We start from the raw sequence: 144,179 nt of genomic DNA on the forward strand, positions 1-144,179 counted from the left end.
GGCACTTTGTCATAGGGAGACTCAGAATCAGGATTCCACTAGTGTGGAAGGTAAAGAAGGTGATAGTGCTTCTTTACAGATGCAAGTCAGAAACCAAATAAATTAACATTTACACTTTTCTAAAAACATAGCTGGAAAGTTCTCTCCATTTCTCTGACTTGCTCAGCAACACCAGAAAACCCCCAGGCCTGCAGTCTGAGCTGAGGCCGGCCACCGTGAAGGACACAGTGCAGCCGTCGCTGGTGTCCGTGAGGGAAAGGCTGAGGACCAGCTGGCTACAGGTCGGCCGGAGCCTGCGGTCCCCGCTAGCCTGCACCACGGACCTTCCTCTGTCCCATCCATTCTCTCACACTATGTCCTTCTCTGCTCTCAGCAGCTGGCCCCTCGGGTGGCTGCTCCTTGAAAGCTCCCTCTCCCAGCACCGATCCTGGTTTAGCAGTTGCAGAGACTCAGTTTTGTCTGGGTGATGCATGCGTGATGAAAAAGAGTGCAGTCCCCATCACAGCGGGGGCGAGACCAACTCATGAGCTAACCGGCATGGTTCCAATCATTCAGGAGAATAAACCACAGGTTGAATCAGTTTTTTGGGGAGCAAAGGAATTTCTGAAAAAACGATAACAAAAGGTAGTGGGTTTTTTCAAAAGGATATTTCTATCAAGCTAATAGAGGCGTAAGCTTTTGCAGTTTAGCAACATATTTTTGGAAATAAGTATTTTCAGCTCTTTAAGAACAGTTAAGTACAACTGAACAATTTGGAAGACAAGCAGACAAGTTCTTATCAGCCAGCACTCCGTGTTCAATATTCTTTATCAGTCCCCAGGACCTCTGTCATTAAACGCTTATCTCTAATTGACTCATGTAAAAAAAATTCTGTGTGATTTTTCATTGCCTTTATGTATATTCTGTGGCAGTGACTTCGGGACACTTCAAGCTCATGGACATGCTACCACCAAAAACAGGTGGGTCGGTCATAACTGCTGCCATTTGTACTTGTGCATTCTTTACTGGACTCCATTTAGAAATTGGCATGAGCTGTCCTTCGCCCCAGTTAGGAAATATCCTACTTTTTTAGTTTTTCAGGCATTTATCCACCAACTATACTGTGGAATTCGGACTTTTCGTCACTGAATTTTGCCTCTAGAACAGATATTTTGTATTATCTACTCTGTACGAGGATGGTATTCGGGAAGCAGGGGAGGTACAGGGGGAAGGATGCACAAACCGATGGCTGAGGTGATGTCAGTGGGTCACCGCTCAGAGCAGGAGAGGCCAGGTGTGTCCTAGAGTGACAGGGTGAGAGGGGGAGGGGAGAGAGACTGCTGTGAAAACAGGACATCATACGAAGCCTGCAATAATCCGCGAAGCCTAGAATCAGAACAGGAGGGGTCCGAAAGTCCTGGTCACCATTTTGTCTGACTCCTTCACTCATCAAATGAGGGGGAAAAAAGAATTCAGAAGGCATTAATGACTTGTTTGAAGTCACGCTGTCATTAAGCTTAACTTGTTGGCATGCTGAACAGGAAAAAGGACAGAGAAAGAGAGAGACAGAGACAGGGAGAGAGACAAACAAAGGAAGAGAAACACAAAGACAGAGAGAGAATCAGATACAGACAGAGACTCAGATATAGACAGAGAGAATTATCACATCAGCCACATGGTCTGCACTCACGGAACTCATGAACTCTCCATTACCTGGGCCACCAACCCTGTTTCTGGCTACACAGAAAGGGCTCTATAAATATGATACTATTGCGTCCCCTTTTTAAATAACCTCTGTATTGGGGCTGACACACACAGAAAAGCACACGAGCCACAAAGGTACATCTAGATGAAGTTTTACCAAGTGGACACACCTGTGTAACCACTGCCTCCGACAAGTGATAAATATCACCAGCTCAACATAAACCCTCAGAACGCCGTGTCCCAGACACCATGCCACCTGCCTCCCCACATGTACTAACGACTGCCCTGACTTGTCATAACATAAATTCATCTGACTTCAAAAACTTTACATAGTTTTTGAACTGTACGTAAATGAAATCATGCACTTTGTGTTCTTCTAGACCTGGCTTTACTCACTCGGCGTTATGATGGTCAGGTTTGTTCATGGCTGTGTCAGTATTTCGCTCACTGTCATTGCCACTTTGTGTCCGCTGATGACGGACCGCAGTTTAGGGATCTTACAGTGGAAGGCCACGTGGGCTGTCTCCTGCGAGCAGCGCTGCGATGGTATGCTGTATGTGACTTTTAGTGCGTGGATGTACACATTTCTGTGGGTTATGTATTCGTGGGATATCTGGCACACAGGGCACACACATGCTCAGCGTCAGCGAATACTGTCAATCAGTTTCCCAAAGTTGTACTAATTTGCATGAGAATTCTCCTTCCTCCCATAATGCACATAATGGATTCACTATGTCCAGGGAGTTACAGAGAAGGTAATGGTATTTGAGGAGTTTTCTTTCTTAGCTAAGAAATAAAAGGAAGACTCCTAGTTTAGAAGAGATCTCCTTTCTATCCAAATAAAACTGCAAGGAAAAGAGGAAATGTGAATCTGCAAATTGCACTGTACAATAGTTTTTTAAATATTTCTTTGTAGCGGTATGACGCTCTATGGAACGTGCAAAAGGCCATCATAACCTCAAGACCCCGTGTTGAAAGACTTCCAGTTGATTTCTTGTTTGGTTGCTTTAGCTCTGGTGCTCCCTACGTTCCTAGGAAAAACGGGTGACAAAGCTGGAGCCCCTAAAGTGCACTGCACCTTGCCGTGTTCCAACCAGAAGCCTTTCTGTGTTCTTAAGTATTTAAGTCCTTTTAAGTCCCCCGGGCAGGGCAGGTCACATGACATAAAGCTCTTCAAGCAACAGCTTTCTCGCCTTTTGCTTGGAGAGAAAATTTCTTAGTGTGATTAACAGTGAATCCAAATTTCTGCAGCCCTCTCAAATTTATGTAACATCCAAACTTAGTCTTACAATTCAGTATCAATTGCTTTAGCTGGACCAAAAGCTTTTTCCTCCAGTTAAGTGCAGGATCCAATTAGTAAATAGCGACTTGGTGGTTTTCTTTCACAACACACTGGAAATGGATTCACACAAGTTACATTTGAAGAAAAAAAATTAAGCCATTATGTGGAGTTATAAGGGCAAACTTAAACAATATCATTATTCACGTTTTTAATGTATTTTGTGTGCGTGTAAATAAATTTTTGTTCTTTAGCAAAAAAGCAAAGGAGCTAGTCTCAATCAGAGCACCCAGAACATTCCTAAAATCATGTTTGTAATTTCTTAAAAAATAAAACATCAACAAATCAAGTAAAAATCAAACAAACAATTAAAAAAATGATGTTGTGAACTATAAACTACAAATTGTATGAGTAGATAGTTTCAGCTTTAGTATCAAGATACATGCTCTGAGCCATGACTAGGCTAAGACAGCAGAGTTTTAATAGTTACGTTTATATTTTTAGATTATGAGGGATTTAAAATTTCTTTTACATGCATTGTTGTATTTTTCAAATTTTCTATGATGACTACTCATTGCTTTACAATCAGGCAACAAGTAAAAGTCATTTTTTAAATGAAATAATTGCAAACATTATGTATAGATAAAAGAATGCAAGGAAATATACCAAATGTCAAGTGTCTGGATGATGGAATTATAGGTAATCTTTCTTCTCTTTTTACTTTTCTCTGATTCCCAGGTGTGTGTGTGTGTGTGTGTGTGTGTGTGTGTGTGTGCTCTAGTGTGTGACATGTAGATAAAACAACTGCTCTCTGAAAATATGCTGAACCCCAAATATAGAGCTTTCCTTCTTTTGTTTGCTGACTCTGCCTAGTGACAAGCAGAAAAAAAGAGAAGAAGGAAAAAAAAGAAAACGTCAGGTTAGATCTACTTACACATACAAGCCAATATAAGTTTAAAGAAATAACCAGTCTCAAGGGTTGCCATTTGAGGCTAACAACAAACATTTCAGGGGTAAGATGCTTAGGTTGGGGGATAAAAGGTGACCATGCAACATAGCTCACCTAACCAACTCCCACAAGAGCCAAAAATGGTACCTAGTCTCATTAGGCCTCTGTTCTAATGAGAGAAAAAGAAACTGAGAGAAAAAGAAAACTCTAACTTCCTTAGAGTTTTGTTGCACAAATGTTTTACTTTAAGGTGAATGGTTGAAACGATGGTGCAGTCAAGAAAGCTACAGACAAAACAGAGAGTAATGATATGCTATGTTTTCCTGGCTATCAGTATATGATTTCCTTGAGAATATTTGACATTGTTTTCATACCAGTGAATATATTAAATTAGCAATGCTACAACTAGAGGCAAATTATATTATATTCCTCATCACTGACAGAGCTTTCTTTTAACTGATATTTATTCTCAGAATTTTATAGCTGGAAGAAACCTGACAGAATACCGTGTAGTCCAAAACACTTTTGTAAAATGAAAAATTCCCTCCCTATGCGTGTGTGTGTGGGGTGTGTGTGTGTGTGTGTGTGTGTGTGTTAATGGCAGAAAAAAACATAAATAATATATGTTTGAGGGGTATGGACTGAAAGAGAAGGAAGTAATGAGGAGCAGGCATGACATTTGCATTTTCGAAAAAGAGACTGAGATATATACAGATAGATAGATAGATAGATAGATAGATAGATAGATAGATAGATAGATAGATATAGATATATAGTAGTTTAAAGTAAAGTAAAGCCTTCATTGATAGATTTTTCAAATCCGAGGGCAACAGCACTGTCATATTATAGAATTGCAATAAGCAAATTTATAAATATGACAAAAGGTTTTATCTTGATTTCTTCCTTCTGGATTCACAGATCAATTCTCAGATTTATTAATCCTTCCTGGGAAGGATTTCTCACCAAAACATATAGGCTTTCAGACTTTGGGGTTGCTGTTACTTTTCTGCTGTTAGAACAGAATCACTAAAAAGTGGTCTGTATAGATTACTCTATCTAATCAACACCTCTTTAATTTCAGACACAGTTTCATCATTCTGGTATCACCGGACTCACCAAATCCAGCACCGCATCTGCGATCCTTAGAAATACCAGACCTTCCCCTTCTGCTCCGATTCTACCCTTAGAACTTACAAACATACTGCAAGTTTGTGTGAACTTCTATCTATGTTAAAACAACACTGAAAATGTTATTCACGATCTGATTCATATACTTATATGATCATTAGTGTCTCTTTATTGGCAGTGATGTCTTAAAAAAATAATCAATATCTTTAGGATTGCAGAAGCCACAGTTAAAATGAGACTACAATATTGGCTTTTTATAACTCCCCTACCTTTTAAAAAAAAATAGTAAGAGAAAGACTTGCATGCTCAATTTCATTCTTTCATAATGCAATAATAATTCACACGCAGGGAAAAATCTACTCTAACTGGTCTGTATCATTCAAGATTAAAATTGCTTTATTTTCTATGGTTGTATTAGTAAGTGAGCATGTTGATACATTATAATTTACAAATTGACCATCTATACATGTGTTGACTCTTCTTAGAATACCTTAATAATTGGGACATCCACAAACATACACAATTTTTTAACTGTTTCAAGAGTCAGGCTATAATTTCAGGTCTTCTCTTGCTTCTGTCTATATGATGGCAAAACTCATGGATTTAGGGGTCAGCAGAGTGGGAGTCAGAGCATGCCCACCACTTACTGGCTCAATGATCCTGGCAAAGTGACTTGATTGACCTCTAAGAACGAACTGTCACATCTGTAAAATGAAGAGAATATTACCCATCTCAAGGGATTTTTTTAATGAAGTATTTAACTCCCTGCCCTCACATAAGTCCTAAATGCACAATAAATATTAGCTAATGTCAGGGTCACTTATTATCTCTTTCTTAAACGAAGACAGAATATTTACCTTCCTCACCTTGCCTAAGGTTTTTAAATTAGCTTAATGCTACGAAGCATGTATGATAACAATGGAACTTTTCAAAAATCTCTCTTCTGAACCTTGTTCCTCTTTTACCCCCAGGGGAGGTGTGCATTTACCTTTCACCATTCCCCCTCATGGCTTGGAAGAGTGGCTATCCTATTATCAACAGTAGCCAAGATTTATTTACTTCACAAGGGGAAGACCAATTTTTGCTTTGGGTTTAGAGCTCTCTTCTGACAATAACAAATTCTAACTTCTAATTATCCTTTTTGCCCACTTGGAAGTCTAAGTTGGATTGAAGAGGGGGAAAAAAAGCAAAAAAACAAACCTCCCTTTCCCTTGTCCAAGCTGTCGATTTAAAAATACCTGTTTTATGTCTGCACCTCTGTCACTTTGACCCATAGATCCTAGAATAATTTTGACAATTTCTGAGTAATTTTACACTAGACTCCACATCTTCTGCAAGTCTTTGGTCAGGGTGGATCACTGTCTTCTAATTCCATGCTGGTTGTTCTGAGGATTCAGGTGGACCACTTTAAAAACATCATTGCCAGGCCTTTGGAGAAGTAGACGGCCAGGTAGTCAAACACCTCATGAAACAGTCCAACTTGATTTTCTCTGAGTGGTGACTTCCTGCAGAGATGGAAGTATCCTTGTCATATAATCCAGTGCTTAAGTGATCTGCTTGTCATATCCTTATCTCCCCAAATGCCATCTTTCTCGAAATTGAGGCTCATAATAAGAACATTTTCTTTTTACTCTCTATCCTAAATCCTTCATTGAAGGTCAATCCGCAGAAGGATGAACGAGGTGGTCTCTTTGGGAGACAGGGCATAATTTTCAACTAGGTCCAAAATAAAGGCCAAGTGATGTCCTAGGCTCCCTTTAGCAAATTCCAAGTTGAAGGAAGATGGGCCGTGGTACCTCTGGGGGTCAGATTCCTGGGAACCACTCCTTAGCTCTGGATCCAAAGCAGGAATCGTGTCTTCCCGGCTACAGTGAACTGATGCAGCTGCCCCATGGTCTGTGCTCAGCACGATTCCAGGAAACTTTGGGCCAGAAACTGAAGGAGGAAAAGAAATGAGTGACTGAAAGTGCGGGTGTGTTTAACGTAATGAGTGGAACCTCACCACCCACACACAGTCCTCTCCAGGAAATGCCATTTCCTCTTCCAGGAAACAAAGGTGTGGAGAACTTCTGAGCATCAGCCGTGTTTATAAAACAATGAGACAATACCTGACAGCAAACAGAATGCCTTGTAGCCAGGCGAAGGAGAAGGCTGGCCAGACAGGATGCCGGGTAAAAGGGTCCAGAGGTATCCCTAACACCTAGCACGTATCAAGAACAGATGTGGACTTTTTCTTTTAGATGAGATTCAAGACCAAAAAGAAAAAATCCTTTTTAGACAAAGGATGAATATTGCTTTAGAAGATCCAGTCTTCAGATGAATAAGTTTTTCAATTACAGGACTATGTGGTTATAAACTAGAGTAGCGTGGGTCTCCGAGACCAGTTGTCCAATGAGAGGGAAGCATGAAATAGAAGGTACAGCTATAGGCGGGGGGCAATATTCAACAATGCTTGATGGGGCTGCTTCACACTTGCCTGAGTTTGAATCCTGGTTGCAGTACTTTAACTGTGTGATCTTGGGCAAGCTGTATAATCCTTCTAGGCCTCCCTCTTCTCACCTCTAAAACAGAGATGGAGATGATGATGATGATATAACATCTACCTCATAAGACTGCGAGGATTAAATGAACAGTGCATCAAAAGTGGTCATCATGGTGACAAGCATATAAGTACTCAGTACATAATCACCATTACTTGAAACTTTTTAAAAAGCCACTGATTAGTATTGACTAAATGAAAAGGACATGTGAATTTCCCTTGAGCCCTACATGTACTTAGCCCCCCTCTCAGATAGTCAATGAACCACCCAGCAATGAGGGATGAGTGGGTCTCCTATCTCCTAGGCAGTGCAGCCATTGACTGCCTACCCCCTCTTCTTCATGTGACAGGGTTCCTGTAAGGATGGCTGGAGAAGAGCTAGGAGGGTGGCATCTTGAAGGAGGAGGTTACTCTTTTGCAGTCTGTAGAGACGCTGGGCCTCTCAGGGGACCAGGGGTTGGTTGTCGTTCTAGCTCTGCCAGTGTGTTAGCCATAGATATGTTTTTCTGCCAAATCTCAATAGCAAATATAAAGTGAGTGCCTACTATGTGCTGGGCTCTGGCAATGCCTGGTGAGCTGGCACCTCTAAGGTTCTGTGCCCCCTCACACCTTCTGGCTGGAATCTTCCAAGAGGTGGCAGCATCTCTGTTGGACCATCCTAGCCTGAGGGTCAGTTCAGCACTGTTAGATATTAACGATAGGGCAGACAAGCTCATTTTAATGGAATATCTTTTTATCCTTAAAAGGTGCATGTGTTCCCTTTGCAGAGTTCATATAAGATGAAGGGAAAGAGTCACCCTCACATCTGGTTTCCATCAAGTCACCAAACCCTGCTGGACCTCCGTTTTTCATCTTTAAATTAAACTATCTGTACTCTGAGGTCCTTTTCAGCTGACACTCTATCCTTCAATGATCAGAAGCCTACTGGTCCAAAGCTTGGCTCTTTTCTACCTTTTTCATCTCTCTCTCTGTCTCCCTTTCTCTCTCTCTCAAAAAATAATTTTTTAAAAAAGGATTACTGTTTTGTTTCAGGCTAATCTGGTCTTAATTTGTATAGCAACAAAAGCCTTAACCAAATACATTTTAATAATTTAATGTCATAATTGAGAGGGAATGGCTCTGTAACAGTATTGGTAGCCAGACATATGATTTCTAACCTGAATGGAAAAAAATGAATTCTATGGAGTACAGGAAAAACGCCCCAACTACCCTCATCATGGTCATCATTAGTGTCACCAACAGGACATAAAAGTCTTCACATGACAAATGCACTGTAAAGACATTATATTGCAACTTCAAGGACTGTCAGGTTTAGAGCAGGGCACCTTAGGACATAGAAATAAAATGCCAGTGTGTAGGTAGAGAAAATAAAAATCCTAGGTCAGACACAATCTAGGAAAGATTATCCATCGCACAGAATTGCACCCAAACCTCCTCAAGCAGGTAATTGTAAATGAACGATGTTTACAAGTCCTTTCTAGTGTAAAACCCGACAAAACATAAAGTGCTTTTCACCGAGACAGCTTCCCCACTGAACGATCGTTTTCGCTTTTCAGTTTGGCTAGCTGCAGAGTCATGTGGTCTCATGCCCCTTTTTTCTCGCACTCAGCCTGTGGCCCCTGCTGAGCGCCCCTTCTGGGCCCTCCCTCAGCATCCCACCCCTGGGGTGTCCCATCCGAGGCTTCTGGTCTCTGCAGCGGGGTGAGAAGGGCCAGTAAGGAGTGAGGCTGGAGGGAGGGGCAGGCGCCGCGGGAGGAGAGGAGGCGCCGAGCGGCAGTGTTCGCTGCTGGCTGGTTCCTGGGCGAACGTCCGGGCGTCCGGGGACCTGCTCCAGCTGTCTGGGCGCGGGGTGACGAGCGCCCCCTGGCCGGCGCCGCCCGCGGGCGCCCCACCGCGCGGCCCCGCCAGTGCCTGTGCCACCACCGAACAGCCGCGCGCTCGGACCCAGGCAGCCCACCCAGCAGGTAGGTCCTCGCGTGCTGGCTCGTCGCAGTCCGGGGGAGGGAAGGCGGTCTGTCTGCGCGGGTCCACGGCCGCGGGTCCAGCGGGTAAGGCCCCCGGTTCCGGCGGCAGTGAGATGTTCCAGGAAGAGGGTAGCAGGATGACAGCGAAATCTAAAAGATACCCCAGAGAAGCAAACTTTTGGTCACTTCTTTCCCGGGGCTTCTTGCGTGCGGATTGCACAGGGCGCTGTGGACCCTGGCCTGTGAGGAGGCCACCGGGCCTGGGGCTGGGGTCCTCCTTTTTTTTTTTTCCCCCACCTCTCACGTGAACTAATTAGAGGTGGGAGGGAAGAAGGGAAGAAGGTGGAAAGTTTCATATTCTTGGCAAACATTAGTAAAGAGAGATGTTTGACACAGATGTCAACCTGTCCACAGAGAATAACTTGTGTTCTTGGAATCTACTGCTAGCAGCTGAAGGGGCTGGCAACACTCACACTTCCAAACAAACCGAGTTTCTTTTCAAGGGCCTGGGGTAGGGTGAAGTGGCTCTGAGATAGATAGCAAAAAAAAGAAAAAAAAGAAAAAAGAAAAAGAAAAGAAGAAAAAGTCTGGTGCTCAATCCTGTAACCTTAAGGGACAACTGTTTGTTTTTCAGCTTTGGGATCACGTATGTAGTAAGTGGAGTTAAATGTCTTTATTTCATTGAATTTTTAAGTTGATCAGTGTGAAATGGACTGTGGGTGCTAAAGGCCTGGGCATCCCCATGGGCATGAATAAAGAGAGACGCAGAGGCTGGCTCAACTAGGAGGTTCTGGTTGTTTGTGCAAGGAGCTGCCTGCCCTTGGGGTTGTCCTGCTCAAAGTTGCTAATAAAAGACAGTTCGGAAATGGCACAAGCTGACAAGGAGGGGTGGTGACATGGAGAGAAGAAGGAACGCTCGCTGCAGCTCGCTGTCAGTGGTGAGAACCACCACCCCGGGCAGTGGGCAGGGCCTGCGTGTGCCAGTGCCCTTTCTGAACCCATGTCCGGCAGCTCCACTCGGCTGCTGGTCCCCCTTGCGTTGTTCTCCAAAAGCTGTGACCACCGCCGGCCCTTTCCTGGAGGGGATGTCTCATAGGCCAGCCTTATGTGCAAGGTCCTGGGTGCCTCCTCTCCCACCCCACACCGCAACCTTGTGATTCACCATTTTTCCCCTAACTAACTTATCTTTGGTAACTCTTATAAAATGGCAGGCTTACCATGGACGCTTGATCTCTTTTAAAAATGCTGTGTCTAGTGGGAAGGAGGGTGACGTTTACTAATTTGGTTGCAAATTACTTTTGAAGTGTATGCACAGCTGTTTAAAATCCCTCCACCATCAGTGCCATTGTTTGATGCAGGTGTCTGTCACAGAATGATCTTGTCATCTCTTTCTTCTGCTGATTGAATGTACATATATTTAAAGACACAGCATAGGAAGAGCTTCTAAAACCTTCAAAGCCTCAGCTGTGAAACTCCTCCAACTCCGCGATTAAGTCTAAATTAAGTTTTGTTTGGGTTTTTTTGCTCGTAAACTTTTATCTCTGATTTCAAGAGTAACCTGTTCCACATCACCAGTCTTTGTTTCACCCTCCCGTCATTTTCTTGTAAACTTTAAAACGTAAATGTCCAGGGAGGACTCTCTCGTCTTTGTCGTGTGCATTTCCACCACTGTCTTGTGCTGTGGTAGATGGCTTAGGATGGCAAGGAGCTCTTGGGCCAATTTCTTGTCTTCTCTCCTACCAGCGCCTCGTCCCTACAACCCCTTATTGAGTCCGCTTTGAAAATGCAGTGGTCAACTACTGGAACTTTGATTTCTTTAGCTGATGTCCCACTCCTCCTTCAGGTACGCCTGCGTACTGCTCAATTCTTCACACCTCAGTCCTTATAACCTCAGCAATCCCCTTCAACCCTAATATTTGATGTCTCTTCTTGGTAGCAGGTGCCTGGAGGCTCCCTTGAATAGCCCATGGGCCTTTGGTCATTTCTATAAAGATCCTGCATTCCACTGTAATATATTCTCTCTCTTCTGGAGAAAAGATGGAATTCTGCTGTATCATGAATTTAGTGGTTAATCTAAAACTGCCTGTGCGCTGCGTCCAGGATTTTCTTTTGAGTGTGTGGGTTTATGGTACAAATCTGTGACTGGCATTCAGGACTAAAGCTCCACAAATCTCCGCATAATGCACTATGTAATGATAGGCCATTTGCCTGCTTTAAAATAGGAATTAGAATGAGTGCTTCCCTTTTTAACACATTTCATGTTTGAGTTGTTGATTATGTTGTTTGCCCCTGAAACGATCGCTGATAGGTGAATCTGATGTGACTGTTAATAAGGATGTATCTGATGTCAGGTGATTTCCTCTTTATAGGGTTCGATCTTTTTTTTTTCAAGTCATCTCCCCAAATAGTCTAAAATAAAAAGTTGTTATATGATGAAAAATCCCAGAGAACACAGATGTATCATGTGATTCCATATTTATAACTTTTTTTTTTTGCCCCATGTCACATTTGTCATTAAAAGGAGAGAAATTAGTCTTGTGGTGACATGCATAGCATTAAACTCACTCTTTCTGTTTACATCCAATACTTTGAAATTTTAAGCATCTCATTTTCAAGCAGCAATGCATCTGACTTTGCTTTTTTGTAACTATTCTAGCTACTAAGGCAGAAATCATGAAAAATTCATAGAAAAACATGGTGTTGAGCCAGAAAGGTGAATGAAAAGGGTATTTCTCTGCAATCATGGAAACCTCTTTCATTATTTTAACATGTCAAGCATTTATACACAGATTCATATTGTCCTGTCATCTAAAAATATCCTTGGGGCAAAAATCAATCAATCCTTGGGGCAAACGGAGAATCAGAGGTTTAACAAATTAGGGAGCGATCACCCAAGGCCGGGATTGGAGGCTTCCGCTCTGGGAACAAACTAGCAGATATTTAAAGGTTCTCACTTGGGCAGCACATACTTCTGCAGGTGGCCACGGGTCTGTTAACTTTTGAACTAAGCTAATAATATTGATAATGATAATAATCAGGGCCATCAAAAATAATAAAACACAGCTTTATTGAGTCATTATTTAGGATTTATGTGCCAGACATTGTACTCAGAATTTTATTTCTAGTTGACAAACATTACTATCTCATTTAACCTTGGCAAAGCTTTGATAAATGAGATATCATCGTCATCCTCATCCTCATTTTACAGATGAGGAAACTGAGGTTCAGGGAGGTTAAGTCACTTCCCCAGCTCTTACAGCTGGTAAGTGTTAGGGCCAATTTATCTGACCACCCAGTACTTGTCATTAAACCACAGAGCTGGACGACCTACCAATGAACGTTTTTTTTTCCACATTTTTTTTTAAATCAGTTTCAGGTGTACAAAACATTGTAATAGTTTGACAATTATACCCCTCACAAAGTGATAATCCCACTCCCCAATCTACTACCCCTAAGTTTTTTTGATTGTGGTAAAATATACATAAGGTAAAATTTATCATCTAATCTCTTTTAAGTATACAGTTCAGTGGCATTAGTACATTCACATCATGCCACCATCACCACCATCCATCTCTAGAACTCTTTTCATCTTGCAAAACTGAAACTGCCCATTAAACACTAACTCCCCATGCCCCACGACCCCCCTCCCCCAACTCTTGGCAACCTCCATTCTACTTTGTCACTATGAGTTTGATTTTCTTTCTTTTTTTTTTAATTGGGGAATATTGGAAAACAGTGTGTTTCTCCAGGGTCCATCAGCTCCAAGTCATTGTCCTTCAATCTAGTTGAGGAGGGCGCGCTCAGCTCCAAGTCCAGTCGCCGTTTTCCATCTTTAGTTGCAGGGGGCGCAGCCCACCATCCCATGTGGGAATTGAACTGGCAACCTTGTTGTTGAGAGCTTGCGCTCTAACCAACTGAGCCATCCAGCTGCCCCTGAGTCTGACTACTTTTAATACCTTATATGAGTGAAATCACACAGGTATTGTCTTTTTGTGACTGGGTTATTTCGCTTTGCATAATGTCTTCAAGGTGCATCCATATTGCAGTCTGTGTCAGGATTTCCTTCCTTTTTCAGACTAAAATAATAATCCCCTATGTGTATAGACCACATTTTGCTGATCCATTCATCTGTTGATGGATATTTGGGTTATTTCTAAATTGTGGCTATTATGAATAGTGCTGCTATAAACATGGGTGTACAAATACCTCTTCATGTCCCTTGTTTAAATTCCTTTGGCTATATACCCAGAGATGGAATTGCTGGATTAACTGGTAATTCTGTTTAATTTTTTGAGGAACCACCGTACTGTTTTCCACAGCAGCTACACCACTGACATCACATCATTTGCTGCCCGATGTCAGGGGTCTAGGGGCTGATGCTACTCCTGAATCCACTGTGCTTTCCTGTCTCACCCTGTGTTTATATATCTTTCTCTAGTGTGGAATCACTGGGGTAACTACGACTCAAGCATCCCCTGATGGACTAGCGAAACCATGGATGGGGGCTCCTAAAAAAATAAACAAAGGTCCCTCTAGGTAGGGTGGCCCCTGCCCACGTGATTTAGAATGATCGCTTAGGAAGAAATCGTACTGGTTACACAGACCAGGGACCATTCAACCAGGAGTTGACAAAGAAGAAAATGGCCACCCTTTCCTCCCCCAGGCTTTCCCCTCAATGCTGGGAGAAAACAAGCATTGATAGTGCCACGTAAAATGATGGGCTTCCCTTTCTAAAGCTGGGGTCCCTGGGACCATAGCTGAATCCAACTGCCTACTTTCCCAGGGTCTAAACAGAGATTGGTGAGCTCCGCAGGAAAAAAATATGCAACTATACAAATTCATGATGCTACAATTCCATGATTTCCACCTCCAGCCAGGCTCTCAGACTTTTCAGCTCTCTTTCATTTTCTACAACAGCTATTTCAGACCTTCTCCCGCCACCAATATCCCCTCACTCTTAGCACACTGCCTTTGCTTCCTGCTTCCCTGAGAAAATGGAAGCTTTCCTCGTAAGAACAACGTAATCATTGACGACAGGGCTATACATCAAGTTTTATCTGGGTCCACCTTCCCTTCTTTTACAACGGAAAGAAAAAGAGCCTCACTTCCTGTCTGATGTTCATCTTCCATCAGTGCCTTGGAAGTCATTTCTTCTTCATTGTTGGAAATCTCATTCTCTTGATTACCTCCTCTCTCACCTGTATTTTCCTTTCCTCCCTCATTACTAGTCCTAATCTCCCTGCATTAAACATGCTTAACCCCCATCCTCCTTTGAAGAAAAAGACCATCTTTCTATTCCTCCTGCCAGCTATTTCCTTCTCTCTTTCCTCCTCTTCCCAGCCAAAGTCCTCACGTTGTCCTCTGCACCAGCCGCCCTGTCGTGGCCACAGCCATCTGGCCTTGCCTGTATTATCTCTGGGAAACTATGGCACTCACACTCCGTGTTGCTGATTCTTGCTAACTACTCCTCTCTTCCTTGAGTTCTCTGTAGCAGACCATGCACTGAGCATTCCCGTTTACTTGGAGAAATGTTTTCCTCCCTTCCCGTTCTCCTTCCTTCCTCTCTTCTCCTCTGCAAGCTCCTCGTCTCCTTTCTGTCCCCTGGGAGGTTGATGTTCTTCAATTTTCTAACACCATGGACAACTGCATCCCTCAGTGAGCTCACCAGCCATCTCCTCGCTGAGCACCACCCAACCGTGACCTATCCAAGGCCCTACTGACCCTCTTCCACAGAGAGCTAATGTGGGCAGACCCAGCACTACAATGACCCGAGCTACATGTAGCATCTTCCTCCTTCCTCTTTCCATAAACTTTCCCCTCTCACTTCCTTCTATATCTGGCTCTGGCATCATCTGGTCTCACATAACCAGAAATCTGAATATTTTGCCTCGACTCCTCACATCCATAGCTCACCCCAAACCAAGTGCTATTAGTTCCACCCTGACTATCTCCTCGTTCCATCCACCGTTTTCTACCTCCATTGCCTCTGCTCTGTTTACCAGCCACCACTGTTTCTCTTCTAGATTATTGCCAGAACCTCCTAACTGGTCTCAGTTACTGTGGACTGTTGTCCACACTGCAGCTGGAAGGGTCTTTCTAGATTCCAGCTCTGAGCATTCACTCCCTTGCTTTAAATTGTCCAATGGCTACCCAATGCACTTGGAATAAAACTCAGACTCTGTAACATGAATTGGAAGGTTCTAGTTGGTCTGCACCCCCCTGTCATCTCCGGCCTCATCTCTCCTACACCACACACATCACACTGCTCCAAGTCTGGCCTCTCTGGGTTCTTAGCAGTTCCATGTGTCCTCTGCCTCATCAACTTTCTATCCAATCCTTAAACTTCTCCTTCCTTTGGCTAATTCCTACAGATCTTCTGTCCCCACCTTAGACATCTTCCTCTGGAAAGCTTTTCCTGATCCTCAAATTAGGGTTTAGTTTCCTCCCACATGTTCTTGAAGTACAAATGAAATCATCTATATAAAGTGCTTACAGTAACCAATCAATAACTGTTAACCACCAGGGCACTTAGAATATGTCACCATTGTTTGCTTTCTTTAGACTCCCCAGTAGGTTAGAACCTCCATGAGGGCAAAAGCCTCATTCTCTCTTACTCTTTGTTGAATCCCTAGCATCTAGCACTGCATCTGACGTACAGCAGGTGTTCAATAAATATTAGTGGAATAAATAAGTAAGTCATAAATGTTAGAACCTGTACTAAATAAGGAACTGGGTGCTAAGTGCTAGGAGAAAAGAATGCCAATCCAGACATTTAAATGTCTGTACAAGTAGAATCATTATCATCCCGGGCACTTTTTGCCTGTGGTTCTCTAGCATCACAAAGAGAAATTCTCCTAGAAGGTCACACTTGAAGGTTATGGACAGCATTGTAAAATTCCAAGAGGCAACTTGCTACCAGGGAAAAGTTCCATCTCCCTGTCTACAGTGTGGGTTTTCTCCCTCTGTCATCCTCAGTTTCTCACTTTGCTGACCATTATTATGCCAATGATAAAAAGGAAAAAAGACTCAGATCAGAATGGTCAGGAAATAAAAGGTAATATTAAAATATTCTGAAATATCCTGCAAGCAAAAGGACAAGGCAATAGGTAGACATTAAATGTGGGTATACTGAGAACTCAAAAATTATTTTAATAAGAAGAAAATATTAAAGGATAAAAGAGGTTAGCAGATTTTAATGAAACAACAAAAGACTGCAAGGATTCTTCAGAACAAAATCATAATTACCTTAAAACTCATTAAAGCAGGTAAGAGTAAAAAAGATACAAAGTAAAAGACTAGATTCAAGAATTTGGATGAAAAAAGCATGCCAAAGATAAAATAATTGAAAGCATTCAGAGAAAAATGTTTTTAAAATAAAGGGAAGTTATTTAGAGGACTCATTTAAAGGTAGAATAACCACAGCTATGAAACCAACTGGGTAAAAACATAATCTTTTAAAAGAGATTAAAAACAAATCCCAGCAATAATAAAATAAAATGGGCACCAGTGTGAGTTCCAAACAATTAAGCCACAGCTAAAACACTGTGGAAACAGGAGCTTAGGTTTCCGGCTTGTACTGCACAAGCCCCCGTTACTTCCATAGGATTTCAGAGTTTACAGAGTGCATTTGGCTTCATGAATGTCACCGTGTTTCAGGGGAAATGCACGGTGAGTTCCACCGTGACATGTCCCTCCATGGCGAGTACCAGCACAAATTCAGGTAAGGGCAACCAAACAGTATGGTCTCCTTTGCCTGCAAATAAGGGAGATGCTTCTTGCTGTAAGACTCAACATCCTCTGCATTCCAGCCCTAGTGGCTTCTCCATCCAAAGCATCCTGCTTTCCTTTGGCAAACAAGGTGGCCACCTAAATTCTAAGTGCATTCCTTCCTTTGTTCAATGCAACCAGAATCCCTTTTAGCAATTAGCAAAAAGAGGAAAAAAAAAAAAGTGTCTTTTTGTGTTCTATCTTTTCTCATGTGTTACCCTCCCTCATGCTTTCTTACATCTCAGGGAACTTGAGGTTTCTATCCAGCTCCTAACCGGGGCTCAGTAATGATATTTTAATGCCATTATTATCTCCTGAGTAAGCTGGCCTAAGGGCATGTGTCAGGTCTTCTATTTCCTTCTCCTTTAACTCTTGGAACAGAGCTCAGACTGCACGTTCGGGGAAGCTTGTGAAGCCACTCAGAGTCAGGGAGTATATTTTATTTTCCTCCAGTCATCAACGTGACGGATTCTAAGTATGACCCACACTTTTCAGGCCTAATCATCAATATTAAGAGCCCTAAGCACTCCAATTTTTATCCATATTCTCAAGGTGAATTTTAGGGATCTGACAGAGAGTGGTTTACAGGGCCAAGTACATAGCTCCTCTTTGGTCTGTTGACTTTATCATCTGCTGCTTGCTCCCCTCCCAGGTTCTAAGGTGCCAGTGTCTGTACCTCACTGCTCTCCAGTTTCCCGACAATAAACAGGGAAACATGGGAGCTGGCACACAAGGATATGAAGAATCCCTTTCAGTAGACACTGCAGAGAGGCCATAGGATCTGGTGGCATCACGCCCCCTTCTTTGTCCTGCTCTTCCATGGCCCTGCCCGTCTTTCAGAGCCGTCTACCAGTGAAGGCAGAATGAAAGGTCACAGGACTGGGAGCCAGGAGATCAAGGTTCTCATTCTAGTGCTGCCATACTGACCATGGATGAGTGAGTTGGATCCCTCATGATCCTACTGCATTGTAGCTGTTTGCAGTTGTTCTTTTGGTTTCCACGTGTTGCTGGGTACCTGGGGCCGGTACAGTACTGGATACAGTTTAAGGATTCCAGGTGGTAGGCAGCCCTTCATGAGTGTTGGTGAATAGCCTGTGTAGATTAGAGAATATACCCAACAGTGGAATGCGTAACCCTTCACCCGTAAACTAAAGGGCAGTCATCCACACCCTGAGTCATTCAGCTACAATCACTTCTGGTTTTCCAAAATCACATTTTCGTACGGTAACAACAAAACATCTCTCCTTCTACTGTGTAGTTGGTGATGGTAACACAAGGAATGTTATAACAACCAAGTCTTCTCAAAATGCTGCTTCTCCAAAAAAGAAGAACTTGATTTCCTCAGTGGACTTTATTTCTTGAAGACGAGATGATGATGAATAGCAGCCAGAGGGCATCTTCTCACTTCTAGGAAAGTTTCACTTCTTCTGCATTAGTCATTCAAAACGAAAAATAAATTGGCCTGGATTTTTTTCGGGACATAGTCAGCTACAGAAGGGGTGATATTAACAGTAGCCATAAAGTCTTTAAGAGGAATTTGAATTACTCCACCCCTCACATACAACGGAGCCAATCCAAGAGAGTTTTATAAAATCCTTTTTTTTTTTATTATTAGTTTCAGGTGCACAAGACAAAGCAATACTTAGATGTTTATCATTTATATCCCTCACACTGTGTGAACCCCCCTCCCCCCATCCACTACCCCTCTGACATCACACACAGCCATTACATTTCCACTGTCTCTATTCCTAATGCTGTACTCCGCTTCTTGTAAGTATATACATATACACATATATACATATACATATATATACATATACATACAAACTTGTAGTTGACATTCATTATTGTTCAGCTTCAGCTTCAGGTGTACAGTGCAGTGATCAGGCATCTACATTAAAATCCTTGAACGTTGATGAAATAATCCAGTCAGAAATAACTGGCAGAATTCCAGGTTCCACAGCAGAGGCAGCTTAAGTATTTGCTGAGGGTACAGCATGAGGTACTTTAACCATCCTCCCCCTATTCCAGTAAAAAGGAAGATTTTACTCCTGGGAATCTCTCCTACTTCTAGGGCACTGAGATTAGTTAACATATGTAGTATACTTGAGATCTATGACTAAAAACACTTCAGGAAGGCATCTGAGCAACAGGAAAATGCTTCCTGTTACTTATTAAAATAAAATAAATGCAACTTACTTGACAAAAAAAATTTGCCAATATTTCTAAACATAAACTACCTCATAACTTTAGAAATGAATGAAATAAAACTCATCCGTTAACAAATTCACATAGGTAGAGCTGTTAGAGAGGAATGTCAACACATCACACACTTGAATCTCATCATTTCAATAGAAATGAAAGGGAGACAAGCCCCTGGCCTTTGGCCAACAGACTAGAAGTATTCAGGACAGAGAGAATGTATGTTTATTTAAACATGTAAAAATCTATTTTCTCCTGAAAAATATTGTAGGTCTAAATAGCTAGACCTAGAGAGATTATGATCTCTATTTATTTGCGAACTGTTGTTATCTCAAGACACTTAGCCATGCCACAAAGAAAGCAAATTATAAAGAATCAGCAGACATTCTGCAGCTCCAAAAATGAAACCTGTTTGTTCAGACATGTGTCTTAAAACTACCAAATGGGAAAGGTCAGACTCAACTCCAGGGTTTTAATACACACACCACAGTTTCTTAGCCTTTTTCAAGACAGACTCAGAGGATTACATTTTCTAAGAACCCCTTTTTAAAAAATTTGAGCGCTAATCAGTGAAGTGTGACACAGTCTCAAAATGAGATTTGGTATTAAGTAATTAGGGCTGAACTACAACTTGATACATATCGACAGTAAACGAATGCCATCACTCTGAAAGTGGCAAGGTGGCAGTCTCCTATTTATTTGACGTGTATTTATTTGACCCAGAGTATTGCTTGGCATATGAATTGCTGTGTAACAAACTGCCCCGAAACCTTGTGGCTTAAAATGACACCAATTTTATTTGGTCATGATTCTGTGGATCAGGAATTTGGGCTGACTCTGCTTCTCATGGCGTCCCTGGGGTCTCTCATGAGGTTGAGGTCAGATCTGAGACGGGATCCCCCACATATATGGTGCTTAGTGGGTATGGCTAGAAGACAGGAACTGCCCCACATCCCCTCTTTCTCTCTGAGGCCACCTCGGGTTTCTTTTCAGAACACTCCTAAGAGTGAGTGTTCCAAACACACAAAGGCAAAAGCTCAGGTGTCTTTAGGCCCAGACTAGGAAGTCACAGAGCATCAGTTCCGTCATGTACTGGTCAGAACACGTCACAGGCCAGCTGAGCTCACGGGGAGGACAGTAGACAGCACCCCTCGGCAGGACATGGCCGAGAGGCCTTGCAAAACAGCTGGGGAGTGGCAGGTGTTGTTGCAGCCATCTTTGGAAACATGGTCTAGCCCAGATATGTAGGCCGTCAATCTAACAGGTCACAGAGGTGACCTCAAGTTGATTTCCTGAGTGGGAGCCTCTAGTCACTCTTTTCACCCACTTTCACCCTGCTTACAGAAGGTTCTGACCAAAACGAAAATCTGACCGCGACTCTCTGCTTTAAAAACTTCCTGGTAGCTCTATATCACCTACAAAATAAAATCCAGATGCTTCACTGGCTGCTGGGTCCTTCCCCGTCGGTCCCTCACTGCCTCTCCAGCCTCCGTCTCACGACGCCCTGAGCACTTGGTCAGGCTTTAATGGGACCACAAGCTAGAGACGCACTTTCCCTGTCCGAGTCCTCAGTCTGCTAACCCCTCAGACATCACCTGCTCTGTGAAGGGCCCCCCAGCGCTGTATTTAAACATCCTGCCACTGGTGCCGTGGCGTCCTGCACAGGAAGCCTCTCGGCAGTGACAACACCCCCCTTCTCACCCTGACCACACCGCGAGCTCCTGAGGGCAGGGCCTGTGTGTCTTTCTCTCCAGTCTGGCCCTGCCTTTCTCTCCAGAGTCCCCCACACAAGTGCTCAAGAAGTACTTCTTGAATGTCAGTGTAGCACAGGCAGATGACAGAGCAGCGGAGTGCCTGGGGGAAAGACCAGAGAACCCCAAACAGGAAGAAGGCGGGTGTGATGAAGAGGAGGGTCCAAGTGAGCTGTGTGAGGAAACCAAAGTGGTCAGTGCCACACTTCTAAAGTGCAGGGAGAGCGCATACTAGATTAATGAACGACAAGAAATGAGCACAGCAAGTAAAACAGACAATTCAATTGGATGAGAGAGAGCAAGTGTGTGTCATGGTTCAGAAGGAAGAAAACAGGGAGTTGATAGACTGCCTAACGTCAGACATGGCCATGCGGCATCCACAGAGATATGAGGAAAGCACACCCTAAGGGCACCCCAAGAAATTACCAGGCAGGACACCCAGAATCCAAACAAGACAGCACCTCCCTCCTCCAGATACCATGTGGCTCTTAGCAGGTGACTGACTGACTGCCCAACCTAAGAGGGCAGGAGAGAAGTTGGGCCAAATGATGCGAAAGGAACTCGAGGCTTCGGGGAAAACCCACGGGGCTGTCACTCCTCAATTCGAAATGTTGCTTATTTCTCTTGGTTGGGTATCTTTATTCCTGTGCCAAATTGACTGAATAACATGAAAGTGAAGCTGACTGTGATGAACTTGACTCTGGTGTCAAGGTGCAGGGGACATGGTGTGACTGGGGACAGGTCGGGTGGTAGCTGAGCCCCAGCCAGGAACACCTAGCTTGAAAGAACCCATAGCCTTCTTTTAACAACACAACTCTAAAGGAAGTGATTGTCGGGAGAAAATCTTTTTTGTGCTAAGCAGTGGAAGAAGAAAACAGGACAATCATCCTTTTGACTGTACTGAGTACATAAACGTAGTACTAATAATTATAGCTATCTGATATTGAGCTTTCTCCGTATACCAGGTACTGCTCTGTACACTTCACACCCATTCAGGCATTTCACATCAGTCCTCTGTCCTCACTGAACAAATGAGGAAACTGTAGTAGCGTGTTCCAAGTCACAGAGCTACTAAACAAAACGGCGGGGCTGGGATTTGAACACTGGCAGTTTGAGGCCGTAGTCAGTGTTCTCGACACTCTCCAGGACCAAGCCTGAATTGGGCAAGATACTGTATCTACTGACTCATTTTTTAAAAATACTACCTGACCTTGGTATTAATTCTAAGAAGTGAGTTTTGACACTTCCTTCCCTCTTTACATCTCCAGTACTGTTTGGGGCATATTTCCTTGTTTTGCTGTGCAATTTATTACTCATTTTAGTAACAGAGAACACTCATTCGGGTTCAGCTTCATACATCAAGCCAGGAGCCCTGCTGAGACCTACACTGCTTTTCTGGAGCCTTCGAAGGCATTTGTCATTGGCCCTGGAGGGTGGATCTCTGCACCCTAGGCAGCTTGCAAATTTTTCCAGGCATTTAGAGCGACTTTTAAAAAGCCTAGAAAAGTGCATGGAACTCTCGAAGTTTCTGCCTCTCAGGGTAATTGCTGAGGCAGAACTGGGGACCGCCGCAGGGCTTCACTTGGGCTCCAAGTGCCCTTGGAGGCAGAAATGCCTGAATGAAGCCCACAGACACGGCCCAATTTCTCTACCTGGTCCTCTCGTCCTCAACCTTGAATGTCTACGTGGATTCCTACTTCTTTCCTGCCTGCGCGTTTCCTTTTCAGTAAAGCCAGACACCAGATTCACTGCTCTGTGTGTTTCCTTTCTGCCAGCTATTTTTCAAACCGACAATACTGTAAAGGAAAAATATATTTTAAGTCAACTTGAACAATGTATTTCAGAATCCCAATTCATTCTCCCGCCTTTTTATTAATCTCAAATTCTCATTACACCTTCCTTGAACTTTCCTCTTATATCTTTACTCTTTCGTTAGTTCTTTCATGTATTTAATGCTGTATTTAACAATAGAATAAACAGATTAAAAATGGCAAATTCTATCACATATGGACACACACACACACACACACGGATTGCTGTAACTTGCAAAGAGCTGTTAAGAAGAAGGATTTGTTTAATTAAAAATGAGTGAGAAATGCAGCCAGATTAACATTCTCGAGCAATAACTTTGAACTTCAACTTCATGGGGTTGTTCTGGAAATTAGAAGAATAAGATATTGTTATACCGTGAGATAAATTGTTTTTCAGCATATGCCTGATGTAACTTTGTAGTTTGCTTTTTAGTCAGTCTGTCTTCATATCTATGAATCACTAAGAAGTTTCATAGTAAGTTTCTGAAACTTTGTATGTCTAATATTTAGAAATTATTATTATTATTGACAAGTTTCTAAAGCACAAGATTCCAAAAAGTTCAAACAGCTATCCTTATTCAAGAAAACATTTTTGCCACTATTGACCAAAGAATAATTTTTAAAATTTCAAGAAATCTGTACTTTATTACTTTTTGGTTGGTTTGCAAAATAAAATCGGCAATACAATAGATGCTTCATATTTGACCAAATGGACAATTTCCAAAGGTTGAGCAATTTCTTAAATATATAAATATTAGCCCTGAAAATGAATAAATAGGAAAATAATAAGAACCACACAGAGCATCCATGACTTATTGTATGGGGGGGGGGGGCAGAAACAGAGTATCCACACTTGCATGGCTTCCATTTTAGCCTTATCCTTCTGTTCCTCGTGGACCCCGCATGGGCAGCAGCACTTTTAGAAGAAGGGGAAGAAGCTGTGAAAAACCAGAACAGTACGAAGAATTTTCTCTTCTTGGAGTAGACTTCCTAGTAAATCAAAAGTTGACCGCCACTGGAATGCTAACTTCTCACCTGGTCTCGAAATACCCTCCATTACGCTGCCAGAAAGTTGTCAGTACCTGAAATTCTGCCAACCACCAGTTCAGGAGCAAGATCCTCTTAAAAATGCAAGTACTGCTGAGATTTCCTTTACACATTAGCATGGATTAATCAGTAACTTAGAGAAAGTGGGAATTTTTATGGGGAAGGGGAAGGTTGTGATTGAGTCAGTCAATAAACATTTCCTGATCAAGCCCGGAACGAATCATTGATCTGGGTGTTGCGAGTACAGGAGAGAAAAGAGGGCCCAGGAAGCCTACTTTTCTTTCGGAGGATGCAGATAAGAAAAAGGAAACAGCACGTAAATGAGATTCTTTAGATGACGCCAAGAGCTGTGAAATAACTGCAAAGGGAGAGAGGAACTACAGGGACAGATTTCTGGAAGCTGCCTTGCACTTCCATTACTAAATGCTTTCTCTTTATAGAGACTGAGGGAGAGGAGAAATATCTGATATGTACTCACTGCCACAAAAATTGTGCTTAAAAAAAATGGAGGGTGCAGACAAGTCATCGGCGATTTTTTAAAAAGGGCATAGTCTGTCCTTCCCTGGTCCCAGATAACGCATAATTTTTGTCTTATTCCTTCATGAGGATGAGGCCTTGTAGTACCTGCCTGGCACTTAGTAGGTGGTCAGTAAACATTTGTTACTAAAAATATGGACTCTGACTATTGATGATTATAATTCCTACTAGTAGTAGGGATCTGTCCCTTTAAAAAACAATCCTTTGTTGCTGAAATGAGTAGAAGGAAACTGGGGCACAGAGGAGGTGAGCAGGCTCTCGGGGTGTCACAGCTGCTTAGGGGTAGAGTCAAGATTACACCGAAAGCCTCCTGGCACCCACTGTTTAACGATGGCTCTAAAACAGCCTTAGCGAACAACGGTGGTCTTCCATTTCAACCTCAAAAATTCAACTTCAACCTAAATATCTTATTTCTCCTCCTAGTATATCAAGGTAACGGTATCCTCACAACTGAAAGGGACACATTCCCTTAGGTGACGACCTTCCAGCAGGCAGGGGTTCCCCTAAGAACGTGCTGCTCCCAGGAGCTCCCGGAGCCCATCCATCAGCATCCTTCCCCAAAGGTGCTTCCTGGGCCTTCAGATTCTACCCATGATGTTTGCTTGCTAAACCATCAGCTTAAGTTATTTACGCCATATCTTTTATCTCAGTTTTCTGGTTGTATTTTATCTAAGTCATCTTTACTTTAGTTGAGCTAAAGCTGTGGTTTTGCAAATTAAATCAGTTGTGGGTTTCTGCACACATCTCCGTGTGTTTACTAAGCTCTTTTTTTTTTCATTAGCATCACCTGCCTGTTTTCATCTTTATCACTGTGTGAGGGAAGATTTGTTTTGCTGAAGGTTCTTTTAACCAAATTCAAGACTATTGAGACGAGCACACTGTAAGAAACCAGAACATTTTGTAAATGTCCTGTTTAACCTATATCTTTAGCCACAACTGAGTTTCTTTAAAGTTTTGAATTTTGTCCATAATGAAGAGATCACATGGATTTTGAGTCCAAACTTCAGGCAAAGAGAAGCTGTTTCATGTTTTTCAACATGGAAGAGATTTAAAAAGACAGCTCTGAGGGCTAATGTGCAAGAAGAAGAGGCAGCATGCAGAGACCCAGGGGTTGGTACTAATTAGAAATTCAGTGCAATAATCTAGAGAAAATAGCTGAAGTTCTCAAGCTAAAAGACTGAAGAGGAGGGATCCAGTGCAAAAGAAATAACCAGATAAAACCTGTAAGACTTGTTGCATAGTTGGATGTAAGGAATGAAAATGAAGGCGTACTCCCAGTTAGTTCCAATATTTCTAGCTCGGAAGACTCAGCAGATAGGAATCCCGTTGTTCAAGACAGGAAGAGAAGAGAGGTAGAGGCATTGAGGAAAAGGCGAAATTCATATTTGTTTGGATTGTGCTTGAAGAGCTGGTGGAACACCACTTGGAGAGGTCTGCTATGTAGCTGAAAAGAGAGGACTGATGGAAGCAGGAGGATAGTTCAAGAAAAATGTGCTTTTTGAAGTTACCACTAAGTAGAGGATCCTTGCAGCCATCAGTGTGGATGAGACTGGCCAGAAAGGAATCAAGTCACACTGGACATATTCCATATATATTTAGGTAAAGAAAGCTGAACCAAAACACTAGGCTGAGGATGACCAAAGTGATGGAAGGACAGCAGGAGGGAAGATGGGGAGCCGGCAGTGTTATATATAATATCAAGGAAGAAGACCGAGAATGAGCCAGTAGATCTGCAAAGCGGCATCCCCGGTGCCCTCTGAGAAAGCAAGAGGTGGGCGGGGTCACCAAAAGGCACAGGAAGTAGGAGAATGGTAGAGCCACATCTGCAGAAGAAGCAACGAGCTATCGGTAGACTTGTCTGTTCTACATATCTCGTATTATCTGCTGTCTTTAAAACATGATCTATACAATACGAAAAAAGGGAATAACAACAAGCTAATAATTCTTACTATAATGGCCTATAGGTGAAGAGGTCGTTTTTAACCATTCCTTATTTTTTTAACCACCATATGGTAACTGCTTATAAAACATTACTCTAACATTATAAAATTGGTATATTGTATTACCCTACAGTAATTCAAATGTGCTGCAGCCTTTGAAACCCCTTAAATTCTACTTAGATGCTTATTTATAATATATACACATGACAATGGGTGTCTTTTCCCTCCATCCAAATGATAGCATAGAATTACAGTTTGGTAAATATTTTTCTGTTTAGCAGTCTGTTTCAGAGGATTGCTTTATTCATCTGAATTTGTATTGTCTGAAATAGAAGTTCCTAAAAATAGCTTGTATGTGCACCATTTAGAAAGACAAGAGGTTTCACAACTAAGCTACACAAACAAATAACAACTCTAATGTCAGTGAAAGGTGACATGAACAGATCCTTACTTCTCATGAGGAGATTAAATTGAGTCACCCTAGCATTGCACAGGGTTATTTTTAATGGAAATCATTTTTCTTCCCAGTGACAGTAAATTATAATAAGAGACATATTGGAAGAAATGTCTGATATTACAATCATCTTCTAAATACAACTTCCATTTTCATTTTCTGTGACGAAATACAACTTTCATTTTCATTTTCTGGGGAAAGAGCTGACAAAATTTCTGCAGAGGAGATGAGTGAGCTGTGCCTCTTTCTATAGCAGTATATATACAGTAGACCTGGTCTTACCAGATGCCTTCTAAATTTAGGGCTCTGGATACAAATGTCAGCAGCCACCGCATTTCCTGGCCCCTGAAGCTAGCTACTCCCCTCTACATAATGCTGACCAAGCTATAAAAACAAGGGAACTGCCTTTCCTATCGTTCCCCTTCCCCAACCTGCCTCCCCCCTCTTCCTGTTCCAGGGCCCTTTCATTCCGCGCTCTGAGCCCCAGTTTTCCCCTAAAGCTACTGCTAGGAGTTTTCTCTCTTTAGAATTATGATTCCTTCAGAAATCTGTGTGGATTGTGGCACCAATTGGACTTTGTTGCTTTGTGTATAAGTCCTGTATCCTGAGGAGACTACAGTCTTCTTGAAGATGGTGTGTTTTAATCCACAAAATCGTTAAGTATTAACATTTTATAGAGGGGGACACTGGGCCCAGAGAGGTGAAGTAGCTGCCTAAGGTCACAGAGCCGAATTCAGCAGACAGGTGGTTGAACTGGCATTGAAGAGGCTGGGGAGGGAGATGGGGGTGTTTCTTCCCTAGAAACACTTGAACGAGCTCTGCCAGAGTCTGTCTCTGGGGCTCTGGTTTTTGCTGTTTCCATGGCTAACCAGTACCTTTTTGTTCAGGAGACCTTTCTCCACATAAGACAAGATTCTATACTATTAGTTATAGTTCAGTTTTTTAAATTATAATCACATTTCCTGCCTCCCAGAGATAACTTTGACTGAAGTCTTAGGTACTGGGAAACTATTTAGTGACACATGTACAGATTGGAAATTCTAGAGTGCAATTTGGAAATAACTACAAAAGTTGAAGGTGTGTATTCACAAAAACCATGTTTTTCTACTACTTTGAACATATTCTAGAAAAACTCTCAAATATGTGCCTAAGGAGGTATTTATATAAATGTTCATAATAGCATGGTTTATAAAACAAACAAAATTGACCATCAGCAGAAAGCAGAAAAAAAGGTTATATTTATTTCAATGGAATACTAAGGAGCAGTTTTCTCAAAGTGGGGTCCAGGGAACCCTGAAGGTCCTTAAGACTCCAGGAGTTTTCATGTCAAAACTAAATTCATTGTACTACTAAGGTCTTCTTTACCTTTTCATTCTCATTCTGTACAGTGGAATTTTCCAGAGACTACATGTTAGGCTAGCAACAGACTGAGTACAGAAATAGGGAACAAGAAGCCAGCTGTCTTCTTACTAAGCCAGGCATTAAGAAGATTTACAAAAATTTTTTAAAGTACCACTTTTCTCATTATTTTTTTGTTTTGAAAAATATCATTATTTACCATAAAATATGGTATTTATGTTAACATATAACGGGTTTATTGTTATTTATAATAAATAAAGAATTGTTTCCAAATTTTCTCAGTGTTACTCTCTGACTTGGCAAATATTAATAGATTTAACCCCCATAAGCCAAAGCTCTTTGGCATCTACAATAATTTTTAAGAAGGTAAAGGAACCCTAGGACCAAAAGGTTTGAGAACCATTGCTATAGATCAATGAAAATGGATAAATTCAGACCACATGTATCAACAAGAATGTATCTTACAAACATGATAAATACAGTTGCAGAAGAATATAAACAATGATTTATACTGAGTTTTAAAGCCAGTAAAGTATGCTATATATATAAGATAGATAGGTAGGTAGGTAGGTAGGTAGGTAGGTAGGTAGGTAGGTAGATAGATTGATAGATAATTTCGTGTATAAAAATGGTGGGAGTGATAAACTCCAGTCTGGATAGTAATTCAGTTAGTGGGCACGAGGAGTATGAAAGAGAATGCTCCTCGAATGCCAGTGGGAGGACTGGCAACTTCAAATATATTCATTAGGTGTTCTTTTTTAGGTTGGATTGTGAGCATAAGTACATCCATTAGGTTATTTTTATATGTTTATATGCCTGAAATATTTTGTAAAACAATTTAAAAACTAATAGCTATATACAACTCAACAACAACAACCAAAATTTAAAAAGTAGACAAAAGATCTACATAGACATTTCTCCAAAGATAATACACAAATGGCCAAGAAACATATAAAAAAGTGTTCAACATCACCAACCTAAGAAAACTGCAAATGAATACCAACTGAGATGCCACCTCATGCCCATCAGCATGACTACTATCTATAACAAAAACAAAAAACAAAGTTTTGGTGAGGTGAGAAATCGGAACCCTTGTGTACTGTTGTTGGGAACGTAAAATGGTACAGTCACTATGGAAAACAATATAGCAGTTCATCAAAAAGTTTTTAAAAAGAATTACTGCATGATCCAGTAGTCCCACTAGTGGGTATATATCCAAAAGAATTGAAAACAGTGTCTCAAAGAGATATTTGCACACCTATGTTCATAGCAGCATTATTCATAGTGGCCAATAGGTAGAAACAACGCAAGTATCCACTAATGGATGAATGGATAAACAAAATGTGGTTTAAATATACAACAGAATATTATTCAGCCTTAAGAAGGAAAGAAATTCTGACATGATATAACATGGGTGAACCTTGAGGGTATTATGCTAAGTGAAATAAGCCAGTCATGAAAAAAGACAAATTAATACTGGCTGGTTCCACTTACATGAAGTATCAAAAGTAGTCAAATTCATAAAAACAGAAAATAGAATGGTGGTGTGGAGAGGCAAAAATGGGGACTTATTGTTTAATGGTATCAAGTTTCAGTTTTGCATAATGAAAAGTTCTGGAGATTAGTTGCACAACAACGTGAATATACTTAATACGACAGAACTCTACAAGACTTTTTCTGACCAAGAGATTTTCAGATTCCTTGCTGTCATGCCAGTGACCATAAAAAATAATAAATTAGCCATATCTGAATTATCTAATTGCATCTCTTGCTCAGACTTCCTGCTTCGGTCCAGTGTTGGACATTTTCTCATCCTGGGCATCCTGCCCTTCCAGAATCCCCTCTATTTCCTCTCTCCTACCTAAATCCTACCTGAAGGAATTCTGATGAACCCCACTGGAAGATGCCCAACCAAGGTCTGCTTTCTCCCTGACCAGGAACCGTCCTAAGCATTTGGATTCCTCCTGCCTTGAGGACCTAGTACACTTATTTTGTATACAACTTATTATCCATTACTCATCTGGTCCCACGTCTTGCTGGTTTTTTCCTCACCCCAACTAGAATTTAGGCCATTGGAAGACAGGAACCAATAACAGATAATTCTGCATGCCTGTAACTGAGCTTTGCATAGAGCTGCCCCACAATACGACTGGGGAATGAATGAATAACGGATGGATGGATGGATGGATGGATGGATGGATGGATGGATAAGATTTTAAAGATGCAACCTAATGGAATGTGATAAGAATTAAGTAAAATGTCTTCCCAGAGCTGCTACAGCTCTGGTTTCCCTTCGCCTCGCTTACATTCCATGCACCAAGCCCCAGCTTTCCTCTCAACAGCCCCATCTTGCTTCATCTGAAGAGGTACTTCTACCCCAACCCTGGATGGAGAGAGGGTGACGCGGTCCTTACTCCCCTACCCACTCCCATTGCCACCCCATTTTACTGCCCTTTTGTTTTAAAGGGTTTACTCTTAATGGATACAGAAAAACAGATATCAGGTAACAAAAATAATATGTATCAGGGTTTGTACAACATCGTAAGACTAATGCCAGGTATTTGATGTCAGACATCTCTGCCCTTCATTCCTCACTACTCCACGTACTAGCTGTGACTTCTTGGACAATTTACTTTAACCTTTGTTTTTAATTGTAGCAAAACATACAGAACATAAAATTTACCATCTTAATCATTTTTAAGTGTGCAGTTCAGTGGCATTAAGTATGTCCACATGGTTGTGCTTGGGGTTTCCAGGCAGGAATTCTTGCCCATTCTCAGGAACATTTTTCACTTTTCCATTCCCAAATCCCGAGAAAAGTTACTTGGGATATCGGGAAAATCACCTCCTTGAACCCAGGTTGTTGGTAGTATCAGCTATCACTTTGTAGAAACACGATTCATCATGGAGAACAGAAAACAGTTTACATCTCGGGATTCGGGAACAAAAAAGTGAAAAAAAATCCTGAGAACGGGTGGGAATTCCTGCCTGGAAACCCTAGTTGTGCTACCATCACCACCCTCCATCTCCAGAACTTTTTCATCTTCCCAAACAGAAACGATGTCCCCTTCCCCTCCCCTAACCCCTGGTGACAGCTATGTATTCTAGAGACTTTCTGTGTCTATAAATTTGACTATTCTAGGAACCTCAAGACTGGCTTATTTCATTTGGCATAATGTCCTCAAGATTCATCCATGTTGTAGCCTGTATCAGAAATTCATTTCTGTTGCGGGCTGAATAATTCTCAAATCTTTCTAGACCTCAGTCGCCTCCTCTGTAAAATGGGGTGCATAGCCCATTCTTCAGAGGTTGCTGTGAAGATTTAACGAGACCATGAGAAAGGATGAGCAGGGCTAGCACACTGCTCTGGCCCATGATAGAAACTCATTTAGTTTCCCTTCTCTTCCCTTTCTAAATCCTAAATTTCATGAGGACCAGGTGCATGCAATATGCCTTTCTCATTTCCTTAGTTCCTGATTCACATATTAGGGAATGTGCAGTAATTATTATGTTTAACTGAATTGAAGAATCTCCTTCTTTAGTAAATTAGAGAGCTGCTGCTCTCAGCATCCCAGCATTACAAAAGCGTTCATTCGTTTCAAACTTCCTGATAATCCCTCCCCCCACAGATTAATAACATAAGGAAAATAATAGCAAACCCCTGTCACTCAGGAAGACAAAGCTGAGGTCACCCACTATGCTATTGGGTCTCTAATAGCTTAGGTAAGAGACAAGGCTGAACAGTTATCTGAGAAATCCAAATACTGACAGACTAAATGAATCCAAACCACAAGCAAGATTCCAGTTTTCATTTACCTTAATTTGCAATTGTCCTTTGGCCTAAATCAATTAGAGGTAATCGCTGTGGAATTGTGGTACCTTGCTGTTACCATTAATTACACTCCATGGTCACTGCATCATTAAAATGGGCCAATGAGCACTTCAGCTGACAGTGGGAAGGTCTGTAAAGGGGCGAATCTGATGAAGAATCTTCAGTGATGCTGATTTTAGTGGAAACATAAAGCCATCCATGAACTTTCCAGAATGGATATAAAGCGGCAGGAATTAAACTCAAGACTGACTCTGTGACAGACAGTTTAACTTCCATCAGATTGGTTTTCCTCGTTCGTAAAACTTCTGTGAAAAAATTCCTTCCACATTCTCTTTTGATTCTTAAAGTATTGTTTTCTCCAAACTTTCTCTCTTGCGCTCCCCACAAGATGATAATTTAATGCATAGTTGTTTGTCTTAAGAATTTCTTTTGTCTTTCATATGAAACAGTAGGAGCATACACAGGGAGAAAAGTCAAGTTTTGTAAAATTCTACATTCCATTCAATGAAGCTTGACTATCTAAATCGAAAAAGCAAAGAGCTTACGTTTATTATGTAGAAAATAATGTCAAGCCTATTTCATCATCTCTTCGGAAAAAATGGACTGGTGAAAGTTGGTGAATATTTTATTAGGCACCGAAAATAATGTAGCATTCCCAATTTACTGAAAGTAAATGTGTCATCTTCCCTAAAGAATAGGTTCCTGAAAGTGTTAGAAACCTACGCTCCATATTTCAGAGCGGCCAAGCCCACAATCAACCGGAATATAAAGGAAGGCTTTATGTATACCATGCTAAACCCGGAAAGCAAAATCATTTGTAGGTCTTACACAGTTGGGGATCTTTCTAAAACTAAAGAAAAGGCGAAACAGAACGTTATACAGACAAATATCGTATCCTTCCTTTACTTCCTAGGATCTCATCCTTAAGGGTCACACAGGACCTTCCTGAAGAATAGCGTTGTTTAGCAATTAGGCAACAGTTGCTTTTGGAGACAAACAGAGCAGCACTAGACCCCTTTGCAGGGGAAGGGGCAGGGGAGTGCAAAAGTGCCTCAGATCTTTGTATCAGGCCTGCACATGACGATGAAATAGAAATTAATGTGGCACTGACATTTTGGCTGTCTTGCCTTTGTCCCAAAATAGACAGAATATTGTGACTTCTTTGTATTTCAGGCTAATTATAAAAGAAGTGAAGTTTTAGAGTAGTTGCATTGTTTTAACTACATTTTAGTAATTCAGAGGTCCGTAAAGCAACTAAATAGTTACAAATAGGTTGTCTAGGAGCACCCATCTTTAAAAATAGAAACTGCCTGCAGGTGTAGTGGAAAGGGCCTTAGATGCTGAATCCTTTCCTGTTTAGCTGGAAATCCTTGTGTCAATGTTTAACCACTTTGCCCAGTTTCTTCATCTGTAAAGTGAAGAAACCTTGCACAGCTACTATGGGCATTTTTTTTAAATGGTTTTGAAGCAGTCCAGTAGCTGCTCAATCGGTTTCCATTATGTAATCTAACTCCCATTTCCATTATGAATATCTGCAATTTACACACTTAAACACATCCCCTTAAGACTTAAAATAGTCTTGGTATAGTACTTAGCAAAACCTTCAATGAAGCATGTTTCCCAAAGGTAAATGTCAATCTGTTACTTCCTTGTGAAATTGAACACATATTCCAAAGAATCAGGGGTGAGGGGTGGACTAATTTAATAAGGTTTCTAATTTACTGCACTAAGACACATGATATAATCAATTTTACTTACCTGAAAGGACAGTGGGAATCTGCTCTGAAGCTACATGCAAACCACCTGAAAAATGCGTACACAAAGCCTGAGTCACACAAGATCACTGTCATCTCAACCAGGAAGAATGAGCTTGAAGAATGAGTGACAGGAGAAGCGTCCATGGAAAGAGTATGGCTGACTCCCAGGTCTCCCCAGGCTGGTATTCATTCCAGCCCCGGGGTGGGTTTCTCTGGAGAACAGCTCCACCGGGCACAGAGCGGCCTTGTCAGGAATCTGCTTGTTTAGGTTTGAGTTTATTTCATCACTGATGACAGAGTTTAAGTATCTGGAGGTGTGTTTGCTTTTCTGATGTAACCACAAAACAGCGGTTAGTTTCTCTCTAATAGATAAGGTGACAGAAGTTACTGTTGGCTTTAAGATGATGTATGAACTCATATTCTGAGAATGAACTTGGTGAGTTTAGTCATGACAGACCTAGTGCTTACTTTGTCCTCTGTCCCCCTTTTCCCAACAGCGCCCTTCCCCTTTTCGTTTTTCTCTTCCATTTGGAGCTAGAAAGAAACCAGAGTGGGCTCAGCAGAAAGTGGTAGGAAGCACATGCCACGCTGACGGTACTTTCAGATGCCTGGGCTCCACCTGTGTGGCTTTTTCTCCGTTATAAAAGTAAACACAGCAGGACATGAGCACACCAAGTACCCAGCACAAAGAAGTAGGGGAACTGTGGGCTGAGGAACAACTTCAAAGGATGGTGGCAGGAGCTGGCTGCCTCCCTGCCAGGCATTCAAAGGGCTGTGCTCTCCCCGGGAGGGAGCACGTTGACTTCCTAGCCCCTGACCTTTCTTAGAGCCCCACAGAAGGAACATTCGCAGCAGGATTTCCCTCTGGCTTTGAGACCTTCTGAACCCAAGCAGAGAAAGTAACCTTTATATTAGTTTATTTGGCAGGAACAATGAGAAGAATGTGAACTTGACTTTGAAATACCTTACACCTTACGAATTATGTATTTTTCCAACGTATTCCTAGGATTACCTAAGGAAGCTAACATCTAGGTAGCCTTTATTACCTCCATTCTTTTTAGATAAGGAATTTGAAGCCCAAAGCAGGCGAGTGAACTTGAACATCAAGTTGAACGTTATGCTGGGCCCCTGAGATGGGCCCCTGGGCTACAATCTAACAACACAAGATGTTAGGAGGCAAAGCGCACCTGCCACTCCAGATGCTGAATTACCCTCAAATTCTACGAGTCTTAGAGTGAGAACTGTTAACTCTGATTATGGACGCCAGCTAAGTTACCACCTCTCCATGGCTTCTATCAGCGCTGTGGGCTTCGTGTTTTACTGCTTCCACTAAAAAATGTGAGTGTTTCGAGGATGAAACACCTACAATCCATGCTAGAAGAATATTCATTGTGTGAACATTATCACTGAACAGACCATTGCTGTTATTCCCATATCAGAATGCAAGGGTGTTTCTGCAAGACAGCAGGTTTCTGTCTGTAAACGCCATTAGCCTCAGGAAGCCTGGAAGCCATCACCCACTATAGGGCGTTGAGACTAAAACAGACTGAAAGGATTAATCTCTACGCCCTCATTTTAGAGGCAAAGAAGCTGGGACTCGCAGAGGTGAAATAATTCCCCCAAGTTTACTGGTTCCTCCTTGAGCTGTGTATGGGTTTCCTCATTCTTTGTGAGAACACCAGAACTGGCCAGTCAGAACGGCGGTTCCTTTGCACAGCCCAGGCTCCTGCCTGTGACAGAGAATCGAGGAATGTGTTCAAAAGGGGTGCTTGCTTTCCTGGCCCGGGCAGTTAACAGTGCAGAAATGCCCGTGGCTCTGTGACATCGGTTCATACAGAAATCAGACACTAGCCAGAAATGGGGGGAAATCATTTGAAATTTGCATATGAATACATTTTGGAGAAAAGAGTAAAGAGCAGATAGTACTTCCTATGGAAAAGAGAAGGCTTGTCGGTGATTTCACCTCATTGCATCAATAGAAGAAGGATAATTGAAAAAAGAATCCTAAGCCGCAATTTTCTAACCTTCACTTACAGGAGAGAAACAAGCTTGTACTATAGCAGGAAATTTCCTGTTTTAGTTATTAAAAAAAAAAAAGAAAGAAAAAAGTGATAACCAGCAGGACTCAGCATGGACTTACTAAGCCTCATGCAAAACCCATCTAATTTCCATTTTGTAGAGTTACGAGTGAAATGCTAAACCAATGAGAGTATTTTGACTTCAGTAAGATACCTGACACAATGTCTCATAACACTCCTGTTAAAAACATGAAAAATACCTAGCTGGTACCCAGGGAGCAATAATTCATTTCAAATTCAAGAAAGAGAGGTCTTTAGTGGTAGGTCGTAGGAGGCTATACCAGATTCTGCCCTGGTCATCAGCATTTGTAGAAATAAATGTCTTCAGTGAAGACTTAGAAGTCAGGCCAAATTAGCAGCTGACCACACAAAACTAGAAGTGTTGAGAGAATGCAGCGTCAAAACAGTCACATGAACAGGAAAGCTAGGTAAACACCAAATAGAGACCTAACTTTGGTAAAAGCCTTCATTTAGATTCAACAACCTAACTGGTCAAGGGCAGGGTGGGGCAAATATGGCTTTAGAATATTCTGCTGGTGAGGATTCAGGAGTTTCCGTTAAGACTTCTGTATGAGGTAACTACTGGAATGCAGCTTCCACAAAAGTCAGTTTCTTCTGAGCCTGCCTTGATGGATTGTCAGTGGACCACAGAATACAATCCTTTGTTAATCTGACAGTATCTGGAGAGTCCTGATTATTCCAGACATGTTTTTCTTTTTTTGAAAAGCACAGGGACCCACACAAAACGATGCCCACCATCACTAATCATTAGGGAAATGCCAATCAAAACAATAAGGAGACACACTTCATACCTATTAAGTTGGCTATTGTCAGAAAAACAGAAAATAACTGTTGTGGAGAAACTGGGCCCCTCAGGCATTACTGGTAGGAATGTAAAATGGTATAGTTGCTGTGGAAAACAGTACGATAGCTCCTCAAAAAGTTAAACATAGAGTTACCATGTGATCCAGCAATTCCACTCCTAGGGATATACCCCAAAGAACTGAAAGCAGAGACTCAAACACTTGTACACCCATGCTCACAGAAGCATTATTCACAAGAGCCAAGAGACAGAAACAACCCAAGAGCCCATCAACAGATGAATGGTAAACAAAATGTGGTCTATACGTACAATGGAATATTATTCAGCTATAAAAAGGAATGAAATTCTGATACATGGTACAGTATGGATGAATCTTGAAAACGTTATGCAAAATAAGCCAGACACAAACAGACAAATGTGTGATTCCACTGAAGAAAGATACCTAGAATAGTCCAATTCTTAGAAAAGGAAAGTCAGATGGTGGCTACCAAGGGCTAAGGGAAGAAAGGGCAGGGGACTTACCACTTAACAGGTACAGAGTTTGTTAGGGAACATGAAAAAGTTCTGGAGGTGGATGGTGGTGATAGTTGGGCAACATTAGGAATATCTCTAATGTCACTGAACTGTAAATTTTAAAATGGTAAATTTTAAATATTTTACCACATCAGAAATATTTTACATATATTTTACCACAATAGAAATGCTATTAAATATGGGTTCATTATCCTGGCAACAATAACAACAAAAAGCATATTGGCAAACGTCATTGTGTACTTGCAAAGGTAATCGAGACAAGGGGTCTAGAAACTCTGACAAAGTAAAGGTAACTAAAGGGAGACGGGGGATTTACTACTGAGAAGAAAAGGCAGAAAAGCATGTCAGCTGTCCGTGGCTAGCTGAGAGGACCTTCTGAGGCAGAAGACTCAGAAGTCACTTACTCAACTTACTGAGAGTAACCTTGGGGACAGAACCAGGGTCGATGGGGGAAGTGATATCCGGAGAGGTAAATTTCAGTACAGGAAAGAGTCTCTAAGCAGTCAGAACTATATTTAGCACTTCCCAATGGAATAGCCTCTATATGATGTTTCTTCTCTCTCTGCTAAGAGGTCCCTCCTGTTATTATAGAATGCCTCCTACCTCCCATCAGAAACCAGCTCTACTTCCTTGGCTTACTGGAGGCCCAGCAAGGAAATGACTGGAATTGGTTGTGGTCACGTCAGACCAGACTTACACAGCCATTGCCTACTGCCCGCAGAGTCAGCCACCCGAGGCCCTAGTCCTGGAAGCCCAGAGGGTGGCTCCTGGAGCACAGTGGGCCTTCACCCTAGACCAGCGACTCCATCTCAGGGCCTCAGAGGAGGGGCGTTTAGCCAGAATCAGAAGGCAGGTCCTGGGGGAAGCTGGCAGCCACCTCCGGCCACTCTCACTGCCCCTGGAGACCCCCGTGCACACCCTTCCTGGACAGCACCGGGATACAGAAGCAAAGCCCCTCCTCCCTCTCTTCCCTCTGATTTGCCTGAAGGCACATGTTCTGTTTCTGTCACTTATCTTTTATCCTCAACCCATCACCAGAGAGGAAGCACTGAACTACAGAGGGCCCAGAGGAGGAAGTGTGGGGAGGGGTGGCACCGCCGTGGAAAAGGAAGCAGAAAGAGGGGGTATTGATCCTGCTCTCCCTGACCCAGCTGTGCCGAGACAAGGGTGGATTCGTTCTTGAGAGCAACTGAGGTGAACGTGTCTTTGGAGAGCATCATCTGCAGTCAAGACCGGCTGCAGCCAACTCAGTGGGAACCCAAAGTTTCTTGACAAAGATGTCAACATAAAACGGTCAGATGTAATTGAAAATAATCATCAACAGAACAGAACTTAGCTTACAGGAGATCAAAGTACTGTGTTGCTTTCAGAGCAGATCCTGAGAAAGGAAGAAAATGTGTACAGCAGAGAGCCCCCAGGTTAGCATCTGTGACACTTGAGCTCCAGTGGCTCTCTGCCATGATTAGCGGTGTGACCTTGGACAAATGTCCTCACTTCTCTGAGCCTGTTTTCTCTACCTGTAAAATACGGGGAAGAGTATCAACTTGGATATGCCACAAAACTGTGGCATTAAAATGGAGGAAATGTATGTGAAAGCACTTTGAATGTATGTCAGATTTTCCTGTTCTTCAGTCTCATTTATTTCCCCAAGAGGTAAACTGAGGTACAGATTAACAAAATAGATTATTGCTTCCAATTATTTTCAGAACAAGGTGAAATGTTTGTTTTAAACACAAACAAAAGTAAGAAGGAAAAGAATCTCCCGCTTCCCTGCAGCCATTTACAAATGCCCCCAGTGAAGAGCCCGGAAGAGTCCATGGATGCTCATCCCTGCCCATCAATCCACACCCCTGCCCACCCTGCCCCCACCGTGCACTCTGATGCCTGTCTCTCTCTGTCCCGTAGTGTCTGAGCGGGTTCCAGCCTCATCAGTGCTCATCCCACTCTGAGTCCCTAGGTTGGGAGAGGTTGAGATTTAGGGGTGGGGTATTCTAAGGTATTATAGGTTTTTGTTTTGTCTCAAAGAGGAAGGGGTTGCACCCCCAGAGTTCAGCCTTCCTGCTCTTGCAGCCCAAGAGCGTGACAGAGGTGCTAGGTACCCACCATGCATCTTCTTCTGAATTCTCTCCCAAGTTCTTACTCGGGCAAACAAATTTAAATTTCAAATTTGTAAACCTCAGGAAAATATCTGTGCCCAGAAGATGGATCGGATTTGTTTGTGGTGTCTGTCAGTTGTGGGGAGGGCACAGGATATTGAGGCCGGATGCCCATTTGGTGACCACTGTGACATCCTCTTTTTTTTTTTCTGTGAGCAGGACAGGGCGAATTGGCTGGTCAGTCTGGAGGAGGAGGAAGGGGATAAGAGGAGGAGGAAGACATTTTAGAGTATAATAATGAAATTATATTTTGTTATTAGGGTAATTCTCTATCTTTCAGAAAACGCTTCCAGTTATATTATTTGTTTTGTACTACAGTCCTGTGAAGTGTGGTATTAGTCTAAGTTTGGCTGCTGCTGCAGGGCTCTAAAATAACCGTGGCCTAAATAAGAGCCCAGGCTCAGGTGGTCTGGGGCATCACCAAGGTGATCGCCAAGGTGATTCAACGCCATAGCCTCCAGGTTGTAGCCAGTGGTAGGCAAGTGAGCCCAACCTGGAAGTTACACATCCGCTTGGCTCTCCTGTCATTAGCCACATCCAGCTGCCAGAAAATGAAGCTACCAGCTCTCAGTCTCTGTGTGGGTGGTAAGGTTTGAGCCATAGGCCGGCCCAACCTTCAAATGCCCTTTGTAGGAGAACACCAGTTGTACATGTTCCCTTTCTTCCCTTCATTCTCCTTTTTCTCACCCTCCTAGTTCACCTTCCCGGAACCACTCCCCATTGTCCTGTGTCTTCATCCCCACCCCCACCTGGAGCCTGTTTCCGTCCATCCTCTTTCCCCACTTCACCTCTGCCCTCCCCACTCAGCATCAACTGAGGACGCATCTCCCTGACTCCCATCTACTTCCCCAGAGCCCTTTTCTTGGACCTCAATGTCTCACAGCCCTTGGCCATGGGAGGCCCTCAAGCCACCTGGAGCTGGATGGAGGACCTGCCCCCACTACTGAGTAGGAAGGAAGAGCAAGCTTCGATTCTACTGCCACGGCTACCCTAGGATGTGTTCCTAAAACCCCAAATGGGAGCTTAGGCGGTATCTCTTAGTCTATCTATTGAAAATCCACTGTAAGTGATTTCTTAGTACCGTTTAATACTTGAAAAAAATGTGCATATGTGGTTTCAACATCATGGGGAACATTTCTATGGGGAAAAAATAGATTGGACAGATTCCTTATCCAAACCATCCTGCTGAAACAATTCTGTTTCAGAATTCATACTTTATAAAGGTAATGAGTTACACATTATGTGTTACAAAATATTCCCAAAAAGCTGTATGTCGCAGGGGAGGCTGTTAAGAATTACGTCCAGTGCAGTAAGTAGCCATAAAAAGCGCACTTCAGAGTTTGCTACAAAATGAGTTTGCACTACAGAATACATTTTTTTTCTATTTTCAGAGCTTTTTGGATTTTGGAATTGCAGAGAAGGGATTATGGAACTGCTAATTTACATTTCTCTTATTTCTAGTGAAGTTGAACTTTTTCCTGTTCTATTGGCCTTTTATAATATTTCTTTTGTAAAATGCCTGTACTTAGACTTTGCCTATTTTTAATTAGGCAAATAATATTTCACTATTATATTGATCCCTTTTTATTGATATTTAACAGCTTTTCTCATATTTGTTAAATATTTTGCCACATGTTTTATAGTTCTATCTCCCAGTTTATCATTTGTCTTATATTTTGTTGAACGCACATAACTTTTTAGGTAAAATCGTGTAGAAATGTGTTCCCTCATGCAGCTTGTCTCTGACATCCTATTTGAGAAGTCCTTCCTAGTTCCAAAAGGATATAATCATTAATCTACATATCTAGGACCTTTCTTGGTTTAGAGGTTTTATTTCTACGTGAGTATCATCAATCTGAGTTCTATTTGGATGTTGGCCGTTCGTGGAGGCTTCACCCACTGGGCACAGTCCCATTTATTAAGCAATCCTTTCTTTTCCCACTGACTTTAAATACCATCTCCATTGTATACAAAACTTTCATAAGTACTTGGATCTGTTTTGTTCTGATGGTCTAGCCAACTCTTCTGCCACCAACACCACACTATTTCTATTTTTTCATCTTTACTTTAAAATCTATTAGGGCTGGGGGAAGGGGAGGATGAATAGATGGAGCACAGAGATTTTTAGGGCAATGAAACTACTCTGTATGACACTATAATGGTGGGTACATGTCATTACACAATTCATCCAAGCTGATAGGATATACAATACCAAGAGTGACCATAATGTCAACTGTGGACTCTGGGTGATGACATGTCAGTGTAGGTTCATCCATTGTAACAAATGTCCCATCTGGTGGGGATGTTGACAATGGGAGAGGCTGTGCATTGGGGGATGTGGTGGTACTGGAACTGTCTATACCCCGTTTCCATGAAAATAAGACCTAGCCGGACCATCAGCTCTAATGCGTCTTTTGGAGCAAAAACTAATATAAGACCGGGTATTATATTATATTATATTATATTATATTATATTATATTATATTATATTATATTATATTAGACCTGATCTTATATTATAATAAAATAAGACCAGGTCTTATATTAATGTTTTCTCTAAAAGATGCAGTAGAGCTGATGGTCCGGCTAGGTCTTATTTTCGGGGAAACACGGTACCTTCTGAATTTTGCTGTGAATCTACAACTTCTCTGAAAAATGAAGTCTATTAAAAAAAAAAAAGAACTATAGATTGCTTCTGAAATGACACAGCTTACACTCAAGGGGGAATATAGAAAGATAAATAGAAAATTAGAATAGATTGCAATTTAGCAACTATTGCGATACAAATCACAAATAGGTACTGAAAAACCACTGATGCTTCTCAAACTCTGTGATGAAGGACTGATTACAAAAAAGAAAGAAAGAAAAAGACAATGTCCATATCTATTGGGACACAAGCTCTTTACCACCCCCATCTTGGAAAAGCTGTTTGTAAACTGTCAAGTACTCTATGCATATTAGTTGTTCGCCTCTAATCTGCAATGGATTCCTTGTTAAAATGAAGATACTTATTCACACTGCCTGCCTTCAGCTCTGGAGAACAATGAAATTGCAGTTATAAACACTGTGATGGCCTCTTAAGAGAGTGTTGTCTTATAAGAACAGGCTCAAGTACATTTCAAATGATGGCTCTGATCACAAAATAACCTAATAGCTCACTAAAAATTCACCCAGTAAAATCAAAGCTTGGCATTTGCAAGAGACAGACCCCCGTGACCAAGTACTTTTTCTTCTTTTTTCCATGCTTTTCTTTCATGAAGCAAAGTTTTAAATCTCTTCACATTTTGTAAATACAGGAGGAACACAGAAAAGTCCGTTTTGGCACTAACTCACTAACTAAATGCCTGCCTGCATTTGAGGCTGGTACACTGCTCAAAATTAGCAAAACTAGTATACATCACAAATATTAAGTCTGAGTGAGCCAAGGGTCTGACATCTGCTTGTTTAAAACCAGTATAAGGATTACTAATATTCTGTGCATTTGTTCAAATCATATTCCTCTCTGAGTGAAAGTAAAATAAAGTGCAAAGATGCATGAATAAGGGTGAGAAAACCTGGGTCCTACTAATGTTCTGCCACTAATTAGATATGTAGGTAACTTTGGCCGTTTGTCTTAATTTCTCTGAACCTCAGTTTCCTTCTCTGTTACATGAGAGGACAGAACACTTGACCACTAAGCGTCCTTCCAGCTTTCAAAAACAACAACAAAAGAACAGATCAACTGATTTGTTCCATGATTAATTCATTCATAATTGATTTATCCATTTACTTATTCAAAAGACGCTGCTGGTGGGCATATTACGTGTCGGTTACTGTGCTACTCATGGCCCCACATGAGACAGGACTACGGAAAAAAGAGCGAACACTGCCCCAAGTCACCGTACTCCCTTCTCGCTGAGGGGCTGGAATTCTCATTGTGGGGAAGTGGTGAGAGAGGGTGAGGGCTGAATACGGGAAACACTCTTGGCATCACCACATTTCACATATTTATTCAGAACAGGGTTTCTCAGCCTCAGCACTCTTCCCCTAATTGCTGCAGGGGGCTGTCCTGTGCATTGTAGGTGGCTTAGCAGCATCTCTGGCCACAACCGACTACCTGCCTAGGGGACCCTCTCCCCCCACTTGTGACTACCACAGATGTCTCCAGATGTTGGCAAGTGTCCCCTGGAGGCAAGAGCGCCCTGGTTGAGAAGCCGTGGTGTAGAGCCAGCTAAGTGCCAGGTATGGTGCTAGATGTTGAGCAAATAAAAAAAAAGGCACAGGCCTTGTGGCATTCACACCAGTGCCGTGCTTCTGGAACTTCAGTGTGCAGCGAGTCACAGGCAGGACCTGTGAAAACTCAGATTACGGCACAGGGAATAGTCACCAGGACTGTGCTAACTGCATATAGTGCCAGGGGGTACTAGGCTGGTCAGGGGCACCCCTCTGTAATTTGTATAAATGTTTAACCACTATGTTGTACACCTGAAACTAATACAATATTGTTTGTCAGTGTAGGTTCATCCTACACTGTAATGGAAAAAAAACATTTTTTTTAAACCTTCAGATTGCTGAGCCCCGCCCCTCGGTTTCTAACTCTGGGTCTGGGTGGGGCTGGAGGATGTGCTTTCTAATGAGTTCCTAGCCCAGGCTGCCCCTTCTCCAGGACCGCTGAGAACTGCTGAGCTACTGCGGCCCGTCCTGCGGGATGGTGCGTGTCCACTGCGAGAATACGGGTGGTCTCTCCTCACACGGTGAAACTAGCGTTCCATGAGAACCAGAGTAATTTGTGCTTTTTTAATTGAGAAATTAGACCCCAAATCGGCTACTGAACCCCAATAAATCTGAAATGCCTTGGGAAGAAAAAAAAGCAGAGGCTCTCATAAGCTAGCATGACCACAGGGGGTGGTGAGTTTCATAAATGAATTTTTGTCTTCATTCTGGATGAACAGATTAGATTTATAGTTAGCGGGGCAGTCCAGGGACGTAAATCATCTTTAGTCTCACAGTTTCTGTGGATTCTAAGCTCCAGTTACAAACAGGCTTTTACAACCCACTCATTTCCAAGGTGGGGACATTTCTGTGTGTAACGAGACGACGTGGGCTACTCACCTCGACCTACACTCACACATTACCCTCAGCCGTCTTTTTCTTCCTTCTCCTGGCCCTCATCACCGGTCACCCTATCCCCTCACCCTTAGCACTCTGCATGTGACGGGACCCAGACCAGCACACCCTGTCGTGGCAGCACGCACGACTCTGTTTATACTCTGTACAAAACTGTTAGCTCGTCAATGGTCCGAATACTGTTATTTCCCTTGCTGCGGTGATAACTACCAATTAGTGTATTTTCTTTAAAAAGTATCACACACCCTCCAGAGAAAGTGGGGTGTAGTGTTAGAGCAGTGCCAAGAGGACAGGGATTTTGTGACTGGTGTAGGTAGGAGTGACAGCCCACTCTGCCATTTTTTGTTCTCTCTAACACAAAGTCCGGGTTAACGGGCCACGTTAACTGGCCAGGTCACTTATTCACAAGATAAAAGGAAAGAAAGTGTGGTCCAGGCTCTCAAAACCTCCCTCTCTATTCCCCTCTAGTCAGAGATGGCCTATCCCATTGAGATCCCCAGGTTTATGTAGAACAGACACTATGTCATGTTCTTGTATCCAGCACCGACCATGCTTTATACATAGTAGGCAGGTTTAGAAACGCTTATTGAGTAATGGCAAAAAAGAGACATGTGTGTCACCTCATTTACTTAGCCATTACCTTACATGTATTCTAGGCCATGTCGGATAATCCACTGAGCAAGTTATCATCATCCATAACTCATCTTCATCATGGAGAATTTCTAAGGATCCTTTGGAAAAGTCCTGTGTGATAATAATAGCTACCTTTTCACCAAACACTGTTGTAAGCATTCCCCATGAATTAATGTGAAGTGGGTCTACTCTTTTCCCCAGATATGGATACACAGTCACAAAGAGATTAGGGCATTTGTCTGAGACTATGCAGTTGGTAAAAGCTGGCTTTTATACCACAGCAGTTGCGTGTACACACCTGTGGGCTCGTCCGTGTGCCCCCTCATCCCTGGGTCCCCATGCCTCTTTGCAGACTGCCATGCGAAGACCAGAGGGCAATGGACCGTGTGCCCAGGGATGTCAGCTTTGCCTTCTTAGTCAAGGTGCCCTGGGACCAGGGTGCCCTGGGCGCTGGCTCTGATGTACCATCCCTGACTCAGATGTGTGCTTTCCCTCTCTGGTCCCTCATGGGCAGGAAAAACAACTCTTCCTCTCATGTGTTAGGAAGATCACAACGCACTGTTTCTCATTAGAGCTACTGGGTTGATAAAATGGTAGAGTCACTAAGAAAACTGTCTCTTTTCCCCCCAACTGTAAGCTATAATTGCCAGTTAAAAATGGATATATTTAAGGTATACAACTTGATATTTAATAAACGTATAGTGTGAAATAATCGCCAAGTTAAGCTAATTAACATATCCATCACCTCATAGTTACCTTTTTCTTTTCCTTTGTGTGTGTGTGTGTCTGTGCATATGTATGTTTATGTGTAGTGAAGACTGTCTTCTAAAAGTCATTTTGACACAGTAAACAGAGCTGTAAATTAAATTTGCTTCCTCTACGAGGCAGCATCTATCTTTGGACTCAGTAAGTGACTACCCTAACTATGGCTGGACAATGGTGCCAAGGAGACTGATTTGCTCCAATTGTCCGTGAAGCAGTTAGTTTTATTCAAGACTCTGCCCCAGCCGTCCTCACAGATGCTAAGCTGCCATCAGTAGCAGTGTTAGAGCGCGCAGGTGAGACGGCACAGGCTGGTGACGCCCTGGGCAGACTACCCCTGGCAGCGGCGCTGACCTCACCTCCAAAAGAGAGCTTAAGTTATTCCAAGAAACTTCAACTCCATTTATATTACCCACTTTTTAACTCTTCAGATTATAGTCATGGGGTAGGAAGAAAGATCTTTAAGAAAGAGAGATCATTAAAGCACAGGTACTGACAAAGAGAAATGTCTGATGAGAACCTTAGATAATTAAGCAAGAAGTCAGCACGTCTAACTATTACATTGTTTTGTACTCCTGAAACTCATACAATTGATTAATTAAATAATAATAATCTATGGTGAGATCTCCATGTTTTCACTTCCTCTCTGACCTCATCTTAAAAGGCATTTTCTAACAAGAAATAATTGACTCATTTGGGCAGGGACACTTAGCAACCACGCTGTGTGACCTAACCCACACTGCTTACCCACTCCATTCTTATCTGTGGAATGGAGTTAATTATGCCTACCTCGGGGGATGGGTGAGAAGACTGAATAATAATAGAAGCTCTGTAAAACTCTGCAGAGTTTTATGTATTGTAGGGAACCCCATAAATATCCCTTCTAGGCGACACTTGTGCTTGGAACAAACGGCAAGATAGACAGGAGTTGGGGAGATGGAAAAGAACATGTTGACTGGACTAGTAATGAGGCTGGATGGGGGAGTGGGGCCGACGCGTTCCAGCCAATGGACTGGTCATCGTCCACAGAGTCCTAGGCAATGCTGGACAATGGCCTCCCTCCCAGGACTGAGGCGGGCCGGCCCCACCCTGCTTATGGCAAGGCAAAGAAGAGTGGAGAAACAGACTCTCCGAAGTCAGCTGATCCCCCCAAAAGAGAGGAGGGCGCTGGGCTGGCTGGGCAGGTACAGTTACAGTTTGTTCTGCTAAAATTCATCAATCAGATAAATCACTCCTTCCTGTGGGGAGCAGGAAAGAACTTCTGAATGAGGCAGAACATAAGTGAGGTCCGTGAAAGATGAGAAAGACTGCAGGATGGCAGTTGTGCACGCGTGGAGACAGACCGTTCCCGCAGAGGACGGGTGCAAACAGGGCGGTGGAGATGGAGAGCAGATGTGTTCAGCGAACAGAAGTTGAGAGGGGCTAAAAGTCCATCATGCTGTGTGGGCAATGGAAGCCAACACCTGGAGGCTTTTAAGTAACAGGTTAGGAAGTCACGACTTAACTCATTGAGGACTGGGACAGTTTTCTTGAGTACTTGTGTATTCGATCAGAGCCACGCTTTAGTGGAACTATTATTCACGTGGCATTAAAATTAGTGTCAGAATATGAATAATGTCATTCCAGGTGCTTTATTTTCTATATTTCAATATTTGTTTTATTTCTACACTGTTTTTTGATGAAGGAGGGGGTGTGTTTTATTAGTCTGCTTAGGCTGCCGTACAGAATACCACAGATTGGTATTAAACAACAGGCTTAAACAGCAGATGCTTATTTTCTCACAGTTCTGGAGGCTGGGAAGTCCAAGACCAAGGCGCCCTCAAGGTTGGCTTCTGATGAAGCTCTCTTCCTGGCTGGTTTATGGCACCTTCGATCTGTGTCCTCACATGGCCGGTGGGGAGGCGGGGGGTGAGGGAGGGGAGGAGGCAGGAGGGGGTGTCTGGTTGTTCCGCCTCTCCTCATAAGGACACCCGTCTTATTTGATTAGGGCCCCACCCTACAACCTCACTGAACCTGAATTACTCCCTAAAGGCCCCATCTCCAAATACAGTCACATGGGGGCTTAGGGCCTCAACATATGAATTTGGGGGACACAGTTCATTCCCTAATGGGGGAGGGGCTTGTTAATGTTCCCAAGAAGGAGGGCAGGGCTAGCTCTGTGGACAAACCCCCCTTCTTTACTAGTTCTAACAGCTGGTCGAAGGTTAGGCTTCTTCTTTTGTCATTACAGCATATTCTATAGCGGTTCTTTTAAATACCATCTTCAGTTCATATTTACTATGTTAATTCACTTTTGAGATCATATTTGTGGGTGAGAGACTAATATTTAACCTGACTGTTTTTATTATACTATTTGGTAGAAGTCCTAGCAACAGGATAATACAATTTTCGATCCTATGATTGTTCACTGCTTACCATCTTTCTTTGTGCATGTTGCCAGGCAGGTTATTATTATTATTATATTATTAGTTATTTTCTACAGCATTAGGTCATTTTATTCAGCAGTCACCTTTACCTAAGAAACCTTTCAATCTCACAAAGAAATGTAAATGCTATAGGTCGATCTTAATTTGCCAAAATTTGCCTGCTGTTTACTTTACCAAATTTTAGCTGAACTGACACATTTGGAAACCACTGAATGCTTTTTTTTCCTCATTCCCAAGTTGACTGCCGATTCATTTGTGTTCTCTCTGGTACATGTCAGAGGTTCTGATAAGTCTGTGAGACTCTCCCTGAGATGTCACTGAGACGTCTCCAGGTAGATTACAGCAATACAAATGCTGTCCAGATTTTTTTTTTAAATAAAGAGGTATGTTCATTCTTATTTTATTTGCTGCAGTGGGCGAGAAGTCTGGATTTTTTTAGCTGATGGGAGTATACAGCACTTTCATTGCGCTCTGTTTCTATGGAATTTTCCCCCATCAGCTTTTGCTATGTGGTAGCAATCCTGAAAATCACTGTGAAAGCATTTGGCAGGTTTGAATTGTGGCAGGTGAGTCAGTAAGTAGGAGAGTCAGTGCCCAGAGAGTCAAGAGACCAGAATTCTCCGTTCGGTACTTGATTATGTGTAACCTTAAACACACCGCTGAGCAATTACACTTGACCATCTCCCTGCAGCATAGCTACCTGCTAAAGATGAATGCGATCGCACTTAAAAGTGAAAACACTGAGCTGGAAAAGTACAGCTTCTCGACACATTTAAAGTTCCTATTATAATGATATTTCACAGCTGGGATAGCAAAAGCACAGACGATTGCATGGATAGTCTGATCATTCATCCTAAGTGCCGGCATCGAGATGACTGTATTAGAGGGTAATACGTGCTGTAGGAGAGACGCATGTGGGGTTTATGGGAGCTCGGTGGCAGGGTACAGAGGGAGGTCACATAACTCAGCCTAGATATGCTTGACTCTCTCCTGCCCTTTTGTGGTACAATCAGTAAAGTCAATAAAGTCCATTAGAAAATATATCAGAGTTGTAATGATAATAATAAATAATATTTTTGAGTGTTTACTAGGTACGGGCCCCATTCTAAGGTACCCCCATGTATTTGCCCATTTCGGCCTCATCGCGCTCTGAGACGAGTAATGGTATCATCACTATATTCCAATGCGGAAACAGGCTTAGCGAGGTGGACTCACTTCTGCTGCTGAGCGCTGAGTGAGCATCCTTTCTCCACCCGTAGCAATGCCTGGGACACCTCCTTTGTACTGACTTCCCGATAGCTGTCTGCTGCCTAATTGGACCACAGTGCACCCCCTGCAGGTAAATGAAAGGCATGCAGATTAAGAGATCATGTAAAATAAAAAGTTGCTTTTGAAAATTAAGTTACTTAGCAACACTGCATTGAGCATCTGCTGTACATGAGACAGAGGGATCAGCCCTGGAGCTTCGTGGCTGATTGGGACGTGGTCCCCGTTCTCAGAGCCCCATGGTCTTGTGGGGGGACCGACGTGAACCAATAAATCTCATAAGGGTTCCAGGCAAATATGCTGTGTGAGCAGCCCACCCCGTGAAGCTGAGGGAAATGTCCAGAGGAAAGTGATAACAGAGAAAATCCTTTACCACGGCTAGGAGCCAGGAAGTCAGGCACCCACATGCACCCACTCTGGGGGGAGGGGTTTGCTAGATGAAAAGCTGATGAAACTAGAGGGACTTCTTCTAAGTACATGTGGTACCCTAAGGATTAAATAGGAGAAATCCAGTGGGGGGCTCTATGTCCCCCAAATTTGGGGACTGAGAAAAAGAGACAAAGACAGAGAATGGGAGTGACAGATTTACCGTACTGAGACTTTTGAAATGGCATTGGAGAGGTAAATAAAGGTGACAGGTGCTGTCCTGCAACGTAGCAGGGACCCACGGGAGCCTGGAAGGCCAAGTAAATCCCACCAAGATGTGTTGGAGGGAGGATGGTAGAGGTGGGGAGAAGGAAGGCTTCAAAGAGGAGATAAAAATGGAGCAGGAACTTGACAGATGAGGAAGTGGGGGTGGGGTGGATGGAGGATGGACCAGGCAGAGGCAGCCGTATTACTAAAAGCCTGGAGCTATGAAACAGCATGACAGTTGGAGAAATGGCAGCAGTTCTGCACAGTCCAAAGAATGGCCCTTCGGGCTGCAGCCTGGAAATCTGACTGGGAATGGAAGGTGACCAGGACCGCAGACAGAGACACTGGGTAAGCTGCTGCAATGTGTCAAACAAGAGAGGCGTAGAACTGAGCTAAAGCAATGTGAAGGGGGCAGGAGGTGGAGAGGGAGAAAAGCAAGTTGGTGGTGGCGCCTGCGGGAAGGGTTGATGTGTAAGCAGAGTGCTCAGCTGAGTGTCATGGCACCAGTCACTGAGCTGGCAAAATAAAGGAAAGGCAGACTTGAAAGGCAGGACAATGCGTTCCGCTTGGTCCCGGCAGGTTGAGGCCCGGGAGCTGTCCAGGAGAGAGTTTGTTGCGCAGATGAGAGGTGTGCACAGGGACCTGCCCCTGCACGGTCAGGAACAGCCTGGTCAGTCCGTCTTCTCCACACACTGTTTGTTGTAAAGGGTGAGGCCATCACCAATGCCAGTCAAGAGGAGATGTATGAAATTTCCGCTCCACAGAGAGACCGGGGGAGGACAGCCTGACAGATGCTATTCCCGTGCATATATTTTTGTACACAAACAATTCTCCTTTCTATTTTAGCACCCGGGAAATCCCCTTTCTCTCTTACCATCAGCTCTGAGCACAAAAGAGCCAGCCCGCGGAAAGCTTTCATGTTAATTTCTGCCTCTTGTGTTCACGGCACATACTCTTGGCTCTCAAGATATACATGCGCGCACACATGGGCTCTCAAAAGGGGTGCGGAAATCTACACTCCAAACCACATTGTATAAAGGGCACGATCCTGTGGTCCTTGCCAGTGTTAGTTGGGTAAGACCATTTCAAAACTATTTGCTAACTGCCCAGGTAAAACACTATTATTGTTTTCTATTTTCTATTTTAGATATTTTAACTCTTGTCATTACAGTTTAAATTAAGCATTGAATGGTAGTAGTACCTCAAAAAAGGCATTATCAAATTCTAATGCTATTTTTTTCTCAGCTATTTGCATCAAAATGCAAAATTTCCAAAGAGCTTAAATACTACAGAATAAAGGTTGTTTTGTTTTTTTAAGGCTCCATTTCCCTTTAGAAATTGAGGCTCCTCTTGACTACCTTACAATCTAAATTTAATACTTTATTATATGACATCCCAGTTTCCTAATGTATATTCTTTGTATATTATGTATATAACCTCTGGATCTATAATCCATGCCTTAAAATGCCAAAAGCATTTATTTTTCAATTTAGTTTTTAAATTAGCATACGATAAAATTGACTTTTGTTTTTGGTGTCTAATTCTGTTGATTTAAGTTTAGATTTCTGTGACCACTGCCATCATCGGGCTATACAACAGTTCAATCTCCCTCCCCACCCCACCCCCCACTTGCTCATGCTGTCCCTTTAGAGCCATACCCTGTCCCCTCCCCAAACCCCTGCTAACCACTGATATTATTTTTGCCACATCATTTTGTCTTTTCAAGAAGGTCATATAAATGCAGTTATATAGTATCTTGTTTTATTTTGTATTTCTTAAATTGCTCACAAGGTTGAGCAATTTTCCACATAACTAATTGCAGCTATGTTTTATGTGTTTTGTATAGTTTGCGTTATTACCACTTATTTACTTGGGTCGTAGGTAGTATTTATCTATACAAATTTGCATATCGCTCATTATGGAATGGTGACGCTAACTTGTTGTCTATTGCACTCACCATCAGTATTTCCCATTAGGTTTTTGCCTTTATGTTTTGTTATTTTCTTTTTTTCAATGTGTGAGACCATAAAATTGGAACATCATTTGACCTAGTAATATTATAGTACTCTAGTGACCTAGTCTGATGCAATAGTCCTAATTTTTTAAAAAATTGTATAAAGATGCTTATCGCAGCATTATTTCTAGTGTGGGAAACTTGGAAGCGGCCTACATGTGAAACTACAAGACTTTAGTACAGCAGACCCTGGAACTGTCCCTCCGTACCGTGTCATGCCAGAATTTAAAGGATGTAACAAAGATGATGTAGGAACTTGGACAATTTTATGGTAAAATTTAAATTAAAAAGCGAAATATAATCTCATACACACATACGAGCACAACATGTAAAACAAAAAATACAAAACCCGGTAGATGAAAAAGACTAGAGAAAACACATCGAAATAGTACCAGCAATTTGCTTTTCCTGGTGGGACTGTGAGGAGATGTTCCAATTTCGTGTGTTTGCTTCGTTTTTCATAAGGATCACACTGCTGTTGGGGGGGGGGGGGGGGCAGGGCGGGGGCAGGGCAGGAATTCTGAGTAGCTCAAGGAGAAAATGCTACCTTTGACCTAAAAACACACCCCTGAGCTTGAGGCTTTATTACACGATGTGTGAGGTTAAGCACACAATTTCAGTTCTGCCTACTAGATGTCAAAATGGCAGACTATGTCACCGTGTCTAGGCCGTTAGAAAGAGAGACGATGGCTGGGCTCTCACACAGGTGCGTGCATTAGGTAAACTGTCAAATGCTCATGGGCAAGTGAATCTGGTGAAATGGCAAGTGAATCCGGACTGCTAATGAATGAGGAGTGCAGCTGAGGTCTAAGCCCTGTGGGGGACGGAGGTCCGCTGCACCTCTCTTCCATACACAGAACCCCTGGGTACCCTAGAGGTTTCTTTCCATTCCCAGACAGATTGTCCCAGGTGCCTGTTGAGCTGCTGTCACCTAACTCTGAACCCAGCCTGGAAATAGCAGAGTGACACATCCCTCACTAAAGGTCAGAGCGCTTTAACTCAGGCTTTATGAGTCAGTGATCCCTTCAAACGCAAATAAGAATGACTTGCTTATGTTGACTTGTATTGAGGAAATCTTCAAAAAGTCCACACATAGTAAATACTCCCATTAATGAGGATAGTTCTTGGTGATTTTTCCTGATTACTGCAGAAATACAGATTTGTCCAAAAGACCTATGTGCTATCTCGCCCAGGAAAGGGGGCAGTGGGGTCTCAAAGAAGTTCTCTCTGGAGAACTCGTAGTTATTAGCCCCGCTCTTGTGCTAGAATTCTAAGCTCCGAGGGTAAAGGGGGCCCCCTAAAGACACACCTGAAAGTCACCTAGCTGCTGATTCAACAGTGTGACTTACAGAGAATGTGTTTCAGAGACTAAGAACAAATCACAAGGACTCCGTAACCATCTCCTGCTAAACTCTGCAGGAAATTGGGACTTCCTTAAAATCCATGAAAATAGCAGTTGTTAAGCGCCCCTAAGCTGTCTCTCTCTGGGTTCAGAAAACCCCCAAAGACCACCGGCATTCCTGAGGTCTGGTGAACTTTCATCACGCTGCTAGATGCGGGATTCTGGGCCCAAGGTTTCCAGCTACGTTACTCTCACATCTAGATTCCTAGTATTCTGAGCCGTTTTCTTTCTTTATAAAAGGTAGAAAAGTCAGCTAATGCTTTGTTCTTATGAACATACTTAAGAAAGTTTGGGGAAATTCAGGAGGAGAAAATGATTCAAAAACACAGAATGAGCAAGGAAGTAACTTTGGCATTAAATATCAGATGATGATTTCAGAGTAATGGGACCTCATGGAAAAGTAGTTTAGGAAAAGAAAAAAAAAAAGGGTGTGTGGTTGAGGTAAGTGGTGGCCAGAGCAAACAAGGAAAGGAAAGAATAGCAGATGAAGACTGGAATCCCAGAATTTGTAGCCAACACCATGATTTTCACCTAGATCTCTAGGAAAGCGTAATTATCAGTGAATTGGATTTTATGAAGTACTGTATTTATCCTGACACAAGAAAGCACTATTTTATCCTTCGATTTAAGGTTTTTTAAGTAGTTCATGATGGTCAAAGGCTTATTTTATATATGTGCATACATACATACACATACACATATATATGACTGTGAAGAAAGCAACCTTTTTGAAATGTCTCCAGTAAATAGGGATCAGCTGTTAAGTGCCCAGAGCCAATTCCATCACACACATAAATAGCCCATGTAAGAATTTTCTGGTGTCATATTTAACTGCTGTGACTAAAATAGGCTCACTCTTCATAAACTCATTTTTCTTATTATTGTGTGTGGGTTCCTGGGTACCTACGTGAATAACAGAAGAAATAAACTGTTGGAAAACATTTGCCTCTCTCTGCAACTATTAAAGACTCCCTTAAATTAAGAATGGAATTACCGTCCTGGCGGACGAGGTTGAATCACACAGACTTCTAGAAAGACTCTTCCCTTGGCAAGTCAGTCTGTGTTTTGGGATGAGCCCACTAATGTATTTTGCAGAAGGGGAAGCCAAAGCATTTGTTCGAATGGATAGCTGAACCATTGGAAGCATTGGGCGTCTGTGATAAAGCACTATTTAAGTGGAGATGGGACACCAAAAGTAACACAGTTTATAGCCCCCAAATAGCATTTGTCTTTTGTCGCTTTACAGGGAACGACCATGTCACCATTTCTTCGAATCGGTTTATCCCACTTTGACTGTGGGTCCTGCCAGCCATGTCAGGGAGAGGCTGTTAACCCTTACTGTGCCGTGCTTGTCAAAGAATATGTTGAATCAGGTAAGCCTGAGTGGGGGGTGGGGGGAGACCCTGCTATGAACTATGAAGCGAAGCCTCTCAAGGTTCTTCAAGGTCGTCTGGTTCAACCTAACTTCACAGTCCAGGAAACCGATGCCAGGGGAAACCAAGTACTTCCTAGAGCATATGGCTGTAGTGGTCGTGTCTGAACTACAGCCAGCTCTGCTGCCTCATGTTCTGTTTCACTGCACTATTTTTCCACATAAATGAAGGGAACAAAGGAAATAAGACATGGGTTTGCAGACGTTGTGTGAGGAGTTAATGGGGGGGGAATGTAGTGAGCTAAAGCAGGACAAGGGACCTATAATTGTTTTCAGTGATTATAGATAAAGTCTGCATAATCTTAGAATTACCTCTAAAGTTGGCTTACTGCTTCTTTGGCTAAGCTTTGACGAATGTTACAAAGAATATATATTAGCCGTTAGAATCCAAATTTCAGATAACTTACTTTTGCGTTTACTAAGACCCTGGATGAGTGAAAGAATAGTCACGTTCTGTCGAATTGAAATGTATATAGGCAGTTCATGGTAAGAGGGCAAGTGGGACAGTCTTCTAAGATTCCTTGTATAGGTTTAGATCATTCAATTAAAATAACTCTTTTTTGTCTGGAATCTCTCCAGGGTCACTTCAACTGGCTTCCATTCTCCTCCTCCCTGCCTCTGTATTTTAAGATTCTTACAGACTTTCTAAAAGAAAGGAAGGAGGCAGGTTACAGCCCAAGGCTTTCCCAGCCTCATTACCTTCCCTATGTCCTGCCACACATTTCTCATTTTGGCAGACACTCTGGAGAGAAGTATGATTACCCCGTGCAAGTTTTCAAGAACAACAGGAGCCATTACGTTCATTTATACAGAAATGGGGCGCCCATGGCATACTGGCTCAGCAAAAGTGCCTTTCCTTTAGTGTTTCTACGCTAGCGGAGGAAGACAGGCAATGAACCAAAATGGAATATGGTCCCTCCTGTGAAGCAGAGTAAAGGGGGGAGAGAAGCATTGGGGACAGAGAGATGTGAGCTATTTCACACAGGGTAGTCCTAAGAAGGCCTCTAGGGGTGTGACACTCACAGATTCCAGGGGACCCTGATTGCACAGTTGAGAACCTCCAGCTGGGGGTTTCCAGATCAGGATCCTGGGGTTCCAAACCCTCCTATGTTGGGCATTCCCTCCCCTAAAAGAACAGGTCTCATGGCCGACTTCATCCTTTCAGCCACTGAATCACCCTGATTTCCCTTCTGTCCAGATTTCGCTCCTTTTTAGTTAAAAGTAAGAATGGCACTTGCTCCCAAGCTAAAACCTTTCAAATGTCACAGAAATCTTTGAAGTGTAAAATGTGTGAGTTTTTCAAAGCCACTCTGGACTTAATGGGTCTCCTGGATCCAGTTCTCTTTACAACCACAGGTCTCCCTGACATTTGCCTCCCGAGAGCCTTTTTAAAATTTCTTCTTCTTTTGGCCTTGCCTTTGAACTTGGTCTAATCAGCCATGTGGATCAAGACCTTGTCAGAAAAGAAGAAGACTTTGTTTTTCCAAAAGGTTAGCCTGCGGAGTTTGGAGATTTTTGCTTTTGATTTTGTTTTTGTTTTGTTCTGAAAAGAAATCTCTCTCAACATTATAATTCAATTATTACTTCTACAGAATTTAAACACGTTTCAACCTTGAGGGTGTGAGGCTATGTTTTCCGTGATGAGGCAACAGAACAGAGACAAACAGGACACAGTGCCGTGCGTTCCAGAGCCTTTGAAAATGTAAAACTCACTGTAAATAGACAGGATCCTAAATTCTGGTCCTCTTTTAGGTTATTACAAACCTAGTGAATGAAAGTATGAGAAATGCCTTGCTGTGGAAATGTCTGTCCTTTGCCGGGCGTGGAAAATGGTTATGTTGAAAAGAATTATGAGAAGGAGAGGCTTCAAGTCCATGGAAGTAAAATGTTACTATGATCGTTAATATTGCCATTGTTTGTTTGTTTTTGTTTAACTTTTATTTATTTTAAGTGTGTTTTTCCAGGACTCATCAACTCCAAGTAATTGTTTCAATCTAGTTGTGGAGGGCGCAGCTCACAGTGGCCCATGTGGGGATCAAACCGGCAACCTTGTTGTTAAGAGCCCCGAGCTCTAACTAACTGAGCTAACTGGCTGCCCCCATTTTTTTGTTTGTTTGTTTTTTAAGTCCAATCTCCAGTTGAATTTCTTTTAAACGAGACATTAAAATCTTCCCCTTCCTATCCTACGGCTTCATATGATCAGAGTTTATACCTCTAGTAGCCAGCTTTACCTAAAATTTGAAGTTTTGGCTACTCAAATCCCGGCCTACCCCCGAATAATAATTTAGCACATGCTCAATGCCTGTTCCGTTTTAGCATTATGCACTGGGAAGAAAGGGCTATCAGGGGTCAGAACTGCTTTGTCTCCCTGCTTTAAATGGATTTTTCCCTTTTGCCTCATCAAAATCTGCCACTTAACATGCTCGTTATCATAAGAAACAAGCACTCAAGTACAGCTGCAGTTCTCTGCTTCTGAAATGATTAAAGAACAAAGACTGTAGAAATCCAATCTGGACAAAAGATAGGATACGCACCCCTTAATCCCACTAGTGAGCTCTTTCCCAGTCTCCTGCTGGTCTGGGGACGCTCCCTTTACACTCCATCATCCGGACCACGTTTCTTGTCAGGACCATTTCCAGGAGCCCTGCGTACCTTCCCTTCCCCACCTGCAGGTCTGTGGCCTGCGCCACGGGCTCCAGGCAGGAAGACCACCACCTCTCTGAGTTAGTTACTTGTCAGTTTCTGTTTAGGGTGCACAGGACATGTAAGATGTACCCTCATTTGAGAATTAAAGAAGGAAATAATGGCTCACTGTGTTTGAAAGGTTTTGCCTCTTAGTGTATTAATGGCAAATGGAAAATTTTTACATATATCATTTTATATACTCATTATAAACCTTAAATTATGCCTTTGTGTCTTTCAGATGAATACAAGGTAGTTTTGTATCAACTATTTTTTACCAGATGTCAGTGAAATTAATCCGTCATGTACCCACACCTTAGAGATTAACAAAAGAGGATTCCTAAAAGGCATAAAAGTGTAAAATGTGTAAAAAATGGGGTCTGGGTCACTCTATGTTACCAAATATACCAGGCTTAGCCTGAGTTCTTTATATGGCTCAGGTGTTCACACTCAAAGTGAAGAAACTAACTATTGAATAAAAAATGAACACTGGTAGTCCAAGCCATGGTCATATTTTTGTTGCCTAACTTATCTATTAATAGATTGACTTTCACATTTCAATACATTACCTTGCATGCAGACCTTGGAACTGTTTCATCCTATCCTATATTGTCTCGAATTGTTTTATGTGTTACTTTTGTCTTCCCGACAGAATTATATACCCTACCGAGCAGAGGGAATGGGTGCCACTGCTGAGTTGAATTTTTCTCCCAGAGCTGGCTAAAGGAGTAACGAGACCGTATCTTTCTGTTCGTAGAGAATGGGCAGATGTACATCCAGAAAAAGCCGACCATGTACCCTCCCTGGGACAGCACTTTTGATGCCCACATCAACAAGGGGAGGGTAATGCAGATCATCGTGAAGGGCAAAAACGTGGACCTAATATCTGAAACTACTGTCGAGCTCTACTCCCTGGCTGAGAGATGCAGAAAGAACAACGGAAAGACAGAAATATGGGTAAATATCTGAGCTGAGAGCTTTACTTAACGAGTGTATATCATGACGTGGTAAGTACCAGATGAGCTAAAGACTAGCTCAAAACTGCAACGTTATCCTAAAATGATGATACACTAGCTTTGAGTAAACAGACTCCCTACCACTTACTTACTGGTGACTTGACAATGACAATGATTATTCATTGTGGAACGTATTGACCTGTTCAAATCTCTGATTCCTGTGTAAGGTGAAGAAGATATCTTAGGCTATGTAGTACTGTTACTGATTTATAACTAATAGTAAGCTCAGAAATATCACAAATTTCCCCTAACTTGGGAATCTCACCCTTCCTGAATGATCTGAGACCCAGAACATGTTATCTATTTATCAAGATATCTTGATATCTTATACTAAGATAAGGTAGATAAGACAATAGATCCATAAGTGAGAGGATAGAACAAAGATCCATTTAATGTTTGGTCTTCTTTCTCCAAAGTAGTTTGCTAATCCCTATAAATTGTTCTAGCTATAATGTATTCACTTAGCTTCCTTTTACTAAAAAGTACATCGTGCAAAATCCATGTTACAATTACTACACCAAGTTTTGGAAAACTTAGGTTGTTACTGTTTTGGTAGCAAATGTTTAGAAATGTTAAAGGGAAGAGTAGAATATGAAAGCATAAAAAATTCTAATGAAAATTTCTGGGGCCCACAAAATGAAAATATATACATATATATACCAGTAAAAACTGCTTTTAAATGATCTGAGACCCAGAACATGTTTTCAAACGTTTATGTCATTTATGCAAAAAGGAGAGAATCTTATCTTTCTGTTTATTTCCAATAGTTCACATTTTTAACAACTCCACCCAAAAATCTTTCAAGACACAGGTTTCAAAATGGGAATAATATAAGCCAAAAAAAGAATTTTGTGTCCGTTTTGTATTTGTGACCTTAAAAAAATTCAGTCCTTTTTAGGAAAGTGTGTATGTATATAAATCTTTGTGTCACTAAAATCATCTTTAACAATAAGCATATACCAAGGTTTTTTTTAAAAAAAAAAAGTTCCCATGCTTTGTTAGATGTGTTTAGATCACTCAGTTCAGCAGAATCTATTGAGTATTTCCATGTTCAGCTTGGGGAAGGGGGACATGAAAACAGAATTCCTCCTGGATCACTGTTTAGGCAAGTAGGAAGCCGTGAAAAAACTGGATAATGTCCCAGGTGTGTAACTTAGTGTTAAAAGGTTTATACAGACCGGGTGAGTGAGAGGGGTGAAGTGGCAGCTGGGCCTAAACGGCAACATCTAACTGAGAAAAAGAAGAGATTAACTAGAGAAAGTCTTCCCCAGTTTTCCTCCATTCCCATTTCTTTTCTGCCTTCTGCCTCAATAAAAAAAAAAAAAAAAATTTAAAAAGTCGTCAAATTCCTAATTTTTTAAAGTAGCATGCTATTTGATTTCCTTCTCAATTAATGAAAAGATAACTAATTTTTTAATTCTTTTGTTAAGCGTCACCGATGATCAGGGTGCTTTTCTATTTATAACTCAAATGCATTTGATTTCTAGCCTTGGCTTTTTTTCTGATTTTATTCTTATCAGATTTTTCACTTTTTTTTATTATTCATGATTTAGTCATAACACTTGGTGGCCTTCAGATCCTCATTTAACTGGCAACCTTTTCACATTTTTCCATCTTTTTTTTTTAAGGTTGTTCCTTGGTTTACTTTTATTTGTAGTGTTTAAGGGCCAGCAGGTTGTTTTGGACTTATATTTGCCCTTGCTTCTATTGAAATCTGCTTTCCAAAAATTAATTTCTCTATTTAAAAAAAAAATTATTTTCTCAAAGTTGCCTTTCACCTCCACAGACACCATCATCCAGTTTCTAAACACCACATGGAGACTTGCCTCCTGCTTTCTCAAGGATTTCACTGTTTGTATCATTATCTCTTATTCACCCTCAAAAACATGATGGACTGTAACTTTATATGGATATCGTTTTCCCAGCAGCAAACTAGTTTAATTTTCTCCATCACCACTAAGTCCTGAATATTGATGACTTTGTGGTCACCTGATACCAATTTTCCCCACTTTGTTTGGGAATGAGCCCTTATCTGGCTCTTCTAGTTACATCTTTGCGTCCATCTTTATTGTGTATTCCACAAACCAGAGAACAACGGTGTATATACTTGATATCAAAAGCACTTCTCTTTTCATTAATCTATTTAAGCTTGCCTGAGAATTTATAGTTGACCAAGAAGTACAGCTTATTTTATCATAAAATTCTAATAGTAGTGATGCTGTGACATAAGTATTGCTATGATAATAGCCTTTCAGTGATCTTTGAGCGTTTAGTGACTTGCATAAGGTCACACTGCCAGTCAATTATTTAGCTACGATTCATATTCAATCCTGGGCTCAACTGGACACTTCTTACTACTTCTCAGTTATTCTAGTTAATTCATGGATGTAATTATCAATAAGGACCTTCGATTCATCTTTGTATTCTTTTTGGCATAGTAACAATACGGTGTTATGACTTAATATATTAGCAACAGTTGTCAGGTTACCTTGGATTTGCCATTTTTCCCCTTAAGTCACATCACAAGATATCCTGCATCATTTAAAATGTCACTTTGCTCTGGTCCTTTCTACATAATGATACTGGAATATATTATTTTATCCCTTCTCAAACCAATCAAATTAAAATTTCCCTTGACGTATTATCCAGCACTTTCCTAAGGAGAAAATCTCTCCTTGTGAAAGAAAAAGGCCACCCCCATTTCATATCCTGATTAGCCTAGAGGCCTGTGTGGAATCACGCTTGGTAAAGAATTCCTCTTTCCTTCTATAGACCAACTTGTTCCCCAAGTGAGCTAGTCCCAGCATCATCATTCTTTTGCGGGGATTCAGACCTCAATCTATCCTTTACAATGCTTCAGATAAGCAGCAGCCCTGGGCAAGTAAATCAGACAGAATCCATTTTGGAATTCTGTTTCTTCCTTCCGGAAGTTTTGATCTCCAAGGAAAAATAATGAGCTGCTGAGGTGTTTTAATAAAAGACTGTACACGGATGCTGTGCTATTATGATAATGTGTGTGAGTTAAATGAGAGGGAGCAACGCTTGCGTCCTGCATTGGAAATCTGCCATCACCAAACTGGGCAGTAATGACGTCATTAAACTCAGCTTTTGTTTCACATGCTGACTGATCTTTCTTTCCTTCTCTCAACCAGTTAGAGCTGAAACCTCAAGGCCGAATGCTAATGAACGCAAGATACTTTCTGGAAATGAGTGGCAAGTGACATTTCTTCTTCCTGTTGGGGGGTGAGGAGGACATGTCCCTTCTCCTTATGTGCAACTCAATGTACCTTCTACAACAGCAGAGAAAACAATTAGGAGAAAATGGAAGCCCAAGGGATGTTCTTAAAATTCCCAGTGGTGCTCAAACATTAGTTGAAATGACACGTATCTGGGCTAGAGAAACATAGAAATGTAAAACATTGATAGCATTAGTTTTTCAATTGTGTGGACGCATATGCCCAGTGCATTTATAGTCTGTCTGTATTTTAGTTTGAGAATTTAATGTAAATTCAAAACAGGCTCTGTTTATGTGCCACGATGTGTCTACAAACTGTGTGTAAATGATGTGATATAACAAACTATTGCACATCAGTAGAATACAAAATAAATAAGAAACCAATAAATAGTTCCCATAATGCTAGTGCAAAATACCACTGTCTTCAAGTTAGTCACCTCAAAATCCTTTTAGGAACAAGGAAGGAAAATGCATTGCTAAAGAGTTTCCATTCCACATCACACACAGACATTGGTCACAGAATTACATTTACGAGTGTGTGCTTGCTTGTGTCTATGACAGCCTATCAGTTCTTTCTGTTTAAAAGAACCAAATGCTACTGTTTGAATGAATCAAATGCTACTGCTCATAAAATCCTAAGCCTCAGAATGGATATGTGAACTCACTGGTGATCAACTGATTTTATTATTTTCTAAATTAGCTTTTTAGTAATTGTCTAAATTACCACCAAGAAACAAGTTTTAGTTTACAGATTTAAGCTGCTTTCTGCGTTTTGCTTCACATGGACAATTCCTTTAAGTCCAGATTTAAATACACTGGAAAAAACTGATTATGAGATAATCAGGGAAAATTGAACACTCACCAGATAGTTGTTCATTGTTGAGGTATTGTTGTTAATTTTTTAAGTGTGATGATGATATTGTGGTTATATTTTTGAAATGGTCCTCATCCTTAAGATACATACTAAAATATTTCCAGATAAAATAATATAATACCAGGGATTTCTTCGAAATAACCCATTAGCGTGGGGCCAATGGGGTGGGAGGTGTGGATGGAGTATATTAGAAGAGTGGCCATGAACTCGTAATTGTCAAAGCTGCGTGACAGCTACTGGGAAGTTGATTGCAGTATTTGCTCAATTTTGTATATATTTGAAATATTCCATAATAAACCTTTTTCAAAAAAGAAGAAAAAACTCCTAAAGAGGGAACAATACAATCTGAACTTTTCTTTTATCTCTGCTAGCTCTAAATATATGGTACATGTCATTATACTATTTTTGAGTCTGCCAAATGATAGAGAGTGATTGTAGGACAGTTGAATAAATAAGTTTCCATAAAAAGTGCAAGTACTGGCCTAAATGATAATACGAATACTGTTTAATTCCTTGAATAAGAGAAAGTATACTTCTCCCATTCATTCAAAACGTGGCCCAGTGTAAATCGAAGAAGTCCTCTATCAGAATGCAAGTATTTTTGGTAAGTGGTTTAAAGACCACTGCTTTGAAAAATAATTCCACGGATATTCATCCTACTATTATGAAACTTAAATTTTGTCTTAGAATGAGAGAGAAAATTCAGGTGGCCAAAAACCAATGATATTTTAAAAACAATAATTATGCAAGCCCAGGAAATTTTTTTAAAGAATACAACTTTGTAGCATTTAAAAATTTTTATATCTAGACCCAAATTGAAACTCCATCTCTAAATTTTCACATATTAAAAAATCATAATTTTTTAACAAGCAATATTATGGAATAACCTAACTAGAAAATTCCTTGTTGATGACAAGAAGTATAGGATATCATTCAATTTTAAGAATGTTTACGACTACATATAAGAGTTCTTACAGTTAGGGATTTTCAACCCAAATTGGAGACTTGGTGTAAATTAGACAGTTATAGAATTAAACCCTAAACCACATAAACACTAATTAACCAAGAGGTACTGATGGGTTACCGTCATTCCAGAAAATTCCACACTGCAGGCACTGAAGGACAGGCAAAACTGAGATCTGCAAAGAAGACGGGTAACATCTAGGAGGAAAAAAATGTAGGCTTGAGCAAAAATGTGAATGGACAGAGGACTGTGAGAAGACCAGTGGAGGTAGATTAGTGGGCCCCTGCTAAAATCAGAATGAAGAATCAAAGCCAGATCCGGGCTTGGAAGGCAGGCAAGAAGAGTGTGTGGACATCGGGAAGTCACCATGAACAAGGAGTCATAGCCACATTCTTGAGCAGGACTTGATATAATGAAAGCAGTGTTTGGGGGCAATTGCTTGTGACAGAATGTGGGATTGATTTGGGAAAAGAAGTAGCCTGGATATAGACTGTGATGAGAATCTCATCTGGAGGTGTGGTTATAGGAATGAAATAAAAGAAAATAGGATAAGAGTAAGATTTTGGGGCAGTGTAGATGAAAGGGTATGCCCATTGTAAGGACATAGTTGAGGTGCTTTTATAATTCTTTTAAAATGAAAGTTGAGTGAAGGCAAAAAATGTTGATGGTATCTCTTAAAATCGCCAAGACTAGGGAAATGATAATAGGAGTGGTAGAAATGAGAGATATGGGAAGAGAAGGCAAATGAGAGGGGATGAGGAATTCAATCTTGGATAACAATTAAGATGCGAACATGTCTTTTACACTCGTCTTTAATAGAAGTCTCAATTCCTTTCTACTCTCCAGGGAAGTAAATGGCTCATAGCTCTCTATACACAACTCACTCCATTCTTTCTCTTCTAAAATCCCCATTCCTTGATTTCTGTGCTGGAATCACTTTTTCAGTGTTCACTAACACCACCTGATACCCCACCTCATATTTTCACACCTCCCTACACTTTTCTTTATCCATTCAGTAACCTACAATCACCCTACAGGTCATCAATCAATCAGAATTCTCCAACCCGTCAAGGACTCAATCAGACCTTCTCCTCTCAGAGCTCATCCTCCTCCCATGTCAATTCTGTCCTCTTTCACACAGTAAGTACCAGACTTTACCCTGATCTAGTTTCTCTTTCACACTCATTTGTTTGCCTACTTCTAACATTAACTTCTGACCTCACCTGGAGTCCATGATGAGCCCTTGCCAGTACTCAGCTCTCACAAGCACCCTCTTCTTCCAGAGATGTTCTGATCTCCAAACCACATATATGCCCCTCTCTTTCTTCAAGCCTTTGCTCCATTTTTACCAGTAAGCTATTTGTTTTGTACTCATTGTCTTAATTAATTACTATTTCATCCATGCAGAAACCTGGAAGTAATTTTTATAGCCTCCTTTTCCTTCAACTTCCCACATTAATCCAACAGTGTCTGCCCATGTTGTTTACTTAGTCATTTTCAATTTTATCCCCAGCTTACATCATCTTTACCTCATGCCAAATCCCCATCATTCTACTTGGCTGCCAGAATGAACTATGAAAAATTCCATTCTGAATATGCAATACATCTGTTCCTCCCTTTGCCCCTGTCCCTGCCTACCGCCTTCCAGTGTTTACAAATTATCTGCAGGAAAATTTTCAAACTGATCTGATATCTATATGTCTTCTAGATGTGACCACTGATGTTTTCTGCTTCGTATGCCACACTCTAGCAATATACACATCCTGAGATAACTTATCTCTGTACCCTTGCTTAGTCTCTTCCATCTAGAGAGAATACTTTTTGTTTTTCCCCACCATACTTTCTCCCACACATTAGTAAGTTATTTATCCTTCAGAACCCAGCTCAGAAATCATCTCTGCTAGTACGTCCCATGTCCAACTTTCCTCTTTTTCTCACCTCCACTGACCTACACCTGCTGGTGTAGCTTCCTCACCTCCAAGGACCCATAGCATCCTGTGAATACCCCTATTTAGACAATTACTACATTAATTATCTTTCCTTCTAGACTCTAAATTCCTTTCAGGAAAGCAATGGTTGAACCAATCTTACTTGTCTCTAACTCCAGCACCAGGTTGCATACTAGGTATGTAGGAGGTACTTAATGAATGTTTGTTGAACTTTTCGGTAGGACTCACCGTGGCATTTAAAAATTCATTTTATTCTCTTTTGATTCCCATACAATGGCTATTCCAAACATTCCCATGCTCCTTGGTTTCTGAGGGTATCCTACTCTTCTCACTCTTGGAGGTTGGCCTATCCCCAATATAACTGGGAGAGACTCCATCTTCTGTCTGCACTTAGAATATAGCCGCTTCTCCCTGCATTTTCTTCCCACTCTTCTGCCTCAGAGAAAGTCCCTCCCTTTCTTGGTCTCCTGCCTCCCATCCCTAGCAGCTCTGTGCCATCAACCATGTTTCCTCTCTAGCATCTTCAGCTGTTCCTTCTCTTTGATTTCCCACTCATTGCTGAGACATCCTGAATTAAACCATCTTCTCCAATCTTGAAAAAGATCTTTTTCTTTCACCTTTTTACCTCCATCAGCTTTTCTTTCCTCTCCTTTCCTGACACATTTCTTGAAAAAGTAGTTCTTATTTATTAGTCCCTGTCTCTTCACTACTCTGTCAATTCTTAAACCCTAGGAGTCTGGCTGATATTTCTACCAATCTGCTAAATGCCTTTCTCCAAGAGTATGAATCCTCAAGACAAATTCCTGTTTCTTGGCCTTCAATTCCCTTGACACCTCTAGATCAGTCAATGCCAAAAAAAAAACAAAAACAAACCCTGTTCTTCCCCTTGGCTTGCCCAAAGTGGTATTGTTCAAGTTTTCCTCTTAAATTTTCAGCTGTCTCCTTGTGGTCTCTTTTGTCATTCCTTTCCTACCTCCTAAAAAATATGGGTGTACACACCTCCAAGTCTATTTCACACCATCGCATACTGTTCTTTGCGTGAGTGCCACGTCTCCCTGACTTGACTTTTAGCCACTCAAAAGTTAGGGATAACATTTCATATTTCTTTAGAATATTCCATGTAGCAACTTGCTTGTAGCTGCCCAGGAAACGTGTGTGGTTAGATTGACTACAAACAAGTGATAGATTAAACTAAATAAAGAGATTAGGAGCCATTACTATACAAGAAGTAACCAAACATATAAAAACCAATGAACTTCATCAAGCTAAGAAACAGAGGAGGAAATCACTTCAGAAATAAACATAGTAAATACCGGACGAATTTAAGAAATTCTGAGTTTTTATAAATTTACTCTCTTGTAATGATTGAGATGGTTAGAGGATAAAGGATATCACAAGAAGCAGCAAGGGAATAAATTCATTTCTAGCACTTTCTGACATTTTTAAAAGAAATCACAGGATTATAGTCTCATGCAGAGAATATATATATTATTTTTTATAGTAATGCATCACTTCCATCCCTTGGTTTAAAAGTAATTTTATACTTTATTTATTTCATACTGTTTCATCTGGACCAAAATAGAAATGAGTCAAATCTGACTGACAAATGACCTACTACACCAGTCACAAGTTGTAAATAGATCTCCACACTTATTCCAGAACTTGCAGGCAAAGGCAATTGCCTCAGTGACCCTGAATTTCACCCCTTATTCACCAACCCTAATTTATTTCCAGCCTAGTTCCAAATAAAAAGACCTGAATTACCTAACCTTAAAGTATGAGGCAGTGTTACGCCCCGTCTGTGGAACTATTTATGTGATTCTGGGGATGCCTGTTATCCGGGGTCCGGAGTTGCCATAAAACAGACCCGTGGATCACTGTAGAGAAGACATTGGTCCTGAAATGTGTCCTGGGACTTGGCTGGATTCCTGGGGGAGAGGGATTCCTCTCCCTCTACACAGCCCCACTTCTGTCTACTCACTATGTTTCTAGCCCCGCCACCATTAGGGGTGTGAAAAAGAAGGTACCTTGGCAGGAATATGTGCCCCAAGTGTGTTGTCAAACCTCTGGCCTGCTTAGCCAGAATAGAAGTAATTTAAATATCGTTAATTCTTGAGATTTGTGAAATATGATCCCATATTCTCGCCAAACCTCCATTTTTTGTATTTGTAAAGATAAAAGAAATAGAATAAGTAATCCAAGAATCTGCAAGCGATTTAAAATTCTAAGCGTCATCATCATTAACTGCATTATGCTTATTTTAGTGATGATGATGATTTTTATTCCTTTCTTGTTTATGGTGCCATTCATTCTCTCTCGCATGGTGCATTTTTCACCATGCTGTTTAACCGTAACCTCCTTGCTATGGTGTGTTGTCTCTGGACCTGGACTTCAGCCAGAATAGCACTGGTATTCTCAGAATTCTACCAGCTTTGGGAAGATGTCAACAGGGCCCTGTGGACAGTAACTGCTTAAAACGCCTGCAGCAATACCCACACGTGACAGTGAACTATCAGTTTCTGGCCCTTTCCACACTGACCAGTGTGGTCTGTAACAGGTGCATCTGATTACTGTGGACATCAGGAAACAGAACATAAACAACTTCCCCAAGTTCTTTTGCCCTCACTCACAAATTGGCCAGCTCCCTCCAGTGTACTGAACTCTTTCTGTAACCAGATGTAAAGCATCTTGGAAACTTAAAAAAAAAAAAAAGAAGGTGTTTCCAAGTTGCTGTCAATAACCACATTGTTCTCTAGAATTACAGGCAGAAAAGTATTTGCCACTTCCTGCCTTTTCTGGCTGACTCATCACTGACAGTGAATAGGAGAGGCTGGTAAATACCTTGAAAGTTCTGGCCTCTGGTTCTAAATTGAAAGAGGCTAACTCAGCACAGTCAAAGAGTTAAGGATTGAGCCAATAATCCAAAATCACTGTTTCAGTCCTACAATAATACACCTATGATGATTCTGTTTTAAAGAGTTAAAGAAAAAAGGCTTAGTACTGCAGCAAACTTAATAAGTACTTGAAAAAATATATGTAAGTACTTGGGATTTTTTTTTTAATTAAAGTATATTGGGGTGACAATTGTTAGTAAAGTTACATAGATTTCAGGTGTACAATTCTGTATTACATCATCTATATCACATTGTGTGTTCACCACCCAGAGTCAGTTCTCCTTCCATCACTGTATATTTGATCCCCCTTACCCTCATCTCCCACTCCCCACCCCCTTACCCTCTGGTAACCACTAACTATTGTCTGTGTCTATGAGTTTTGTTTCTTCATTTGTTTGTCTTGTTCTTTTGTTATTTTCAGTTTTATATCCCACATATCAGTGAGTACTTGGGATTTTACTGATTTAAACACTTGTCTAATTCCTTCTCCATCTCTGTTCCTTCCCCAGCAACCCACTCTCCCCACCCAGCTATGACAGCCATGTCACAGAATTTCGCTTTGTCCCTTATCCTCTTCTGCAGACACAAAGGACTTGAGTGAATTTGAAGCTGAAGGCTTCTTTGCTCTGCATCACCGCCGAGGAGCTATCAAACAGGCCAAAGTCCATCATGTCAAGTGCCACGAGTTCACCGCCACCTTCTTCCCACAACCCACATTTTGCTCTGTCTGCCATGAGTTTGTCTGGTACGGTAACTTGGCATTTCACTCAAAGCTTTAGGTTATGCATTTTGTCTCATCCCCTTAACCCATTGGGCCCCACCTGAGGGGAGCGTGCCAGAATAAGTACTACAGGAGAGCTTTCCGTGGCCTCACCTGGATGGAGAAGGCTTAAAGGGTGTGATTCTAGAAAAGATTTTCATAACATGGCTGCTGTACAGCAAGGAAGCCAGCTCCATCAGGAAAGGGTTCCAAAGCCTTTAGTTTCTGATTAAAGGAGGCTGCGAGGTGAAGAGGGGAGGTACAGAGGAGGGACAATCCTTATTGTAAGCACAGTTTCACAGTCGAAACTTCCACCACCTCGACAGCCCAAGTGTGCTGGCAGTAATGTGCTCAACAGACAACACTTGCCCATTGGAGCTCATGGGTTTAGATGCTTATGGCACTCCTGGGTGTTTGAACAGCCCTCAAACAGAGATGGGTTCAAGCCTCAGTAACCACTCAGCAAAGTCTGTGATAGAGTGGACACTGGAAACAACTCCTATCTCTGGTCTCAGCCTCCTCGCCTCCTAATGAGGTATTCCATTTGGGCTACTGCAGAATCCATGAATGCACGACCCCAGGTATTCAAGCATAACCAGGATATCCAAGGTCAAATACACTTTGGGTGGATTTCCATCAACCTGTTTTCATCTAATGACCTGAACCTCCTTCCTTTCTAATAGTGAATGTTATTCAGGAATTGGACTTAAGCTTCTAAATTTGTTAGTTGCAAATAGTTTCAGATACTCAGAAACAGGAAATAAAACGTTATACAAATGTCTTTGCTGATCATTAGTGAGCTTAGTGAGACAATGAATTGTTAAGTGTAGGACATGGAAATTTGCTATTAAGCGCCCATGAGGCATTTTAACCTCTACATGTTTGTTTGGAAAATACTCAGATGAAAGGGAAATCAATAGTTCCTCTTTTATTTCATCATCAGACTTTTCACAAAGCAATTTTGAATAAAACACACAGGTTAACACTCTTGGCAAATGATAGACCAGGTCTAGCTGATCATAAAACGCTCTGCGATAGCAGGAATCTGTGCGATCTCATCACCTGTTACATGTTTGTGTTGCTGCTCCTGGTTCAAATATCCATATAAATCAAACATGTGTTTCATTGCAGGGGTCTGAACAAACAGGGCTATCAGTGTCGACGTAAGTAAGGATTTCTGTTGTCTTATCATCATCCTTTTTGTTTAGTTGTTCCTCAACTTCTGCAGATCTGAAGCTGCCATTGTTTCCTTTCAGAATGTAACGCAGCAATTCACAAGAAGTGTATTGATAAAGTCATAGCCAAGTGCACAGGATCAGCTATCAACAGCCGAGAAACCATGGTATGTATTGAGAGTCTGCTCTTCGGCTGAAATGCCATTTTATCACTGGGCTGACATTAAATTGTACAGCCCACTCATTCTTTTCAATACTTCCTGAACTTGAATCCTTAGGCTTACTGATGATCTCCCAAAAACCCCTCTCCTTTTCGGTAATTGTGATTGAAATCCAAAACTAGGGCATGAATAAGAAAAGCACAATAAGAATTTTTGTGCCTCTGCCTTTTCCAGAAAAACATATTAGAAAGTGGCCAGAAAGCATAGTTTGGATCAATTATATGAGGACAATTTCTGCGAGATCTATAGCTAGAAGTGACAGTTAAAGAGTAGAAGCAAATGATAATACAGATATCGGCATTTACAAGGTCAGTAAGAGATGGTAATAGATGTAGTATAATTCTTATATTAAGAGATAAATCTTTCTTTCAGAATGAACTCTGAAGTATAGGGTAGTTTAAGGACTAGTTAGATTTTACCCCATGGAGAAGGAGAGCTGAGCTAGAAAGACAGGCAGCCTTCCTTTGCCCACGCTTTCCATCTTCATTCAATAAATATTGTGTATCTAAATCACAGAAGATACTCTGCTATGTACAGTGTACAGCAGAGCACAAGACAGACATGTCCTGCCTTTATGGACTCTGCCGTAACGTTGGGGAAACAGACAATTAACAAATGACTGTGTATAATTTCCACTTGTATTCGGTGCTGTGATGGACTCTAACTGAGTGACCCACTTAGACTGGAGGTCAGGGGCTCTCCCGGGGGAGGGAGCATTTAAGCTGAGAGATGAAGGTGAAGGGAGCCAGCTGTGTGAACAGCCGGAGGAATGAGTCCCCAGATGGACTGAAAGGCTCCGAGGATGGAAAAAATCAGCATGTTCTAGGAAGTAAAATGAGACCACGTGGCTGATACAAGGGCAAGAACAGGACAGGAAGTTGGGGCACTTGGCAGGACCTAGATCAGGTGGGGCTCCTTTGGCCCCTGGAAAAGTGGTTGGAGTTTATTTGACTGGCAATGGAAAGCCCACTCTGTGGCCGCTGTAGGGGAAATGGTGGGTTGCAATGTAAAAGTAAAAACCAGAGGTGCTGGAGTCCCACCAGGGCAGAAGTGTGATGACAGTGGAGATGGAGCCAAGTGAGCAGATTTTCAGGTGATTTCGAGACTCAGAATGACTGTATTTGCCAGTAGACAAGACGCGGAGAATGAAAGACAGAGAAATAAGGATGATGGCTGAGTGTCTGCCTTGAGCAGCAGGGTAGTGAGCAGGACCCTGAGGACATGAGTAAGACTAGGAGGGGAGGTCTGGGGGCAGAAATTCATTATTTCTGTTTCGGACAAGGTCAGTCTGCGATGCCTATGGACACCCAAGTGTGGGTATCGAATAGACAATGTTATATGCGCTTGGAATTCATATGAGCCAATGGATCACATCTATAACTTTGGGAGTGACAATCATGTAGGTAGAAAGTGAAGCTGCCAAAGAATGACCTAGTGAGGGAGTATAGAGCCAATCCTGACCCCCAAAGGAATCGCAATTAGACGTTAGGTAGAAGAGAAGGAGCTTGTGATAGAGACTGAGAACAGGGTTCAGAGAGGGCTCTTCATATACTGAGAGTGGATGAAAGGATCAATTGTGTTCAGTGCAGCTGAGATGTTGAGAAAAATGAGGGCCACGTGGAAATCTTTGGAGCCCTGATCAGAGAAATTTCAGAGGATTTATAGAGGTGATCCCCACATTGGCCAGCACTGAAGGTTACTGGAAGCTGATGACATGGAAACAACCTAAGTATTACCATTATCATGAAGATTAACCATGAGGGAGATCACGGAAGTAGCACAGTAGCTGGAAGGTGAGACACACGGGATGGAAATACTCTCATAGCTAGAAAGCAACGACAGATGAATGAAGTCGGAGAGAGGGGCAACCAAAGCAGTCAGTCTTGGCAAGAGGAGAAGAGGTCCAAAGCACGTGTGGAGATGGGTCTGTGATGGACAGGTGGACAGTTCATCAGTTGTAACAGGAAGGGAGAAGGAGAAGATGGCTGTCGGCTTGGGGGCAGGCAGGGGAAGGAGCTTCCCTTGGACAACTGATGTCCTCAGTGAATGAAGTCTGAGGGTTGAGAGAAGGAAGAAGGGATGGCAACACTGGCTTTGAGGAGAGAGGATCTGTGAAATAATTATCTTAGAGATGAGAAAGCAAGGGTTTAGATAAAAGCAGAAGGACTGCCGGGCACAGTTGTAAGTCCTTTTGAGTTTGAGGGTGTCAACCTGCCCAGGTGTGTGATTTTCTCCAGCAAAAGGGCAGGTCCAGAGAAGGCAGATTGGTTGAGTTTTTTTCCAAAGTGGGATTTCCTTTAAAATTTAGAGCCAGAAGGGGATACTCTCATGTTGTAAGTGATTGTGCTATGGCTCAAAGAGGTTAAAGTGGTTTGTCTACAGTCAACCACCTATAAGAGGCAGAGCTGAGACTAAAATTCAGACCTCAATCTCCCCGACTAATATTTTTATCTGTTTAAATCAAATTGCCACCTCCCAACCCCACCCTCCTGCTCCCTTTAGTTGATGCTTCAGAATCATAAATTGTAAGCATGACTACTAACTTCAGGGGCTAAAGTCCAACAGAAATAGAATGAGCCACAAGTATAATTTTACATTTTTAGGTAGCCACATTGAAGAAAAAAGCAACAGGTGAAATATCTTAACATTGTATTTTATTTAATCCCATCTGCCCAAATTTTAACATTTCAATGTATAATCAGTATAAAAATTGAGATATTTTACATAACGTCTTTCATACAAAGTCTTCAAAATCCAGGGTGTGTTTTTACACTTACAGCCCATCTTGTCACCACCTTGCCCTTGTTCACTGGCCCATGTGACTCAGTGACTGTCACAGTGGAAAGTACAGATCTATAATCTTTCCCACATGTATCTTGAACCATTTGGGCTTGGGTGCAAGGTTTCAAGCCGATGCCTTCTAGCCTGGACCTTGACACTGGCTGTTCATATTCACATGGAAACGTTGATACGAAATGAGTTTTGAAAGTTATCTTTTTCTTGGTTGAAAATGGCTAGAGTAAGTGCTGGGCAACTCGGAAACAATTCTAAACAGCCGTTCTAAAGACCAGCAGCCTCAGAGGGAAGGAACAAGGCCGCATCACTTGCATGAATAAGTCGTTCTCACGAACAAGGCGTGTTCCCAAACGAATTGTTTCATTAAAAACATGCAGACATTATACTCATAAATCGTAAATAAACAGAACTTTTTCTATTGCACAAGAATATTGGTATTCTTGCCAGGATTTAAACTGCCTGATATCTTGTTGTTCATGTGATAAGTTTGATGAAAGGAGAAGATTTAAACTCTGGAAAACTGTTTTTAAAAATCTGTGACATATCTACCACCAGCATCCCTCTCTCATCTCCCCTCTCCCCATCCCCTAAATCATACTTTTGTTTTGAGAGAGAGAAGAGTAACAGTGAAAGTGAAGGGGCCAGTGATTCTGACGGCCAGGCTCATAGATATCCCAGCTTGCTTGACGGCTGTGTGACCTAGACAAGCGTCTTGCCCTCTCTGTGCTTAATCTCCTCTATCAAAGGAAGATACTGGTAGAGGCTGCTTCAAATGGGGTATTTTGAGGATTATATGAGATATCTCATGTGTAAAAGATTATAGCTGTGACATGTGTGTCCACAGCACCCAGCAGACCCGTTATCTACCTCTGGGCTCCTCAGCTCATGTACAGTAGGTGTGAAATGCTTCACACTTTAGGCTCTCATGCTAATAAACCCATGGCAATGTTTCCTCTAGAGGAGGCCTTATATAACATCTTCCAGAGGTTAAAGCACCAGTTCTGGGTGAAATATTTAGATTAAAAGGAAATATTTATATTAAAACAGGAAGGGAAGTGCAATGTTTACTTAGCTCCCATTTCAATAAATAGCCCTAGTCCCCGCTTCCTGAAATGTGAGCCCATCTGTGGGGACTCCTCAGACTTCAGCTGTCTGCAGGTCACTTGGCTACTGGATAGCACGCACTTGCCCCTCACCCAGAAGAGCTACATAGCTGTCTGGGTTCTTGGGACAGGACTCTAAAGCTTGACGAGTAAAAACTGTGGTTTAAAATACACATCGGTCCAATCGTTTTATTATTCTGCTGGTGATGCTAACGTATCTGCTAAGACGTCAAAAGCTGGGAAGCCAGGGATACACAGCATCACACCTGTTTTCTCCTTTCTTTTCAGTTCCACAAGGAGAGGTTCAAAATTGACATGCCGCACAGATTTAAAGTCTACAATTACAAAAGCCCAACCTTCTGTGAGCACTGTGGGACCCTGCTGTGGGGCCTGGCCAGGCAAGGACTGAAATGTGACGGTGAGTCTAGTGGGAAATGAGTGTGGCCCCAACAGAAGCCCCAGCCCTGGCAGTGTATTTGCAGCTTTAAAGGAGAGCAGGAGCGGGAGGGAGGGGTGATAGAGCGACAGTTAAAGGATAACCCGATCCCCTCCCCCTGACACTCACCACCACCCCCATCAACACCCTAATCCTTGAAGCCAGGTAAGTGCAAAATCGGTCCATTAAATGATCAAGGCTCCTGGGCAGCTGCTTTCTGTAGTGCCTGTCCCTGGGGAGCAAGGAGAAAGCATTTCTCCTCTGACTGGTCCCTTCCCTCTGCCTGACCTGCTGTCTCCCTGAGCCTGGCCCCTGACTCTGGCACCTCAGCTGTGCCCTGCCTCTGCCGCTCCGCTTTGCACCAGCTGGTGACATTCTTTCTGTAGTCCCATCAAGGAGCAAGCCCGCCTGTCCCCCTGGCTGATGGGAGGGCCTGCACAGAAGAATTCTGTGACTTAAGCTACAGCGTCTGTCCCCAAACAGGCTGCCACCTCGAAATGCCCATGAAGGGGCTGAGCCCGGCTCCCACTCGGACCTTTCCTTACAGCAGGGGCTCGGCCTCTGCAGTCGTCTGCTGGTCAAGTTATTTAGACCGACCCTGAGAAAAAGCAAAAAGGGCTTTCTTGCTCTAAAATTCCTAGTTGCTAAGGCAATAACCTTTAGAAACTGAGATGCTGCTAAGCCAGGATTAGGGGGTAGGAAGGCAGAAATTCCAACAAGAATGACAAAGCACTTCTGCCTGTTGAGTGGGGGTGAGGGTGGGGAGGGGGCCCAGATAACATGTTCACAACGGAGGGTGTCCTGCCGCAGAGAGACCTTTCTATTTTGAATTCTTAAATATAAAAGCCATTTTTCTTGGCAGCCCCCTTTTATTTTATGTCACTGGCTAATCGTCTTATCTCTTAAGTGACAGAAGGCAGCTGACTTAAGGTGAAAGGTCACCTTCAGGGTGGGGGGCCTTCCTCTGTCCCAGTTGAGTCCTGTCCCGTGTCTGGGGAGCCAGCGGGAGTGACACCTTAATGGAGGCAGGAGGGGACAGGTTTTCAAATCATTACTGAAAGCAAAACTCACATGTAGTCAAAAGTCACCTTAGGGATCCCTCCATAGCCCACAAACACTGCGACATGCTTTCCCCTCCACGCCTGTCCAAAGGGCCTGGCATTGTAGGGAATGTATTTACCAGTGAGTAGGCAACAAGCAATTTCAGACGTCCTAATTGTACAAAAGAGACATGAATCATCAAAACCCCTCTGACGGCCTCCTACCCCATGAGCGTCTCACAGTTGAGGGTTCCTGTCCCTGGAACCCCAGGTGCCCCACAGGCGGAGGCCCAGCCTGTCCCAACAGCGTGATTACGCTCTGAGCTTAGAACTTCCGCAAGGATTCTTGGCATTGTTTCACGGCTCACGGGCCTGCTTTGTTCTGCTCTTTTCTAACGTTCTTTCTTCTCCATTCCATTCTCTTCCCCACTCTCCCACATCCTGCATGTCAAGTCGCCCCTCCCTCTTTTCTCTCATCCCCTCTCCTCTTCCCTTTCCTCCCCTCCCTCTCCTCCCTGTGTCATTCCCTACTCTCACTGTTAACACCCCCAAAGTCCAGTTTCCTCACCTCATGCCCTCATCCTTGTCACCTCCCACTCTCTTCCCCACTTTCTTTTTCCCTCATCCTTTGCTGCAACTCTCTTTATCTTGCTCTCCTATAAGCCACCTTCCTAAGTAGGGCTTCCCTTCACCCTGACCTGTCTGCTTTTCTCTCTCCGCTGTAATCCCCATGAAAATAGTCATCAAAAGGGACCACTGGCACTCACAGAGATCCGTGTATCACCTGATAGGTTAGTAACAAAGACTTTGACGTTGTCCAAGTGGGGAGGGGACCTTTCTTCACGACCTCGCGTCAGAGACAAGCTTAGACCTGGCTACAATTTTAAGGAGCCAGTAAAACTCCCCAGCTGCTTGTGCTAAATCCTGGCAGCCTGCTGCCCTAAGCCTTCCACAATGAACCCCCGCTAACGACCCCGGCTTCAGAAGGGCAGCGAGCCTTTACTGTTTTCAAGATCACACTCCGAATCACCGATGCACATGTACTGGGGCAAGTCATAGCTTCATGCTTATTCACGTACAAAATGCTGTTTTATTGTGTTTTGTTATGAACTGCCTGGGGAAGAGTGAGTTAAACTTAGAAGGTGAAGGCTGCTAAAATTTCACCTCAATATTTCAATATATATTCCACTGTAATAAATCATGAAGATGAAAGAGAAGTTGTATCCGATTAGCAACTGTTTGACGCCAATCACTGTGCTAAGTTTTCTGCATGCAAACGGGCTAATAAGCAAATAAGATTCAAACTGCGCGACTGTAGGGCTTCTCGTGCCTAACGCCATTACAGTGCCTACATCCCGATGGGTTTACCTTTACAGAGCTAACATCTGCTAAGCTGGAATTTGGAAATCTTTGTCAGCTTTTTTTTTTCTTTTTTTCACTGTAACAGTGATGTTTCATAAGCAGAGTGTGAATTTACTAAAACTCATGACGTGATGTAATAATCGCCTTTACACAGACACACAGATGCACGCACGCCCCCACCCCGATCCAAGGGGGCTCACACAGTCACAGTGAGTGGAGGAGGGCAGACCTCGATCGTGCTGTTTTCAGGACGAAGGAGTCAGAACACTCCCACAGGATCGTGAGTGTCAGAGCGAGAAGCCTCCACCCATCACTGAGCTCAGCTGGTCCAGCTCTCCCCATAGCGTGAGAAGGAGCTCTCCAGCCACGTTCCCTCCTTCCACCCCCAGCCCTGAGCACACACAGACCACCCCACCATCTCAATTTCAGTTCCGCAGACTGAGGCTGCCCCTGGGCTGCAGCCTGAAGGGGAGAGCCGCTCCTTGCAGCCCACCCGTGTGGGCCAGACGACGCTTGGGCTCTGGTCTGGAGTGGGCATGAAAGAGCTTCAGGTCCAGCATTGCACATCCCCACCAGTGACAGCCAACACAGTCTTTTCCCCTCAGCAAAGGCACAGTCTAAATGCATCCTGACAAGCTGACTGCCCTCCCTGGTTTCATCTCTAGTGGGGATCACGTCCCAGCATCACGCCAGGACCATCTGGTCTACGCATGTAGGTTTTGGGAAGGGGAGGTAGATGAGCGGTGTCATCATGAAAGCACTGCCCTGACTGGTTTGTATTCAGTGTCTCCCTCTGCTGGGAAGATGGCACGGGGATTTGCCAGCTATTCCCTCAACATCATGTACCAGAAACAGATCATGTGCCAAGTCCATGGGAGTTGGTTCTGGTGCTCTGGCTCACGGCGTCACTGTCTTCCTTTCAGCATGTGGCATGAACGTACATCACCGATGCCAAACAAAGGTGGCCAACCTTTGTGGCATCAACCAGAAGCTAATGGCTGAAGCACTGGCAATGATTGAGAGCACTCAACAGGTAGGAAAGGCTTTAGGTGACAAGTTCCCACAATTTCATCTCCACAAGGACCACCCCAGCCCCTCTGCTCTTTGATCTGTAACAACTGAATGGGATGATATGGTGTCTATTTCTGAGCACTTGCCTTTCCCCTCTCACCTTCACACCCAGATCCTCCTTCTGAGATATTTATTTAAAGCATTTGCATTGTACAGATCTTTATAAGATCTTAAATTCTTTGTGGGATGAGCAGGGGCAGACATAAATAAATTCATTAAAATTATGGAGGATTCATCACCATCTCAGTACCTGTACAGTAGGGCTATGTAATAGCCTAGGGAAAACACTTATTTGCTAAAATCATCCCTAGAATGCCCTCAGAACACTGCGTCCAGGCCACCTTTTGCTTTGCCATTTACTAGCATGCCAAATTCGTATATCCACGAACAAACCATCTTTAGGAACCAGTGATGCTATTTGTCTATCCAATGATCTTCTATTCTTATTTGTGACAGAAGTGGACAGCATGGGAGAAACCAGTTAGCCCCCAGGAAAAGTATGAAGGAAGTGAAATACATTCTGCTTGAGCATAAAATACAATAGACAGACTCTCACAGGATATGGGATCCAAAGAGTCTTAAGGAAACGAAGACCTTTGGTTGTCCTATGTCTTTAGAAACCTTAAATGGCTTTTGTCCCCATGGAGAACAGGCTGAGCTGTTGCATCAGTTGTGGGTGGTCTGACTCTTTCTTTGTAATCTAGGCTCGCTGCTTAAGAGATTCTGAACACATCTTCAGAGAAGGTCCCGTTGAAATTGGTCCCCCATGCTCCATAAAAGGTGAAGCAAGTCTGCCCTATGTATCAGCACCGGGGAAACGAGGTAGCTATCCTGGTCCCTGCAGAAACCAATGGCAGTAATTAATCTTGATAACCCCAGTCCTCTGTGTCTACATTCTCATTTACCTAGTCTGAGAGATTATTATTTGCTATTTAGAGGTTATAGACCTAGCTACCAACTAAGAGGCTCCTATTTCTTAGAAGTGAAACCAAAATGCTCCCCAGTAGGAAACCTTATTAAGAGGGTGGGAGGTTTGGGGTTGGGGGAGGAAATGGGATGGGTCCAGAGAAAACCACTGTAAATCTTTCCTTAGAATGTTAGAATGTAACTTCCTATCACTGTTAAACCATTATATAGAAATAAATCCACCATAAAGCTCAGTGATGGGAAGACCATTTTATGCTGCACCCTTGAGACTGTTCTGGGAAGTTTAAGAGTAGAGAGGGGAAGAACAGCAAGGCCCAAAGTCCTTCACATTTAGGACACGATGGAAGCTTACCCAGCCTACTGTTTGAAGGTCACTCATGATAAGTTATGACCACCTGATTCTGGAAACTGAATAATTTCAGAATACATTTTAAAATACTTATTTTCCTTGGATTTAGGGAGATTATGAAGGATAAACCTAGACATTGAAAAATAAATGTCATTACTCCAACCACAAAAAAGGAATGATAATTACGTGATGTGATAGTGGCAATCTTATCACAACACATAAATCTATCAGATCAACGTAGTGTTCACCTTAAATTAACACAAGGTGACAGATATGTCAAATATGTTTCAATAAAAAAAGAAAAATTACAGACAGGAGAGAAGGAAAGAGTCCAAAAAATTTTCCCTATACCTCCTCCGGCATGGGGTGAGGAATAAATCAACTTAAAATGTTTAAAAGAAAGGCTGGGATTAGATTTGAGGAGGGTGTCCAGGCAGAGAAGTAGAATGTGTCTCAGAGACGAGGCAAGGAGGCAGCGGGTTGATTTGAAGACGGTGGCGAATGATGTAATTCGGATCTTGAACAATCTGCCGTCCATTTCCTCTTCCCTCCTCTGGTAAGTCAGAGAAATTGGCACAGCTGTGTGTGTGAGCCACGTGAGCACCTGAGAACCATTCTCCTCACATTTGGTGGAAATCCCTATTCGGCCATGATTTGACATTACGAGAGGTGCTCATTTGTGTTACGCATACAGTCTTCTGCTGACTGGAATGTTTCCCAGCTTGAAATGTTCCCCAGTCCAGCCCCATACGCCAGGCCCACAGGCAGGAGGGGCCCCCCCCACCATACACAGCAGAACCCCTTTTCCGCATTATTGCACTGGAGCCTAGAATGGAAAAGAAAGTGTGTTCTCCAAGCAGTTACAATGACCCTCCATTGTGCCTCATTTCCTTTTAACCACTGGTTGCCCTTTACAGAACCTCAGGGGATCTCCTGGGAGTCTCCCTTGGACGGGATTGAGAAAACGTGCCATCGTCCAGAACCTGAACTGAACACAGAAAGGCCATCTCTACAAATGAAATTAAACATCGAGGATTTTATCTTGCACAAAATGTTGGGGAAAGGCAGTTTTGGCAAGGTATGATACTGCACTGTAGAATTCTATGAACCAGCTTCCAAAAATGGAGGCACCAAGCTCCTGGCCAGGAGGACTAAACTCGGGGGACCAGAGCTGTGGGTGGGTGAGCAGGGAGCATGTTCCTGCACGTTTGGTGAGAGGGTAGAGATGTGGGAGTAAAGAGGGGCCCGGGGACTCCAGCAGGCTCTGCTTCCTGGGAATGTTGTTCCCAAGCCATTTCGCTTCAAAGGTGTCCATGCCACGAGCTTATTAGTTTGGAATCTTTGGCCGCCTGAGAAATGGGAAGGTGCTTCAGCAAGTTGCTATTTCACACAGGTTTTTTTTTTGCTTGGTTGGTGCAGTTTGGGTTGTTGTTTTGCTCCCTTCTAACACCTAGAGTGTTGTTTTACTTCTTACATGATTCTTTTTCTCTATCAAAAATCCTCACCCTTCTATTAGTTTGCTAGGATGACTGCAACAAAATACCACAGACTGGTCAGGCGCCACAACCGAAATTTATTTCTCACAGTCAGGAGGCTGGAAGTCCCAGATGAAGGTGTCGGCAGGGTTGTTTCTTCTGCGGCCTCTCTCCTTGGCTTGTAAATGTCATCTTCCCTGTGTCCTCTTGTCGTCGCCCCTCTGTGTGTCTGTGTCCTCATCCCCTCTTCTCAGAAGGACACCAGTCAGGGCCTACCTCAGTGACCTCATTTTTACTTAATCATCAGTGTAATGACCCTGTCCCCAACTCCACTCACATTCTAAGGTCCTGGGGCTTAGGACCTCAACCTATAAGCTTTTGAGAAGGAACACAATTCAGCCCACAACACGGCTGTAGCTTGCGAGTCCTGGGAAAAGCTCCCTGGAGAAAGTCCCTCCTCTAAATTCTTCCTGCCACACACTCACGTTATGGGCTATCTCTGCCAGTCACAGGGGACAGGGAGAGCAGGGGGAAGAAGAAGACATCATTTAGGAAATTATAATCAATTATCAGTAACGGGAGAATATTCATAAGCCAGTGATTGTCAAGAGGGATGACATGGGAAGTAGGATATCAGGTTATTTTAGCCAGGAAGGACATCTAATGTACTACATTTGTGGATGTGATGCCTTTGAAAATTGTAGCCAGGTACTACTGTCCCATAAATTTGTGCATCGAAAAGCAGCATTGTGCTTGCCACCTGTTCACCAGACTTTGGCTGTAAAACTTACCCAGTTTATTTAATAATAAACAAACTAAAATGCAACTGATTGTTGTCACAGCTGAATGACACTGGGATTTAAACACCGGTGCATCGCCTATGGCAAAACCTATTCTGCCCTGCACATGGTAGCTGATACCCACTAATTCCTTTAGTTCATTTCCACAAGAATATGAACCATGCAAGCCCATTTGGTGTTGATCTGAGTGTAACAGGCAATCTTGCCTCCAGTCTTCATTATAATTGAGCATCAATGAATACGCCAGGATAACCTGTTACCAAAAATTGAAAACACATTACAGAGTAGGAATTACCTTTTCAGCTTCTTACTTTATGGCTGGTTTTGGGATGCTTTATTAAAAGAAGCAATTACCAAAACAGCATTTTAATTGCTAATGCAATGTTTATCTTTCTCTGTTCCGGTGTGCATTTCTACACTTGAACATCCACACCTACAAACCTACAAGGCTTTGTGAGTATCTCAAGGGACAAGTGAGCAAGTGAGAGCTTCAGGTGTCCTCTGCTCTACGTCCCCAGCATCAGCGCCCTGGGTCTCTGCACCGTGGGACCCAACGAGAGAAGGACAAAGCAGCAGAGCACCACGGGAACAGCCATATTTCCTTTCTTCACACACAACACTGACAATCCTCCAATGCCTATTTTTCTTCTTTCTTTTCGCTCTCTATAGGAAGTATGGCTCCCCACCCAAATGGTAGCCTCTATATTCTTGTTCTCTATCTACTTGGAGCCCCAGGAGAACAAACTGCATGTTTTGTGACGCTATTACATTAGCCATTTGCTCACATTCCCATCTAAGCTCTACCCCCTCTATCAAGTCCCGCGACCCAAACGCTGTACATCGGCACTATAGCTTCTGAAACATAGACACATGCATTTCACTACTGGCTCAGCATCACTGACTTCAGTATTCCCAGAAAGTCAATAAAAGATACAAATGGCAAGTGCTCTTAGTGACTGTCATTTAGAGAGCATTTCATAGTTCACAAGCCACCGTCCCATGGTATCCCATGGGATTTTCACAGGGGTCCTGTAAGTCAGAGAACTTGCTGACAGCCCTCACTTTTATACGTTAGGGAACTGAAGCCCAGAGAGGTTACCTACTTTGCCCACATTCCCACAGCTAGTAAATGGCTGTGAAATGAGGCCGAGCTGGAGTTTCCTGCCTCCAAATGCCAGGGTCCTGTCAGTTGTCTGTGGCTGTATCGTTTGCAAAGGCCAAAGTTGTAGAAACTCTCCATCAAGTGCTGTCTGGTGTCCTTTCATGTGAGATTCATGATGTTATGTAGAAAAAGTAAACTCTCAAGTTCAATTTTCCACCCAGTAGCTCCATGAATTTGATAAGGTTAAGTTACTCTTTGAACCTACTTGTTTCATTTTTCCTATCTGCCTTGCAGAGTGTTCTGAGCTGCAAATTAAATAGATAAAAAGACAGCACCTGTATAGTACAAAGCAGAATGTCTGACACATAGTAGGCCCTGAAAATGGGATTAAGGGTCTGTGCCATCAGATAAGCTGGTGTGTGATCTTTAAGTGCGGAAGAGAGCGCTAATCCTTTTTGGCCTTGAAAGACCAGATAAAACTTGGAGTAGGGTTTGATGCTCATTTGCAGTGACGTTTCAAGTACAATCAAATCCTACGCCCCACTGCGAGCTGCCTCTTCCCTCAGTACACATCTGTCTCTGTGGACTTTTACTATGAATTCACTCAGGTCCCTGGGCAGACAGGCCATATATACCTTTTTAAACAGAATTTTTCAGGGACTGAGAATAACCCATCCAATTGCGCAGTAGTTTCGTGAAACGCTTTGAAAGGTACAAGGAGAGTAACAAAGTGTCAGTGACACCCTACACCAGTGAAGCACTCTATTTTGTCTCCGTAAAGGGAACGGAGGGGGTTGGAGAAGGAATCGTCCTTTCTCACTCAACACATCTCCCTCACGATTTAGTCCCTTCTTTAATGAGCATGAATCCAAATTCTAAACTAAAGTAAGTTCTCCCATTCCTCCTAGGTCTTCCTAGCAGAGTTCAAGAAAACCAATCAATTTTTTGCAATAAAAGCCCTAAAGAAAGACGTGGTTTTGATGGACGACGATGTTGAGTGCACGATGGTAGAGAAGAGAGTTCTCTCGTTGGCCTGGGAGCATCCGTTCTTAACGCACATGTTCTGTACATTCCAGACCAAGGTATGGCTTCTGCACAGAAAACCCTTCATCCTCCTCCCCCTAGTAAATCCACCTGTCCAAGCACGGTGCCCTCCCTGGTGCCCTCCCTGGGAGATGTGGGGTAAGGTCTCCATTTTTTTCTTCTTTACCTCTCAGTCACCTTCTAGCCACCCAAACAAGTTTCTTCTCCTCTCCACACCATTGAAACAGTACTCAGAATTTTTCCATGTAGTGGATTGGGAAAGGGCTTGACTTCTGGATTTGTCTGTTTGCTTTTTTAGAATTTGGTTTAACTTACATAACACCTAGGATCCGTGTGGCAGTTTGTGACTTGCTTGACAAAGCCGTCACTTTGTGGGGGTGGAAGGGGAATGTGACACCTGTTCATTCATCTACTTAAAGAGGCAGAAGTTGGGAAACAGATCAAAATGCATGTGCACTGATATTTCCCTTTAGAAGGCCAGGAGACGAGCGGCCGTTACCGGGGGCTGCGAGGCCCCAAGCAGTGAGGTAAGAGGGTGAATCTTGTCAGAAGTCTCTCCTGCTCTGGGACGGTGTCGTCCTGGTCTCTTACATCCTTCAAACAATTTTAATCACTTTTTCTGTTCCCGACTCAAAAGTCATCCAGGATCATTTTAGAAAATTTGGAAAATGCTTATACACTCTAAAAAGATCCTTGCTAATCCCACAACTTGGCTATATTCACTATAAACACTTTAAAGTTTATCCTTCTAGATTTTTCCCCCGAGTAGATTTTTAAAAAATAAAATAGCAACCTATTGTAAATATCAACTGTTCTATAAGCTGCATTTTTAACACACTAGTTACACATTTCCTCACATCTGTGGATATTCTTCTATAACGTGACTTATCTAGTTAGAACATGTATAACGTTTTGTTCTGGTTTAAATAACACTGAAGTGAACATCCTTGCAGGTCAGTCTTTATGCACAAGCATTATGATTTCCTTGTTTCATTTTTCTACTCTCTTTCACCCCGTCTCCATCAGATGTAGCACAGACTAATAAGCAGACCCATGTGGGATCGTGTGGTTAAGATCCAAAGAGCATGAAGAGATTTTTCTCTACTTCAAGCCCTGACGCTAGTGGAAGTGTGAATAACAGAGGGCCGCTAAGCCGCCGGTAGCCACAGTGGGTATTAGTGGGGAAACTGTAGGAATTGGTCAGAAAATATAGAGGGCACCTAGGGGTTTCATCCTCACTTCTCCAGCTCCCAGTGGGTTCTCAACAAATGTGTAATGAAGGAGTGAATGAATAAATACACTTAGCAAAAACGGTGTGAACCAGACCACAAAACAGCAGGTGCTGAGCATACACTGCAATCAAAGCACTGTGGAGGATATGGAAATGTAGAACACACTATTCTCCTGAACTCGAGAATTTCATACCCTAATAAAAGAGACCAGGTGCTACTTCAAACAGTGGTGAGCAATATTACGCTGCAGAATGCAGATGCTAAACACCAGGGCTGAGAAAACTTAGAAACTGGAGTTCTGGAATTGGGATAGGCAGAAAGGGCTTGGGGCAGTAGAGGTGTGGGGGTGCTACAGGAGAGAAAGCACAGAGGAATGAAGGGCCAATGGCTAATGAGCTGCTTATGAGAAAGCAGGCTTATGTTCTGGGGCAGGGAGTACTTTGGAATTTCTGGTTATGAGTTTGATTTTCTATTAGATTTTGTCCTGGATATCATAAACATCTGTTGGTCTGGGATGGTATAGATATGTCACCAAAAGGCAAAGTGAGGGACTCTTCAAGTCTGTCTTCTGAATTTTCTGGGCACCCTGGCATTGTTTACCATATCACTATTCCTCCTGAAACCCTGGGAAGCTTGTATATATGCTATATACACCTTGGACCAGGCTTCTAGGGGCACAATGTAATCAAGCTCCACTTGGCACCTTTTCCCTGCTGGTTTTGTTGTTTTAATATTTGTATATATGATTGTCTTCGTGTCTTGGGGGGAAGGCTATTACGAATCCCACTTTGTAGAACACAGGTATAGTCCCTTCTCTGTTTGTGTGTCAGGGCTCCAGGCAGGACTCCCTTCTTTCCCTACCCAGGAGACACTTGTAAGGTTCCGTGCAGCCATAGTGCTTCACCCAAACAGGGAGTCAGTGCATGGGAAACGTGGCAGTGAGTGTGCACACAGGTGTCAGTAGGACTGGCTCACCACCTAAATTTCAAGGAAGTCAGTCCTTTTAGAAATAAGAAATGGAAAAAGTTTAAAAGCTTGCAGTACACTTTCTGAAGGACCTTGAGTTGCTTTTGAGATGTCCTAATTTATTATTCAGATCTTGCCTGTCAAAGAAAATAACCAATTAAATACCTCAGGTGAGTGTACAAAGCAGCAATTGATATGAACGATGATTTGCTCTGGGAACATTCAGAAATGGCCTTTGTGAGGGGACAGTCAGTCCCCTTTGCATACTAGTGAGGATGTGAGATAAGATAACGGCTATTTACTTTTCTAGGGAATTGTTGTTTTTTGGAGAAAGTTATTCATTTGCTTTCTGCCTCCAAAGAGCTCACCTGTTGAATGCCAGATAATTCGGCAGATTCTGAGGATGGTATTCCCGTGTTATTGATCAGGGTATGTGCGTTAAATCTTTATAGAGGCTTTTGAGTTTCGTGTATGGGGGCCCTATGACCTGTTGAAGTGTGAAAATAAGGAAAAGTCATGTAGGAAGCCACAAAGAGTGACAATAGCTGTGGACTGACCTTCTGAAGTTTAGTCCCAGCTCACTCACCGATCAGCAGGGCTCCGGGGCTGCCTCCTCCCCTCCCTGCACGGGACCAGTACGAGTCACCTGGCACCGTGTGTGATAGCTGTGCCCGGGGTGTAGGTGTGCAAGGCAGTGTCTACGGGATCTGATGCTGCATCTCAATGAAGCACAGGAGGAAATGATCTCTGAAATTCATTTGTTCCCTCCATGCTAGATAAGGTGACTTTGTACTTCATTCCGGCTGTGACACAAGTTACTGGCATCAGAGTCCAGTAGGAATCACCATGATGAGAGGCTGGTGTCTTAGCAGGAGGAGGGAATGACTTGTTCCCTTTCCTTTATTTTGTACTAACATTTCTTTATTGTAATATTTATATTTTGTGTCTCACATGAAAGTCCGTATGTCTTGAATTGCACAGTCCCGCTTCGTATCAAATTCAGCATGTACACCGGCTAACTTTCCCACTACTGGATTTCAAACCCATATATCCAGTACCTATTTTCTAAGAAAGGTGAACTTTGCTAAGACAATTCAACTGGGAGCTGGGAACAGTGTTCAGTCCTACCCTGTGTCTGTGTCCAGCTATTGGCCTCTTACATGTTTAGACCATGTAAGTATCTTAATGACATGACATCTCTGTAGTAACTAAATGCTCACCTTTGGGGAAGAAAACACACTGAGAAAAATAATTTTCCTCTCTTTTTAATTGTGTTAGAGTGGAAAAAAACAAAAAAAACAAAAAGTCAATAACTCAAGTATCCAAAGTTTCTCTGATCTATTTCTGGTAAAACTATGGAAAAATAAGAGGGTTTAGTTCCAAAATGAGTTTGGAAAGGAAAGATGTGTCTCACACTGTGAGAACACCATTTTGTTTTGTTTTTTAAGGGGGCAGTTTTCCTTAGAAACTGAAAGTGCTCTACGGCCTACCTTTATTTGTGTCTTTGAATTCTGAAAGGTCTATTTGTATTCAAGTCTATCTATATTCAAGTAATTTAAGAAGTGTTGCCATTTCACACCTTAAGGTTTTAGGTCATGTTTTAGGTCACATGAGAACACCCCTGAGCTCCTCCTCAGGTTGGGTGGGGTGAGGCGCTGTGGGGTGGCAGGTCTCCACACAGACGCACCCCCCGGCACCACGTCAGGAGTCACGACATGAGTGTTCATTCCCACGGACACCACTGCCCTGGCTTCCACGCTCCCCATCTGAACCAGCTCAACCTTCTCAATCAGTAGTACTTTGATGGAAAAGAAACCTGAGTTTCATTTTCCATTTACAGAACACACAAAGCTTGACTTCCCGACCAACTGCAGCAGAGTCATCCCTCTCTCTGTTTATGGTTTCAGGTTAGGAACTTACGCCTGACACTTCGTGTGACTTTCAACAAATCACTTAACATTTCTTTACTTTGCCCTCTTTTTGCCTCCAAAAAGAAAAACAAATGTGTTTTGTTTTGTTTTGTTTTTAAATTAAACCAAAAAAAAGCACCTGCAGAGGAGCTTGAATCCTTTGTGGAGAAAGTGCCATACTAACTGCAAGATTTTATTATTGTTTGAAATAAAAGAAAAACTCACATGGCAGTTATTTTAAAAGTATGTCATTCTGGTAGTTTCCATGGTTTTGAAGGCAAAAATCCATCTAAGATTGCCAGAAGGGTTTTAATTTCAAGCATTTCATTCAGAAACTGCCTCATCTCAGGAACGCTTTAATCCATAAACCCTCCAGCTGAGTTAGGAGCTCTGGCAATTATCACAATTTTAGCAAAGAAAAGAAAAAGCACACGAACCACACATGCCAAAACACTTATCCATGAACTAAGACAAGAATTAACTTTTTGTGTCATCCTCATTCATAGTGACTGATAAGCCTCTTTTCTTCACAGTCCTCCGGCAGTTTTCTGACACTAAGAATGCTTGGAAAATGTTATTTCAGAAACTGCGTATCACTTTGATGCACAACTCAACTGTGATTCAGCAGATGTTCGATTTACAGTCAATTTAAAGATTTCTGGTAAATTTGTGTGGCACCCTCTCCCCCCCAAAGACATGGGAGATAATCACCGATTAAGGAGCAAACATTCAGGTGTTCGGTGATCACGAGTGCTGCCTGGGGAGTTGGAAGTGTCATGCCCTTTCTGCACACCTGCTTTGTACGCTCACAGCTACTTCCTCTGTTAGTTGTTCTCTCAAAGCCCCCACAGGATTGTCCCCAGCTTCCCACAAGACATGAGCCTCTTACATCTGCTTCCAGAGTATTATAGGAAAGCTTGCTCAAAACTCTCTCCTTCATAATGGCTTTCAAATCCACTAAATCCTACTTAATAACCATTCCCTTTGGCTCCCTCGGGCGTCTCAGCTTACAAGACCCAGAAAGGTGGTTTTGTTCCTGGCCTTTTCTGGGACTGCCTTCAGAGGCACTTACTCTGTTTCTCCATGTAAGCAATACATTCCTTGATTATCAAGAAGCACGGTTTGTTCTTTTCCTTTGCTTCATTTTCCCACAGAATGCTAGATAATGTTCTGGGGTGTGGGAGTAGAAGAAAAAGAAATCATCCTATAGTAATTACCTTGGCTGACTGTAACACATCTGCCAGAATCCTCAGGTGCCAGAGGGGCTAGTCCTGGACAACCTCAGACGAGGGGACGTCCACCTTCAGCATAGCCGCTTCCAGCTCTCATGCCCTTCAATCCTGATTTGTCGTTCACCCCGAGTTCCCAGCCTGTTGTGCCCACTACAGCTGCCCGACTCTCTGCGTTGGTCCCACATCATTCTTACCTCTTCATCTCTCCTCATTAAAGCTTCCATCACCACAATGCCCTTTTCTCAGCTAGCAGTGTTAGAGGAAACATGATAAGCAGCACGTGCTCTGAGCAGTAACTCCCGCTAAACTAGGGCACTTGGAGCTGCGGTTCCATATTAAACCCAAACCACACAGCACCTGAGGGGTGACGGCACATCCCCTGAGGAAGGGACAGATGTGGGACTCGGCAAACAGGCAGTGGTGGAAATCATGGGAAGACCTGAGAGTTGGGATAAACCCACTGAAGAGGCTCAGGCACCAAACCAAAGAAAGCCCCTTCTTCAGAAGCAGGAGGAGGAAGAGTGGGGAAAGCGACAGAAAGATCCCTCAGGGAGGTAAGGGGAAGACCAGCAGAGTCAAGCCAGTGGAGAGGAAAGAATTTCAAGAAAGTGAGGACTGACCGTGTATTCAGAGTGGCAAAGAAGCCAACTGTTGACTTCGTTTAAGAGGAGCAGACAGAAGCATCTTAGCAGGAGGATGACAGCATATGTCAGGTTGACAGAGACATAGGAGTGAGAGGCAGGCAGGTGGAGGTGGTGGTCATACAGAAATCTTTCAGAAAGTATGTTTCAGAAGATAGAAGCCTGCTATGATCAACAGGGTTTAAAGGCTGAAAATAATGAAAACTGCTTGAGACAGAGAAAGAAACCAGACAATAGGGAGGAGTTTGTGGTGGAAGATTCTGGAAGGAAAGGGGTTAGGAGGGTTCTTACTTCTGAGAAATGAAGTAAAAGGAGGAAGCAGGAGAGAGCGACTCGGTTAGCAGGAGAGGAAATTTGAGGGTGCTCACAGTGAATGCAATCACCCCAACAAAGTAGGACATTGCCTCAGGCTAGAAATGAGAGCAACAGGAACAGGACTGAGACCCTGGAGACACAGAAAAGACTGGAAATGTCAGTAGCAGGGGCACCAAGAAAGATACAGTAAGAGACAGAAGAAATTTTGAGGTACTATCTAAGGACCAACGTTTAAAAGGGAAAGCGTCTGTTGGGAATTTCCCAGGGATGGAAAATAATGAAAATTGGCAAGGTGAGATTAGCCTTCAAGACAAAGAAATAGAACTTACTGTGTGACTTCTACAACCATTCCATCATCTGTGTTTATCCAGAATGGGAATGAACTCTTAAATCCTAAGTGCTTAATAGGTTAAAAAAAATAAGCAATAGTTCTCTAGGAAACACTATGAAAAAAAAACTGTTTCTAGAAGAGCACTTACAAATATTTTAAGTGGACACTGTCAATGAAAATAAATTAAAACATGTTTCTAGAAGTCATCATTTCAAGAGAGATTTTAAATAGAACCTACAACGCTACCTCTTTTGTGTAAATTTCTGCCTTTATGGGGCAAATAAACATTATGAGAATTTAGCAGAACTTTATTAGTCTCCATATTCTTGTCATTATTTTATTGATATTTGTATAAATTCCATATGAAGAAGACTCTAAAGAATGTTTTTCTTCTAGTCATATACATTAGCATTATTTTGAATGTACTGGCTGGTCTATGTCTACAAGTTTTTTTAATAAACAGACTTTATTCTTTAGAGCAGATTTAGGTTTATAGAAAACTTGAGTGGAAAGTACAGAGAGTTCTCACATATCCCCTCCTCCCGCCTAACCCGCATAGCTTCCCCTATTTTTAACATCTTGCTTTAGGGTGGTACATTTGTTATAACTGCTAAGTCCATATTGATGCATTATTATTCACTCAAGTTTACATTACGGTTCACTTTTTATATTGAACATTCTACATGCTTTGACAAATGTATGACATGCATCCACCATTATAGTGTCACACACAATTGTTTCAATGCCTGAAAATCGCAGGTGGGAAGGGAGCTGTTTTATTCTGAGGACTCTATTTGTTTTTTAAACTTTTATTTATTTAAGTGTGTTTTTCCAGGACCCATCAGCTCCAAGTCAAGTAGTTGTTTCAATCTAGTTGTGGAGGGCACAGCTCACAGTGGCCCATGTGGGGTTCGAACCGGCAACCTTGTCGTTAAGAGCACCGTGCTCTAACCAACTGAGTTAATCAGCCGCCCCTGACCACTGATCTTTTTATACTATCTCCATAGTTTTGCTTTTCCAGAATGTCATATACTTAGAACCACACAGTCTTTTCAGATTGGCTTCTTTCACTTAGTAATATGCATGTAAGTTTCCTTCATATCTTTTTATGGCTTTTAATAGCTCATTTCTTTTTATTGCCAAGTAATATGCCATTGTCTGGATGGACCACAGTTTGTTTATACATTCACCTACTGGGGTACATCTTGGTTGCTGATAGCTACTAATTTGATTAGTTGTACTCATTTCTTTTTCTTATGACAGACTCAACAGACAAAGAATTTTTTCAATGTAAGAAGGAGGCAGATCCCCTTATTTTGACACCAAAGGAACTGAGATCCAAACATCAGCCCAGCCGATCACAGTCTAGTGCTCTTCTCTAGATAACACTCTCAACCCAAAATTGTTAATAACCTTGAAATTTCAAGGTACTTAAACCTCAAATCCAACTCATGGCTCAGTTAACTGGAGAATTAGCCACTGCATGTCCTAAATTTAGACCCAAGCAAGAGGGGCTCTCCCCACCCTCTCACTTGAGAAGCCTCCTTCTGTCCTTCCTCCAGCCACTTCTCCCCACAGAGCAAGGAGTCATGCCCCTCTCTGTCCCCATCCCTGTTCCTAAGCCATGCTCCAGAACCCCAGAATTCCAGACCCAAATAGCTCAATGCATGTGTGAACATCTTCCTAGATTCTGCTGTGGGAAGTGGGAGCGGGCAGGAATTCTTTCCCCTTGAGGCCACTTAACTGGGGCGAGACCTGGGGGAGTTCTAAACTCGTCACTGGCTGTCTTGGTCATGATTGACATATATTTCATAGAAATATACTAGGATATACATACTTAGTTTCATGGCTGATGAGCTTGATTTATAACATTTAAAATTTTAGACACATGGTATGGGGCACCTGTTTGTATTCTTGCTCCAGACTTTGTAAATGGTGGGGCCCTCCATGCTCTGACCATAATACAACTACATGCTTTCCTTTCCTGTGTGACAGAGTAACAACAATGCATGTGACAAAGTTCAACATGGACTAAGGAGTCCTTACTATGTGCCACGTACAGGGCTACATACTGTATGTGCATTATTTCATTTAATTTTAGATATGGATTGGCTCCCCATTGTTCCTCAGGGTGCACTTTCCAGAACTTTCCATTGGCTGTAACAGGATACGTTCCAAAGTAGAGCTGAATTCTATTCTCTGATTTCAATATTATACCATAATCTTGGATGCTACAACATTTATTACATATGCTTAACATATGATATTCTTAAAGGGGTACCAGTAATGAATATTTTGCTTCTAATTTTATTTCTTCTTCAGACATTGCAAATCTTCTCATATAAAATTCATCACATTAATTTACTAGCCTTTAAAGGAAAAAAATAGTAGGAAAAAATGACTACAACTATTCTTTTCCTTCTTTTCCCACTTTATTTTTTTCTGGAGAGGGAGTCTATATTCCTGACCTCAATTGCATGACATTTGCCAAGTTCTCTGTGTATTTTCAAAATTAATTGTTATTGGTTTGATAAAATTATTATTAGCTAATTTCTTTAATTGTATAAACTTGTCCTGTATTCAACAAATACAGGCACATTTGGCAACCATTAGCTATACTGAATAGTCATCGTTACTAAATAATTTTCTGAGCTCCTTATTTTCATTCTCTTATTAAAAAGGAATGTAATCGTTCTAAGGAGAAAGCAGTGTAGAAGTTAGATCATATCAAAATAACTTCTGAGTCCATCTTTACATTTCCCCTTTACTAATTCTAGAATATCCATTCAAAAAATGTTCTTTTAAAGAACTATCTCACATTATAAATATTGATATATTTTGACAGCCCTAGGACTTTTAACTTCTTTAAATGATATTTGTGTGTGCAGACACAGTCCTGTGAGAAATCTATCACTTTAATCTTGCATTTAGTCATATTTCTTTTATATTGTGAACATAGATTTTTATTTTAATGATGCTTCCTTTTTTAAATCTTTCTGATATTTCTATTCTTCTTTGAAAGAATTATTCTATTTGCATTATTTTGATGAAATGTGATTTTAAAAGTATGTGATCAGATGACTCTACTACCCGGTGCCTTGGATATACTTTATTTATGTTTAAAAACCTGCCAGTTTCAATTTAAGTGACCTGAGAAAGATGGCATCTGACTTGCCATCCAACACTGAATGTAAATTTCCAGGCCAACACTACAAATAGGAGTACCATGTTTCCCCGAAAATAAGACCTAGCCGGACCATCAGCTCTAATGCATCTTTTGGAGCAAAAATTAATATAAGACCCAGTCTTATAAAGACCGGTATAGTATAGTATAGTATAGTATAGTATAGTATAGTATAGTATAGTATAGTATAGTATAGTATAATATAATATAATATAATATAATATAATATAATATAATATAATATAATATGGGGTGACTAACAATGAAATTGACTAGAGTACAAGGCCCTAACTATTCCTTGTACTTTGGGGAATCTGCTCTTCACAGCCTAAATCTGAACAAGAATAATCAACTCCCTTGGCAAATACTGAGAATCTATGCCATATAAACATAAGGGGGTAGAAAAATCACTCATTTAAAACTTTCAAGTAAAATTCATTAATACTTTCCCTCATTATAAAAGTAATTACACCAAAACATCCTTTCAACCCTGGAAAGTACACAAAACTATTATAAAAGAAGAGAGTTGTTCCCAGTTATATTGTTCGAGGATACCCAGACGTAGGATTTTGGAACATTTTCTTTCTTTTTCTTCTTTTTGCACCTTTTTTCTTATATCAATGATAATTTAGTAACTTTAAAATCTTCCACAGAGTAGGTCATTTTCACCTCAAAATCATATTCCTTAAAACTTGCCCTTTATGTTAAAACTCAATCTGCTCCCGAGACCCTCCCGTACCTGTGGACATACTCATGCATGTCTCAATACAATGTGCATGGCACGTGTATCACATGTAATAAGTACCATCATACATATAATAACAGCTGATATTTATAGAGCATTTACGGTGTCAGTCCAAGTCCGTGTTCTACGCACATTACACATTTTAGCGCGTTTAATCTTCACAGTAACCTTATGAAGTAGACACTATTATTATCCCCATTTCACAGTTAAGGAAAATGAGGTGGCCCTAAGAGGGTCGGCAACACATTAAAGGTCAAACAGCTACTAAGTATGGGAGTCAGGATCCGAATTTGGGCAGCTTGGTGGCAAAGTCCATAGGCCTAACTGTTACATTGCCTCTCATTTGGAGACCTAATCATATCAAAGAAAACAGTTTTAAAATTCATGAAATAGGGTCCTGTTTGTACTTCTGTGATGAAGGAAAATAATTTGGTTGTTATTAATGCAAGAAGATCCTGTGGAACAATAAAGCCAGTAAACACCAACAAAGGCTGAGTTCTCACTGCAAGGTACAAACCTCTAGAAACTGGAACATTATTTCTGACATACACTAACGAATCTATTGAAGGCAGTGAATTTTACTAATTAGAGTTTACAGTAGAAATATAAACAGGCCCTAATAAATGAGTTTGCTAGTCCACAGAAAGCCATTTCTCGCTCCCTCCCCTCTCCCTTCTCTTCCTCCGCCCCCTCTGTCTGTCTGTCTTTCTCTCTGTCTCTCCATCTCTGACTCTGTCTCTGTCTCTCTCTCTCTCTCTCTCTCTCTCTCTCTCTCTCACACACTCTATCTCTACATTTTTATATAGAAAGTAAATAAGTGATTATCTGTTAAGTTTGTTATACTATATTCTTTATGAAAAAGGCAATACACCTGTTTTTCTAGAATGTTTTAATTTATAGCTCAATACGGAAGAAAGGAATAAATTACTCCAAGTTCAGAATTGCTCCAGCCTTCTAAATTACAAGCATACCTAAGGAACTGAGTGTTGGTGTGACCACACGGATGCAGGACGTGTAAGTGTACCAGTGAGCTGTTTGGGTGAGCCCAGCATCCAGTGTGCCCAGCAGGTATGCCAGCCGGATGCAAGCTCCACCTCAACTGGGCGCTCCTCTGAGCGCAGAGCTAGGGCAGCCCTGATCCCAGTTCCGTAGTCTATTTTGAGACAGGAAGTCCCTTCATGTCCTCATGACCACAGAGCTCAGGATGTCAAAAAAGGCAGCACTCACAGGTTGTTATTCTCAACTACAACCTTGCTTTGGGGGCACAGGAAGTAGAAGTAAAAATGCAAACCTTCACTGAAGGGGACCCCACCTCCACTTCTAATTCAGACTCAGTGCATCAACAGTGTAAGTAAAAAGTCACAAAGGCAGAGAATCAAAGTCAATGTCTTGGTTAAATTTAGACCGGACTGATTTAAAAGATTTGGCCTTGAAAACCACTGAAATTAGTACATAATATATGTTATCCAAAATCTATTTTTTTTCCAGCTCTTGGATTAGCAGACTATTTAAATGTGTCCATTTTTGTATACAGCCTTTACCTCCCTTCCTTTTTTCACCAGTATAAATTACTTTTACAGCTAAATTTCATATAGATATTTCACAAAGAAAATGAATACAAAGGAATTTAGAATCCCCCTAAAGTGATCTCATGTTTTTATAAGAACACAGGGGAACCATCTATACAGTTCTTCCAATCAAGTAAGGAAAGATACTTGTGAAAACTGGAAAATTCAGTACTTTGTACACAAACACACATAATTCTTTGCAAAAACACGAGGCTATTTTGAATTTTTGAAAGTACTCAATATATATTTAAATGATTATGCAGGAATATAACAAATACCATTTTTAAAAGCACCAAAAAATAAAAATAAAAAGCCACAGAGCTTTGAATACCCATCTAGCTACAGAATATCAGCATTGATTATTGCCTTCAGTTGTCAGAAAATCACAGCAAAGCAATAACCATTACTCTCTTGTTTTTATGGTCTGGCATACAGAGCAGCACCCATATCACAGGTATATTTGTAAACTGGAGAGCTGATCAATAAATAAATGTTATTGAATGGTATATCAAATGCTTTCTTGTTCGCCAGAGGTTGTGCAGCATTAGTCAATGAACCACTTCTTTCAGTGGCCCTGATGCAATTATACTGTCAAACCCCAACTCAAACTCACTTCACCGACAGGACGCAAACATGCCCAGTGTTTTATCGTTTCATTAATAAGATCAGTGGATGAAGGAAGAACAGTCAGAGAACTTACCTTGAGGACCATGTACATGAAGACTTATGGGAACACTCACTTTACAAATCAGTCCACCTTGCAACCAACAGAGGTTGCAAGAACCTTAGTGTGTTTCCTCCTGCAGGAAACTTGGCCAAGTAAGGCAACCTTCCAAATTATAAAATTCACTTTTCCAAGGAGCCAGTAGGTAGGCAAAGTGAAAACAACTCACCGACTGCTTGGACTGGGGCGCGGGTCCTAGGGGTTGAGGTCCACTCCTTTGTTTCAATTCGTTTCCAAAGTCAGAGGTAAAATACTCTTCTCCGGGCAGGCTTGCGGGAGTTCTTCCTAAAAGAATAAGACGCACGATTCAGAAACAAAATGCAAAGACCAATCCAGAAGTCATTCTCCTGCCATTCTTGTCTACCCAAAACAGGGCTAAGCCACAGTCTGTTCTAACCCAGTTTGCTTTTCAGCCCTGGGCCTGCGGTGGGATTCATGCGTATGGTAAAGCAGCCAGGACGCGGACACAGAGGTCCTGGCCCCAACAATAGCCAACCAAGGTCTATTGGCAGAACCAGGAGACTACTTAGATGGCAGGAGGGCCTCTGACTGGTGTTTTCAGACCTTCTCTGGGTGTCACAGTGGGCCATAATGAACCCAGCCATCGTACTTACTGCCTTGGAGGTTCAAAGGAAAGGCTCATCTCTACTCCTTTCATTTGTCTTTAAATATGCGTTGCTTCTGGTCAAAGACTGCTGTTAAGAATTTTACAAGCATACCATCTTCTTACCAATGTTTATCATTTGGGAAGCACTATATAAGTCTTGCAATGTGCTCACTAGTCACAGTTTGTTCATTTCATCTTTCCCCCAAGAAAAGGGGGGAAAATTAAATGTACAGTGAAAATCAGGGAGTCTTTAGGCCAGTAAAGGGGGATGTAGTTGAGGGTCCTGCCAATCCTTCTCATTTCCCAGAGGCTGAGACTGAAGCCTGGGGATGGTGAGGTTTATCTGATCTCAAGCCAGTTAGTGACAGTACAGAGACAGCATCTCCACGCCACAAATGTTGTGGATGAAAAAAATCTAAGTCTAGGGCAGATGGAGCATCCGGTCCCCCACCACCATCACGTGTCCATTCTCGCTCTCCTGAAAGAATCGTGGGCATCAGTTAACATATGACCAGACCCAAAGAAGAGAGGTCTACCCTGGCGAGTCCATATTCCCCCTCGGAAGCCTGCTTTGCATTTTCTTCCAGCTCGGGATCAGAACAGAAAGATCAGGCTGGAGGAGCGCCAACTCCATTTCCCTCTTTGTTTCAAGAGCCACCAGACTGTGCTGGTCCTTTCTCTGAAAAAGCTGCTGTGTGTTTTTATTTGTTGACTGGCTTTGAAATTGTCTCCTATAATGACAACAGCTAGCATATAGCGAGTGCATGCCGAGTGCCAACCATGAGCCAGCTTTCTACGTGTATCATCTCATGTAATATTTAGGACAACCCTAGGAGGTGGGGATACCATTCCCTCCATTTCACAAATGAAGACTATGAGGCTGGTAGAAGCTAAGTTAAGACCTTGTCGTTTCTCCAAGGTCACAAACAGAGGAGATCTGAATTCAGGTTTGAGGAAGGGCGAAGTCTGTGGCCTTAGCAATTACCCCACGGCACCGCGGTCCTCTGGGTTTGGCCCTACGCGACCCAATCTGGAGTTTCTCCAGTGGGCAGACTTGTCTTTTCGATAGTGGTCCTGCAGGGTTCCAGGTCAGGGGCAGGTCACCTTCAGCTCTGAGCACTCCTTGCCAGATGTTTCCGAAAGTTTGAGGCTATTCTATTTGCATTTACTTTTTATGACCGGGATTTGCGATTCAACTTGGAAAAGGTTTACCCATCTTTCAAACTGCGATACTCAAAACGCAAACCCCGGGACTGTGTAGTTTGTATGTGCACATGTGGATGCTAATTTCATCACAGAGCCATCTCACTGGGCCCAGAGTGGACCCACGGGTTCCCTGGATGAGTGGATCCCAGAGACTTCCAGACAGCTATCAGAACCCCTAGGAGGGGGCAAAGATCTCAGCACAGCACCCTCTAGAGGAATAACAGGTCGCCCTTCCTGCCCACCCAAGCAGGCCTTTAAAAATTAAGTCCATGTTTTAGCTGGTATTCACCCAAACCAAAGACTTAAACTAAAGCAAAATGCCATCATAAGTAACCAAAATCAGTGGGCTTCTTTCAGTGCCCCCAGCTTAATATAAAGATGAGAAATGTAACAGATCGTTTCGAAAGATTTACTGTGGAACCATAAAGTCTTTTAGTGGAATTAAGCATGGCATCCAACATGCTGTAAATCTCCATTACTGGTCAATTAGTAACCACTATACGGCAGCGTGGTCTTCTCGGGATGCCCATGGGAGTAAACAGTGGCCGAGTCCCATGGTTTCTTAGACTCTCTTTCGCGGCACAAATTCAATTCCCAATCCCTGCCACAGGTGCAGAGTCTGATCTAGACACAAGAAGCGATGGGCCTGCTGTGCCGGGAACGCGCAGGAGTAAGAGTTCACCTTTTGCCCCGAATCGCCTTCCCCCACTTTCAACAAGTCCAAACTGACAGTTTGTAAATTCCGAAATGTCAGCCTTATAGGAATTTGTAAGCATCCCAACACGGAAAGGGAATCTTTCATCTGAGCACTGTTATAAATGGTGTCACTTTAAGCTTTTATACCTTTCGTTCTCCTGAATCCTTGGGTGATCCCACCACTGTGCGTGTAAGGGCCATCGTAGTTGTGGGTAAAAAGATAAAGGTTAGAAAGTGTTCATATAATAGTTACGGCTACAAGAGCTCCAGGGCACCGGTGCTAATGAGAAAGCAGGTGTGTGCAAATGAGGCAAATGATTCATCTCAAAGTATGTGTGAAATATCAATGTTAGGGTTTATGTCAGCAGAGAATTTGGGCCTGTCCACAAGACCAAGAGTGGGCTCCACTGCCTCCTGTCTGAGGTCCATTTTGAAAAAGCAGAGTGACGCTTACATTTACCTGCATTTTTGAGAGAAGGGCCACAATACTTGGTTTCCCCAGTTCTGTGAAGACCTGGCCTCCATTAAAATAACAGGCAATGTACTCATTGTCAGAACAGGATGCCATTTCTACCGTCACCTCGTATACCCTGGGGCCACAGTTAGTTTCACACCGAAACTTAAAGGTTAATTCTGTTAAAAAATCACCCAGGTGAGGTTTGCAGGTGCAAATTTATGCACAGACATGCCACAATGTCTTTACACTTTATGGATTACTAATTCTGTGGTCCGTGGGGACTCTAAAAATCAGGGCGCTCAAAGGGCTATGAGTATAGTTACAGAGGACGAACTGACTCATGCAGGAGGAGGAGCTCAGACGTCCTGGAATCATAGCCACCTCTGACAGTGTGACCACACCTTGCAGACCACTCAGCCTTGCTTTTGACAGCTGTCACTCAAGGGCACCAGCTCTAATAACATGCGTGGAGTCCTCTGACAGGGGCAACATGCTTGCAAGCCATGACTTGCCACCAGCGAAGCCTGGACTGGAGAGAGAGATGGCTGTTGTTGACTGTAAGCTCCCTGAAGGCAGGACTGCGTCTCACCATCTTTGATGGCAGAGGTAGCAGGGAGCATGTCCACGCTCATCCCTCCCACAGGCCCATGCCTGTAGAACACGTTCAGAGCTATTACTGAGTGTTGAGCACAGGGATGCCTCCAGCCTACCCCTGAAGTCAGATCCCCGATGTGGATTCTGTCTCCCATCCCACACACTGGCAATCTCAGAAGGGAGACAATTAGTACCCACTAAGTGCCAACATCACCCCACTGCCAGGCAAACGAGTCCAGCTGGACCCTCAGCCGTGCTGTGCCCGTCTGTGGAATCCTAGCATACGAGCATCCTAGCAAATGTCCAATAGGCTGCTGGCTTCTCAGGGCTCAGAAATGCTGTAGATCGGCCAATTTCGTTGGACAGTCTTTTCATAAGTGATCTCAAGACAGAATTGGTTCCTGTGAAATAACCTAAACCCATTTAAAAAGTAATCCTTGTGTTCTTTTCTTCAAGGAAGCTAAGGGTTGGGACTGCTTTTTTTTTCCCTAGGAAAACCTCTTTTTCGTGATGGAGTATCTCAACGGAGGAGACTTAATGTACCATATCCAAAGCTGCCACAAGTTTGATCTTTCCAGAGCAACGTAAGATTCCTTGGGAGGGTTTGGGGTGTTTCCATCGTTGTTGGTAGTTTCTGTGTCTCCCCACAATGCCCACGGAATACTTTTCCCCGGTGGCATTTTTGTTTCCTCACTTGGCACGCCTGACTCCCAGGACACAGTAATCCCAGGGAACAAATCACACAAGGCAACAGTTTTCCCAGTTTATGAAGCTCACATGCATGTCAGCTTTGTTTCCTTTATCTGTGTTTTGAAATCAACTGTTTAGTTTCTCAGGGAGATGCCTCAATTCATCCGGCTTCTGTTATAAACGATCTGAGCACGGAAGCAAATAGTCACCCCCTGAAAAGAAAGCAGTCAGATGTAGCACAGATCTTACACGGGTCACAGGATGAAGCTTTCGCGGAGGCCCTCAGTGGGAAGCCCAGCGTGAGCATGAAGCATGAGAACCAGGAAACAGGAAGAGGCACTTAGTGTGAAAATAAATCTTCACCTCCTTGGGCAGCAAGCAACCTGGATGCAAACGCGAACCAGCTGGCTGCGTTCACCCGCTGGGATGGCAGCTGAGTCCCACGGGACTCCCACCACTCTTCCTCGCGTGGGCCCTGTTTCCTGAGTGGTGGTGGAACCACGGTGACATCCAAAACACAAACTGTGCCAGCAGGTGCCTTCACCAATGCCGGCTACACATGAGCTTTATTTCTTCAATCATCTTTCACTCGCCCCTCAGGAACGCTTTGATTGAGGTTGAGCTGGATTGAAAGATGAACTTGCCCACCAGCTCCTGCAGAAATCTTGATGAAATGGCTGTTTGGTGAGATCCAGCTACTGAGGAGCACGCCGCTGACCTCACTGCCTTCAGGGGCCATCAGCCAAGTGCCCAGAGATAACTGTCTGGGATTTCCACAGCGGAGAAACCGTCAGGCATTTTTCGTGCCAGAAAGGATTCACTGGGTCCTGCGTCCTTTCCAGCGCTGCACGACACGCAAGCCATCAGACACACGCTAGCTAGTGCATCCTCGCGGGCGGTGTTTGCATTCTTCTGTGAAATCCAGCAAACCGCACGACCAGGAATCTCTCCTTATCTCTAGCTGTAATCCCACCAGTGATGGTGTAAACTCATTTCCTTTCCTCTGTCCCTGAAGATGGAGAGCCCCGTATCACCCCCATCTTCTCACAGCCTTTCCTCCCCTTGTTGGGCTGCATTTCTTGCACGTAAATAAGGCAGGTCTATTTGGAATGACCCTGCATACAGGTCTAAGGGCTCGATGCAGAGTTTAAAATAAAAGGGAAAATTATTTTCCTATTATGCTATACTATTATTATATAGTTAATGTTCGTGTATGTGTTATTAGGGGGAAAATGACAGTGTGAGCATTGTGGTTTAAAATATAAGCACCAGCTGCAGGTAGCAGGGAGTACACACTTCTGATGCCAGCTCTGCTTTGTCTGTCAGGGCTGACATCTGCCCTTTGCTCGGATGAAGCAGAGTTGTGTGTGTGCACAGAGCACTCGCTAGATAAAGTGGGGGGCTGTCTGGTTCCATTAATGCTCTCATGTGAACCCTCATGTTCCTCCCCTCAGGTTTTATGCTGCTGAAATCATTCTCGGTCTGCAGTTCCTTCATTCCAAAGGCATTGTCTACAGGTAAATTTTACTCTTTAGAGAGAAACACTGAGATATCTGGATGACCTGGTCCCGTTAATGTAATCATGGTATTTGAGTGACGTGAAATGGCCCGGTGGCAGAAAGTTCCACACCCAGGCTTCCTGCCCATAGGGATAACACAGACGATGATTCCGTAACAACCAAGGAAGAAATTCCAGTCTCAAACGCACTAAGGTCCCGAGCTTACTTTGTCCTTTTTCCGGTCCTTACTCTTCTTCTGCCTCTCACCTCCATTCCTCTCCTTTCGTTCGATCACTCTTTGTCTTTGATACCTTGTTGCTTCCTCCCTCTCTTCTGTCCCCTTCGTGTCTCTTGTGTCTGCGTGGATTTGCTTTGGGCCACCCAGAAACGCTGGCTGAGTGTTCCTTTTGGGTGGAGGCAGAGGGGAGGTCCGCCTTGAACACTCAGACACACCCATGAAACCTGTGGGAGTCCACGAGATGCCACACGCACCCTCTTTCCTGAATGGGTGTCTGTCCCATTGGATACCCTCCTTCACATCCTCCTTAGACGAAAGCTACTGTACTTCACTCTCCTTACTTCTCAATACAGCGCTGACATACAAATCTTCAAAAGCTGATTGGCCTGCTTTCTGACTCACTGCAGATTAAGGGGGAGAAGTAAATATAAAAAAGGAGCTAGACGGGGGTGTGGCTGAGCTGCTGGAGGCCAGCACCACGATGCAGTGAGAAGGGACATTGAGAACCTGACATACAGGGAAGACACATTACAGCTAGGAGGAGAGTGGGACAATGCTCTCCTGTGGCAAACGTTCACGGTCCCGACCCAGGGTCATCAATAAGGGGTAGGGGACGTCCCACACCAACTGCTGAAGACAGCAGCTGTGTAATCCAGCCCTGAAGTTTTCCATCAGGGATACTCAGTACCAGGCTGGGTGCTTACAGACTAGGCTGACAGTTCACTTAGGGAAACCATTTCCAGAGAGTGTAGCCAAAGTGAGGGCGGCCTGACTACGAGTGATGAGACAAGAGACCACCCCTCCTACGGCGATTCTATCTTAACAAAATTGTCATTATTAAAGTGAGGTTTTGCTTTGCTTTTGTTTTGCAGGGATCTGAAGCTAGATAACATCCTGTTAGACAAAGATGGACATATCAAAATAGCGGACTTCGGGATGTGCAAAGAGAACATGTTGGGAGATGCCAGGACGAACACCTTCTGTGGGACCCCTGATTATATCGCCCCGGAGGTAGGGACGTGCAGTGCTCCTTCCCGATCCCACACACGTGCACCAACCGCTGCTTCTTCCTCCCCTGCTGACCAGAAGATCTGAGGCAGTCTCACTGGGGACTTGACTTTGTTTTCCCCAGTATTTCATACACGTGGCGCACACACAGGGGCTGCTGTTACTGTGTCATGGAGCACAGTACTCATGCTACTCAGGTCACCTCTGAATGATGCAGCACGTCCCTTCACTCACGGCCCCCCGACCCCCGGCCTTAAAATATATCCACTCTGCCCAGACCCACCAGAGGCAACAGCGGCGAGGACCCAGGTGGATGCTGAACACGCTCATAAGTATCCACCTGAATAAGTCCAGTGGTGTCATCTGGGGACCAGAAAAACCTACACAGTGGTCCCCAAGTGCCACTGTGTGAGCACAGAGAGGATCCTGGAGTCCATGGACCTGCATTCTCTCTTCTACAAAATGAGGATAGTACTTACGCCACGTTATTACGAGCATAAAGGGAGAACCTATGAAAGCTGATTTTATAAAGGCATCACTCTCATATTCTGAGCCCCCAGAAGAAGGTCATTTGCCCGGAAGGCTTCCTTCCATCCATCCATCCATCCATCCAACTCTCCCCTCCCTTCCCCTTGTTATGGAGTCCTCCCCAGCTGCCACCTCCGGGAGATCAGACACCCCCATACCACCTGGTCCTCCCCACAGCATGACACTTATCATCCTTGCTTTCTCATCTTTGAATCTCTCTGCACTACCAGCCAAGTCAGGGGCTATTTCTTATTCCACTTTTACTAACTTTCTATTTTGAAATAATTATAGATTCACAAGAAGTTGCAAAAATAGTACAGAAACGTCACCCCTGTATACCTTTCACCCAGCTTCCCCCAGTGATTACATCTTACATAACTCTGCTACAATCTCAAAAGCAGGACATTGATATTGGCACACAGTGTGTATCATTCTGTAGCATTTTATCACATGCAGTTTTGTTAAGATAGAATCACATGTAGATTACTGTGATCTTGTTCACTCTTACATGCAAGGACAGACTGCAGGGCTCGGTGCTAACAAATAGTCTTTCGGAAGAATGAATGAATATCAGTAAATGTGTGAATGGTGCTAGTTGTTTGATAGGCAGTGATGGACCTCTGATTTCCTGGGTCAAACAAACAGCAGCAAATCTCTGTCATTGCCAAAGTAATTGTGCCATCCTGACTCTCAAAAGTATGTGGTTTTGCCCTGGGCTGATGTGGTATTTAATTTTGATTTAACCTGGTCTAAATGCAAGATTGGCCTCTGGTCAACAAGAAATTACAGCTTTTAACTTCCCTGCCTACAAACGCCTTATGCCACATCTTTCCTCTGGCAATCCTTCCTTCCTGATTCTGTTTCCCTCGACATCTTCCAGAATTTAGCTTCAGTGACTTACTTCTCTCTTTGCAACTGTAGTCTTTTTCTCTCATCTTCCAGCATGCTTGCCTTCACATGATTCCATCATTGGTCCTCTTCTCTTCCTATCGACATTCTCCATGAGCAACTGTATTTATGATGATGATTTTAACTCCGAAGGCAATATGGCCAGCCCAAACCAACTACTTCTTCCTGCTGTGGACCCATATGTCCATTTTCTTGCTTGAAATCTCCAACTAACTGGCAAAGGCCATTCAAACATAACAGGTCCCAAACTCCTGTCTCTGTTGAGCTTGCTCCACTCCCACCCACCCTGCTCTTTATCCCATTCTTGGTGAATTACACATCCATGTAGCCAGAACACTAGGACTTATCCAAGCTTCCTCCTTCTTCCTTACCCCTCCTGAGTCCAAACACACAGACCTTTTAAATTTAGACCACAGAGACTTCTCTGTCTATTCCCTCTCAGTCCTCAGAATGAATCCCTTTGCGTTAATCCCCCATGCTTCTCCAATTCCTTCCCTTCCTCACTATTGGTACCTCACCCCAGGCCCTTGGCATCTGCTGTCTGGACCCCAGTGAGGCCTTTTACCTGGCTTTCCCCTCCATCACCATCCAACTGCCAGTGCATCTTCTTTATATATTTGCAAACGTTTTGACCATGCTCCCTCATCAATTAAAAAAGCATCCCAAGTACATATATATTTATTATATATCACCTCATACATTATTGCCAATATAGTCTGTGTGTTATAAAATATGCATAAAAAATCATCAGGTTGAACTGAAGATGAAATAGTTTTTAAATAACTAAATTTCACTCCCTTTATTAATAGTACAAACATATTTATGCTTCATTAAACTAATGAGGTTAAATAACCAAAAAACCAGGCTTCAGAACATACCGTAGCTTTCAACTCACTGACTAGGAGACCTGAAGTAAGACTTGTGACCTCCAGAAGTCCAATTACCTCAGGGGGTCTTATAAATGAAACACATAAAGTATGGGAAACCTTCACGCACACCAGCAAAGCATTTGCAGACGTTCTAACAGCATATAATTGAATATGAATCTACATTTTTTGCTTCCTCCTAACTTAAGGCTGAAATTCTTTCTTAACATCACCTAGCTTTAGAAGGCTTCATTTCCACCACAGCTGTCTCCCGTCTTCCAAATTTCTCTTCACTTGTCCTGCCAAATGAAGTTGTTTACAAAGATGTGACCATACTCCAGCAGTTTCTGATTGCTTTGGGCTCCCCCTGGTGACACATCCTGGGAATTGCCTGTGAACTGGGCCGCTCCTTAGTCAAATTTATCAGAACCGGTTGTGCCTGTGTGTGCATCTTCATTTTCTTTGCCAGTTCTCCCTGGGTTTACTTTTAGATTATTCCTTAAGGCCAAGTTAACTTTCTAAACTTGAAAGTGAACTTTAGCATTTAAGTATTGAGATTCTGTTGGCAACTAGCTCTTTATTTTCACAAATGGGTACCAGTTCATCGAGACAGATATTTATCACGTAACATCTAGTCATTTCCATGTGACAAAGCACTGTGTCTTTCCTACTTCTCACTGGATCTTCACAACAACCCCAGCGAAAAGCTGGCCAGATATTATCACTCTTCACAAAAGATGCTTAGAGAGGCCGGGGATTCTGCCCGAAACTACACAATAAGGGACTAAGCCAGCAGGAAAACGGCAGCATTTCGGCTGGCCATCATGGCTGCTTCGCTGTTGTGGGTGTTTGTTTAGCGAGTCTTGTTAGAGACGCTTTCACAGTATGCCTAAACTTCACTTCAAGCTTCTCTCATTTCCCAAGGACAGTCCTGGGGTGGGGTCGGGGTCACAGACAGCTGCTCTGCACATTTCTCTGCTGCATGAAAAGTCCACCAGCATCAAGACACGCCACTTTGCTAGAAAATACGGGAATGTCTAGAACTGTAGTGTCATTTTTCTTTTGTAATGCCATCAATGCTACAATTCCATGATTTATCCCAAAGGGGGGGCGGACGATTCCATTTCACATAAGGAACGCTCTCATAAAATGACCTCTGTGTGTGTGTGTGTGTGTGTGTGTGTGTGTGTTTATGTGGATATGCTCACACACGTGCACTGAGCTAAGCCTTAAACTGCAGGGTGAAAAGGATGGCCACCCCAAGAGGGTCCCAGTCTTGCTTTCTAAATTCTGTACTCCAATACTTTATTTTGTTTTGGGCAATAAAGCAGCTGGCCCCAGCCCATCCTGGCAGCAGCCATCATGAAAGACAAGGATCTCCCCCTTCCATTTAACAACTGTTGTTGTGCTCCTATGTATGGATTTTAATTGTGGTAAAATATACAGACCATCAAATACACCATTTTACCCATTTTTAAGAGCACAGTTCAGTAGAATGAAGGATATTCACATTGTTGTGTAACAGGCCCCCAGAACACTTTCATCTTACGAAATGGGAACTTTACACCCACTAAACAACAACTCCCCACTTCCCCCCAGCCCCTGGCATCCACCACTCCATTTTCTGTCTCGATGAAGCTGACTACTCTAGGTTCCTCATACAAGGGGAATCATATATTTGTCTTTTTTGTGACTGACTTATTTCACTCAGCATTCATCCATGTTGTATGTAGCCTGTGTCAGGATTTCCTTCCTTTTTCAGACTGAATAATATTCTACCACATGTATAGACCACATTGTGTTTATCCACTCATCCATTGGACCCTATATACTGTTTTAGAGAAGGTGACAGCACGGTGTGCTGGGATGACAAGCATTGAGCGGAGTGACATGTACATTTTCTGTATTCCAACCTTAAACACGGAAGTGGCTGAAAGTCCAAAGTACCAGCCTTTTCTGCCAGGAAAGTGGCTTGGTGAAAGGGTAGAAATATTTTTAAAAATTAGTTGGGCTTCCAAACTTTAAATCCACTTCCCTAAAAAATACATCAGACCAGCTCTACTCAAAACACTGCTATCCAGCTGTGCATAGCGCTTAAGAGATCTGCCGTCTGTGTCTGAACACGTTGGTAACCTACTCTGTCTCTTGGCATAGTCACAATGTTTGATTGTCCATAATGGCAACCACAAATGACGACCAAAATGGTGAGCCGTTAGCTGTACAACCACGACCAGTTAGGCTTTAGGGAGTGGGCTTGGTCCGATGACCTCTCTGGGTGCTTGATTACCTCCGGAAACTTCATGCAAAGACTCAGGACAGTAGGAGAAAAACACGTGGATTGGGTTTAGTCCCCTCATTGGCACTGGAGCATTTGGATACATACTCGCTCTTTTACGTCTGAATCCACCAGTTCTCATATCACAGGTGGGAAATGAAAGCTAATGGCACAGGTCAGTTGTTTTGCTTAAGGCCAGAGGAAAAGTAGAATTGAAACTCAAAAACGTCTACTCAATTTTGGCATTGCCCACTCACTTCTATCCAGGTTTCTCAAAAGATGTAGTTGTCAGTGTGATCTTGGCCCAAACCACACCTACTGTCATCACCCTCCATGATTTGCTGAGTGGCGCTGAGAAGTCCATGCGGGGTTTTCACTCCCCAACCTCGTTTTTGTTATTGACTGCGTCTCTGCCTTTCGGTCACACAGATCTTGCTGGGTCAGAAGTACAACCATTCTGTTGACTGGTGGTCCTTTGGCGTTCTCCTCTATGAAATGCTGATTGGCCAGTCACCGTTCCACGGGCAAGATGAGGAAGAGCTCTTCCACTCCATCCGTATGGACAGCCCCTTTTACCCACGGTGGCTTGAGAAGGAGGCTAAGGACCTTTTGGTGAAGGTAAGAAGTGAAGTCAAGGAGACTTCATCAGATTGGTTTTCTCATCAGGATTCCCACCCACTTCCAGGCTCTGATTTATACACAGTAAACAACAATTGTATCGAACCTAATTAAAATGGGATGCTTGGCATCTGTGTCTTAACTGATGCACCAACATTAGATAGCAAGATGGACATTGGATAGCAAAATGAGGGTAACATAAACCCTTGTGCACATAATTTACCAAAGAAATGCCCAGGAACCAGTTCCATGACTCTTGGATGCCCTCACTTTGAGATGTAATTAGTCCTTTGAACAAGCACAGTCTGTGGTTTAAAACCACTTTTTGTTTCCCGTAGTCCCTGTTAAACCTATTCAGTCCCGTTAAACTTCCCTGTCCCTGGTTGAAAACTTGGACAGGACGCATGACTTTTCTGCTCAGTCTGAGGCAAAAGACAAATCACTCGTCACTCTGAAGTCATAAACCACCACCTCCATTCACAAAATTGTTCAGTGCAAGATATGAGTCACTACATCCATCTTAACTCTAAAGCAAAGACCTGTCTGCTCCCTCTCCTCTTGTCAAGTTCATGGTGGGTAGCCGCTCACCTGTAGAGACAGGAGTGTGGTCATACTGTGTGTCCTGGTCATACTGTGTGTCTTGTTCTCTTCCCCTGAGTTTGTATTTCAGAGCACACCAGGGAGAGGATAGAGGAATAATAAGGAGAAAGAACTGTTCTTATATGGCTGGGTGGCTTCATGCTTTCAGTCTGGTGGGTTGTTTAAGCCAAGGCTTTTGGTGAGGCATTCTAGTAGGGTTTTTGGAAATACCCATCACTGGAGACATTTTTGGCTGAAGCCCTTGAAATACAGACTACACAATGCATTCCCCAGCCCAGCTCCTGTACCAAGTGCTAACTCAGCAGCACTCCATCTCACTGACTCTCTCGCTGCCCGTTGCCTGCTGAGCAGAGTCTCTTAGGCAGACCAGCCTTCCTGCCACATCCCTTCCTTGTGTCCACTGGAACTACTGATGCATTTTTCACCCTGAAATTATAAGAGTGCAGACTGTTGCCATCTTAGCGGCATCTCCAGAATTCACCATCAGAGCCAGAGTCAGAGGCCCCGACCGTGATAGCCAGAATCAACAGAGAATCGGTGTTCAGTGCTACGGGTGTAAACTGAGCTCTGAGGGGTATCAGCCATGAACAGACAGCTCCCCGGGCAAACCAACACAGACACATAAGAAGCACCTAAAAGCCATCATTCAAGATTTGGACTTCAGGGCCGGCCCGGTGACTCAGGCGGTTGGAGCTCCGTGCCCCTAATGCCGAAGGCTGCCAGTTCGATTCCCACATGGGCCAGTGGGCTCTCAATCACAAGGTTGCTGGTTCAACAACTCGAGTCCCATAAGGGATGGTGGGCTCCGCCCCCTGCAACTAACAACAGCAACTCAACCTGGAGCTGAACTGCACCCTCCACAACTACGATTGGAAGGACAACAACTTGACTTGGAAAAAATCCTGGAAGTACACACTGTTCCCCAATAAAGTCCTGTTCCCCTTCCCCAATTAAAAAAAAAAAAAATTGGACTTCAGGAAGAGTCTCGGATTATCCTTTCTAAGGATGCAAAATACCATCTACGTACAGAAGTTGTGAAAACTGAAAATAAATCATGGTACTACGACATGCCAATTACATATAATAATAATAACCACCTGCATTTACTGAGCTGTCCCAGCAACTATCTGGAGAAAAGAGACTTTCCAGTGTGATCAGGACGCTGACAAATCGAAGAAAAGTGGACCAAGAATACAGGTGTTTTGAACAAAACTGTGTGTTCTGATTTCTGGTATCTCATATCTCAGCTGACTTAAACAAACAAAAATTTAGGGAACTAATTTTTAGCGTTGTGCTTCCTGTATTGAAAAGGGACATAGGGTAAGAGCTTCTAACATTAGAAGTTATCAGTGGATTTTAAATGTAAACTCGGGAAAAGATTACCAGGCCCATCTTTTTCACTAGTCTACTTTTTTCTCATGACGAATACCTGGAATTAAATTTAAAGGGCATACACTTCTACCTGGCTCATGCAACTGACCATTTGTCTAGGGTATTTGAAATGTGGAGGCCACTTCAGAGCTCTCCCAGAGGAATCAAGATGGTGACTCTGAAGTGCTGACAAATCCCCATAAAATACCTCACTCAAGCCTGGTGGTATTTACATCTCTGAGCCAGTTCAACTTAGCTTTCACTTTCTGCTGTGATCCAAACAGGCAATAAACTTAGCTCCCCAAACGACCCATTAAAAGGATTTCCAATGACAGAACAAAACACACATAAAATGAAAGCTGATTTCAAAATGAACCAATTAAAAAAAAAAAGATGAAAGTAAAAATGAGAGCAGGATTATAATGTAAACAATTTTCTTCATATCAAGGCAAGTTCAACATTATTACAGTTGTTACATTTATTTCACACTTGGCTTTTCCAAAGACTTAACATGAGGTATGTTAGTCGGCTCTGTTGATGTAACAAAATACCATAGGCTGGGCAGCTTAAACAATAAAATAGTATTTGCTCACAGTTCTGGAGGCTGCAAGTCCAAGATCAAGGTCCGGCAGGGTTGGTTTCTAGTGAAGGCTTTCTTCCTGGCTTGTAGGCCACTTTCTCACAAGGCAGGGGGCTCTCTGTTGTCTCCTCTTACAAGAAAACGAATCGTATCGGAGCAGGGACCACCCATAAGGACGTAACCTAATTACGTCCCTCCTCCAAGGACGTAACCTAATTACGTCCCTACTCCAAGTACGTTCACATGGGGTGGAGGGTTCAACAAGTGAAGTTTGAGTGGACACAATTCAATCCACAGCATGAAGGCTGCGCTGAGAAGGCCCGAGCCAACAAAACCCACCAGAAAAAGGAAATAAGGAAAAGGCTTTGGGGCTGTCGGAGACCGCAGCACTACAGTAGCAATCCACCTTCACCTGTTGATTTGCATAAAGCCGAACAGCTGTGCTTCACAAACCCAGCTGCACCTTAGAGTCTGGAAGAGCTCCCAGCAAGGAGTGAGAGTGAAGGAGTAATTGAGGCCGAGTTAAGCAGAAATAACTCCCTGAAAAGATGCTGGGAGCATTGGTTTCAAAGGAGAGCAAGACTGGGTAGGAAGAAAGGATTACTTCCAATTAGAGGAGAAAGATGAAAAGTCATGTATACGGAATATTACAAAGCATTCAAAAGGAATGAACTATTATTGACCTACAGAACACTTGCATTGATCTCAAGGGCATTATGTTGACTGAAAAAAGCCAATCGCTCAAAAGGTCACATACTGTATGAGTCCATGCATGTAACATTCCTGAAAGGACAACACTGTAGAGATGGAAGTCAGATTAGTGTTGCCAGGGTTTAGGGATCGTGGAGGCTGGGGATTGATTATAAAGGGAGATCTTTGTGGTGGCGGCACAGCTCTGTATCTTGTTTGTTGTGGTGGTTACCCAGATCTACGTATGTGATAAAATGGCATAGAACCAGACACACACATTGTACCAATGCCAGTTTCCTGGTTTTGATATTGTAATACAATTATATAAGATATAAGCATTAGGGGCAACTAGGTGAAGGGTTCACAGGACATCTCTATACCATCTCTTAACATACCGTGACTCTGTATGTATAGACTGAATGTGACCCTCCCCCCAAAAATTCATAGGTTGAAGCCCTAACCCCCCAATGTGAAGGTTATAAGAGGTAGGTCCTTTAGGAGGTAATTAGGTATAGATGACCTAATGAGGGTGGGTCCCCCATAATAGGATTAGTGCCCTTTTAAAAGGAGCTCTCTCTCCAAGTGCATCACCAAGGAAAGGCCACGTGATCACACAGTAAACAGGTGGCTAAGAGCCAAGGAGAGAGTCCTTACCCGAAACTGACCCGGCTGGCACCTTGAGCTTGGATTTCCAGCCTCCAGAACTGTGAGAGATCAATGTCTGTTGTTTAAGCCACCCAGTGTATGGCATTTTGTTATAGCAGCCCAAGCAGATTAAGACACTGTGATTCTTTCAAAATAAAAAAGTCAAAAAAACAAAACAAAATCTAAGGCGAAATGCCAGCAAACGCCAAAAAATATCTTTTACCAAGTTCCAGAAGCAGGAAAAAGATTTGCCGCAAGAATAGAAAATAAATGTGGTCGAAGAGAGCAGAAACCAAGGCAATTAAGGATAAAGAAGGGGAGAAAAGGGACTGGTTAGTGAAAGGAGTTCCAAATCAACAGGGAAGAGTTTGGACCTATTCTTTCTCACGTGAGTTCGTGAAAATTCCATGTCCTTGCTCCGTGGGGAAGATAGTTCTCTCCCAGTTCTAAAAGCTGGGGTGATACAAATGAGTTTCTCTCATGCAATTTACTGACTGTAAGACCAGCTTCTGGCTTCATCTGTGCTCCTCGCTTGTTCTATAACTTTCATCCCACAGCCACCATATCCTTGAGCTCACTTGTTTTTTTTTGTTTTGTTTTTTGTTTTTTGGGTTTTTTTGCAAACATCCAAGGTAATATCATTTCTGAGACACTCACGTTGTGAAACCCAGAATGAATGGGTCTTCTTGGAAAAGCTGAACAAAGCAGCATTTAGTGGCATCTGTTACAGCAGTGGCATCAGAGCCAGATTCTGTCCGTTTTAGCTCTCGTAGTGCAGGGGTGCATGGAGCACACTGAACAAGTGTGCCCCAGGGGAGGCTGCCCTCCATCAAGACTTACAGTGGGGACGCTGCTGTCCAGTTGACTCTTGCCAAAGGAACGCCTCTCTCTTCCTCGTTTATTCATCCAGGATGTCCTGTCCATTTGTTTGGGAAATGATGGAAAATTAATGACCTCAAACAGAAATACCTCTCCGTTTTGTAGAAAGATAATCTGAGGAGAGAAACGAAGAGGAAGAGACGATTCCAAAGACAGGTGCTAAGCACTGGGGACCATCCTCGGCAACTCCACATTGCTTGCTTTCCCAGACAGTCGAATAAGTTTAAACAACTCCAGCTACATCCTGGCCATTCATGTAAGCAGTGTACTGTTTCCTATAAATGTAAACCACCTTTCTGACGGCTTTTATGGACAAAAGCCAGTCTTTCTTCGTGAACATTTATTCCCCCGACGCAACTTCCCTGCCACAGAGCCGATGACCTCCTGTGAGGTGACCGATCATCTTTGGGACTGGGGAGAGGGAGGGGCTGATTTGCTGCAGGGCAGGAAGCTGACAATTTACTCTTCTGTGCTAAACCAGAAAGAATTTTGAGTCTTGAAACTAAGGATCGTATTACATTTCTCCTTATACAGTTTATCTTTTTAAATACTTTTTTAAAATTTCACAGGTACATATACCAGGTTCAGAAGGCTCTCTGTCATGATTCTCTTGGTACAAATGCCACATGTTACTGGAAAAATCTAATGGAAAACGTAGCATGGTGCATACTTGGCCTAGGGAAGTTACATCTAACTTAATACACTAAAGCATTTCATTGTAATAACGTACGCTAGTTTTTGGCGTGGTGTTGAGACACTTACATCTCCTCTCTTATCTTGTTTCATCACAATGTCCTTAAGAAGTGGAGGTCAGTAGTTATTATGACCATTCCAAGGGAAAGGATATGGAGCAAGTCACTTACTCCCTCTGCTTCTAAAAACATCACCCTGCTTTTCCATCCGGTGACTCATCCTGGTGTTTGAGTCTACAGAAAACTATGTTTTACTGTGAACTTTGTGCCTTTTCTATATGCTGCCCTTTTTGCTAAAAGCAAGAGGCTAACAGAAGATGAGGGCTGAAGACACGTAATCTGCAAATATAAAGTCGAAAGACAGCTACTCATGTGGTCAACAAACATTTACTGAACTTCGACCTTGTGCATGGCGCGCTTCTAGGCTCTGCAAGAAGGAGAAACATAAATGGTGCCTGCCCTCCACAGCGGGCACTCCAGCGGGGGAGACGGTCACATATACCTGGGTGCCAAATAAGGATGCACGTGACTTGTATTCATCTTTTGTTATTGGTATACATCGAGTATTACAATTTTAATACACTTTTTTTTCCTTTCTTAAAATGTGTATACATTTTTTTGGCACCTTCTGTCAGACAAATAAGTTCGCGAACTCATCCTAGAAAAACTGCTACATACCTCATTGTTGAATATCGCTATGGTCACCTTTGACGTACTCCCCTTGGGAAGCTATGCACTGATGCCAGCGCCTAGTCCACCCTTCAAAGCAATTTTGGAACTCTTTTTCTGGAATGGCCATCAGAGCTGTCGTCATATTACCTTGATGTCGTGAATGTCATCAAAATGTCTTCCTTTCAATATTTCCTTTATCTTTGGGTAAAGAAAGAAGTCATTGGGGGCCAGATCATATTACCTTGATGTCCTGAATGTCATCAAAATGTCTTCCTTTCAATATTTCCTTTATCTTCAGGTAAAGAAAGAAGTCATTGGGGGCCAGATCAGGTGAGTAAGGAAGGTGTTCCAATACAGTTTTTTGTGTACCAGCTAAAAACTCCCTCACAGACAGTGCCGTGTGAGCTGGTGCATTGTCGTGATGCAAGAGCCATGAATTGTTGGCGAAAAGTTCAGGTCGTTTTTGTCTAACCTCTTCGCGCAGCCTTTTCAGCACTTCCAAATAGTCAACTTGGTTAACTGTTTGTCCAATTGGTACAAATTCATAATGAGTAATCCCTTTGATGTCACAAAAGGTTAGCAACAGCGGTGCAACAAGTTCGCGAACTTAATTGTCAGACCTGGTATATATGGCTACTTCTCTAATGAAGGGAAGCTGTCCCATGGAGCGCAGAGGAAGACTATCCAATACCAGAAGTAGGAAGGGGCTGCTTATAAGTTAGGCTCCCCACTGGCTGGACCTGTCTCCTCGAACAAGTTACTTAGCTACTGGGAGCCTCGGTTTCCTCAACTGACAAGTGGGATAACAACATCTGCCTTTTAAGAATCAGGATGATAATAGCTAAGGCATCTAGCACAATGCCTGACTCAAATCAATCATGTGACAATAACTGTGACCTGAAAAGGAGGGAGAGCTCGCCATGAGTCAAGGTGATTAAAGAAACCTTCACAGGGCCGGCCCGGTGGCTCAGGAGGTTGAAGCTCCGTGCTGCTAACGCCGAAGGCTGCCGGTTCGATTCCCACATGGGCCAGTGGGCTCTCAACCACAAGGTTGCCAGTTCGATTCCTCAACTCCCGCAAGGGATGGTGGGCTCCGCCCCCTGCAACTAGGATTGAACACGGCACCTTGAGCTGAGCTGCCTCCTGGATGGCTCAGTTGGTTGGAGCGCAGGCTCTCAACCACAAGGTTGCCGGTTCGAATCCCTCAAGGGATGGAAAAAATAAAAAAAAAATTAAAAAAAATAAAAAATAAATAAAGAAACCTTCACAGGGAAGAGGGGCTGTGAGCTGAACCCTGAGAGGTGGGTCAGGATTGAAAGATGAGAAGGAAATGGGAGCAGAATGTGGAGAGAGGTATCCTCTTCCAAGATGGACATCTCATTAGCAAGTGCCAGAGGTAGGAAAGACAGGTGACACATTCCATGAGTAGACACGGCTGAACAGCAGAGAGAGTTACAATGGGAATCGAAACGAGTATTGGCATTTGGCTACAGGGAGCCTGGAATACCCCCCCGGGGGCTCAGAGAACCCTGGGGGCATAGGATCACCTTCCCTCACCCTGCATTTTACAGGTGAGGAAACTGCACCTCAGACAGCTTGTCCAAGGACACATGGGTAGCAAGCCTCTTGGGTGACAGTCTCATGTTATTTCTGCTGTGCTGTGGTTTGGAACCCCAAGTTTCCACTGGGAGGTGTCAGCAGCCACCATATAATAACAGGAGAGGAAGTTGGGACCATCCAATGACTTTTAAAAAGATTCTCCTAATTCAAACAAGAAAGAAAAAATCTCTCATTACAGTATGTTGTTTATTTATTTATTTTGGTAGAATAGAGACTTTGAAGATATTCAAGTACTAAGGTAACATAGGTAGAGCAGTGTTTTAAATCACACAGACCAGCTATTCCGATAAGAGGTAAAAACAAGAGATCCCTGCAATGTAGGTACGAATGGAGATCAAGTCCTGCCAGAACCTCCTGGAAAATAACTGTCTCACCGTGGTTTCTCTTTAAGACCCACAGCCTCATATGACACCCTGTAACTAGCAGTTACTTTATAAATAAACATCTAGCTGATGTAGGAAAGAGGAGTGACTACTCCACACACTCAGGGGACCCATGGCTTCTCTAGGTTGCAAATTTGGACTCTCTTATTCCTTAATGTCTTTGACATGTTTTGTTTAAGTTTGAAGAGTTTCCAAGTTTCTTTCCCGTTCTGGCCATTGTTCATTTTAACCTCATGGGGAAAAGTAACAGGAGAGGGGAGAGTGCAAAGGAGAAAATACAGCAGGTCAGAGATGACTAAAGATGATTTGAATGAAGTATTACTTGTTCAGCCGGTTTGCAGGAGTCACCAGTGATTCTCAATACTCAGCTGCTTACCCAAATCTGACTGTCAGGGCCCAGTTCACACTATACCTGATGTGAGCGTTTCCTGTGGCGAGACTAATCTTAAGAAGGCAGCTTTGTAACAGACCGAACTCGATTAATGGACAATCAACCAAACAATAAGTAAATTGATTACTTCCTCTATGTTGTTAGGTTTTACAGACCAGGAATTAGTACACGTGTGTGTGAGTGTGTGAGCGTGCACGTGCGTGTGTGTGTGTGTGTGTGTGTGTGTGTGTGGGTGCAAGTGTGTGTGTGTGAGTGTGTGTGTGTGGGGGGGTGTTGTTGTTGTTTCATTTCACCCCCAGAACAGCCCTGTGAGGAAGACACCGCACTCCTTTCCCAGTGCGGACACTAACTCAGAGAGCCCTGTAACTTGCCAGAGGTCCTATAAGTAACACAGGGCCCAGCTGGCTCCCAACCAGGTCTATACAACAAAAGACAGCATGCTAGGGCCGTGCATAAGGAAGCAAGAGCTCAGGCTCCGCAATATTCAGAAGGCTTGTCGGAGGGAGAGTGTTGCCGCCACTCGACTGGAGTGAACAGTTTATCACGGTAAGGAGAAAAATAAGGTTTGAAAAGCAAGTGGCCAAAAACCAGGCCTTTATCTTTTAGAATCGAATTCCTGTGGCTCCGAGCTCAGCTCCTACATTAAGAAATGCAACCTGCATCTGAGGCCGAATGCTCCTCCCTGGAGAAGTAACTGCTCCCTTCCTTGCTCCTTTTCAGCTCTTTGTGAGGGAACCTGAAAAAAGGCTGGGAGTGAGGGGAGACATCCGACAGCACCCTTTGTTTCGAGAGATCAACTGGGAAGAGCTTGAAAGAAAGGAGATTGACCCACCGTTCAGGCCTAAAGTGGTAAGAAGCCTCCGGGGACCATTTGGTTCCAGCCAGTCTCTGTTTGCTCCCAGGCAGCCTGCCTGGCCCCTGGAGGGCGGGAAGGGCCCAAGTCTTAGTTATGCTGCCACATAAAAGTGACTTTTGATAATCTTAGAAAGCTGAGCTCTACGCCATACTGAACAGTATTTATGAATAAGTGTTTGTTTTTTCATTCTCTCTCCTTTTTTTGTCATGAGCACCAAATGGACCAGTTGGCTTGAGGCGAGTTTGTCCCAATCAGTGTTGTGTATGGAAGACAATTGATATGTTTAATAATGAAGTCAAAGTGGGTAGGGGAACCAATGGTAGTGAAGGAGGTGGATAAAAGAAGAGGAATATATAATCTGCAGAACTCCTCTCTGCTCCCCTGTAGATTAAAAGGACAGAGGTCAAATTTGGGCTCCCCATTTTTTCAAAGGTTGCCAATCCTGCTTCCAATTAGCTAGAAACATTAGATCCTATGTGAATTTATACAATGGAATGCCTCTATATGCATTTAATTATACTATTGATAAACTGATGACTCGGGATCTTAGGGAGGTTCCATAAAAACCATAACAGATCATCGGTAAGTACAGTGGTACCTTGGTTTTTTAACGTAATCCATTCCGGAAGACTCTTCAAGTTCTGAAACGTTTGAAAACCGAGGCACAGTTTCCCCATAGAAAGTAACGCAAAACGGATTAATCTGTTCCAGACCTTTAAAATCAACCCCTAAAACTGCAAATTTAGCATGAATTTTACTATCTAATGATACCATAGATGCATATAATTTACGGCGTTCGTAAACCGAAATGTTCATCAACAGAGACATTCGAAAACCGAAGTACCACTGTATTACTTCAGTCTAGTTAATCCACAGACACCAATATTGGCATATACAGGTTATAGCCGAGATCATAAAAGGAATAAAAGGAAAGGTAATTAACTCAGTGGCTGATTTTCTTCCCTTTCCCCCCCTTCAACTCCGATCAAGAAATCGCCGTATGACTGCAGCAATTTCGACAAGGAATTCTTGAACGAGAAGCCCCGGCTGTCATGCGCCGACAGGGCACTGATCAACAGTATGGACCAGAACATGTTCCGAAACTTTTCCTTCATTAACCCAGGGATGGAGAAGCTGATGTCCTCCTGAAGGGCCCTCCAGACACGCGAAGCAACACTCCCCCGCGCTGGGAACTGGTTCCAGTGACACTCCCTGGGTTCCTTCACCACTTGGAGAAGAAAAGAAACACTCAACAATATAAAGGCTGAGGAGTCTTAGCCCCTCACTGACTTTGAATCTGCAGCAGAATCCAACTCAGCTTCACTAATGACAATGGTTTCTCCCCTGTCATCTTTCACAGCCACTCTTGAAGTCAGGTCATTACTAATCATAGTTATTTACTTGAAAGATGGATCTCCACACTGTGAAAGATTTGAAAACTTAATCCTGCTCTAAATGATGGCTCTTTACTTGGGCACCAACTGCTGATCAATGAACTACTTGATGACTCAAGGAGCAAACATCACGAGACTGAAACAGCACATTGCCTGGGGTAGTAATGGATTTCATTCAGCTGCAGACAAGTAACCACTAACCTACTGTATTCTGTGCACATCTGTGGAAGTGTAAATGGGGGGGAGGGGAGGGGGGCAAAGCCCTGAATAGGTTTTTATGGGAATTCTTCACAATAAACACAGCTTGTAACTTGAGATTTACAAATCCATTCATTCTGATGAGCAATGAAATTCACGAGAAAGAGGAAAATGGGCGGTGGGAAGAGCTTCTGTCACTGATATGGAAGGTTTGATAGAACATCTCCTCTGGTTATCTCGTCAACATAGATACTGAATTTAGAGTCCAACAAAGATAGAATCGTGGTACTCCTGCCAATAAAACCTTTCCATCATCCACTCTCAGTTGATTTCTGTATCAGTGGCAGTCCCTCATTGCCATCCTCACATTATAACAAGAAAAGAAATGAAGTGCATAATTCTTCTGAGAGAAAAGAAAACCAATCCCTAATTGTATCATTACTGATGATCTGCTGACTCATAAGTCTCTCTTTAGGCATCACTCAAGATGAAAGACCCATGCATGCTACCTTGTAGCAGTCAATCTTGTTTAATTAGAATTCTAGCTATACATTGTCAAGTATCTGTGCTGTTTGTATATTTTGATAAAATGTTGTGACTCAATAACAAAGAGGTGGATATGTAAAGATGAAATAAAAGAAAGTGGCATTTTAACAGTTTAATTCCCTTCTTGTCACACCCCACCCCCACCCCCCAAGAACTTAGTTCTGTTGTGGTTTATCATCAAAATGTAACTAGCACTGAGTTGATGTTTTAAATGTTGGGAATCATTAAAAATCCCAAAATGGCTGAGAAAGTCTGATAACCCTTAAGTCATTGTATACTATTCTCTTTTCCCTTCACAAGATTCCTTTAAGGAGTGGTCTACATGTATTGTCTCTACTTCTCCAACACCCGAATTCAGCTCTTCCCTCCGACCTCTCTCCTGCCACTGCTTCCTTAAAGGATTACCTTCTTTCTGGCCCTAGGAATGTTCTAGGTCCTCATCTACCTTATTATTCCAGGAAAGACCCTTTCTTTGATCTCGGCACCTCCTTCTTTCATGCCCTCCACCTTTGATTACCCTCTCGGCTGGCCCCTCTTCCTCCTCCTGCCCCAAATCACTTCCAAGGCCCCTCCATCCTTCCTTCCCTTTCCCTTGGTTCTCTCCTTCCACCTCCTGTCTTCAAGGATCACTCAATACAGTTCATCTGAAATCCATATCACCAGTTCTAACCTCTGTGCCAGGCTTCGAACAGGCTCTATTAACTCATTCTATTTTCTTACGATCTTTCTTTCTCATGTATTTCCTATTTCTATTAATAGCACCATCACAGGCCCAGTCATCCAGACTCAGAATCTCAGTCATGGTTGAATAGTTGGCCATCCCCTTCTCTCATTCTATTTTTTTTTTTTAAACTAAATTGTCATGATTCTGCTCTGCAGTCTCCAAAATACGTAACCATCTCTCCTTTCTTTCCTATTAATCATGGCTGAATCAATCTCCCCATCTTTAGTCTCTCTCTCCATTTTAATTCATATATACAACATATATTATAAACTTTAGGCTAGGAATAACTGTTTGTCTGCCCTCTTATATCAAGTGCCTGGGGCCTGCAAATTAAACTGACAAAAAAATAGAGTAGCAAAAGAAGCATGCTTTTATTTATACATGCAATGTGCATACACGGTGAAGTGCTCAGTGATGAATAACTCAAAGGGGTGATTAGAACTTGGGGCTGAACTGCCTAACGTAGCATGAAAAGGGAGGGGAGAGAAAGCAAAAGCTCTTGTGGGAAGAACAAATAGGCTTCTTTAGGAAAGACAAATGGGGTTTCAGGAGAACAAACAGGAAATAAGAAAGTTTGTGATAATATTTGTCCATACAGGTATGTGTGGTCTTTCCATCTTCTTCAGGGCCATAAAACGCCCCAGAGAGGGAATTTATGGGAAGTAGATTTACTCCTAGTCTCACTCATGCCCCAAAGAAGGAATTACAGCGGCCCTTGTTTCTCTGCAGTTTCTGTTTTCAGTCCGATAAGAAAATTCCAAGGAAGCCTCTTTCTGCATCTGTTGCATCTTAAATATCTTTAGCTTAAGATAATCCTTATTATTTATGAACTATAAAAATACTTTCTTCACAAATCAAAGTTTTATCCCACCACACTCATGCTCAAAACCCTGTGTAACCCTCACTGGCTAACACCCATTCAGGACCACTCACCCATTCGATCCCCAGACAGCCTCTCTGCCTTTACCTCTCATTTCTCCCTTTCACTCGCCTGTGCTCCAGTCAGTCTGAATGTCTTAGCACTGCCTGTACACACCGTCCTTTCCCAACTCTGTGTCTCCCTGGTGATGCTAGTTTTTCATCCCTACGTGTTTGATGTCTTCCTGCCTCTCGAGATCCAGTTCCATTCGCAGGTCTGCAGTGAGGCGCCCCCCCTCTCCTCGCCCACCTCCCACACAAGCCGCAGCATCTCTCACTTCTCCAAGCTCCCATCGCATTGTGTTTCTCTAAGCTTCTCTCAGGGCACTCACCATTTTCTGCCAGGCTGTAAAGGCGTGTGCTTTGCCTCCCTTTCTAGGCAGCAATCCCAAGGGGCAGGATCTCTCTCCAGTTCATCTTTGTACTCCCCACAATTCCTTTGTATATTCGTGCTCAAAGGAGCTGTTGGGGAAATGAGTACACACATGAATTCACTGTGTAGTGTTTGAATAGTGGTGCCTCAGAAGGTATGTCCACCTGGAACCTGAGGAGGTGAACTTATTTGGAAAAAGTGTCTTTGCAGATGTCATGGAGCTAACGTTTAGCCTAAAGACAGCCTGAATAAAACCAATTCTAACACTGTATTTAAAATCACACTCTTGTGCTTCCTTCTAAAATATTGTAATACGAGATTAGAAAACCATGCAGTCAGTCTGTTACTCATTAGACATTGTTTTGCTTTCCAATCAGAAAATTATGCCAATATTTATTGTGCACCTACCATGCACCTGGAAATACCTGGCCTGTCTTCTGGATGCCCCCCCAAAAAACTCTGAGAATGTTCCTCTCTATGCCCTAATCCATCTAAGACGTGTGCTACTCAAAACACCAGCCGAAGTTTGGTACCTGCAGTTGTCAGAAACGTGACTACTTTTATCCATGTATTTTTCTCCCACAGACTGAAAACTGTTTTCTTAAGCGGTGACAGTATTCCTTGAACAAGTCCCTAAAGTTGTCTTTAGGGCTCGTCTTGCGGTTTCCTCCCAGAGAGCCCCCTTGGCTCTGAGTCCTGACTCTACTCTCTTCCAGGCCTGGTGCTGGATTCATCTGCAGTCGCGATCAGCTGCTCTTGGGCTGGTGACAACCTCCCACATTACGGCAAACACTGCACACGTGGGGCTTGGCCTTTGGGGAGTCAGCAAACTGAGGGGCGAGTGGAAGCACATGGAGTAACAGAAGATTCAAGATAGAAGATTCAAGATAGAAGAGTACAGTAGAGCCAGGTTTCCAGCGCTGGAGAATTTGACGGTCATTCCATCGGCCAGGTGAAGCCACTGAAATTATGCCAACAAGTGCCATGAAATCCTCAAAGCATCAGCACCAGAGGCACAAATGGAAAAAAAAAAAATTTTAATTAAGAAATAAAGAGTTTCCTGCAAACCTGGAAGAAACTCTCTGGAGTGAAGCTCCACCCCATTTTCTCCATGAGCTCATCAGCGAGGTGGGGGACTCAGCACTCTCAGCCCTGGTACCCCCACAAAAACAATGACTTCACAACTACTCATGGAGGAAAGTGGCTCTGGGAGTCCTCCGGGGTACAGTTAAGGAGCTGCCACGACCCAGTGGAAGGAAAAAACTGAGGATGGTCACGCAGAAAAGTACAGGAAGTGGCTTACCTGTGACACCCCATCTTTCAGACTGGCACCACTTGGCCCTAAGAAGAGGCCTCTTGGCCCCAACTTCTTCCATGCAGAGGGAAAAGGAGAACGGGAGCCACTCCACCGCTGCCGATACCCCTGGTATGGGGCTAATGTCCACGCTTTATAAGGAACTCGTACAACTCAACAGTGAAAAAACAAAACAAAATAAAACTCTGATCAAAAACCGATCAAAGAGCTAAAATAGGTATTACCCAAAAGTCATACACGTGGCCAACAGACGCATGAAAAGATGCTCAACATCACTAATCATCAGGAAAATGCAAATCAAAACCACAATAGGGTATCAGCTCACACCTGTTAGAAAGGCCATTATCAAAAAGTTAAGAAATAACAAGTGTTGGTGAGGATGTGGAAAAAGGGAACCCTTGTGCACTGATGGTGGGATTGTAAATTGGTGCAGCCACTATGGAACACTATGGAAAATAGATCCAAAGGAAACAAAATCAGTATCTAGAAGGCATTTGCACCCCCATGTTCATTGCAGCATTATTCACAATGGGTTAGATGTGGACACACCCAAAAGTCCATAAATGGATGAATGGATGAAGAAAGTATAAAATAAATGGATGTATTTTATATATAATGTATATCATATGTTATATAACATTTTTTATAATATATATAAACTATATAATATATATAAAGTATATATTATATATAAAGTTATGTATATATGTAGATATAGATATAGATATAGATATAGATATAGATATAGATATAGATATAGATATAGATATAGATATAGATATAGAGATATAGATATAGAATTCACCCTTAAAAAAGGAAATTCTGCCATTTGCAACAACATGGATGAGTCTGGAGGACGCTATGCTAAGGGAAATAAGACAGACAGAGAAAGACAAATGCTACATGATCTCATTTATCTGTGGAATCTAAAATAACACACTCCTAGAGGCAGGCAGTAGAAGGTGGGTGCCAGGGGCTGGGAGAAGGAGGAAGTGGGGAGATACTCATCAAGGGGTACACGGTTGCAGTTCTGCGAGACGAGTAAGTTCTGGAGAGCTGATGTAGAGTAATTTGACCCTAGTGAACAGCACTGTATTGTAGACTTGAAATGTGCTAACAGAGTAGATCTTCAGTGTTCCTACCACAAAAGAAAAGCGTAAGTATGTAAAGACATGGATTCATTAATTGGTTGGACTGTGGTGAAAATTTCACAATGTATGTGTGTATCAAAGTATCGCTGTACACCTCATGTATACACAATTTCTTGTCAATTACATCTCGATAAAGCTGGGAAATTTTTCTTTCTAAATTAAAAACAACCCAAACTGTAAATACAATGCGGTAAATAATACCTACATATTAAATTAGCTGTGTACGTGTTTCATATAGCTGCTTGTTGTGTGTGCATTTGTATTTAATGAATGAAGGGGCACATGCATCTCCTAAGCCCTTTGCACTAGTAGCTCCCTGAGGCATCAATGCCAGAAGGACTGATTCAGCGTCTACAGATGGAAGATGCTAAGAGAAGAAAAGCACTGACCAAGAAACTGGAGTGATGGTAGCTGAGCTGGAATTAAAGTTCAAGAACCTAGTTCCCCATCGCTTGGCCACCCCTCCCCATACCTGGGCTGAGACCTTGTGGTTCTGTCACTGTTCACCAAGAGCTTCCTCCTGTTTGTTCCTTGATGGAAGACTACACTGGCCAGACCCCTGCCTGAGGAGAGCCCAGAAACCCGTCTCTGCCCCAGGAGAGGCCCCCACTTCCACCGCTGGGGGAAAGAGAAGAGCCACATCCACTCCTCTCACCAGAACAAAGATATGTGACTATGCCACATAATTCATTCCTCGTGGGCTGGGCAATTAGCAAAAGGGGACCTCCAATTACTTTTCAAACTCTTAGTATATTTGTTACACTGATTTTTAGAATGAATTTGAGGCCAGTTTTATTTTTGGCCAACGCAGTATTCTTGGCCTTTTTCAGAAGAACTGAGGTTCCTTCTGAAGCAGGAAAGTGACAAGACTTCTGCCCTCAGGCTCACAAACTCATGGTCTCTGGGTCGCAAGCCAACCATTTCTTAGCAAGTGAGCTCTACTTTTCCCCCAGCACCCACACTGCATGTTACTTACACATGTAAAACTTACACACCCAAATGTGTGCAGGAACTCAGAGAAGAAATGTGTGTCCATATTAGTTTCTTTGTTCATTTCATGTCATAGCTTTTGTGACAAAAATATATTTAAAACATTTGTATATACGTATATAGTCTATGATAGTGGTGTATGATGATCTGATTTTTTTTCAATGGGATGAAAATGTTTTGTTCATTTTGTACAGATTTCATTTCCAGAGATGGAATCTGTGTAGCTTTGATCACTGAGCTTTACTTTCTTCTTTCAATCTTCTATCGTCCTCCCAGATAGGAGACGTGAAGGCAGATAGCCATTGTCTCCTAAAGTAATAAACATACGCTTCATTAAATTTCAGAACTGGGGATAGTCAGCTATACAAAACCCTCAGTTTGCTTTTGAGGAAATAGAAGGTTCTAGAAGACAAGTAGCACCCCTAAAACCACTAGAGAGTGACTGAGGGAGAAGCCCGTTCTTGAGCTCCTTCTATGGGATCTTCATGTCCCATTTCACTGCTTCCTCAACAATTTAGAACGGGAGAAGGATTCCAAAATTCCCTAGCAGAGCTTTGGCCTACAGAAGGGAAGCTGGGTAAAGAACCAACACTTATTAAGCATTTTATGATCCAGGAGGAGAGTAGATATTCACAATAACCCTATGAGTTAGGCATAGCTCATAGTCACACAGCTAGTCATTAGCCAAGGCAGATTTGAACCTAGGTCTCTCTAATTACAAAGCTCCAGCTTTTATCCCAACAACGTGTTTTTCCCAACTCTCTCTCTTTTGAAACTGAACTATACATATTCTTTGTGTGGGGGACCATGTCTCCTCCGCCTCCATGCTACACCATCAACATTCCTTGACTAAACCTACATCCCACCTTCACTGCACACGGAAGGGCCATCATCCCTGCCCCCAAGGGACTTACAATTTAACCAGGTCTCTCTCTCCAGCACCTTCTTTTGTGTTTCGTCACTGAGCAGTGGTAAAGACAGGATGGGCGGGCTCGTATCCGGCAATGTTACCCTCACTCCTCCCCCCACAGCTTCTCGACCCATCATCTTCACAAGTGAGTCCATTTACAGAGGCTACAGCACTGAGAAAACGTCTAGACCACCTGGCCCTCCCCTTCCTCCCAGGCCCGACGAGGGGCGCACACGCAAAGCCATGCAGAGCAGAGCGAGTTACTAAATGGAGGTGATGGAGCCTTGTCTAAGAGGCATGGCTTGTCCGCCGTGTGTCACCCAGGGAATGACGGCTCTTACAACCCGGCTGCTGGTGACTAACCTCCCCTTATTTAAAACCAGGCCCAGCATGTGGCACTTCTACCAGTCCTGAGTAAGATGAGACACAAAAGGGGAATCATCTTAAGGAGAGGTGAAATTAACTTGCCAAGACAAAGTAACAGGCCCTCCAGCGGGAGGAAACAGTGAGGTGTGTGTGGTAAAAGACGACCTGTAGCCTCATTTTGGAACAGCAAAGGGGACGTGGGAATAGTTGGTTTGTCCCTGGGACGGGGAAGGCGATAGAAGATGGGAAGCTGCGTGCAATCTGAGCTCAGGCTGGAATCAGTGGACAAAGCTGTGTTCATTTTGCTGTGGGGTCGAAACCTGAAACGGTGATCAGAACGAAAGAACAATCAGGGCAAAGTTAGTGTCTCAGACTTCTAATTAAATGTGAGTCTAAAGCTAAACTTTTGATGGACTGCTCTGTTTACTTGCCCTTTTTCATTTCCCACTGTGCCATCAGTGACCTATATGCAGAGTAATCTCCAAATGCATGTGAAACTGAGCTGTTCCAGACATGAGAAGCCTGGGGAGGAAAATAAAATGTTGCAGGAGGCCAAAGGACTGAGATGTCATGCTACCTTAAGGCAGTAATAAAGGCAAGGTGACAGTCTGACAGACATGCTATGAAATTATCATGGCTCGATTGAGGCTACTGTTATTGTAAAAACTAGACATGCTGCAGAGACGAACACGGAGGACCCCATCAAATGCAGTGGAAGCAGGTCCCTGGCTTCAGAAGCATCAATTCAGATGCTGGGTCCTTTGTTCTGAAAACAGTGTCAAGTCTACAGATCTCTTGTTATAGGAAGGCCATGCTTCTGATTCCCTCCCTCCAGATGAAAGTGCTCACAGACGTCAAGCAAATGCACCCACTTGAAGGAGGACGAGAAGGGACAAGCGCCCCGAGGGGACAGCTGAGTTCTCAAACGGCTCTGCTTCTCATTCACTGAAACCTGGACCAAGTCATTTAATCTTTTAGGGACTCCAAATAAGGGGGTCGGCGAAGATAATATCTCGGGGCCCTTCCAGCGCGGACATTTTCTGCTTCTAATCTGAGAAGCTGCAAAAGGTCGATGAGCAATACTTTCCACACACAGACAGACACTCACTGATTCCACCCTCTGCAGCCCTGAGGCAGCCTGAGGCCCCTCCTGGCCTCTCAGCCGTCCTCTCCCTCGTCCTGGGTCCCTGCACACCCCTGCCCGTGGAGCCAGCGTTCTCATTGCCTGGAGACCCACCCCCAGGACCCAGGACACATTTCTAAGAGTTGGCTCTTAAATATAATAACATCCAAATTTGTATCCCCCCGTCCACAGTACCCAAAATGCCATTTAATTCCTAATTGACTTTATTAAATGTTGCCTGTATAAATTTGCTGGATGACTCACAATATTAATATTCGCCTTGGCTATTAGAGTACACAAAGGACTTACACATACCATGCTGTCCTTACAGGAACCCTGTAACATCATTCACATGCTTACTAAAATACCTACTTAGCAGATGAGGAGGGTGAGGCTCAGGGAGATGGTGACTTACAATCACAGTAGAAAGTTGCCCAGAGGAGATTTGAACACAGATGTCTGCACGTGAGACCCTGCCTCCTCCAGGCAGCAGCATCTCTCCAACAGTGTTAGACCCTGTTATTGACCAGGAAGAGGGGTAAGTAGACTTACCCAGTTCAGGTTCACAACTGGCCTTACCTGGCCCATTTCTAGGGAAATAAGCACTGGGAGACAGTGTCACAGACGCCGGGCCCTGTCACGGCCACCCCCGGTTCTTTCCCATAGGGACTTCTGCCTAGACTCAGTCTTGCCGGGAGAAATGAGAACTTTTCCTTGGGGCCCAGTCAAAGGTATCGGAAAAGAACAATCAGTGCTTCTTTTAGGAAGATAAGGACTGAGCATTTCACTGATTTAATGGACTCTTTACTACGTATGCAGACAAATGAGGGGAGGCGTGAGTGCTTCCGTGTACCAGATATGGGCCCCTGAGAGAGGCTGCCCAGGGTTTTCTCGGAGCCTGTTAGCCAGCCCACCAGGAGCAGCTGCTGTGCTGGGGCTTCGCCCACCAGTGCCTACGTGCACGGGGAGAAGTCGCACAGCACCGGCCAGAACACAGATGGCTTTGCACATGTACAAAAAGTGCAAACAGAGGTGTCCGTATTCAGAACATCTGTCTGGGAGGGCCCAGCAAGGACCCTTGTGAGAGAAAGCATCTGCTTTAATCACCTACCAGGCCCACAAAATGCCAGAATCCATTCACCACAGTGCAAATCAAAAAAGACTTCTCCCACCACCCCTTCCTTACTCTTTACCTCTCCTCTCCCAACTTGGTGGGTCGGGGTTGGGGGGCAGCAAAAACCATGGTTATCAAGGCGGAAAAGAAGAAGACTAAAGCCTGGAGAAGTGACAAAGCATAAAGAAGCCGACCACTTCCCTCCTGCCCACAGCGAGCAGCCCACACGCAGCCCACCTGGCCTGGAGAAGGGGTGACGATTTACTGTAAGTGGGTTTGGATTATTCCACGGAACCAAACACTGCAATTGCTGAAATGAGACTTGAGGGGAAACTGTAAGTGACTGAGGACATTGTCAATCACCTGAAAATAATCAGAAAAGTCTTTAGACTCATGAGAGTTCAGAGGTTGGAAGAATTAGCCTCACAGAGCAAATTGGAATGGACAAAAATAATAAAGTAGGCAAAACTCATTAAGATTTTTTATTTTGTTTCACCCTACGAGCTCTGCTTGTTTGTACACATACGTGTAATGGAGCCAACATCACGTTGTTCCCACTGCATGAGCGATTTCAGATGCATGGGTCACCTGTCCTTTGTCACCAGTCCTGTCACCCAGGCAGGTGCTCAGCCAATACCTGTTGAGTGAGTGAACTGGAGTGGAGGTGAGCACCCAGCTGTGCCCATCTCTCAGTGTACGGGACGGGCTGCTGACAAGGCCCAGGCGTCAGTGCTCTCTGTCCAACAGCGATTCACGGAACTTTGGGGTCAGATTGTCTCTCTTGGAGAATTTCTTGGTGACCAAGAGCAAAGTTATCAAAGCAGAAGCCACAAGGCAGCACAAGAGATGACTAGCAGAAGCCAGGAGGTGGCGAGCCATCACAGAAGTCGCCATAGAGAGTCTGTCTGTCACCATAATGGGGAACTCCAAGAACCAATTCAGAGGACACCTACAGTTGCTCTAACATCCTGGAGTTACGGAAGGGTCCTCCAAGCTCAGGGAAGTTAGTTTTGAAGGCGACACTCAACTCAGTCCTGCGTCAATCCTCTAACTCACCGAACTCACTCTAACTCACTCAGGGAGCCATCCTGACAGAGATGGAAGCACCCCCCAAGTGGAAAGCCTGCCAGGGAACTCAAGCTACTAGATGCATTCAATTCCTCAGGGACACATGTCCAGTCTCCATAAGGGTTAGCAATGAGGCGGAGTCCTGACTGCTTTGTATCGCCACGTATCCTCATAAGCCCTGAGCCCAGCGTCGTGAGTGTGTCTCATGTGTGTGTATGTGTATGTGTGTGTGTGTGTGTGTGTGTGTGAGAGAGAGAGAGAGAGAGAGAGAGAGAGAGAGAACTAACTAAACCATTACAAACACAACACACAGTTACTAGCATCAGACTCTGTTGACTCATTGTTCCCTACATACCTGATGTGTATTCCTATCCCAGAACTTTGACTCATTTTCTCCACCCAGCCTGAGAGGCCCTCCCACATCGTTTGGAGTAAACAACTCAAACAGACCCACTCCCCAGGGCCCAGCTGATGCTTCAGCCTCCAGCCTGAGGCCTTTGCTGACCACGCAGCGTGACAGTGGTCAGGAATACTTCCCTGCTCATGATGTCTTTTCAAATGATAGTGGTTACAGGAGGCCCAAACAGCCCCAAGATATTCAGGGACGGAGCAGGCACCCCCAAGGTTGTTTCTGTGTAGGGAGAACACCCTTGAAGGGGGGCCTGATCGGGAGGTGGGGTGACATCCCACGGGGGAGACAGGGAATCTATTTCCTGCCTCTCCGTTCTCTGCCTTCTCTATCACTTCTCTTGCTGATGAAGGTTTGGCAATAAAATACAGCAGCAGAGAAACGGGTTAGCTACAATAACATTCCCAAGAAGCCCACCCTGTTACGTGTCTCCCAAAAGCAATCACCCCCCAGGGTCTGTTAACAGAACACTGATTTTGTTCCAGAATCATGCAGGCAGCAATATGACCCAGGCAAGTGGACCTTTCCCCAAGGAACGAAAAGACTCACATAAGCCAGAGTGAGTACACTTCTGTAAATGGCCAGAGGGTAAATACTTCAGGCTTTGTGGGCTATGTGATTTCAGTCACAACATCTCAACTCTGCTGTTGCAACAGGAAACAAACGATAGACGATATGTCAATGAATGAATGGAACTGTGTTCCAATAAAACTGTATTTATGGACGCTGAAAAAAAACACATCATTAGAATGTATTCACTTCATTAACTGAAGTGCTTCCTGGTCCAGCCTCTAGCTGGCAAGTGCAGAGTAAAAGATTTCCTTATGGAAAAATTTTGCCAAGTACCAGGTGCCGTGTGAGATGCTTTGCATACATTATTTCCCTTACTCCTCAGAACAACCCTTTGAGGACAGCATGATTGCCCCATTTTATCCTAAGGACACTGAAGTTTGGAAAGGTGAGATATCTTGCCCACAGTCTTAAAAAAAGAGCTGTTTCATTATAACGCCCGTGCTCTTTATCACTGTGAGGGTGTGCAAATCATCACCATGGTGGAGCAGGTGGGTTCTGGAGTCAGAATGGCCATGTCACATCCCTGCTTCACCACTACATGATGCGTTAACCCTGGACAAGTCACTCAGGCACTCTGTGCCTCAGTCCCTTCATTTGTAGAATGAGGATGATAACAGTGCCATAACAGGGACTTGTTATGAGAAATTAATGAGATAACACATGCAAAGCACTTAGAAGACCACTTAGTGTATAATAGGCACCCACTAACATATCAATATTGTTGTTATACTAACGTATCCCACAGAAATAATTTAGAGACCACTATTATACGAAAAATAGTTCTGTCTGATCACCAAAGATGGGGATCAAATGTAAATATGAACAAGCAAAAAAAAAATTACATAAACTCTACCTTATTGTGCGTATGCAGCTATAAAACCAAAGTAACAGTATGATTTGTAAAAGTTAACATAAAACTACAAAAACAATAACATTGAAATTAACAATATTAACTTTATGTGATAGTGACATTGGGAGGCTGAAATTAAACCACCACTGCTGATATAAATGTGTCCTGACTACCACAATGCAAATTCTTTTGAGTTTGAGCATGGTCAGGTGTGAGGACTCAATCCATCCATCGCTTTTCTCCACTGGAACTATCAAAGAAGAATCAGTTATGTGTCTTGATGCACGTGACCATCATTTGTCATAAGTGCGTAAGGGCCCCTCAGCTCTTTTCTATAGTAGCACATGGCAGTGTAATTCCAGCGGTGCCCACGTCACCGTGAACAAGTGCAGCACAAGCTCTGGCTTTCACACTGTCTAACGGAACTCAGTGCCGTGATGGAAATGGACTGTATCTACGCTGTGCGAAACAGTGGCCAACAGCCAGAGGCGGCTATCGCACACTTGAAATGTGGCTGCGACTGAGAAACTAAATTTAAATTTTCTTCATCTTAGTCACCTTATTTTAAATTTAAACAGTCACATGTGTCTAGTAGCTACCGTGTTGGATAGCGCAGCTCGGACATCTCATGGTAATACTTGGTTAAAAGGCAGTCATCTGTGATAGATGATAGATAGATAGATAGATAGATAGATAGATAGATAGATAGATAGATAGATATAGATATCAGACCAAAATAACATGCATATGTGTATATGCATATGTGTGTATATATATGCACACAAAACTTTCAAATGTGTACCAAGAACCTTCAGACCACTACCACTCTCCTAATTTGAGGAATACTGCGTTATAGTATACTGTGCTCTTTCTTTTGGGAAGATTTATTTAGTTCCAGACTTGCACACTAAGGCTTCAGCTTCCCCACAGAAGACCTGGTAGTGGGTTAGAGGTAAAGTAGAGAATCTAGGAACAGTAATAATGCCATATGCTGAAATTATCAGGCAGTGCCAAGAGTTTAAGGGTTACAATTTAAGAGGGACTGAAGTTCAAAGAACTGAAGTTCATTAAGAGGAAGGTTACCAAGAAGATGGAAGGACACCAAATTACGTCACATCAGAACAGTCATGAAGTTAGAGAAAGCAGAACACTGGCACAAGTAAAAATGATAGCAACTGTAATTAACATAAGAAAGACACATGTGAATTATATCTCAACTAAAATAAAAAGACTCTTTTAGCTATCATGTTGTCTGAGGGAATAAAAACACAGTGCACTGAACAGAGCATTTCATCCACTGCCTTTCCAATCTCACTTAATTCTTTTTTGAAAGAAAGCTATATTACTTAAAAGAACAAAGTGAACAAGAAAAGAGATTACAGAAATGAGAGATGTTAAAATTTTGGAAGCTAGAAAGCAGTTGTAAAAAACTTGGCCCAGTAAAGAGAGAAATCCTAAATCTGAGGCCTATTTATTCCATAGATTAGAAAGAAGCAGAAATTCAAAGTGCACAAAAGATCCTAGAAGGCAACAGCTGTGTATGGTGAAGCCGAAGATGGGAGGCTAGGCTGAAACTTTTTAAAGGCAGCAGTTACGTCTTCTGGGGTTACCTTCTCCATTAAGCAAAGATACCACTGAATCTAGCAGCCAACAGAAGACGCGAGATTTGCTCCCTTGAAAAGATCTGAACTCAGGGACCCTCAGTGGAGACTGGGGATAAGTTATTATGTCAAAAGGTGGGAGACTAAGTTAAAGTCTATATATTGAATGGGGAGACGCCCGCCACCCCAGTCACCTTCCCTCACTTCATTTCCAGAACAATTATTTCTCCAATAGCTGGAGATTATGGGATTCCTTTCTGAGGAAACTGGTCTGCTCAAGAGACAAGGCCAATAGACCCAGCCATTTAGGACTCTCATGGAAATGGCTGGGTTTCTGCCTCTTTCAACTTGAGTGAGTTCCACCAATGTAACAACTCGTCACAGGCACTGAAAATTCCCAATCATCATTTCAGTCTTTCTCCAAAATGTGAACAGATAACTAAGAATCACCAAGCACTTGAAGAAAAGCTCTCACCTAAAAGACAGAAACCAAACTAACAGGAAAAAACAAAAAACTGGGAGAAGACAAAGACAACAGAGAAAATATGGGAACAAGAGAAAACTAAATGATAACAATTATTATTATCTTCAGAGATACAAAAGAAAGTACTGCTTCTATATTACATCCATGAAAAGATCTGGATGTTATAAAGAAAAAAGAATTTCAGAGAGCATTCAAAAGAAAAATTATTTGGTAAATTTGAAAAATTAATAAGATAAAATTTTTTTAAAAACCCAATAGTTTGGAAAATAAAGTTAAAGAAATCCCCCAGAAAATAGATCAAAAGAAGAGCTAGACAAAGTTAGAAAAAAAGATAAAGTTTCAGTCCTGACGTTCAATGTCCAAATAATAGGAGTTTCAAATAGAGAAACAAAAATATCAAAGAGGAGGAAGTCATGAAAGAAATAGTACAAGAAAACCACTCAGAACCGAAATACTGTTTTCAGTTTTAGCAAACTATTTTGATGACTAGTAAAATTAATGGTGAAAAGATCCCCACTAAAGCACATAATAAAGAAATTTTAGAACACTGGTGACTTGGAGAGAGAGAGAGAGACAGAGAGAGAGAGAGAGAGATCCAAAAACCTTCCATAGAGAAAAAAGAGGCCACATACAGTGGATCAGGGAACAGAATGACATGTGACTATTCATAGTAACACTGAAAGCTATAAGACAATGGAATGATGTCTTCAAAATCCCTGAGAGAAAACAAATTTAAACGTAAAATTCCATCACTAACCAAAACTGTTATTCAGGTGTTAGGATATAATAAAGACACAAGTTCCCAAAAAACTTATCTCCCCTGCACCCTTTATCAAGAGGATGTATTTTACATTAAAAAAAAAAAAAAAAGTGTGACGGGGGAGGGCATTATAATACCAGGGAAGGGAACTTAAGCAAGAAAGACAAAGACAGAGGAACTTGGAAACAGAGGACCCAACTGAAGAGTGAATGGAGCAAAAGCAATTCGCAGAATAATTATAAAAAGAAGTTGCAAGGCAGTAGCTATGCTGTAGCGGAGCCCTGGAGAGCAACCAGTTCAGACTATAGCAGGACGACAGAGGGCTATAAAAAGGTTCTCCCTTAGGGAAAAAACCCAAACATACAGATGGGAATATCTGGTGTACGTAAGCGCATTATAAGAGATTTCAATTCTGTCTAAGATTTGAGGGTGAATTAGTGATAGATACACCAAAAACCAAGCTTATTAATAAATCAGGTAATTCTTAATCCTAAATAAAATAAAAATTTGTTCAAAAATGCAAAGGTAACCATAATACATTAAATAGATCCACTGTAATAATCACATGACAGTAATTATATACATGCAAAATTAATCAAATTGAGAGTTATAACCTAACTGGGCAAATAGAGGGTGAGTAGAGGGTATGTGTATGGGAGAGAAGGTACAATAAATTCTCATCTTTATCAGTATGAAGCACAAAAATAACCTGAAAGTCTAAAAATCAAGACATAGCAGTACACATATCTGCTTGAGATATATTAAGGAGAAACAGCTAGAGATTTAAAATTATTTGCATTTATTACTTTAAACTCAGACATTTAACATACACTGTGTGTGTGTGTGTGTGTGTGTGTGTGTGTGTGTGTGTGTGTAGAGAGACAGAGACAGAGACAGAGAGAAAGGAAGAGAGGTAATAGATCGATGATAGACTGATGATAGATACCATTTCCCTGAATATAAGACCTAGCTGGACAATCAGCTCTAATGTGTCTTTTGGAGCAAAAATTAATAGAAAGACCCAGTCTTATTTTACTATAATATAAGATCGGGTCTTATATAATTAATATAATTTAATATAATACCAGGTCTTATATTAATTTTTGCAACAAAAGATGCATTAGAGATGATTGTCCAGCAAGGTCTTATGTCCAGGGAAACATGGTAGATAGATAGACAGATAGATAGATGATAGATAGATAGATAGATAGATAGATAGATAGATAGATAGATAGACAGACAGACAGTAGATAGAGAGGCAGGCAGACAGGCAGGCTCCTTGGGAGGTAGGCAGTTCCCTGGAGCTGGAACTAATCAAGCACAGACTATACAAGCACTTTGTCAGAGACGTTTAGAGAGTTTTCAAACATTCGATTCTAGTTAAAATGGAGTCAGTCGCCAAGTCTCCTTTAACCTCTATGAATCCTTAAGTAGCCATGAGAGTTTGGATAGAGAGGGGCACTCACAGCTCCTGAATTGAGTGCCAAGAGTGGGGTCAGGGTTGGAAAGCACCCTGTACAGAATGGAACGGTAGAGAGGGTTTCCTTCCCCCTTACTGCAGTAGACCACCAAGGCTAGAGAGAGAAGAGAAGGAAATGATGGCAACAAGAAGGAACAACCAGGCTTAGCTTTGCTTCCTGTCTCCTTGAGGAAGTCAGAGACACCCTGACTGATTTCTGATGGGAGAGAGGACGTGGGGATTTACACCCCGCAGAATTCTAAGCATTCCTGTCAGTTCTTAGTAGTTTGCCAGCATCCTCTGGCAAGGACAATTACCAAGAAATTTTATCAATCTGAGAATTTTTCATACTCAAAGACTGATTTGACCTCACAGATTTTAGAGGTGCATCTTTTCCTTTCTTCTTAATAAACCCAAAAGTTCTCTGAACTCACATGGGGTCCTTTCAACTGCAAACGGGGCATGTAATCAATTTAAAAACAGGGATGTTGTTATTTGGAAAAAGTCAGTTTAAATTCCAAAGAGGAAGAGAATTTCTCTGCAAATGCTTGTAATTATGACCGCGTGGTTATTGGTTTTTTCCAGTGTTTAAGAAGCTTTGGGTGTCCAACCAAAGATATAAATCTGAAAAACAAGTGGAAAATCTAAGTCCAGCAAAGCCTACTCAAATTTCAGTCAGTATTTCAAAACAGCAACAGATGACATCCACTCAAGAGTAAGTAGAAACTACCTATTGAGCTGCCCCAGGGTCACACAGATTACCCTCTCCTCAACCCCTCCCATCCTACCCCTCAGGGACAAGACACCCACTCATTGTTGCCGTGGAAATTGTTCTTTTAAGGTTTTCCTGAGATGTCATTTGTTGTATGGTAGAGTGGAGACCTCTAGTGCCCCAAACTTGTATTTCCTCCAAGAATAAATTACACCGTTGGTGTTCATGTGGTCAATTTATTAAGAGGGAAGCTGATCCTACTGTCAGGGTTTGGTCCTAAAATGGCTGAACCCCACAGGGGAACCAAAATAAGAATCTTGTGTATTTTGCACTCATTACATGTCTGGTCGACCATAGCAAGAAGCCACACTGCTTTATCATGGTCAGTGTTTGACTCCCCCAGAAGGCATGTTTGCCAAGTAGCCTATAAACTGGTCCAATCCTTTCTCAAAGGAGAAAAACATTAGACAATTGCCGACAAAGGAGCTCCATCCGTACTGTGACCCCACCAACCCCAGAATCACACAAACGTATGGCCCCAGGAGTCTCACCATCGAGGGAATTTTATGGCTGGAAGTAACGTGAAACAAAGCCTTGCAGTACGATTTGTCACGTCCCCTCACCTTGTCCTCGTGCCCTCACCTTCTTGAACTAAACTAGGGGGTTCTTACCTGAGATTTGTGAATGAGCCAATATTTCTTGCAAATTTTGAATGTGTGTGTCTGTATGTATTTTCTTGGGTTTAAGATTTCTCTTTCTCTCTCGTTTTAAGAAATTTGATCATGAGATGTCCTGATGACCTGGTGCGGTTGATTTCATGGCTCCCTGTGTAGGGGACTCATTGAGCCTACTGACTCGGAAGTTTTCATCATATTTGTAAAATTGGGGGCTGTTATTTCTTTAAATATTGTTTTCTGCCTCCTCCCTTCCTTTGGGAACTCTAATTACATATATATATATATATATATATATACACATATATCCACTTAAAGGCATCCAGTAGGTCATACTAATGTCCAGTCATTATTGGTTTTTTGTTTGGTTTGTTTTTGGTCACTTTTCTCTCAGGGTTTATCTTGGATGATTTCTATTGCTACTCTCCAGGTTTACAGATATTTTCTACTGAGATATCTAATCTGCCATTAATCTCAGTTAATGTACTGTTCATCTCAGACATTGTAGTTTCCACCTCTAGAAGTTTAATTTGATGTTTAAAATACCTTCCAGGTCTATACTTAACATGTTCAATATTTCTTCTACATTGTTGAACTTATGGAATGCAGTTATAATAATACATTCAGTGTCCTTGCCTGTTAATTTTCTCTGTGTCATTTCTGAATCCATTTTGATTAAATGATTTTTTTCCTCCTCACTGTGGGATTTATGTTCCCTTCTCTTTGTATGCCTGGTAGGTTTTTTTATTGGGTATCAGACATTGAAAGTCTTCTTTCATGGGTCCTGGATATTTTTGTACTCCAGAAAATATTTTTGACCTTTGTCCCATGCTGTGGTAAAGTTATTTGGAAATTGTTTGATCCTTTCAAATCTTGCTTGAAGCTGATAGACAAGACTAGAAAACTGTTTAGTCTAAGGCTAGTTTTCCCACGGTACTGAGGGGAGATCCTTCTTTGTACTGTAGCCACTGTTCCGTGGAGTATGAAGTTTTGTACTCTGGTTGCTGTAAACGGGCACCATCTCGGGATGTTTGTGAGCTCTAGGCACTGTTCCTTCTAGTCTTTTCTGGTGGTTTCTCCCCCACCGTGGGCAATTTCCTCATGCACAAACGCTATACAGTACTCAGCTGACTCCTTGAGTGGGACCTTCTGATGGTCTCAGGAGATACTCTCTTTCTCCTTCTCTGTCTCTCGGTCTGTGTGTGTGTGTGTGTGTGTGTGTGTGTGTGTGTGTGTGTGTCTTCCCGCTCCTCTCTCATACACCATCCTCAGGGATCTGGCTGCCTTGGATTCTCTGCCCTGCTTGTTGCATCTACTTACCTCAAGGAAACTGCCAGTCTTCTTGGGTTCCCCCTCCATTCACTATGACCGGGAAACTTTCTCCAGGCAGAAAGCTCGTACAGTCCTAAGGCTCCCCTCGTTTGCTTCCCATTCTTACCTGGTGTGCAAGTCTTGAGAGCTGTTGTCATTGATTTTGTTGGTTTTCAGTTGTCTCAGTCAGGAGGGTAAATCTAGTCCTTCTTCCTCCATCTTGACCAGACGTGGAATGCTCAAACATTTTTAATACATTTTCATTTAGACATTTAATGCAATGCTTCCTAACTCTGTGTATGTGCGTGTGTGATAATTTTTTATCTTCCCATGTCGGTATCTACCTGAAGCCTTAAAATACTTAGGTTGAAGAACAGACTATTAAAGAAGGGCCCAAGGAATGCAGAGTCGGTCGTTTTCTTATTCGTGACACTAATAAGAAGCTTTAATATTTATAGTGCATTTGTTTTTGTTTTTGAAGGTAAGCCTAACCTTTTTAGAGTTGTTGAAACGCATAAAAAATTAAAATCTTTTCACAGAAAACTAGGGCACATGAGCAGTTGGGCTCATGAATGATTGTGGAAAACAGCAACAAGCCTAGGAATTCTGACACCACTGGTTGTGCCCAACTGTTGAAGGGATCAGTAACTCGAGCCACTTGTAACAAACATGTGCTCTAGCAGTGCAGCAGCACACTGGCAGGAAGCCCTGATCTAATCAATTAAGAATTTCTTTAATTATGGGGTGACGTAGGGAGCTAGCCCTACTGATTTTTCAAATGGAAAACCGAGTCACTCAATACTGCTCATCAAATGGATACTTCAACGTTTCCCCACTGATTTAAAATTCTGTCTTTGTCATGTATTATTTTACCATACAGATCATTGAATGTTCTCCATGATGATCTATCAAGCTACTTATCTATTCTTCTACCAAGAACTAATTGTTTTGATTAAAATCATTTTATAAGATGATCTGATATCATGTAAGGTAATTGCTCTTTTTCAAAAACTTCTTGTCCATTCTTATATTTACCATTACAAATAAATTTTAAATGAGCTTAAATTTGACTTTTAAAATTCCCACTTGATATTTTTATTGGGATTGTATTGAATTTATACACTGATCTGAGGATAATGAATTTATTTTACATCTTAAAGCAAATTCCAAGATAATTAAACTCTCCTTTGCCCAATTATCATGTCCTAGATTCTTCTAACCATAAATTGATCACATTTAAAAGTCTCTCCTCAACATCTGGCTATTGCCTGGGTTCACAGGCTGATTTTGCCAGTAGCTAACTGAATAAACTTGAGGGCAGTACTGACAAGCATTATTTTAGGTACTTATTTGAAAGGGGTTAAGACCTGTGAAATACTTAGAAGCGTGCCTGGCCATAGTAAGCAAATACATGTTAGCTATTATCATCAGTGTTATTATCCCTGTAGAGACCCTTTGTTTTTATCTTTTTGAACTATGTTTAGAAATGGCCACCAGGTAACAGTGGTAAGTGGCCATAGCATAAGGTAAATTATGTGCTAGACCACAGGTCAGCAAACTTTTTCTGTAAAGGACTACACAGTAAATATTTTACGCTTTGAAGGCCATACCGTCTCTGTTGCAACAACTCAATTCGTCTATAGGAAAGCCGTCATAGCCAATATGTGAATAAACAGCTGTTCCAATGTAACTTTGTTTACAAAGCAGACTTTCATCTAAGGACTAGAATTTGCCAACCCCTAGACAAAAATCAGAAAGTCAGTTATATTTATGATGTCCCTCTGTTCTCTTACAATGATCCCTTTTGTCCTTTTTTTTTTTTTTTTCTTTTGCAGTGACTTGGCATCACAGGAATTTGTCTCACCCTAGAGAAAATATTGTTGGACTCTTCCAGAGAGTTCCCATGTCAGAGTGATGTTTCTGCAATAATTGCCGCGCAATGGCCAGTGTTCCCAAGAAGAATGAGGGAAAAAAATAACCATGGCCAGCATTTTTGAGTGCCTATTATGTACTTTAAACGCATTCACTTATTTAATCTTCATAACTACTAAGATTATCCTCACTTAACTGATGAGGAATTGAAGTAGAGAGAGGCTAAGTAACTAGGCTGAGGTTACATACATCACTATGAGAGAACTGAGTTGGGCTATGAACTCTAGACTCTTCTCTCATTATGAAGTAGAGACTTAAAAATCACTTATTGCCTAAAAGTTTTTGGATTTTCTATAAAACCCAAAGGCCAAAGCACTGACTCCCCAGAATAAGTCTGCAATGTTTCTCAGCAGGGTGACTAGCATTTGGGGAAGAACCCTTATTTGCTGGTTGGAACTATTCAACTCATTGTTTGCTTCCCTGACCCCCCAAGCACTCACTGCCAACAATGCCCATTACCACCACCTCCGGGGCCATTTTTAAAAACCAAAAGTGCCGCTATGCATTTCCAAACACTTAACGCCCTTGTCATGAAGCTGTTTGGGGTCAACCTTGGCAGCTGTTGACCTAGAAATAAAGCTCCACCCTCTGCCCTAGATTTCCTCCCAAGAAGATGGTAGGCATTGAAGAAAAAGGTATTTTCTTGTCAGCCTCTCTCAGCCAGTGTAATGAAGAGTCCCAAACAGAAAATCAGCCGTGATCTCTGGCACTTGAAATTCCAACTTTGGAGCTTTATTCATTTACTTAAAGATTTACATTAGTTTAGAAGCGCATGTCCTGCCAAATTGGTAACACATTAACCAATCCCATAAATATCCCTCAATGAGAACAAATTGCAAATCTTCTCAAAATCAACCGACCAATAAATGAAGACATTTATTGAGAAGTGAGTGCCCAGTATTAAAGGACTGGCTTGCACTCTGTCCTACAACCTTCTCGTACACCGTTAATGAGCTACTACCAGATTTCTTCTAATGGAGGAGAGTCCAGAATTAAACGAGGTCTCTTAAATGTTGTGTTTGTCATAGTATCAACCGGCCTTTTAACACACTTCACCAAAGGCATAATGAACTAAACCTTCTACATTACAAGATTTGTAATTTTGCCATTGGAGTAATTGAACAAAAGAACTTCATCTTGGTTTGCTACCTTAATCCTATGTTTCCCATTCCATGAAAATGATAGCTTCTGTATAACAACATTCTTGCTATAATGTGTCCTCCATGCTACAAAATGGGAGCTACCCATCTGTAGGTTTACTCAATTTAACCCACATGGAGAATATACTGCTATTATCAAAACTGTGGGGTTTGAAAGTTCTTCTAGGAATAGTTGAAATGGAATTCCAATTCAAAATTCCAGAAGGCATACACAAAATGAAAAAGAAATATGTACTCCAACTTTGGGGGTGGACAGAGAGCAGCAGTATTAAGTCCTGTTTTATGAAGTTATAAAGAGCAACAAACATCTGGATTTAATTCTTTCTTACATAAGTCCTATTAAAGCCGACTCAGATTGGATGGTGAGGGACGTCCTTGGTCACATAAAACTTTTACACTAAATTTCCTTTCACTTCTCTCCATTACTGTGAAAATGGAAACTGCCATGAAATACCATCACACACCCACCAGATGGACAAAACAAGTTGGACAAGGGAGTGAAGCAGCAAAACTTCTCCTCCACTGCTGCTGAAAGGATACACTGGCACAACTGCTTTGGGAAACAGTTAGGCATTGGCTAGTCAAGTTTAACTTGAATATACCCTACAACTCAGCCATCCCATTTCTGGAGAAATTCTTGTTCAAGTTATTAACCAGAAGGCAGCAGAACAATATGTATAGCAACATTATTCACAACAGCAAAAACCTGAAAACAACCCAATGCCCACCAATATTTGAGTGGATAAATAGTAACATCTAATGAATTCATCAATCTAGGCATTAAGCATCAACAGCTTCTAACATCTCCAAAAGAAAGACAACCATGTTTTATTTGTCCCATGAAAGAACAGGACATTGTTTATAAAGTAGCCTTGCCATACATACACACATACATACATACATACACACATACATACATACATACATAAAATCTGCATCTGGCCAAATCTCTATATCCAAGTATTAATTTATAGAAAATACAGAACACAGAATAGTATGTCAAAGTACACTCTGGAGATGTAATCAAGCAAGATCCAAAGCGGACAATTGTATATGATAAAGGTTTTCTTCAATAAATAAATTGCAAGGAAAATGGGGAAGAGGTAA

At 42.6% G+C, this 144,179-nt stretch overlaps 1 protein-coding gene across 4 annotated transcripts; it reads left to right on the forward strand.

Moving 5' to 3' along the window:
• The first annotated feature begins 9,360 nt into the window (after positions 1-9,360).
• Positions 9,361-121,203, forward strand: PRKCQ (protein kinase C theta). Of its 4 annotated transcripts, none has more exons than XM_019738249.2 (18): positions 9,361-9,542; positions 55,079-55,205; positions 58,704-58,903; positions 62,115-62,175; positions 69,461-69,623; positions 70,770-70,801; positions 70,895-70,980; positions 75,222-75,351; positions 78,695-78,804; positions 79,547-79,664; positions 81,036-81,196; positions 84,404-84,577; positions 101,440-101,531; positions 103,092-103,154; positions 104,247-104,385; positions 109,390-109,578; positions 118,822-118,950; positions 119,948-121,203. In XM_019738249.2, exons 2-18 carry the CDS (start codon positions 55,088-55,090, stop codon positions 120,104-120,106), a joined length of 2,124 nt encoding a protein of 707 aa, XP_019593808.1. In that variant the 5' UTR covers positions 9,361-9,542; positions 55,079-55,087; the 3' UTR covers positions 120,107-121,203. The 4 variants fall into 4 exon arrangements, with proteins under 4 accessions (XP_019593808.1, XP_074181118.1, XP_074181117.1 ...); XM_074325017.1 differs by having other exon boundaries at positions 79,547-79,622; XM_074325016.1 differs by lacking the exon at positions 9,361-9,542 and adding an exon at positions 50,649-50,764 and having other exon boundaries at positions 79,547-79,622; positions 119,948-120,203.
• Positions 121,204-144,179: the final 22,976 nt, after the last annotated feature.

Source organism: Rhinolophus sinicus, linkage group LG02 (assembly GCF_036562045.2).
Source record: "Rhinolophus sinicus isolate RSC01 linkage group LG02, ASM3656204v1, whole genome shotgun sequence".
In the NCBI taxonomy this organism is placed as follows: Eukaryota; Metazoa; Chordata; class Mammalia; order Chiroptera; family Rhinolophidae; genus Rhinolophus; species Rhinolophus sinicus.

Bases quoted from the DNA above. Each gene is read 5' to 3' on its own strand.
- PRKCQ (XM_019738248.2), top strand. From the start codon at position 50,729: ATGGAAGGTGACCAGGACCGCAGACAGAGACACTGG. The intron at 104,386-109,389 runs GTAGGGACGTGC...TCGGTCACACAG, and splicing joins CTGATTATATCGCCCCGGAG to ATCTTGCTGGGTCAGAAGTA. The intron at 109,579-118,821 runs GTAAGAAGTGAA...GCTCCTTTTCAG, and splicing joins CTAAGGACCTTTTGGTGAAG to CTCTTTGTGAGGGAACCTGA.